The sequence below is a fragment of the Lacerta agilis genome, chromosome 4 (assembly GCF_009819535.1).
Source record: "Lacerta agilis isolate rLacAgi1 chromosome 4, rLacAgi1.pri, whole genome shotgun sequence".
NCBI classification, from domain to species: Eukaryota; Metazoa; Chordata; class Lepidosauria; order Squamata; family Lacertidae; genus Lacerta; species Lacerta agilis.
In genome coordinates this window covers 62,420,652-62,547,926 of record NC_046315.1, presented here as the reverse complement: position 1 = coordinate 62,547,926, position 127,275 = coordinate 62,420,652, and the positions used below count along the sequence as shown (strand labels likewise).

At 40.6% G+C, this 127,275-nt stretch overlaps 2 protein-coding genes and 1 long non-coding RNA gene across 5 annotated transcripts; 1 reads left to right on the top strand and 2 right to left on the bottom strand.

The window, feature by feature from the left end:
- Positions 1–6,505: 6,505 nt before the first annotated feature.
- Positions 6,506–19,736, bottom strand: EIF1AX (eukaryotic translation initiation factor 1A X-linked). Its single transcript, XM_033147279.1, is given in 8 exon segments — positions 6,506–8,195; positions 11,226–11,317; positions 11,430–11,459; positions 11,462–11,510; positions 12,827–12,877; positions 15,422–15,525; positions 17,322–17,405; positions 19,447–19,736. Coding segments are annotated over 8 exon segments (432 nt in total). The 5' UTR covers positions 19,463–19,736; the 3' UTR covers positions 6,506–8,189.
- Positions 19,737–28,230: 8,494 nt separating this feature from the next.
- On the bottom strand, positions 28,231–69,686 carry RPS6KA3 (ribosomal protein S6 kinase A3). Of its 3 annotated transcripts, none has more exons than XM_033147276.1 (22): positions 69,509–69,686; positions 59,285–59,341; positions 51,986–52,102; positions 50,025–50,106; positions 47,319–47,399; positions 45,011–45,090; positions 44,387–44,493; positions 43,990–44,027; positions 43,671–43,813; positions 39,780–39,850; positions 37,435–37,523; positions 37,272–37,336; positions 37,079–37,181; positions 36,345–36,469; positions 34,861–34,986; positions 34,392–34,481; positions 34,008–34,166; positions 33,359–33,520; positions 32,427–32,503; positions 31,565–31,682; positions 30,372–30,512; positions 28,231–29,316 (listed from the first exon to the last, which is right to left on the bottom strand). In XM_033147276.1, the coding sequence occupies exons 1-22, from the start codon at positions 69,587–69,589 to the stop codon at positions 29,194–29,196; spliced, it is 2,235 nt and encodes a 744-aa protein (XP_033003167.1). In that variant the 5' UTR covers positions 69,590–69,686; the 3' UTR covers positions 28,231–29,193. The 3 variants fall into 3 exon arrangements, with proteins under 3 accessions (XP_033003167.1, XP_033003168.1, XP_033003169.1); XM_033147277.1 differs by having other exon boundaries at positions 34,861–34,983; XM_033147278.1 differs by lacking the exon at positions 47,319–47,399.
- Positions 69,687–69,887: 201 nt separating this feature from the next.
- On the top strand, positions 69,888–70,990 carry LOC117045835. The gene is made up of 2 exons (XR_004426482.1): positions 69,888–69,993; positions 70,812–70,990. It is a non-coding gene; the product is annotated as an uncharacterized LOC117045835 (long non-coding RNA).
- Positions 70,991–127,275: the final 56,285 nt, after the last annotated feature.

The window sequence follows — 127,275 nt, the reverse complement described above, 5'->3', positions numbered from 1 at the left end:
AAACACAGGTGGCGCTGTGGTCTAAACCTAGACCTTGCAGATCAGAAGGTTCGAATACCTGCAACAGGGTGAGCTTCTGTTGTTTGGTCCCAGCTCCTGCCAACCTAGCAGTTTGAAAGCACATCAAAGTGCAAGTAGATAAATAGGTTACCTGCTCCGACAGGAAGGTAAACATTTCTGTGCGCTGCTCTGGTTCGCCAGAAGCGGCATAGTCATGCTGGCCATATGACCCGGAAGCTGTCTGCGGACAAACACCGGCTCCCTCGGCCTATCGAGTGAGATGTGCACCGCAACCCTAGAGGTCGTTTGCGACTGGACCTAATGGTCAGGGGTACCTTTACCTTTACCTACTGTGTGCATACCCGAATATTTTGGGCAGAAGCCCATTCCTTAATGCCTCGTTTCCCTCCTCTTCTGGTTTCACTTGTGTTTTAAATTGGTAAACCTGACCTCTCATTCTTTATTAAATGTCATCTGCATGGATGGCACATTACTTAATACTAAAACACATTAATGCTTTGGGGCAGTAACAATTCTGAAGCATTTTATAAGGGACAGCCTCTTGTTGGCAGGGATTACCAATGTTCAAAAGTTTTATTTCAGTGTGGTGTGAAAACTTCAGTTCTAATTCAGGTTGCTTATGCACCTACTTTGATAAGAAATGGAGAGCTACTTTCAACTTCATAAGGGATCCCCTCAACAGAGCTGGATTTGATACAGAGCTGAAAGACAAGTAACCCTTCTACTTGTGAGCAGAACTGGCTTCTATTTGTAGATGCAGCAGTTTGAATCCTAGCCAAAATATGAATTATTGAAGATTCTTTGTGCATGTATTGGGAACTCACTATACATTATACAATCTTCTAATGTGGCTCAAGGTCTCCTAAATGAGCCCCATGAGGTGAGAGTTACCATATTTTTTTCCTATTAATTTTTCAGCCTTAGGACATTCTACTACATGCAACAATCCATTTGTTAATTGATTTACATGATCAAGCTTTTCCATAGGTTTTTGTGCCTAGCTGAGAAAAAAACTATTGCTTTCCACCAAGTGTTGTTAGGATTAATTGAAACATTCCTTGCTAGAATTAAGTACTGTAACTGTAAGTACTGTAAACCTTTTGCTTGTGAACAAAATGTCACAAAAGTGTGGCAAAAGAGGTAATTTATCTTGCACTCATGCTGATCTTAAATGGGAGTGTTTATTTGGAAATGATGGGAAGTTCATACAGGAAAATATCATCTCCCAATCATTGCAAAAGTATGCTCCTAATTTTATAGAGGACCTTGCAAGCTCAGAAGTATAGACATGATTTAATTTTTTTTATAACAAAAAACCTTGGAACAGATTTTGAGAGCACTGAAGTGGGAAGATATGAAGATGAAGTTCTACTGTGTGAACAGAAGTGTTCTGCTCATGTACAGACCATGCTGGATACAACCCAAAATGTTTTCACAGTAAGTCCTGCACCTATGTGGCAGGAGTTCTACAATTTTGGACAAGTTCCATGCAGCTTCTCCATGCAGTGGTTATAACGTGTACAGCTGTTCAGCATATGGATTACCAGCATTGCATAGCAACTCTCTACAGTCTACAGTAGTTCAAGGAGTAACATCGTTGACCCCAATCTCTACAGTAGCTCAAGGAGTAACATCGTTGACCCCAAACAAGATTAAGGGTTGCAGTCAAGTCACCACATTAGCACAAAGATTTCTGCCTGTACAAAAATACTTCCTTCTCCCTCCATGCCCATCCCCAAATCTGTTCTGAGGGCTCCTCCAAACCTCTGGAGCAGATTAAGGGTCAAAGATGGGAAGGAAGTTCTGTTGCACAGGTGGAAGCCCTTGAACCAATGAGACAACTGTTGGATACACCCTAAGTGTTGTTCTTTGATAAATGAACCTACTGCAAAGGAAGATCCATTACCTGGACTGTCCCTTCTAGCTTTATAAGAATTCATAAACTCTCCACAACCACTCCCACCTACAGTTGTAGTCATTCTATAAATTCATCTACTATTTCCTAATATTTTCAATTAATAAATACCAGAGTTCATTAATTCAGCCTCCCAAGAGAATATATTTATTTGTATCACAATGGACAGGAAAGAACCAATTAGAGTAGGTATTACTCTAATTGTATACCTGAAGGAGCGTCTCCACCCCATCATTCCAGCCCGGACACTGAGATCCAGCGCCGAGGGCCTTCTGTCTGTTCCCTCACTGCGAGAAGCAAAACTACAGGGAACCAGGCAGAGGGCCTTCTCGGTAGTGGCGCCCCGCCCTGTGGAAGCCCCTCCCATCACAGTTCAGGGAAATAAACAACTACCTGACATTCAGAAAAACCTGAAGGCAGCCCTTTTTAGGGAAGTTTTTAATGTTTGATATTGTTGTATTTGGTTTCTGTTGGAAGCCGCCCAGAGTGGCTGGGGAAATCCAGCCAGATGGGCGGGTACAAATAATAAATATTATATTATTATTATATTATTATTATTATTATGCAATGGCTACAAGTGGCAGCTGGGAGGTTTCGGTTCAAGTCAGCACCATTCCACATAATTGCCAAAAACAAACCCCAACCTTAATCCACTCTCATTGGTGAATGCAGTATGGTTTGAAGGGGAAGGGGATCGGAGGGCAAAATAAGCAAATAGAAAATAGAGTAATTGTGGTTATTGAGTAGGGGAAGCCACCAAAAGGGACAGCTAAACTTCTGCTATACCCAAAAGTTAATAATTCATACTAATACAGTTCTGGGGTTTGTTTGGTTTTTTTAGAACTATAGACCGAGTAGAGTTAGACCTGTTAGCAATTTAAGTTAGGTCGCCTTTTTCATTCATAGAAATCATTTTGTGTTCCAGGAATCCTTAAACCTAAGCCGCAGTAACAACGTTATATGATCCATGTATATTTCACAAAACTGGAGATTGTAGGGACTAGATAAACTAATATTTTACATTTTAGATTGTTCATGAGAAGACACAACTCACATTTGAAAACCTGTTATAAGAGCTACATGTTGAGAAACGCATTGCTGCAAGAACTACTACTCCTGTGGTAGACAATTTAGATAATCTAGTACCGGTAAGTGGTTACGTCATTTCAGACAACACTTCTATTAACAGGGTTTCATGTCTTTTTAATTAAACCACCATAACATCTTAGATACATAGTCTCAACTATACATTACCAGCATACTGCATTATTCCTTGACATTAGCTTTTTCCTTCTCAACAAGGAAACAGGTTATATTCATGCCCTTAAAAATCAACTAGTGTTAGAAGTGAATACATGCACAAACTTTACATCTTGTAAAGAGGAGGAAAAGTCATTACATCAAACCAACCCACCAATCTTATGTTGCTGTGATGATCAAATGGGTTAATTCACATACTGCCCTGAATTAACTCCCTTGAAGGAAAAGTGGGATAAATGATTCATCACCATCACACAGCTAAAGAAATTCTGCCCTGATGCTAGAAATTACTTGCTGGATCATAGCTAGTGATTGGATCATAACCAGAAGTGGGAGCTTAGGTTAGAAGATGTGGTAGAACTCAGTGGCAAATATGTAAAGCAGGAGTGGGAAGCCTGTGGTCTTCCAGTTGTAGTCAAGTAGTTGAATACCACTGGTTCCCTAATTCTCACATATAAACCCAAGGTCCAACCCTGATCTTCAGAGTTTTAAAAAAAGAATTGAGGCTGTTTTAAGAGTCAGAATTAGGACAGAGAAATACCCATTATCTAACACATCATTGTACAAACTTTTTTTTTAAGGATTTAAATTTTTATTGTTAAGAAAATATTTTTTTAAAACCCATATATCTTTCCCTGGGAGAAATCTGACAGGAACTGGGGAACATCTGGTTTGTGATGAAATGAGGATGAGAATGTGTAAATGTCCAAATCGGAACAGGGTAGAAATAGTCAATGGCAGTGCAGTGGGATATGATAGCCAGCCAGAAGTCCATAGCCATAAAGGAAAAATCCACATGACACAGACATTTGGAGAGGGACCCTATGTATTGAAAGAATGAGTGGAATAGAGTTCCATCTTTATTTAAATCCAATAGGAAGGGAAGGATGTTGCTCTGGAATATGGTCAAAAAAATTAAAAAGGGGATACACCTCCCCAGAACCATTGTGTGTGAGTGAAAATAGCAAGCCTCCAAAGTTATTTAGTACTGAAAATGTACTAACATTCCCCTGAGCAAAAGGCCCAGGGTGATCTGGGGCCTAGCTAGTTGGTCCTAAAACTGACCAGATGGGAAGTGACACAGAACTTAATCTTAAGTGGCACTGTTGTGAGATGCAAGTATTAAACCATTTGGAAACTACAGTACTACAGCTCTATCAAATTTTATAACTATTGAAGCAGACAATTGCCAAGAAAGTCCAACGAAAGCATTATTTGACTTCTAAAAAGAACACTGTAGAATTTTGTTGAGGGAATGGTGAAAAAAAAAGTTTGAAAAGGATAGTTAAGAGCAGGCGTCCTCAAACTCGGCCCTCCAGATGTTTGATCCCTAGCTAGCAGGACCAGTCAGGGATGATGGGAATTGTAGTCTCAAAACATCTGGAGAGCTAAGTTTGAGGAGGCCTGGTCGAGGGTCAATTCTCTCTAAGTGGCTTAGGAGCTATTCAAAAACACAATAAACAGAAGCTCAGCTAAAATATATACCACAGATCTGCAAAGGTATGACCAAAGCTATGAGGATGCCAAAGGGTTAACAAGCAGAGATGAGAAACAATTAAGAGGCAAAAAGACACTTCAGAAAACAGAAGAGTTGCCTAAAATGATAACAAAATGGAACACAAACTTTGGCAAAAGAAATACAAACAGACAAAAAGGAATTAAAAGGATTATGAGGATTGTATTGCTAGAAACATTAAGACCAACAATAAAACATTGTATAAATACATTAAAGAGACATTATAGGGAGACAGTTGGACCTTCGCACAACAAATGAGTCCAAGGTGTGCTAAAAGAGGAAAAGGAGATTGCAGGGAACCTAAATCAATCCTTTGCATCTGTTTTCACTGCCAAGTTGTAGGGCAGATCCGTCTCTCATAATGGAGAAATATAAGTAGTGGGGATTTTCTGAAGGATTTGTATTGGACATGTGCTCTTTAGCTTGTGCATTACTTATCTAGAGCTAGGGGTGAGCAGCAAGGTAGCCAAATTTACTGAGGCACCAGAATATTTAGCGCTGCAAACCAAGTCAGTTATTGAGACTCCAAAAGAAACTCTTCAAACTGGGAAAATAGGCACTAAAATGGCAAATGTAGTTCAATGAAAAGAACTGTAAGATGATGCATACTGTGGCAAATAGATGTAAATATATCTCCTCACTTCACATATACATGAATGGCGTCTGAACTGGCAGAGCCTGACCAGGAAAGAAATCTTGCGTCATAGTAGATAGTTCAATGAAAATGTCAACCCAATGTGAAAGAGCTGTGAAAATGGTGAATTCTGTGTTAAGGATCATTAGGAAAGGGATAAAAAATAATGTATTTATACAAATCTATGGTGCAACCACACTTGGAATACCTTGCACAGTTCTAGTCAGTGCATCTCAAGAATATTTTACTTGATATGGTACAAAAGGGGCGGGGGCAGCCAAAATCATCCATGGGGATGGATCAACTGCACAATGAAGAAAGATTACACATGGGGTTTTTTAGTTTGGAAAATGGGCAAGCAGGCAACAAAAACACAACAGAGGTGTATAACATTATGCATTGTGTGGAGAAAGTAGATGTAGAGAAGCAACGGCAGGGAGAGGGTTGCTTTTCTTACATCCTGCTTGTAGGCTTCCCATAGGCATCTGATTGGTTGCTGTGGGAAGCAGGATGCTGCATGAGACAAGTCCTGATCTAGCATATATTCTTATTCTAGCATTATCAGAAACATTGTCAGTGGCAAGACTTCCACAATCTCATGTCCATTAAATGCTTCTAACCAAACATGTGCACTGTAATGCTGTTAAAAAAGCATGCTTAAACTGTTGTCTTAAATCAGTCTAAGACCAAGAAGTCAATCTATCCCACACAGAAAATATACAATGTGTGCACACATTGTACACACAGGTATATAGGTTTTGTGAATTTTAAACCCCCACTTCTTTCCTCCCTCGTTTACAAAGGATAAAATACATACAACAGAAAAATGTTAACTTCATCTGATATCAAATACTCACAAGGCAAGCAATATACGAACTTCAGTAACTTTGAGCAGAACCTCCACCCCACCAACTTCAAAACTCAATGCGCAGAGGCCAATTCAACAGTATTGTATATGTGTGGTTAGACACAAGTGTGGCTGAATGCAGTTCCACTTCTGAAATTCTTGTTTTCTCAGTTAAGAAACTTTAGCTGCATAACAAAATTTAAGAACTTGAGTGTTCTATGAAAACTGTTGTAGACAATCAGTTAGTTAACAGGAATTAAGTATCCTTGGTAAAATAGAGATACAATACTAAGGAAACACAAACCAATCTAGCACTTTTAAATATTATTAGGACTATGTTAGTCTTTATTGAACTTTTTAGGTGTGCTACTCCCACTCAAACTGAAAATGCTCATTCAATTTGTTTCTCAACTGGTTAATTTCAGATAGAATTTTTCAGAACTTAACATTCATCTCATATATAATCTCAAATTCAAAAACCTTTATTCAGTTGTACCTCATAATTGATGAAATTGAAAGTGAAAACCTTCTTTAAACATAATGGGTTTGATCAACACTGCAGTTCCATTCACACAACAGACTTCAGCATGCACAATGGAACTTTTTCCCCAGTTGCCTACACCGCCCCCACCCCCCACAGTGCACCATCAAAATCTGCTCCAGAGATAGGCAGACTCTCCAGAGCAGTTGCAGGCAGGGGGTGCAAAGGGGGGGAGAGAAAATTCTGTTTTACACACAGAAACCCGCTTGTGCAGTGTTGGATACAACTGAGCATTTTCCTCTTTATTACTGAAGTGTAAGAATGTTCTAAATCAGTAGTTCCCAATTAGCGAAGTACCGCAGACCCCATTTTTCAAAAGCCAAACTGTGGACCCCATACTTTTGAAAATGCTGATATCTCTATGGTAGTTTTTGTTATGTGAATGGTGCCACAGATCCCCTGGGTGGATTACGCAGACCCCCTGGGGTCCATGGACCATTCTTGGGAACAACTGTTCTAAACGAATTGAAATCCATTCTCTGAAGGGACTGGACTCCAGAGAGAATCCCTCCCCAATAGACCTCAGCACCACCTCATATGCTGTTTCAAAAGTTTCTCCAACTCTCCAGAACACCTTTTCAGGAGACACCAGGAGTCAAAGATGAGGAATCAGCATAAGCCATACTGTGACTAGAGTTCTGCTCTTGGGAACTCAGGATCTAACCTAAATATGTATAATATAATAAACGTTGAACTTTTTTTAAGGTAAGGGCAAAAGCACCTGTTAAAATGTTAAGTTACAATATAATGTTGCAAGCCATTTGGTTTAATTACCGGTAACAACTTAAATTTGGTGTGACTACTGTTTTAATTTCTGCATTACCCACTTCCACATAGGGAACAGCTATTCAAACATACATAATTTTCAAAAAAAAAAAAAAAAATTCTCTCCCCTCACTATGGCAAATTTATCTGTGAAAGTGGAAATTTAATATCAAAACCAGTATAAAAATAACATGCAGCTAAAACTTAAAAGCAGATTTAGGCATTATGAATTTTAAAAGACAATCTCTGCCTTTTCTATTTTCAAAATGTTACAATTTTACTTCAAGGGGTACTAGGAAAAAACACTGCACTGGCAGATTGAGCACTAGCCTACACATTCAATCAAAATTCCATGATAATTATAGGGCAATATTTTTATTATATTTCAAAACAGATTGAGTGAAGTTAGTGGTGAAAAAAGATGAAGCAAATGAGGGAGTTTAAGGAAGTGTATTTACACACAGATGTAAAGGTCTAATTGGTAAAGAGGCAAAAATAGTTGTAATAATTCATTTAACTTTTCAGAGTCCAACATCATCTGTTTTTAAAAGAATATAAATACTTAAACATTGGGCAATATATTGGTTTGGTGGTACTACAAATGTTATACGGTTTCAGTCTTCTTTAAGATATGGACTTGAAAACAAAATAATTATTGAGGTGGAGTTGGAATGTATTCCTCAGTTCCATTTAGATCTGCAAGTGAAAGAAAAGTATGGAAAGTCACGAATTACAATTTCACTATAGCATGTAAAATATAATCTATGATAAGCTTAATATCTTGTGTCGCTTCAGTTGCTGATCTTTGTTGCCCTTTTATCATGACTATGCATGACGGGCATAATTTTATTCGACTGACATCAAGTATCAAAAAGCTTTTGGCTTCAAATTGACTACAGACGAAGACCTTTGGATAACTTTCCATCTCTGTATGGCTAGCTAATGTAGCAATGTTAATTTCCAGTTATTCATATCCAAAACACTTAGATTTGAAGTATAAAGGCACATACGTTCATGAACAGAAATGGATCACCACCAATCAATTGGTTGAGTACTAAAACACCACTAGATAAGCTTTGAAACACATAGTTAAGCTTCGTCTTTCACAAAACCACTTACTGACATGCTTGAGGAAATGGTGTTTATTCTGGTAGGTAATAATGCCCAGAGGCCTGATGACCAGCACTCTACAATCCTGCTTGTCCCTCTTGCTATGTTAAGAGATTAACCAAGCTCTGGGAAGTGAGTTCCCTGGAATTTTCTTCCTTTAGAAGTGAAGCAGGCCCTAGCATTGTTGTGAAAACTTTGCTCCAAACCAGTGCCAAATTATTGTTTTTGCAGTTTATAATAATTAAAGGCTGGCAGAAAAACTTGGCGTGGATATGCTCAAAATGTATTTCGACTAAACTGCTCTGGCACAAAGAAATCAGTAGGCTTGGGTGTGCCTAATTATTCTCTTAGCATTGTGGGGATTAGAGGGGACCATTATGGCTTTGAATCCTGGAAGACCTGCTCCTTGTGGGCCTTTTCTCCCCTGGCCTGGGAGAGTTGCAGACCAAACTGACTTCAGCTACAAAAGCTGAGGCAGCTAAACAGACTTTTGGGTTGGGACACTAGTCTTTTGGGGGGGGGGTTGATACTATTATTGATATTAATCTTTTGTATCTTTATATCTTATTATGATTAATGTGGATGTTGATTATTTTGATTGTGTACTTTTTGATGTGTTTTATGTATTGCTTATGACAACTTTTGTTATATTTGTGATTACAGGTGGTAACCATTTCATGCAGTGGTTCGGATCCCGGATCCTGCATGTGTTGGTGGAGTGCATGAAAGCACTTCCTGTTAAGAGATTTCAAAGTCAGCTATCCACCTCTGGCAATTACCGTATTTTTCGCTCCATAGGACGCACCGGACCATAGGGCGCACCTCATTTTTAGAGGAGGAAACAAGGGGAAAAAAAATATTTTTCTGGTTTTCTTCCTCTAAAAGCCCTGGTTTTGTTGTTGTTGTTTTTTTGAGGATCAGCTAAAAGTTTTGCAGCTGTTTTTGCAAAGGCAAAAGGCCTTTTTTTTAAAGGATCAGCTAAAGGTTTTGCAGCTTTTTTGCCAAGGGGAAAGCCCTGGGTTTTTTTTTTTAGGATCAGCTAAAGGTTTTGCAGCTGTTTTTGCAAAGGCAAAAGGCCTTTTTTAGGATCAGATAAAGGTTTTGCAGCTTTTTTGCAAAAGGGAAAGCCCTGTTTTGGTTTTGGTTTTTGGTTTTTTTTGAGGATCAGCTAAAGGTTTTGCAGCTTTTTTGCAAAGGGAAAAGCCCTGGGTGTTGTTTTTTTTAGGATCAGCTAAAGGTTTTGCAGCTTTTTTTGCAAAGGGGGGAAAGCAAAGCTCCTTTTGCAAAGGGGGAAAAGCAAAGAGGAAAAGCCCCATTTTTATGGGGTTTAACTCACATTTCTGAAAAAATCTTAAGGAAAGGGAGCCATTTCTACTGTTTGTAGACAGATAATCTAATCAGCCAGTCACATGTCCTGGGGAAACAAACAACCTCCCTCTGCTTGCACATTCAACAAAGGAGGGCGGGGCTGAAAGGGAGCCGGGACTCTTATCTCTCTCCTGATCTCTTGCTGATCAGCTGCTGAGCGGGGTCCTTTCAACACTCCCTTTTCTCTTTGTAAAATAAAAAGCACAATCTGCTTTTGGCCCCTGGGCAATTCAGCTCCAGGGACCACCATTCGCTCCATAAGACGCACAGGTATTTCCCCTTACTTTTTAGGAGGAAAAAAGTGCATCTTATGGAGCGAAAATACGGTAACTGTTGCCTGCAAGCCAAGATCTACTCTCTCTCTAGACCCTTAGCAACGACCCTGTGATTGGTTAAGGAGTTCCTAAAGAGATGAGCTCTGTGTGGGTTTTCTGTAGTGTTGTGTAGTTTGGTTAATGAAGGTTGCAAGAGAGAGAGACAGACAGACAGACAGACAGAGAGGAGAGGTTTTACTTTTGTTTCTTTTATTTCCTAAGTCTGTATATAGTAACTTATGGATACTTGTTGCTTCAATAAATGCTGTATATAGTTATCCAAAGTGTAGTTGCTGAGTTCCTGCGTTGTGCTGTCTAGTCAATGCTCTACAGCCAGAAGCTTCCAGAAAACCTACGTTCACTCTGCTGTGTCCAGGACTACGTTATTCCTGACACTAAATCTTAATACTTCCTGCCATGTTTGCCTCCATTCTGCTTTGGAGATTGCATGTCAATTCAATCCGCCTAAAACGGTTGCCGCCTGTATGTTAAATTTCCAGCCTTGAGCATGGTTTTAACTATGGAAAGGCGGCATACAAATAAAATGGTTTATGTATATGCTGCTGAATGGAAGCTGGAAAACAACAAACCAGGACTATTTTTGAGAGAATCTACATTGTCTACTTATGTACAATTTACCTGTTAGAGAAGTGAAGGTAGTGTTTTAACTTAAAAAAAGACACATAGGGACTCAAATTTGTAGGGGAACAATGCCATCTGCACTATAAGTCCTTCTTTCTCCTTAATTTATGGAGGGAGGGCAGGGCACTCTTGCTCAGTGGAAAAGGAAAGGCTCTCTACATTTACTCCAAACCATTATTCTACATTTCTGCTTACCAGGCTCAGTTAAAATTTGCAGACCCCTGGCCAAGCAATGTAACTTGAGTTGAACGATACAAAGTGTTAGCATACTTAATACTTTCCATGTACTTACATCATCAATATCTTCATCATCATCTCCAATATCATCAAATTGGATTTCATCATCATCACCAGGCCCAAAGGTATCAGTTTCATTAATTTTGGCTAGTAGAAATTAAAACAAAATAGAAACACATTTTAGCAGCTGTTTTACTGTGAGTCCGCCCCCTCCCCCGTTATTCGTAACAGCTTCTGAAATGACCAAGGAAATTCTTACCATGCTCTGGAAGTTCTCCATATGCCTTAGACTTCTGGCTTCATCTGCATTGTACTTAAGAATGACGTCAGCCTTGTTGTCCTAAATAATATTAAGTTAGTAGTAAGCAGTATTTCAGGGGGGGGGAATAATATTGCTCAAAACTTACTTTAACTGGAAATTTAAATTGTTATTTCTTATCAAGCCCTATTGAAGAAGACAACCTCCTAGCCCCTTTATAGGCCAATTTTTGCTGGCAGAGCTTATTTCAGCAGAGGCATGTACTTTTCAAGTTTATATACTAAAAATGGTTTCAGTACTAAAAATTATTATTAGAAGACCTGGAAGTGAGAGGGGAAGAGAATGAGCTATGTACTATAAAGCTCAACTCACTTTTAGGTGCTACAAGTCAAGCTACACTTTTTCAGCCACATCTCTGCAACTTTTGACTCTTAAGAAGCTCCAAATTAATTATATTTATGAACCAAAGTGTGTCTAAAATTGGTAATTTACTAACTTAGCTATTGCTTGATTCCACCCCACTTCCTTTCTCATTTATGTTGAGCCTACTATAGGAATTGAATAGATTGATGGTCTGTGGTAGCGCTCCTGCCTTCCTAGTTGTGCTAGAAATCTCTCCTTCTCACCCCATCCTCTGCAGAGACAGGTAGGTATATGACACAGCTAGGCCATACTACACTACACATTAGTCTTACTGAAACTACAGGCACAGCTCAAACACACACATAGACCAGTGCATGACTTGAAGCTTTACCAAATGAACAGAGGACAGGAATGATGAATGAAGGCACAGATGGTTCACTACTGCATAAGCAGTGCTACAATGTGGGGTTCTCCCCTCACCTTTACTGAAGTCACATTTTCTAATATGTGGGCAGTGGGGCTATAACCTATTGAGACAATCGTTGCCCAAAACACTTAGCCAAGACAGAAGCTGAATGGATTAATTCCACAGAAATGAGAGAAGAGAAGACTTCTCTTACCAGCTATGTCCGAGATTCAGCATTTATTAGTTTTTTTGAAATATGAAGTTATCAAAGCTGGGGAACTTGGGCTTTGTGCAAAGCATGCTTTAGCACATATTCCATACATTTTAGTTAACCCTTTCCCTTCTTCCTAAGGAGAAGTTATTGGTTTGCTTTTGTTTTTATTATGTATTTTGTATTTTTACCTTGTGAACCACCCTGAGATCTACAGATGAAGGACAGTACAGTATACAAATTTAATATATAAGAAGAATAAAGTGCCAGTGGGTGTGGGTAGGTTTATAAAATATGGCCCATACAGGGGGTCAAGGTATTTGGGCTTTTAATATTTACACCATCAACTCAGTTTTTTGGGACTCCTCATTTACAGTTACAAAAACCAAGAAAAGAAAGAAAGACAACAATATTTACCTGGTAATCTCTTAAACCCACCAGTATGATATCTGATGTATTTATCCAAACCTAAAATTCAAACAAATAATTAAGGAAAACCTACAAACCCAAGATTCTTCCTCATTAACAATCTAACAACAATAATATCATTGGATTTTTTGAACTTCAAAATAAAAAAATAAGTCGCTCACAATGTAGAGAAGAGCAGAACCAAGAAAGAACATGATAAAATATTATCAAAGGTGGCAGAAAAGTACCATATTTTTCGCTCCACAGGGCGCACCGGACCATAGGGCGCACCTCGTTTTTAGAGGAGGAAACAAGATAAAAAAATATTTTTCTGGTTTTCCTCCTCTAAAAGCCCTGTTGCTTTTTTTAGGATCAGCTAAAAGTTTTGCAGCTTTTTTGCAAAGGGAAAAGCCCTGGGTTTTTTTTTTTTTTGGAGGATCAGCTAAAAGTTTTGCAGCTTTTTTGCAAAGGGAAATGCCCTGTTTTTTTGAGGATCAGCTAAAGGTTTTGCAGCTTTTTTTGCAAAGGGGGGAAAGCAAAGCTCCTTTTGCAAAGGGGGAAAAGCAAAGAGGGAAAGCCCCATTTTTATGGGGCTCAACTCACATTTCTGCAGCTTCTAAAGAAAAGGGAGCTTTTTCTACAGTTTCCAGACAGATAATCTAATCAGCCAGTCACATGTTGCTGGAGAAACAAACAACCTCCCTCTGCAGCACATTCAACAATGGAGGCCTGGGCAAGAGGGCGGGGCTGAAAGGGAGCCGGGACTCTTATCTCTCTCCTGATCTCTTGCTGATCAGCTGCTGAGTGGGGTCCTTTCAACACCCCCCTTTCTCTTTGTAAAATAAAAAGCATGATCCTCTTTTGGCTCCTGGGAAATTCAGCTCCAGTGACCACCATTCGCTCCATAAGACGCACAGATATTTCCCCTTACTTTTTAGGAGGAAAAAAGTGTGTCTTATGGAGCAAAAAAATACAGTAGATATGGTAGCCACAAAGCCATAATAAATTTAGTCTCCAAGGAAAGTGGAGACTAAAAAGCAGCAATCAAGGCATGCAAGAGCTTTTATGGACACAAATGTCAAAGAGGACAGGGAAATACTGTATTGGCCTGAATATAAGCTGCACTTTTTTCCCAAATTTGGGTCATGAAAAGTTAAAGTTCAGCTTATATTTGCGACCTTACGCCCCCCCCCCCAATGAAGCAGCCCAGGAGCACGGTGCAGTGGTGCGGCACCTGCCCACTGCTCCCAAGCCTCCCCCAGCTGCCAGAAAGAAGGGGGAAGGCCGCTGGCAAAGCAGCGCAGCTGCCCATCCCCAAAGCAGCCCAGGAGCGCAGGGCAACGATGCGCAGCCCGCCCGCTGTTCCCAAGCCTCTCCTGGAGCCAGCTTGGGGAGGGAGTGCTGGGAGAAATTAAGGCCCGCCTAGTTCAGGGCAGTAGTGCCAGGAGGCAGGCTGCACCCGTCAATAAGCCTTGAATTTTAAAGGTGCGGCTTATTTGCAGGTGCGACTTATATTTGGGCCAATACGGTAAATAGGAGAATCAAAAAAGGAAATTATTTAGGAAGGCAAGGAATGAGAAGAATCCAACAAATATGCTAACAGAAAAATGAACTTTCACATCAAGAAGAACAATGATGGATTAAGAAAGAACTTCTAGGTTTTATCTCAAGAAAGCCAATTTAAACACTGATAGAGCAACTGCAGTACAAGTGACTCTCAACTTACACTGAGGTTATGTTCTGGAGATAGCGCGTAAAGCCAAAACCACGTATAGTCAAAACACATTGGGTTCAATAGCAGGTAGGATTCACAAAGTCTTTTCCCCCAGACACCTGCCTCTTTCCATTAAAAACAATTTCCCCCCAAGCATACAAAGCTGAATCGCAGAAGTTAAATGTGTGTAAGTTGCGAGTTACCTGTACAGAAGCTGATGAATTAAGTAGTGGGTGGAAGAGTTTAGTATGCTGGAAAACAGATCCATAGGCTAGGATGGCCGGGAGGGGAGGAGGGAATAATATGGAGGGAATATAATGGTATTTAGAAACTCCATCCTGGACTGAAAGTAGGAGAATGAGTTTGGAGTCACAAACTGGGAAGATTATGAGGGGAAGCAAGGGAGCAATCTGTGAAAATTCACACCAGATCTCTGAAACCTTCTTGAAGATGGCAAAAACTTTAGCTGTAAAGAGCAGGAAAGGGGGGGGAATTGAAGAGCAACAAGACATTCTGAGTGACAGTCAAATAGAGGAAGCTGCAGTGCAATTGTTTAGTAAGGGGAAAAGTAGGGCAGAAGCAGATCTGTTAAAAGTAAGTGTAGCTTTAATATTTTTCTGTACACACTCAGCAGACCAGGACTGAGAGGACAAATAGTGGTGCTATCAATCATGTTCTGACAGACCTGACAGAAGGCAAGGAGAGTAAAGCAATAGTATCCAAAATACTGATGTCAAGACCCATACTCTGTCAGCAAACTAGTGTAACATGGGTCATGTTATAGAGGAACCACTACAAATATTTGTTGTTTACTCTGAAATCCATTAGTTAACTTCAATCATAGAGTCCATTCTAGCAAGTCATTGGAAACCTTGGTTGGAAATACGTACCTTTTTTCTTAACTTTCCTCTGATGTGACATAACCTCTTTACACCATCAAAACATAATGCCTCCAGTCTGCCATTTCCCAGCATTTTGATAACCTGGGCATACTCTGAAAGACATGAAACGGCAGCTGAACCTTGACAGTTGTATGCATAACCAAAAGAGGGAGCAAACTTGTTTTCTCCTGCTCTGGAAGGTAGGACTCAAACCCATGGCTTCAAGTTACAGGAAAGGAGATTCTGACTAAACATTCGAAAAAAGTTTCTAACAGAGCTGTTCAGCAGTGGAACAGACTCCCATGAGAGGTGGTGCACCCTTGGAGGTTTTTAAGCAGAGGTCATCTTGTCATGGAAGCTTTAGCTGAGATTCCTGCATTGCAGGGCACTGGACTAGATGACCCTTGGGTCCCTTCCAGCTCTAAGAGTCTATGACTCTATGAAAATTTATGTGCTATTTAATAAAACAGAAGCAAAATGTCAGATTTTTCACAGCTGCTTGAGTTTAAAATGTCTCAACACAAAAAATGGATCCAGCCACCAAAATATAGGGCTACATTCAGTACTACCAGATTACTAAATCCACAAGCTGACCCTTGTATCATAAAACTCCTAAGTGGTCAACATAAAATAAAATATACATTAAAATTATTGATCAATCAGTTAAAAAAATTAATGTGTTTTTTAAAAAAGAAAATATGGCTAATGGCCCACCTAGCAGTTCGAAAGCACGTCAAAGTGCAAGTAGATAAATAGGTACCGCTCCAGGAGGAAGGTAAACGGCGTTTCCATGTGCTGCTCTGGTTCGCCAGAAACTGCTTTGTCATGCTGGTCACATGACCCAGAAGCTGTACGCCGGCTCCCTCGGCCATTAACGCGAGATGAGCCCCGCAACCCCAGAGTCGGACACGATTGGACCCAATGGTCAGGGGTCCCTTTACCTTTACCTATGGCTAACGGAACTAGAAATCCTTTTCACAAACTATTCCCCTAGTTCACCATGCTTGTGTGCTAATTATTTGGTTAAAGGGACCCCAGACCATTAGGTCCGACTCTGGGGTTGCGGTGCTCATCTCGCGTTACTGGCTGAGGGAGCTGAGTACAGCTTCCGGGTCATGTGGCCAGCATGACTAAGCCACTTCTGGTGAACCAGAGTAGCACACAGAAACGCCGTTTACCTTCCCGCCAGAGCGGTACCTATTTATCTACTTGCACTTTTACGTGCTTTCGAACTGCTAGGTGGGCAGGAGCTGGGACCGAGCAACGGAAGTTCACCCTTTCGCGGGGATTCGAACCACCAACCTTCTGATCAGCAAGCCCTAGGCTGTGTGGTTTAACCCACAGCACCACCCGTGTTGGTTTGGTTACATTTCCTGAATTCTCTCTCTCTCTCTCTCTCTCTCTCTCTCTCACACACACACACACACACACAATTTTTGAAGAGTTATCTTGTTTATCAGATTTTTCACTCATTTCAATCTTCTTATATTTTTCACAAGGCTAATTAAAGCACCATATGGCATTTAAAACTAAAGCAAATATCTCTGGAGACGCCCAGATTTGTACCAATACATTATATTTTTCTAAACCCTTTTCCACCCCCTTCCACCTGTCCTTATATCCTCTATCACACGTTTCAATCTGTTCTTTCAGCTTTGCTCATTGTTTATTTTAATTTTGCATAGAAGCTGTTTTCTTTCAGGCAGGAGAAAGGTGATAGAGAACACGTATCTTTGTACTTCTCGTTTGAATTAAACATGGAAGTTCTGTGTTTTCTCCCTTTCCCAATTAAAGAGAGCTACAAATATGTCTCCTCCAAAAGTTTCATGTCCAGAAAACCATGGCAATCCAATGACATTAACCATAAAATGTTGCTGCATGCATAGGGGATGACAAAACTCTGTCTCACCTTGTCCATCTTCTTTGAACACCAGTTCTCTTTTTTCTGATTCATTCTCATTCTTACCTCGTCTTCTGTTTTTACCTCCCTTACCTAAATTGCAAGAAACAATTGAGAACCACAAATGAAATCCTGCATGAAAAATTGTGTTGAATATCAGGCCTCCCAAAAGGTTTTTTTTTATAAGAGAATTTGATTTTTTTCTCTGAAAGAGCAGATTTTCATCTAACCCACTCTATGTTCCTTGCTCTAAGGCAGTTAATTTTTATTTAAGACTTGGAGGGTGCTCTCAGTGCTACAACTAATAGTAATGGCTCCTATGAGCTAGTTCAGTAAAATTCAGATACAAAGTACTGTATACAAATTCCCTAATAAAGGTACAAAATATAGACTATCCCCAATAAAAGGTAACACAACTACGTGTGTTTTGTTTCCAATAAACATCTACAGTTCTGCTAAGGTTTGCAGACATTTTCCCTTCCTCAAATGCATATATTGTGGTTAGCTAACAGAATTAGCTATACTAATACAAATTTCTAGTTTTGTAAGTTCTAAGAGGAAAAGTAGTACGTTAATTATCCAAATCTAGTGCAAATTCAAGTATATTACACCAGAAACTGAAATAACTGTGGAAACCAAAGGCAGGTTTTATACCAGACAGAATATAACTTACATATCATCTACAACATGTAGAAAATATGGATTAACCCCCAATTATAAAGCCATTAATAATAAATCACAGAAAAAACACTTAATCTTCCCCCCATTTTCAGTGTGTGTAGTACTGTACGTACTAATATCAAATTTGTAATTTAATGGAATTTATAGTGCAAAAATAATTTGTCCTCTTCCAAAGGCAATGGATATAACTATTTTGCACATATATATGTGTGTATAAGTAAACAGTGACGTAGAACAGGCACAGGCAAACTCCGGCCCTCCAGATGTTTGGGACTACAATTCCCATCATCCCTGGCTAACAGGACCAATGGTCAGGGATGATGGGAATTGTAGTCCCAAACATCTGGAAAGCCGGAGTTTGTTTATGCCTGACGTAGAACTTATCGCACTGAAAATATTTGTATAACACTTTGGAAAACATTCATGCTAACAGTTTATCCTGAATTGTAGGAGAATGTATACTTTGAAGTTCAAGATCAAAACTGAAATTCATCAGGTGTTTAGACTACAAATCTGAAGGCAGATGGTACTTTGATCTCTGTTAATGATTCTGGGAATCATATTTAACTGGAAATTAGGGTATACTTTTAACTGGATGTGTATAGTTAGCTGTTTAACAATTTCCATCCTGAAGGCTTGACCAGGCAACAACCAAACAGGATGTGACAGCCACTAAACACTTAACCATTTCAAATAAGCAGTTATTCAGCAAGGAAGCTGGGTCTAAGAGAAACACCAAGTACGCTTTATTTTCCATTCTGTCTTTTTGAAGAGTACATTTGTGTTCCTCTGAGTACAGAAAAACAAAAAAGGCCAACAGGACCAAAGAAGAATCAAATGACCAATGTCTTTCAGGGGCTCTGATGCCACAGGAAAACAAACATAAACCAAATAATCAAAACCAACACAATAATCATAAGACACAGCAAATGAAAGCGAAGCAAAGGTGAGGAAACAGGCCTAAAGAGTGAGAGTGAGTGTGTGTGTGTTGTCACATTTAAATCACCAATTCCCGTACAGGTCCCACCCACACAGACGGCCTAAAAAGGCTATGTGATCCTACACGTGTAGTATTGAATATATGCAATAAATACAGGACGATTCTCTTCCAAGGCACACTTGGGAGTGAGCCCACTGAACTAGGCGGGCCTTAAATCCGAATATAAGTACTCTGGTGGGGGACACTGTAAGGTTGCGAGGAGAAAGAAGGGAAGAGGAAAAAGACGCGAGAAGGAAGGGTGGCTATTGTGGCCACAAGACCCTCGCCTCTCTTCCGAAAGAGGAAGGCGACGCACTTCAACCCCAGCGGAGGGCCAGGCCCAGGGGCGGCGACGGCAGCGCCTTATCCCGGGGTGGGAGTGGGACTGAGCCTCGAAGGAGAGGCGGCGAGAGGCGAGGGAGCGGGCAGAGCAGCCCCGTGCCGCGTGGAGGCGGAGGTCTGGCCAGGCCTCACCTTTATTCTTCGGCATGGCGGCGTCGGCGGCGTCAGGTGCTGCTTAGCGGGCGCAGCGTCGGCAAAGGCAGAAAGGAAGAAAGCGTGAGCTGGGTCACCCTCCGCCTTCTCTGCGCTCCTGGCTGAGATAAGCAGAAGAGCGTGCGAGGCGGTGACGCGCGTCTCGCGACAGCGGGAGAAGGGAAGAGAGAGTGCCGCGCGGGCTCCGCCGAATCCCTGCGAGAGAAGGAAGACGAAGGAGAGGGAAGCGTCGTCTCTTCTTCGTCGGCCCCAGAATGCACTTCGCTCGCGCAAGTTCCGCCAACCGTTCGCGCCCGTCTCTAGGGCCCCCTTCCGGTTGGGAGGAACAAGCTGACGGACTAATGTTGTTTCGCTGCACGTCGGGGCGGTTCTTTCCCTCCCAGCGCGATTACGGGCAGGGAAGTCCCGTGCGTCATTGGAGCGTGTGGAACGGTGCCTGCTCATTGGCCAAAGGCCACCCAGGCCGCCACCGCTGCCCCTCTCTTTCTGCAGTGGTCAACCAGTGCCTCCTGGGGGGGGGGCGCTCCGGCCTAGTCGCTTAAGGAACATCTTTCTCTTTTTAATGGCTGTACTTATTTTCAATTTTTCTGAGGTTCCTGTGCCATATTGATCCAGCCCCGCGTCACTGACTTTTTAAGATTAAAGAGAAATGTAGTGGGGCTTAAATCAGTGAAGAAGGGGTTTAATTTTAAGTGATGTACAATTCTATGATTCTGTTACGATTTAGTTAAGATTCCTGCATGGCAGGGGGTTGGACTAGATGACCCTTCCAACTCTACAGTTCTAGGATTCTATGAAACAATAGGATGAGAGAAGAAGCCAAATACATAATGGCTGGAAAGAACTTGTTAAGTCCTATATTCAGATGGTAAAAAAATCATTTTTTACCATCTGAATATAGGATTTTACTGCCTTGAGTTGAAGCTAATCCAATTAAGGACCAAACTAGGTTTGTTAGCTCCACATCTGTGCCCATAGGGTTTCTAAGATAAATTTGACAAAGGGGGTTAATCTTAATTAACCTACCATACTGAGTAGGGGTACTTTAATCTTTTGTCTTCCAATATGCTCCCAATAAGGATCAGGACCCTATGCTGGAAATTAGTAAAGGACCCCTGACCATAGCTGTCAACTTTCCCTTTTTTTGCGGGAAATTCCCTTATTCCAGCGCTGATTCCCATTGCAAAAAAAGGGAAAGTTGACAGCTATGGCCGTTTCCCAATGCAAAAAAAGGAAGGTTGACAGCTCTGCCCCTGACAGTTAAGTCCAGCCGCAGACGACTCGGGGGTTGCGGTGCTCATCTCGCTTTACAGGCCGAGGGAGCCAGCATTTGTCTGCAGAGTTTTTCTGGGTCATGTGGCCAGCATGACTAAGCCACTTCTGGCACAATGGAACACCGAAACCAGAGCAGTGCACAGAAATACCATTTACCTGCCTATTATCTACTTGCACTGGCATGCTTTCAAACTGCTAGGTTGGCAGGAGCTGGGACTGAGCAACGGGAGCTCACCCTGTCGGGGGATTCGCATCACTGACCTGATTGGCAAGCCCAAGAGGCTCTGGTTTAGACCACAGCGCCAATGAGAAATTAGTATAAAGGGGGAAATACCCCATTCACTTCAATGAGAGCTTCCACCTGCCTGCTAGGGTGCCATTGCAGATAGGGATCCAGCAATGGCAAATGATACTCCACTGTGCACTGAATGACACAGATAGAGCAAATATACCGTATTCACTCAAGTCTAATGCACCATCAAATCTAATGCGCTCCTCAATTTTAAGAACCTTGAAACCAAAAAAAGGATTTGCTGGTGAATGTAAATGTGCCATTAAATCTAATGTGTACCTTAATTTTCACAACTTAATTTGGCCAAAAAAGGTGAACATTAAATGCAAGCAAATACGGTGAAATCTGGCCCTAACACTATCTTCTGTGCTCTATTAATGCAGATTATATTTCTTCAACCTCAGGGTGGCGTTCCTTCCCCCCCCCCCCTTTGCCTGACAATTGGAGTGTTCTGAAGAAAGCTTGTCTCTTATTTTTTAACTTGATTGCATGCACACGAAAGCTCATACCAAGAACAAACTCAGTTGGTCTCTAAGGTGCTACTGGAAAGAACTTCCTATTTTGTTTTGATTGATCCTAATAAATGTATTGTCCCAACTCTGAATTTTGACCTTTCTTTTAGATATAATGCTAATTTGTGGACCGTTAGAAAAATAAATGTAGCTCTGACAGCCTAGATCAGTCATTTTAAAATTCAATTACTCTTGTGCAGCTGATTTGTTGGACACATGTTTATAGACTGTGGGGTTCTTCATCAGACCTTGAAAAACAGAAGTTATATTTAGAGAACTTTTATCTTGTCCAATGAATCTTGTGTATAAGAAGATTTAGGGACCTTTTCTAAAGCCATTCTGTACACAGTTCTAGGTCTATAGGGCAATGATTAGGTCCAATATACAACTGAGAACATAGTCTACATCAGAGGTGAGATCCCTGTGACCCTTCACAGGTCGTTGGGCTCCAGTTCCCATCATCCCCAGCCAAAGGTCAGGAAAGATGAGAATCCTGGCTGGCATCCTGGAGACAATGAAAGTGTGCGCCTTTGCGGATAAAGTCAAACCATTGCGAGAGCTGCAGCACCTACTGTGGCTGTAGAGACCAATACGGAGAAGACATGTTTTTGTTGCAGATGGGGCAAATGAAGGAGTCCAGTTGTGCTCATGCAGGTGTACCATGGTGTTTCTTCTACTCTAGCAACATCTGGAGGCATCACATTAACTCCCCCTGCTCTAAATAGAATATACTGAACTCTTATCCTGTAATTGCAGATCACAGAGGCAGATTGCTATGGACTTGCAAACTGCCTTTCAGGGAAGCTTATCCACTATTATTTTATTGAAGATCTGATAAGTTCAAAGAACTCCTGTTCTCTAGTTCAGAATTTGAAAACCACAGTTCTAGATTATAGCTTCCTCAGTTTGCAGCAGCAAAGATAATTCAGCAGTCGACTGGTTTGTCAAGGCAAGGGCATAAGAAATCCAGTGTCGCTGTAGAGGCCTAATTTAGCATACCAGTGTTAACAGTGTGTAGCGTGCCACCCCACACCCCAGTTTCCCTGTGGATGGGACTATGAATACACTTATCAACAACTGAATTGTGTGGTGTTTATGTTTTTTGATATGTTCCATGCCAGAATATGCACCACAGGGAGGGAGGTTGGATGGGAGATTTCATACCAATGAAGGTAAACATTTGCCTTCTTAAAAACTGGTGTTTTGGAAGACAAAGGTTATTTAAACAAGTACAGTATATAAAACTTACCAGCAAATGAAAACCCTGTGAATCTTTAGGTGGGTCAGGATCATTTATACTTGCTGATCAGATGAATGGATCTCCCATTTGCTCATAGAATTTTATTTTCCCTCCAAGTTTTCATTTGGCAGTAGGGCCCATGAGCTGGAGCTTCCCTAAATCTCTTAATTGCTGCTTTGCAAGTGGGTCTCTCTGACAGTCCACCCAAGTTCTACTGGGATTGGCTGCAGTAGGGAGTTACACAAAGCTTTGGTGCCTGCTCCAGAGGCCTGCTCCAGAGGCCAGCATAATCATATGCAGTTTCTGAAGAGGGGTAGGAGAAACTAGGTTATGCTGGACTTTGGACGTGAAGGCCATGCAAGTCTCTAGCACAGCTTCTGCCTGCTCTAGAAATTCTTATTTACTACAGGAGTCCAAAAACATTATTTTGGCATGTTTGCCAATCATTATTTGTGGGCACCTCTGCTACTTATTCAGGCATGCACAGTAGGCTTGAGAGCAGGGAGGAGACTCTATTCCATACGACACAACTAATGAATAATACTTGTTTTGTAATGAGAGAAGTGGCAGATTACTTGAAACACACACATTAATATATCTTTGAAAGTTTATTTGCTGTATAAATTCAATTTCTTTTGAAGACTACAAAACCTGCCCTTTGACAAGGATACAAGCAATTGTATCTTTCAAGGCTCATCTGTGGTTATATCTGGAACATTTCAGATTACACATATACAGTATTTTTTTGAAAACATACATAGCTCTCAATAAAACCATCAGAAGTTATCAGTCCTTTAGTCTCCTTATCAGCACTTCAGTTCCATGATGCTAACAAAAGCATCCAATAGATGCTATTTTAATTTTCTACTCTAAAGGTACAATACAGCCAGGTCCTTTTGTTGTACCTTAGATTTGCATGCCATGCTGAAGAAGTCAATATAAAGAATGATTGTACATAACTGTAGAAAAATATTTTCTGATATTAAAAAAAATCTCTTATGTAGATTCCCCCTCCCTTCACTAAAACTGTTAAAATAATTACATCCCTCATGAGTGCACTTTCCCTAGGTCAGAAGTATAAAGATAAAGCTAATCATATACATCACTTTCATGAGTTAAAAGCCATTCATTACTGCTTACCAAGGATTCACATGCCTATGAACAAAAGCTTTCTTTTCCATTACCAGAAAAGCAATGCTTCAGTTCATCTACTACATTTACTACAACAAAACTACATACAATTATTTCCTTATGCCCTGATTCTGTATTTAAAAATCAATTTTAAATACTTTGCTTGCTTGGTCTTGACAGACAGCTAATCTAACAAGAACTATTGTAGGAAATCTCAGTTTTCTCCTGTTCGGATTTTGAGAACATAACTACTAATTTATTTTGTTTTGCTGGACATCCAACTGCAGTTCTCAAGCCCTTTCTTTCTTTCCATATCATACCTTGTAGGGGAAAGAAAATACAGTAAATAGTACTTTTGAGATGTCATAAAACTTGTACAGTGTTTTGAGGGAAATCCTGCGGTTTGACATCTTGTCACAGGGTGGCTTGTTGGGCCTTGGAAAGCTGCTTCATATTACCAGATATATAAATTAAGCTGACAAATTCTTGCCACCTCTCTATCAGGTAGCAATAAATTCAGAATATCCAGTTTATATATTGAGAGTAATGAAAATGTAACTTCTTTACATTCGTATGAGTGTCTTAAGGGTCCTGACATTTTAAAGTGGTTTCAAAGGTGCCAATGCTGGATCTAAGTAGGCATATTTATTTCTCTTACCACAGTTATGAATACACAGGGAATATTAACTTTGTGGAAGGGAAAATGTGAGCAAGTGAAGACCAGTGAAAGGGTTTTTCAGCACCATGTTCCAACCGACTGAGCTATGCAGGTGATCATCACTGAAAGGATTAAAGGGCTGAGTTGGGCTATTTTATTGTGAATTGGTTTTTTCAAACTTACACTCCAAAAATCTTGGGTAAGTCAACAGTCCTAAACACTCTAAATCAGTTTGCCTTTTGCCACCCATCACGGAATCTATTTTAAAGCAACTAGTTTGACAATTCAATCAAATTTAGCAAGGGCATGAATTCTTGAATATTTGGGGGGCTTCAGTGATAACTGCATTGTTGATACCAATATTTTAAGCCACAAACAAAAAGCAACTACAGTAGACTGGTGATTCCTCTCAGATATAAAAAGTAACATGATTTTGCAGTTATAGTTTACAGTAGTTGCAAATATTATCCTTTGGTTTAAAATCTTTAAGAAATCAGCCTACCAACTAATAGCGCTGAAGGGAACAGGTTTGTGAGCACTAGAGGAACTGTAAAATTACTTGGTGTTAAATAGTTTTTAGCATATAAGTGAGCTGGGGTGAGCATATCCATGTGTAAAATAAGGCCAACCAAATCAATGGTTTCTTAAATTTAAATATGTTTCCGTTAGTTGAGGGACTTCTTTACAGAAAATGAAAATGAGCCTCCCTGGTCACTGCCTGAAGTATTCAGAAAAAGCCAAAATTGAAGCAGTACAACTTATCTTCCGAATCATGTGCACCTATACATCTTTTTTTTTTGCAGGATCCTGATTCTCCTGTGAGTATGAGACAGTCAGTGCAACACTGAAACCATTTTCTATTCCCATATTAATACATTACTACACAGCAAAGAAAAGCTGAATGTAGACAGTAAAAAAACACTGGATGTGGATGTGGATGTGTCTTGTTTGAAACAAGCCAACGTTATTGCTGTAGAGTGTTGTCCAGAAAGCTAACTTTTTATAAAGCAGAGTTTAGGTAGAGGAAGGAGTGCTTGTATAAGAAAAAGGGTGTAAATTAGTAACTAGGATTAACTAATTGCTGCCCCTACACAAGTGCAAGGACTGTGATCCGGCAGGTGGCACCTGCTAACAGAGGAAGAGGGGAGGTATTTTTTCTGGACTCACCCTCCTGCCTATGGCCCTCAGTGCCCCTGAAAATTAATTCTGGAGAGGAGGAAGAGCGGGAAATCCCCATTCTTCTTCCTTCATTAGTGTAAACGTTCTGCTGCAGCAGCAATGCTAGGATGAACAACTGAATTTCACTCTAGGGAGACATAGTAACGAACACTAGCCTAAAGTAGTTCACATTTTTCTAGGGTCAGGTGAGTTTTCACTCAAGAGTAACATTTTAAGATTTACAGTGCAATTCTGTTGCATATTTACTCAGAAATAAATCCTATTGTGTTGATCAGGGCTTACTTTCTAGGAAGTGGGGTTGCAGCCTGAGTGGCCCTGGATGAGAAGCTGGATGTTGCAAAGCCCAAGCGAACAATGCAAGACTGGATATACTTGAATCCAACTGTACAAAGTTATTTTGTAAACATAACATTAAGGGAATGATTTAAATTAAGACGCGCCTCTTTCTCAAGAGCAAAGCTACCAAAGTAGAATGACGACTGTTATGAACAGATCTAACACAAGTGCAAAAAGACGAGCATCTTTAAAGCATCTGATAAAAAAAACCCTCAATGACAAAGCAATCCCTGAAAGGTCTTCCTTTGCACAAGACTAGAACAGTTTCCTACAGATTTGTGAAATGTGTTAACTAATTTGAGATCATAGGTAGAAAGCCCAAGTTATTGCAAGAAATCAGTTCAGTTTCCCAAGGCAACTGTTCGTTAATGGCAAGGAGACCAAGGCCCTATACCATTATTGATATCTCTTACGTTGCTATTGAATTATTTTTAAATGATTTGCCAAATACTGGATTTTAGCCAATAGCTACAAGCATTTTAGCATCCTTGTCAAATTTAAGATATGATAGCTATGTTACAACTTAAGCTAGCCCATCTATGACAAGATTGAATAAGCTTGACCATGGAAATGATATGCTTCCTTCCTTTGGGTTGATTTGAGTTATTTGTGGGAAACAAGGAGTATTTTTTTAAAAAGCTGTGTTTTTTTAGCTTATTTCTTCACAAGTCCAGAGACATAAATGGAATATCTGTTTAAACAGTTATGAATTGTGTCGTAAGTGTTTCAGAGGTATTATTGTACTGATCAACTATTAGTTGAAGACTACTCTAGTTAAGAATGAAATACATGAAGGACCACAGAGCTAAAATAGCAGCCTATTGAAAATATCTGATTAAAAATAGAGTAAAAGAAGCATAAGATGTTTGGGTCTAGTATTGCCTTTCCACTAAAAAGGGGTCTGAGAAACAGCAGAGGCTTACACAGGAGGAGAGGGAGATTTCTGCCAATTCCCCCTGCAGCCCCCAGCACCACTTCCTATGCTGATACTCTGAATCCACAATACTGTATTAGATCAATACTTCAGAGACAATATTCAGGAAACCCAACTAGAAAAGGTAGCTGGCTCATTCTTTGCACAGAACACTCCAAATCACATGAATGAAGAATAAGGGATGTTAACTGCCCAGATATTTTAGTACTACCACATCTATATGAAATGTCATTGAGTAACAATTGTCTCTTTAACTATGAGATTGAGGACAGAGGGGATGAGCAATTTTGGATTTGTTGCTGCAAGGAAGATTGCTGGCAACTTGTCTGATTATTAAAAAGATTTCCAAACATAACAGAAGAAAACTGGATTTCAAAATGCAACAAATAAAGAGATAGTAAATTAAAGGCCTCTGAGTGGCTAGATTAGCAGCTTCTAAGCACAGGCTTGATTTGCAGACTAGTCTGATGTGGAAGGAAAGAGAAAGCATGCTTTCGAAATACTATTTATAAATAAAAAATAAGATAACCTGAAACAACAAAACCAAAGGAATTGCATGAGTTTGTAAGGCAAGGCATGATGCAAAGCACTAGAAGTTACTACAAGAGGAAGACTAAGAATACTATATGGGGCTGAGTGACCTTAGAAAAAGGTAAGCATTTGTAAGACCCAAGAAAACTACTACTCACTGCCTATCTTGCTGCTATTTTGTTTAACACACTGAATTAGGACTAAATTGTTGTCAAAACTTAGAAACATTACTATTAAATAAAAAAATTCTTTGGCAGAACTCTGGGATGATCCATCAAAATTATGCTGTACTTCAACATATCGAACTTTTTAGTAAATACAACTTCAATATTTCCCAGAAAACAAGTACTCCAGGACAAGTCAAACAAGCTGGGAACACAGACCTTTCCCCACTTTATCATTAAAACAATAAAAACAAAGTCCAGGCCCCACTGTGGTCTGCAGGCTTAGTCATTAGTTATGTGTGGTTAGGATTGTAGCCTTAGCTGGCCAGCTGATTGACTAGCAATGACCAAAAGTCCAATGCTAATAGCCGAGTCACTAGGAAAGGCTGAAGACACTGGGTACATCCCCATTCAACTCAAATGCCATTCTGCTTTGGATTGCAAGCTGAAAATAGCCCAAGTTCAGCCAACCTCCTAATTGCAATTTCCTGACTTTTTTTTTCTTTTTTTCTTTTGCTGGCATGCTCATTAATAGATAATGCACTGTTTTAGCTTTAAATGTTACATTTCCCACCCTATTTCAGTTTAGCTCTGTGGAAGAGTTATCCCTACTCTTGAAGCAGCAAGTTTTGGGTTTTAGATGATCAGTTACAACTAAACAAAACAAAACTGGTTAAACTATTTTGCCATGGTGTCCGATGTCCACAAAAAGGACATGCACACTGGAGATACACAGTTGCTTTTTCATGTCAGTACAGATTCAATTCCACATGTCTGATGGTGAGAAACCTAATGTGCCATTAAATCCGTCAACAGCTCTGAATTCCCATGACTTCTAACCATATGTCTGCGGAGAGACATACACAAAACACATTCACAGAATTACATTCAATAGCTGTTTAACAGTCAAGCTGCTTTAGAGATATTAACCATTTTGATTAACCATTTAATCAAACGTAATTGTCAAATTTAATTAGTCTAAATAGAAGGCATGTAAAAGGAAACAGTACAGAAATGTACTGCTTATGAAAAGTTTACAAAAACATATAAAATGCTGGATGGCACAAATAATACAGTGCTAATATAAATATACTGTTTAAGCTAAGTGCTTAACATAAACTGTCCATCCATACATGTAACGAAGAATATTTAAAAGGGAGTAAAAATATTCCCTATAAAAATAATGCTATATGGGGAGAGAGTGCTTCATTCAGTGTATTTAATGTGATGGGTGTATGGAATTCTACTATCTCCATGAATAGTTCATGTCCCATTGATTCCACTTTATATTCCATCTGAAGGGCAATATTTTGCCACTGATAGTTTAAAGCAAGAACAGATGAAAGCAGGAGCAGCAGCATAATAGGTACCAGCTGGAACAGTGTGCTTGCAGGTATCTTGGATATGTGCTACCTGTTGCCATGATTTGTGCTATCATCGTATTATGGTACCACATTTTTCAACTAAGGTCACTTCACAGGGCAGTTGAGGTAATTTTTTTGACTCCTCTTCGTTGAGCAAGGGTAGAACGGCCCACTGGCTCTAAAACTGGCGACTGATTGCGGTTCAACGCTGAGTATGTAGCAGCCATGGCACCCTAAAAATAAAAAGGTTGAAAAAATAATTGTAATGTGATTCAAAATCAATAGAAGTGATTAGGGGCTATTTTTAGTTTAAACAAGCAGCACATTATAATGTGCAAGTTGACCCACTCTGCACAAATCCAACCTTTTTTAACACTGAAGCTTCATTTGCACATCTCTAGATTTATTTTGTGTCATTTTGGTTCACATTGCCCACAGTGTCTAGGGATATAGTGACGAGTTTTCTTTCCCCCGCTACCAATTCCTTTTCCTTTGTGTCTTTTAGATTATAAGCCTAGGGAGAAGGACTCTCTAATCACTCCATGTTCCATATTCTATTGTGCATTTTTACATTTTGATGCTGCAGGCCCAGAGCTGGTGACAAATAGAATAATACATAATAGGTACATTTTAAATATTTATTTATTTATTTATTTATTTATTTATTATTACCCCGCCCATCTGGCTGCATTTCCCCAGCCACTCTGGGCAGCTTCCAACAAAAATCAAATACATTAAAATATCACACATTAAAAGCTTCCCTAAACAGGGCTGCCTTCAGATGTCCTCTAAATGTCTGGTAGTTGTCTATCTCTTTGACATCTGAAGGGAGGGAGTTCCACAGGGCAGGCGCCACTACCGAGAAGGCCCTCTGCCTGGTTCCCTGTAGCTTTGCTTCTCGCAGTGAGGGAACTGCCAGAAGGCCCTCGGTGCTGGATCTCAGTGTTACTGAATTCACAGACGTCTATAACTGAATTGTGACTCCCTGTTTAACAGTATAACAGTTTGTTTCCCCAGTGATGGAAGTACTATTACAGAATTTCAGCAAATCAGTGCTGCAAGAAGTATGTAGCCACAGAAAATCTAGCAGGCACAAACAACAAAATGGCAGTAGAAACTGCAGTTTAATGGGGCAAGGGGTAGGAATAGTAATGGGACACTCTATGGAATGAAAATGCAGCCAGTGACAGGGTACTTGGGAAAATGGAAGGAGATGCAGGCAGTTTGCAAATTTTAGGGGGGGGGGGGTGAGATGAAAAAACACAGTTATACAAATGCGTATTTTTACCTTCACAAGATGTGGAGCATCTTGCCTGTTTAGCTGGAACTGAGGCAACTGGTCACAGTGGACAATCCATGGATGTCTCAAGACCTGGGCAGCAGTCAACCTCTGATGAGGGTCAACATGAAGCATTTTTGAAACTAAGTCCTATTAATAATATAACAGAACTAATTAGGCATGTGTTTAAGGCTTAAAATATGCAACAAATCTAAGATTTTGAATCTCACAAAACTACATACACTCAGATAAAAATGTTTCAGATTATTCATTTCTCATATTTCCAAATATATTTTCAAACGCTATAGGAATAAAGGTCTGTTATCAAGAAAGAGGAGCGGGAATCCAGAGAGACTTATTAAAAACATCTGGAGGATATTAATTTAAATAAATCACCATTCAGCAACATTCTAGAGTTCCAATGGTGGTTTGTTTGTTTAAGTTGTAGTGTCCATCACATTTTAAAGACATAGTCTGCAACTTCTAACACTGGAAGCAAATGCATATTCATTTATAATTTATAAGATTATTGAAATACCCCCCAAATATCCTAAGTATAGTCTGTAACTGAGTGGGTGGTGGGGCTGAGAGCATCTTCTGTTTTCAGCAAGCTTTGTCCCTTTTTGCTTAGCTCCTCCTCTCCCCCACTTTCTGCATCTGTAGATACATCAGTGCATCTTTCTACTGCCTCATATCTTTACCCTGATTGCAAGTACCTCTATCCTCATTAAGTTCTATTCAGCTGAAGACAATTCCTGTGAAAAGCCCACATTTCCCTAATCTTGGAAGAGTGCATCCCCAATTCTTGCAGCTGTGTACTTCCAAGTGTGTGCATTTGGAAGTGACGTAAAGGGAGGAAACAAATTATGTCTTCTGACCTCAGTTTCATGTACTATCACATATCATTGCAGAGGAATGATAAGACTCTCAGCAGCGGATTTCAAGGGGTTGCAGGAGTCAAGAAAGTGCTGTTGCAGGAGGAGAGTTCAGCTGATCTCTCTCTGGATCTAATGCAAGGGGTGCCCACTTGCCTCGTTTCTTTTATCATGGACTTAATTTTATTTAAATGCTCAACTGTGATTATCTACAGTCTTACAATTACCTAACTGGTTAAACAATAAATTGTTGACTATTTCAGATGTCGCCATGAAACGTTATTCAAAAACACATCTAACGTACAATGGATAGAACAAATATGCTACCTTTGCTGTATCCGAAACGGAATTCCAGTATCCACCACTGAGAGAGAATTTTCCACTGCCTATTCGTGCCAAAATTTCTTCTGGAGTATCATCAGGACCATTTGCAAATGGAGTGTAGCTAAAAATAATAATAACAATCACAAAGATTTTGAGTTCCTTGTTAACTTCCAACTACTACAAGTTGCAATGACACTAAAATAGTAATGCATATTCATATTATGGGGAAATTCATGTCAGGAAGCAGCTTGTCATCTTACTGAATTCAGCAGACTTAGGAAAGTCAGCAGACCAGGCAGAGGGGCTTTTCGGTAGTGGCACCCACCCTGTGGAATGCCCTCCCATCATATGTCAAGGGGATAAGTAACTATACAACCTTTAGAATACATCTGAAGGCAGCCCTGTAACGTTTAATGTTTTATTATGTTTTTGTATATACTGGAAGCCACCGAGGGTGACTGGGGCAACCCAGTCAGATGGGCAGGGTAGAAATAATAAAATTACTATTATTTATTATTAAGTAGCAAAATACTAATTTTATATAGAAAATACTGAAACCTACAGTATTCAGTATCGCTATTAGCCCTGCAGCTTCATCTCTCATCACCACTATCTACCTCATGAACGAATGACTGGGGAGAAGGAACAAGAAGGAACAGCAGAACAACGGGCAAGGGGACATGAGCAGATCTCAAGGTAACAGAGTAGGACAGAGTATATAGGCAGGCAATGCCTTGTGGACACACACTTGCTGCAAGAGAATATCAACTTAGTTTTGAAATTCTGAGATGAAAAGCTACAAGAACCTCTAATCCACTTTTACAAATTAATGTAACAATTTCCAACTTAGAACCTACAAACATACCCAGTCAGCATTGTATAAAGCAGAACACCAAGGCTCCATATGTCACATGCAGCATCATAGCCTTGCCTTTTTAAAACCTATGGAAAGCAATGTTTTCATTAGTTTCTGCAGAAAAAGCCAATTCCTTTGGTTATGAAAAATGGGTGGAATCCAATGCAGCACAAGCAGGCACCCACTCATCAACAGTTTTTCTTCTACCCCTGCTCTTTCCCTACAGCACCCTGCACACATCCAACATTTGCTCCAGAGGGTGGAGGACCCTCCAGAGCAGATTTTGGGGGCACAATGGCTAGAGGGGGAGAGGAGATACCCGAAGCCCTATTGCACAAGCAGGCAGATAGCATTGAATGTTGCCCATTATTATTACCTAAAATGTGCAAGTATTGAAGGAGTGAGCATCTTCTATTATACATTTAAGAAAAAATGTGTGAGTTATTTAAAAAATGTGTGAGTTATTTAAAAAGTCACTCCACTGAAGCAAGCACATAGGGTGAAGACAATTCCACTGTACAGCCACCACAGGACTGCAAAAAGAAGTATGAAACAGGAAAATTCTATTCAAGTAAAATAAGAACCTTCAAAAGACTACATTAGTATAGAGGTACACTGAAAGGGGGAGGAACTATATTGTTTCTGCTTATTAACTATGAGGTAAACAAAGCATTAAATCACTTGTTGCACCACTTCATGTTGTATCAACAGTTTCAAAACTCTTAAAAAGAGGGGGCAGGAATGCCTTGTGTCCTACCTCTAACTCAGAAAAGCACTGTGGCTTGCCCAGCACATGCCCAGCCCACTGTGGTACAGTGGCCACAGTGTAACGAAAACGGAAGCCCAGGATACATGTAACTTTACCCAAGTTAAGGGATCAGAAGCAGGTCATAAGACTGCACACTCTCAGCTCCACACCAAAGAACTATACAGATAGTTACCTCAGGAGCAACAAAATTTGCTGTGTAACAAGGAGTCATTAGAAGGCCATTTTCTGCTCTCAGCTGCTTTGCAAAGCCAAAGTCACAAATCCGAATAGATTCCGGATTGCCAGATTCATCAACATAAAGGATGTTGCTAGGTTTCAAGTCTCTGTGTACAACCTAAACCAACCAAACAAACAAACATGGCTGTTGTTTCTATTAAAAGCATGAAATTCTTATTTAAAAAGAATATAATGTATCCAAAATCAACATCACTTTATTGCAAAATAAATCAATTGAGCATAGCCTATCATTTTGGGTGATACACACACACACACACATACACACACACACACACACACACACAAGCATTCATTCTTACAAGTTAATTATCCATAAGGTACTTGTGTGATAGCCTTTATTCACCATATCTACTGAAAAGTTATGAACTGGCTCTTGGGTTCCTATTGTTCTATCTTTACCCAAACTAACAAACTATTGCAAACTAGCATCTACCAGTAATTAGTTAATGCTTACAGGCCAAAATACCACAAGAGATGGGAGATTTTAAAATAAAAGCTTTAAGAGTTGTAACAGTGGAAGAACTTAGCTACTGTATTAACTAGGTAGTGCATTTAATATATATCCTTCAAGAACGCAGACTTACTCCTTGTGCATGAAGATATTCAACAGTTTTTGTTATTGTCAGTAGAACAGCACTGGCTTCTCTTTCTGAAAAAAATTTTTGCCTAAGGATTTTGTCCAACAGCTCTCCTCCTTTCATAAGTTCTGTTACCAGGTACACACATTTCCCATCATCATACACCTGAAAAATGTAACACATTATTTAAGTGCTCAATTGTGCAAAGAGTTGTATGCAACATTAGTCATACTCCGAGTACACCCACTGAAATCAAAAGGCATAACAATCTTTGTTCCACCAACCTAGCGAGTGCATTTGCAGACTCCTAATGAAAAATTAAATACTGTACATGTCAAAAGCATCATATTTATGCCTGAATTGCAATAAAGCTGCTAATCATCTACTTACATCTTTGAGAGTAATAATATTTGGATGCTGTCCGTATCGTAGTAGGATTTCTATTTCCTCTGTGGGATCTCTTTTACTCTTGTCTATTATCTAAAAGAGCAAACATATTTGAACCAATAACTATATTATTAACTCAGTTTTCCAAATGTCAATATTGTTTCAAACCTACAACCACTGTTTTAAGTCTCTCAGAGGATTTCAAACAGCATTTCTGTGTGAAGAGCCACCCTTCTTCAAACCAGTTTTCCTTCTAAGCTCATAACACTTTCATTAATTGGGTGTTTTCAGATTTCTGCCTTTTCACTTTCTCAAACTCCTTTAGCTGCCGAAGCCACCTCACTACAAGCCTATAACAGTCTCCCCTCATCTCAACCCATAGCCCTCAAAATGCTTTTCTGCCTACCTTACCCAATTACCTCAGTGCACTGAGAATGTGCTAACATTATGGATGCTTGAAACAATTAATTACCTTTACTGCATATTCCATATTTGTTGCTTTATGTATACATCTCTTGCACACCGAATAGGAGCCAACTCCTATATCTTGTTTGACTTCATATCCATCAGTAAACTGAATGCTGTTCCTGTGTAACTGCTACCAAAATAACATTATCAATTAATGCATTCTTTACAAATATCCAATTTAGCTCTTTATATTTTAGAACAAATGTTTATCAGTAATGAATTGTTTGTACAACTAATAATATTGAACTTTTAAAAGGAAGCATTTTCTACTCTGATTTTCACATCTTCTCCAGTCTGAATAACATGTTCAAACACACTGAATAGTGTGGAAAGACACAAATGGCTGGTTTTCACATTATCCCTTGGTTTAGCATATAGTTCATTTGCTCTTCCCTTTACATGTGTGGGGCAACAAGCAAGGAAGCTGCAATTAGCTATCATTTTCCATTGCATCCAAACTGGGAACTATGCTTAATCACTTCCAAACAAGCTGGAATATAGAAGTTAACTTTAAACCATTGCTACATAGTCTGGCTTCTATGGCAGCCATTGAACAGTTTTCCATTGTAGCCTCCGCACACAACACTAATTCACAAACCTGGTCCCCTCCATTGGTTTTGAACTATAGTATCTAGAGGACACCAGCTTGCCAAAGGCTTGTTTAAGGTTATGTGCCCCAAAGCATTATTAACTGATAGCTTTATTCATAAAATAAAAATTATCTCGAATTGGACATAACAAAAAGGCGAATAAAATGTTTAATGAAACCTGCAAAGTTGAACTGGTCTGTTATGAGCACATAAGTAGCAAAAGCTATTCAAATTAAACTGATAGAGCCAAAAACAAGGACAGAATATGAGAGAAAAAGCAGTCTACTTGTTTACTTTGCATGTGGAAATAACTTCAAGACATTAAGCAGCTTGAGCTCTTGAGATACAGCAAGCCACAGATAACAAAAACAAAAAGAGATTAATGTCACAGAACGACTTCCATGGGCGTCAGCACAGCAAGGGCTTTTTTCCTCATGCAAACCAGTAATATAATCAGCTTGAGGAAGAAAATGCATCTACTTCCAAATATCATTTTCCACATGCGGAAATCCTTCAATAAGATATACACTGGTACCTCTGGTTACATACTTAATTTGTTCCGGAGGTCCATTCTTAACCTGAAACTGTTCTTAACCTGAAGCACCACTTTAGCTAATAGGACCTCCCGTTGCCGCTGCACCGCCAGAGCATGATTTCTGTTCTTATCCTGAAGCAAAGTTCTTAACCTGAAGCATTATTTATGGGTTAGCAGAGTTTGTAACCTGAAGCGTATGTAACCTGAAGCGTCTACAACCCGAGGTACCACTGTATGTGAAACGTGATTATCTATCCTTTGGGCAAAGCTTGTGCATACGTATTGTGCAAGCAATATCTGATCTCCTTGCAGGCCCCTAAATACCACCCAATACGAATAGTTAACTTCATAATGAACATTCACCTGAACAATCGAGTGCCCAACAGATGTCTGCATTGCTTGACTTTCATCATCGGTTGCAATAGCTACAAAACTGAAGCCCCGAAAAAGTTGGTGAGCATTAGCACTAGGTGGAATACCAGGTGAATCTGGAAAAAAATATTTTATTTTATTTAAGATACTCCTTTTTTAGAAATATTTCATAAAAGTGCCTAAGGCAGTTTGCACAAAAAGATGCATTTCAAATTATGATCAGAACAAAACAGCAATATGACAGGCAACAAAGATCAGAATATTTAAAAAGCAGCGTACTATTTTAGTCAGTTGTCAGGTCAAATACATGATGGAACAACCCAGTCGCCATATTGTGCTGGAAGGTAACAGCAAGGGATGGGTCTCTCTATCTAAAGAGTCCCAGGAGACCAGGAATGGTAACTGAAAAGGTCATATTCCCTATCCCAACCGAATGCAACACCGATGTTGGCAGAACATGAAGGACATAAGATCTGGGCAAGAAAGACCTGCTGCATACCCAAGTCAGATTAAAAGGACACCTATGTGTCAGGTAACACAAAACCATGGGAGTAACACAAAATTGAGGTTGTTTGCCTGTTTCTCATGTATAGCAACTGTGTGACTGATTTATTTCATTTGTATACCCTGGACTGATAAAAGTTAAAAAGGATGCATGTGATTAAGATTAAAACCGTAACTTTCCCAAACCACCTGAGAGAATGGTATATACCGGTATATCTTACCTTTCGGGGTTTTTGCTGTAAATTCTGGATCAAAATAAAATGTGTCTTCAGGTCTACCAGTTGCTGGTTTAAATGGTGGATTAATTTCTCTTCTGTACAATTTCTAAGACAAATACATTTAACATGTTAGAAAGCTGTAACACAATTAACATGAAATGCTGTAAGTGTGTTTTACTCCATTGTGTGTACTTACATTCCAGTCTATTGTGGAGAAAAATGGATGCCTCTTAATTTCCTCAACTCCATCAGGACCTGCTCCTATCCGAGGTCAGCAATGAACATAACAGCAGATATATTAGGGATTTATTTAGCTTAATGTTGAAGTATGCAGTAGATAACTTAATTCAATTCTTTACCTAATCTGTTTGCAGGGTTTCTCTTGAAAAGCATTCGGAGAAGACTCTGAGCTTCTGGACTTAAAAACTGAGGCATTCCAAGTTTGGCTCTGTACAATAAAAACACATTAACTGTATACAAAGTTTATAGTGGAAATGCCACGCTCATTTGTTTTAAACACAACACTTGGTGAACAGCAAATGCTGCACAAGCAGACTTCCCCTTCTGCAATGGGACATTCCTCTTCTGCAATGGGGCATCCCCCTTTCCTCCCCTCTCCCTGAAGCCTTCCCTGTGCCTCCAAATTCTGCTCCAGAGGGTTGGAGGATCCTCAAAAGTACACCAGGCGAAAAGTGGGGGGTGGGCCACAGGGGAAAGGAAACAAGGGGAAGTCTGTTGCACAACTGGGTGGAAACCACTGGCTGTCATTCCTGCCTGAAATAAAGTAGGTGAAAACACACAAAAAGGCCCAAATGTTGCTTCCACACAAAAATTCCTATTCCAGCTATGCAATCTTGAAACTGCAGAAACTAAACATAATGGAATATTATGGAAAGGAAACACAAATATTGTATTTCATTGCCATCTATGGTCTCTCTTAATTGAATTTTTCATATGCATTGGTAGGGTTGTGTATATCCAGCAGCCTAAAAATCTCTCTCTTTTTATTTTAGCATGATAGCAATGCCAGTAAAGCCAAAGGAGGAATTAGTAAGAGAGAAGAATGCCTAGGATCAGTCCCCAGTATTCATGCTTCTGCTAACTTTCACATGTACCGGTACTTTCCACTCTTCAATTTCAGTAATTGGAATTCATAAACAGAAAAGGAACACTATGAGTGAACACTATGAACTACAGCAATGCTTTAATAGGCCACACTCAATGTAAAAGGTACTATGATGGAATACATTCTTGTTTAATCCGTTGATCCTGTTCCCCGAAACCAGTGAGGTAAACTGCCTGGATCACTGCAAACCAACTGGGAAAGGCTAACTGGTTCTTCTGTAACTAAATGAGAATCATTTCCTGGAACAGTATCTGCAGGAATTCCATTGGTTTGCATCTAGCAAAGAGACACTGATTAATTTTAGCTCAACTAACTAGAAACACACAATGTCCTTGGAATGTTATGATTAACCACTTCGCGTTACAGCAGAATATTCTTCTGAAAATATTTGATTCGTAACGAGTTATTGTTGAGCAAAACACAACCCTGCTCCAACCAGAAACTCTCTAGATTATACAGCTGCATGAATGAGAGCCATCTTGTTTCTTTTCTGACAGGTATATACAAAAACATGCTTTGATAATTTAGGACAAAATAGACACAGAAAATCTGTCTTTGATTCAGGCTGATCATGGTTAAAGAAACCGAAGTTATAAACTGTGGAATAAAATTATAATATCAGTAGAGGGGGAACAGACAGACTAAATATGAAATACAATCACAAGTTTATAAATTATAAAAAACAGACCCCTTATGGAGAATTAAGTCTAGTGCCATGCAAAGGTACTAGGTGGTATTCAACCATGTTTTACTCAGTGTAGACCCATAGAAATTAACAAACATGACTAATTTAGGTCCACTAATTTCATTGAGTCTACTCTGAGCAAAACAAAGCTGAATACTATCCTCTGCCATTACCACAGGAGTGGTAGCTAAGACATAGTGACCAAGAAAGTATGAGAGTACATAGGAAAGACCAAAAGACATTCAAATTGCTCCAGAAGTATAACAATAGTAGTCAGATATAGATCTATTATATGACAAAGTCTGATATATTGATATATGACTACAGCCAACCTGGGTTATAGGTATATTCCACAGTATCAAATTTTGTATCCAGATTGAAAAATAAAACATGCATTAATGGTTACCAACAGAGGTATACTGTAGCTGGATAATAATCCACAATGCAAACCTAAATTTCACCCACTTGTCAGGAGTGTTAGAATTAAATCAGTATGCAAGGATGTTAGGTTTCAGAAACAGGAGAGGCACCGGAAAGACCAATTGTTTGTAACAGTAGTAACGAAAAGGGAATGTTAAGACATTTTTCCACTAGCATTTTCAAGATGGTGAAAATAATAACAGATCAAGGAGAATATAATTTAGTGACTTAAAGGAGATAATGGGACTGCAAATACATTATTATGTATTAGAGGAGTACTGGACAAAGTGTCTGTACAGCTTTTGATAGGAAGGACAGTAGAGTGGAAAAGGACATTAGCAGGATGCATTATGGAGTCAGGATGTATCAGTACCTTTGAAAATGAGGGAACAGTAGAAATTAGAGATTGCAGCCTAGAGGGCATCCCCAGCAGAATACCTGATGAGATATACGTATAATAAGAGTTTACTCACTTGAGAATCAGTGTCATGGTTTCTTTTCTGTCTTTCCCTTGGAAAGGTAGAGTACCAGTGAGCATTTCAAACTGTATAAAGTAAAACTTCCATCAATTATATTAAAAGACCAAGTAATTTCTTTTCAACATTGCATTTTGATTGTTGTAACCCACCCTGGGACCTTAGGGTGAAAGGTGGGAAATAAATAGTAACAGCAACAACAACCTTCCTCTCTTTGACAAAACTAGTAGAACCTTGTTTATAAAACAAATTGTGCATACCAACCCAAAACTCTGCATAATAATGTTCTGCAGCATAACTTTTTACTTTTTCAGGAGTTTAACACATCTACCTTTGATGCAGTCAGTGCATGTTACCCTAATTCAGATGCTAATAGCTAGTTGTACATTTCTACATCTAATGTGTGTTTGCAGCTAAAATAAAAAGGCAGCTATTTTGAATGAAGCACACTTTACATTTTGTCTACTTGTAACCTACTTGCTGTTGTATTAAATCTAAGCAAACACAAACTTTGTATGTGATTTATGAAAAAATATCCACACTCTTGATAGCTCAGTTGGTAGAACATGAGACTCTTAATCTCCGGGTTGTGGGTTCAAGCCCCACGTTGAGCAAAATACTACTGCACTACAGGAAGTTGGGCTAGATGACCCCCATGGTCCCTTCCAACTCTACAATTCTCCAATATAAAAAATGTGCTTGTGTTAACATCCACAGATTTAAATGTATATCAGTAGGTTATAACTAGTTTTTTTATTCTGTAAAATGTCAATAAACAGCTGTTTACTACTCAATATTTCTTCTAATCACTAAGGGTATCTTAACTTATTTTGGGTTCTAAGTTTCTCAGAACCGATCTATTTAATCTAAATGAGAGCAAGACTCAGGAACTTATGCTTCCTTTTAGTAGCCTTGCTTCCCATGCCACTTAACTAGGGTTAAGTAGCATTTTAGAACTAATATTAACTATGGTGTTTCTTAACTCAGAGTCTAAAATTGTGGTGTCTAAAACTACATCAAAGTTAACTTTCAAATAACAGTACAGAACATTTCTGTCAAACAAATTTATCTGTAATGTAATTAAGGAAGTATTATTGAATTGCATCCAACTAAGAAACAATGTAAATGTCAGGGACAACAGTGTACAGTGGGTCCGCAACTTACAATCACTTTACTTATGCAATTGCAACCTTACACGGGTAGGGTGGGGCAATAAATTAGAAAATGAAGAGCAGGGAAAACCTGCCGTTCCCCAATCTTCATTTATTTCCGCTACCTATCCACCCAGCAGGCTTTCCTGCTATGGGAAGTGTTTTTTAAGCCCCCCACCTCACTTATTGGGCTCTCGGAAGGTGATGGAAGGGCTCGAGGAGCATTCCTTTGGCTTTCCCAGAGCTTGGTAAGCAACCCCTCGCAGAGGGTGGTTCTGAGGTTTCCTGACTTTGTGCAGTTTTGAATTTGCCTTTCCATGTAGACCCCTAGAACCGAACCCTCATGTAAGTGGTAGGGCCCACTGTACTGCAAAATATCATTACAGTTTGCTACCACATATACGTATAGGGCAAAATTCACCTAACAAACCTGCCCAAGGGCTTCTGTTGCACAAGAGGGCTTTCCCCTCCCCCTCTGTGGCTCCACCTCCTGAAATTGGCTCAGGAAGGGGCGTTGGGAGAACCTCCAGAACAGTATGTGGGGAGAGGGGAAATTGTTCCAGCTAGAAACTGATATGTTTGCATGGATAAATCATTCAACACAGCATGGTGTTGAATTCCACCCTTAAAAACAAAACCAAGTTGCTTAAAATACTGTACAAAAAATAAAATCTGCTCTCTGCTTTTCCAACTGGCTGACCTGCAAAGATTCCACTTAAGGAATGTATTTGTCCCTATGGACCCAAGTAGAAAGAATCTGTGGGTCACTTTTTTGGACTGTAATTTGTACAAGGTGCCCAGGGAGGACAGATTCTTTTTTAGTTACTCTAGGTGGATGACTCACTGCAATTCTGATCTATTACTGTTTAAATGGCGAGTCCCAGGAAAAGTTAGTGATAAGATAGCCAAGTACTTTCTATCCTCAGTAATATTAAAACTGACAATAAAGTAAGAAGTCTTTTTTTGGTGAATCTATTTGTTATTCTTACTATGCAATTGTATCAACTTCTATAGGATCTACTTCTTATATCAGTGGTGGCGAACCTATGGCACGCGTGCCAGAGCTGGCACGCAGAGCCCTCACTGCTGGCACGCGCACCATCGGCCCAGGTCTTGAGATGGCCGCCCTGGTGCAGCGATCCCTCCGGTGCCCCGACGTGCCGTCTCTCCGCTGCCTCCCTCCCGCGCTTGCCGCCCCTCAGGAGGGGGGTGGGCGAGCGGGGGATGAGGGGCGTGGCACTGGAGCGGCGCGGGGCTCTGCGCGCCCTTCCAGTGCTTCCGGGATGGGAGGCGAGGGCGGGTGGCTCGCGCTCCCGCCGCCTCGGGTGAAGGGGCGGAGTCGACGCTGGCAGCCGGAGGTCGTCACCTTATGCAAGGGCTGAGTGAGTGAGGGGGAAGACGACGAAGGAGGTGCGCGCGCAACAGCCTGTCCACGCCTTCGCCGGCGGCGCTTTCCTGGGACGGCCGGGAGAAGTCGCTGCTGCTGCCTCAAGTCCGCTGAGGGAACGAGGACCCTCCACTTCTTCAGGGGCAGCAGCAGGTGTGGGGCCCGAAGCCCCTTCAAAAGGAGAGCCGCTGCTGCGTCTTCATCTCCTTCGAGCGGCGTCCGCCCGCGCCCTCCCTCCGCTCCCGGCTCCTTTACGAGGCTTCCCGGGCGCCTCGGGTGACTGGCTCCTCCCCGCTCCCTTGGCGAGGCGGAGGCGTGTGTTTGTTTGTCCGCCTGTTTGGTCTCCCGAAAAAAGGCTTTCCAATCCGCGCACCGTCGTCGTTGGTTTTTTTGTTTTTTTTTGCCCCGGCCGCTGTGCTCATGTTTCCCTCTTGGGCGACGGGAGTGGCGGCCGGTCTCATCTCCTTGCACTTCCTCCAGAAGCTCCCAAAAAAAATCTCAACAAGTTTGGGCACTTTGTAATAAATAAGCGGGTTTTGGTTTACAGTTTGGGCACGCGGTCTCTAAAAGGTTCGCCACCACTGTCTTATATCAACCTTTATGACTGAATAAAAATCAAAGCTATTCTTTTGTAAATAATGTGTTGCATTTTAAACATCTCAGTTTTGCTTTAAAACATTTGATAGTAAGCTTAAATTAAAATCATTTTGTAATATGTTGTGGTTTTTAAGATTTATATTATTTATAGTTTTGTCTGACCAGGGATTACTTCTCTTTGTTGTGTCGACTGCATTTAACTATAGATACTGGCAGAATTTAGTCCATCATAGTCTTATGGTATTTATTCACCTATGAAATAACCAAAATATTGTAGAATTCAGTGATGGCTTTGTAAATTGCAGACAAGAGTGACAGAAGCAGCTTGAGATATTTGTCCTGGTTTTTAATTTTTTGTGTTTGATGGGAAAAGGTTGTGGATAAGGAGCTGCACATCTTTTTCAGAATGAAATACCGTATTTTTCTGTCTATAAGATGCCCCATGTATAAGACACCCCCTATTTTTGGGGACTCAGATTTAAGATAATGGGGGGAGATGGCCCCGTGTATAAGATGCCCCCTAATTTTTGACATTATTTTTTAGGGAAAAAACGTAGTCTAATACACAGAAAAATACAGTAATACAACCACTGAAAGCATGAAGTTCTTCTCTTTCCTACTATTTTCTGAACTAGAAACTGCTACTTCTAAATTATTTACGTTTAAAATGAATGAAATTTACCCCCAAGTAAATGAGCCAAGGATTGGGGATCCAGAGACTCTACCACCACTTTCAGTTCATCAGAAACCTACCATTAACACTCCAAAAGACCACCAGTCTGCACTCTGTGTATGCCCCCGCCGATTAACCACTTCCGGGGCCATATATTCTACTGTTCCACAGAAGGAATACGCTTTTTTCTCGTGATCAATAGACTCCTTGCTTAAACCAAAATCTGGAGAAAGAAAGCACAGTGAATTTAGTAATCTTATGAGCATATACAAAGTTTTGAAAATAGGTTCTTTATACTTATCATGTGTTTCACCAGCATAATTTCTCTAGTGCTGTTTATCACACTAAAAGAAAACTATCTACGAATTATTTATATAGTAGAAATTTGTTTTTACTTACCTGTCAATTTAATATGTCCTTCTTCATCAAGTAATATGCTATAAAAAAGGATAAAGCTTGTTTTTTAATTGTTTGAAACATGATTATGTTGATTTTCTTTACAACAAATAATGACTGTCAGAGAGCATACTGGGAAGATTAAAATTCTAGAGAGAGAATATGGTATTTATAATTTTTTGTCAAATAATCCACATGGAATTTATAGCTCAAGAAATTAGTGTTAGCTCCTTGGGACAGCCCTACCATTAGGCAGGATGCTGCCCAAAAATATAGGACTCTATTAAAAAAAACAACCCTAGTTAATAGATATACAGTAATATTATTCAGAAGTTAAATACTACACTTCTTAATATTTACAGAGAGCAGTTCTATCATATTCCAAAAAAAAGGTTCTTACTTTTCTGGTTTTAGATCTCTGTATATTATTCCAAGACTATGCAGATGATCTAAAGCAAGTGCTAATTCAGCCAGGTAGAATTTGACATCCTCTTCTGTGAACATCACCTAGAAAAGAAAATGCATAATACTTGTCTAAAGTTAATACAGAGCAAACAGTTTCTATGATTAGAAAACACTGGAGAGTTTTTTCCAGTTTAAACTTAAATTGAAAACTAAAAATTGTATGTTAAGTGTTTATAGTTGTGTATATAAACATGTTTATAAAAGTCACTTGCACTGTCAAGTAAGTGCATATTAATGCAACAGACTTTGAATTCTGATGGGCGCATTTCTATATCAGCTGTCTAAGGATAATTCAACAGTACATTTGTTACATCTCTATTCCCCCACTCCCTACCCTCAAAAATGTTTAAAATTTAAGTGTGGAAAGCAAAGGTGAAGAAAGAAGAGAAAGAACAGAAGAGATATATGAATATAGATCATGCTGTGTAAAGTAACTTAGATTCATTGGTACAATTAATTAAGAAATCATGGCAAATATTTCCCTGAACATTTGAGAACATTCCATAAAATAAACACAACCTCTATAATTCAGAATTGTGACAATTTACGAAACATTTACCTCTTTGGATAAGCGTGTAAACAAGTCTCCTCCTCTGAGAAAGTCTAAAATAAGGTATAGTTTCCCTTCTGTTTGAAAAGCTGAGGGGGAAATCAACATTATTTTAATAAAAGTATTATGTTCTTGGGTATGAAAATACTTATTGACTGTTACTATTGCAAAGATTTTGTTTTATCATGCTGGATCATTTAAAAGTTCATTCAATAAAGTATTAAAATGCAATGCTGCACCCTAGCTATTACTATGTTCTATGATTTTTCAATCTTAACTTTAAAATGAGCATCTTTGTTTATTATACATTATGGATACAGTCACAGAAAGGTTTTAGATCCAGCTGTGGTATCTCTTGGCAAAAAAAGAAGGGATACAATTTTTTCCAGTTCTCTCTATTCCCCGCACCTGACATGCCACCATCCACACTGATCTGGAGGAGTCCCCAACTTTTTGAAGCTGACACTGGTAGGGGTGGCACTGGCAGCTGCAGGGGCAGAAGGAAATCAGCAAGAAATACCTCCCTCCATCTTCCATTAGGGCAGTGTTTTTCAACCTTTTTCGGGCAAAGGCACACTTGTTTCATGAAAAAAATCACAAGGCACACCACCATTAGAAAATGTTAAAAAAATTAACTCTGTGCCTATATTGACTATATATAAAGTAATTCTCTTTAATTTTTTCAATTTTTCCCACGGCACACCAGGCAACATCTCGCGGCACACTAGTGTGCCGCGGAACAGTGGTTGAAAAACACTGCATTAGGGGACACCCCCCACTGGATTAAAAGCTCTTCCATGAACACAAAGTTATCAGCTATATTCTACTCTATACAGGGTGTAACATATTTGTAGCATACAGATCAAAACTAACACACAAAGCAATTTTTATCTGGGCCACAGCAACGTTAAGATTCATATGTATTTTAGAAGTTATGAGATATTTGATGCTTTAATGCAAAACTGCTCTGTGTTTTGTATGTACTATGCAAGTGATAGGTATTGAAGAAAATAGACACTCTGCACATTTTGTATGTATCACAATGACATATATATTCGGAAAGTGTAAGGATTCTGTTGAGTTGCTTTTGAGAATATTTTTTAGAAGCAAATTACTTATTCTGCTCACCCCACCCCTATGACCTCACACTGCCAAAGCACATGTTATCCAGACTTCTGAAACTTGAAACTTCTGGACAGTGCTAAATTTATTACAGATCTGGCCATTTGCAACTTGCATTCAGCAACAAGAAAGTTTCAGATAACTCACTGGAGAACAGCATCAAAGCTTCTCCCCCTTCCACCTCAATACTGAATATTTTTCTTTAACAGAAAAAGTAAAGAGTGGGTTGCTTCTTAAAATTTAATTGCCTCAGAGATATGCAAAATGCAAAGCATCCCTTTAAAAACAGGACTGGGTAAATCTCATCATGTAATAAAAACTATGTTCTGTTCTGGCCAATGCTTAAAAAGAAAGTATAGCTGAAATATTCTATAACAGAGTATTTCTTTTTCTTTCTTATATTAATTAACTAAATAGGTGAGAAAACAGCCAAAACAGTACTAAAATCACTAAATTGTTCAAAAGCTGAAAATGAACCCTTAGGGAGGTAAATTAATTTAAACTAACAACATTGTTTATTTGTATGAGGCCTTTCCATCGTTACACCATATTCAAGGTGGCTTGCAACATGAAAATATTTACATAATTAAAATATATATTAAAAGTTAACACTAGGGAAGTTAAAGGAATGTCAAAAATTACATTTGTTCAGAAACTCATCTTTACTGATGATCAAGCTTCAAAATGTAGCATTTGTCTTTTTGTGATTTTCTGCAATGCATAGTATGGATGAATTCTCCTATACAGTGGTACCCTGCTAGACGAATGCCTCGCAAGACGAAAAACTCGCTAGACGAAGGCATTCGTCTAGCGGAAGGCTGCCCCGCAAGACGAAAAAGTCTATGGGGCTGCCTCGCAAGACGAAAAATTTTCGTCTTTTTTTTTTTTCCGTTTTGCGGAGCGCGGCTGTCATTGCCGCTCCGCAAGACGAAAAACCCGCTAGACGAAAATTTTCGCAGAACGAATTATTTTCGTCTAGCGGGGCACCACTGTATAATTAACTGCTTTAACAAATGCCAGTTATGCAAATTGACTTGTATAGGAGTACAAGATGATAGGTTGGGTCTCAATAGAACTTGCTATATTTTATTTGAAGGTATCAGGATTTTATAAATGGCAAATATGTATGAAATATCATAGTTACCGGTAACTAGCAATATTTACTTTAGCAATTTAGGATGCTTATTAAACTTACCGTAATGCAACTTGACAATAAAGGGATGATTAACCTCTACTAAAATGTCACGCTCCATTTTTGTCCGAACACGATCACGAACTATAAGAGATGTTGACCAACATTTAGTGCAAATGAATACTACCCACTTAATTATGTATATGGACTATTGTTTTTCTGTTTTATATCCGTTATATGTGGACACAATGTCAAAGTTTTCTATAATCATTTTCACTGTACAAAATGTAATGAAAAATAAAGTTTTAAGAGTGCAATGTTATGGATCAAAAAGTGGCTTTTTCCATTGTGCGAGGAAGTATTACAAAATCATCTCAAGTCCACATCCTGCTGGAGCCCCCATGCCCAGTTCCAGGTGGTCCCTTAACCTTTATGAGTGGGTTGTGGGGCACAGGGGGTGTAGTATGGGGGTGCCAGGAAGGCCAATTGTGTTAGCAGAGTTCTACTCTCACCTCTCTAGAACCAAATTTATAAATACAATTTTTGGGATCTGAGCAGGAAAAGGATTGGAATTGCCTGTGCTCATATCCCCCTGCTGCTTAGACCCTGGATTACCTGAGTCAACAATCATACCAAAGTACCAGGGATTGAATATATATGCACTGTACTTTACTGTAGCTCTCAAGGACTTTCCCCCTCAATTTCTAGCATATTTTCCAAAAAGGGTGCTCACCATAACTTTATTCCAGTGTCTAAGTATTGATAGAAGGAGTTGTAGTATATATTATTCAACAACTAGCAAATTCATCACCCTGACAATTTTCCATTGTCTGTCGCTAAATACATACCATGCAATTAAAAAAAAACTTGCAAAAAGAAATCAGGCATCTGTTGCATAAAGCAAGAGTAGTGAATGTACATTATGAGTGTGAATTCTAATACAGAAGCCAAGAAACTAAGTGCATTCAAATTCTATTTGCTCCATTGACAATTATTGTTTCTAAACACTCATTCTAGCAAAACCATCAAGATGTGAACATAGTCCACATGAAGATGCCAGTAAAACTGTTGCACTGGGAAAATATTCAGTGCCATACACCCTATGTTATGGTGGATATGTATTTTCAGCCTCCAAACGCAGGCTATATTCATGTAAGAAAATAGCAATATGCAAAACAGCCAAGAGATTTATAAGCAAGCATGATTAGGATTAAAGACTAGATGTTTGTCCGCATTATGTGGTGCAAGAAAGTAGCACTCTAGCCACCATGGTGATATTCTAAAGGAATTTTTAGATAGTGTGCTTGCCTGGCATAGAGATGAGAGGGCAGGGGAGATCTGCCTTCTCCCAAATGGATATTTGCCTGACAGAGAAAGGGTTTGCTTCCATGATCTGCTGCAGCAGAAAACTGGGTTCAAATGAGTGGTTTGGGAGCTCAGATTCCATCTCAAGTTTCTTGGGCAAGCTACATGATTCACCAGTTTACCCTCTGTGAAATGGGTGTTTAAGACTGTCAATGCCCACCACGGTAGCCATTTCACAGATGTCAACCAGACGCATATGGAAAGCCCAAAAGCAGGACAACTCTTAGGTTGTACCCAGCTAAGTTATACTCAGAACAGACCAACTACAATCAATAAGCAAGACCAACAAGAGCATTGATTTCAATAGGTCAACTCAGTCTACCCAGCATTTCTCCTTGCCCAAAATTTGCAATAGTGATTATGCCCACAACTCTCAGATCCAAATGTGCCCATAAGCCCAGAAAAGCAGGGTACTCCGGGCCTAGAAGATTGGCTCTTTGACCCTACAGGGCCCATGAAAGCTAACCCCAAAAGGAGAGAAGCAACAAGATGCATCTCCCTTTCTGAGGCCTTTGTTAGGAGCTGAAGCCATGGTCACACACTCTTTAATTTCTGTCTTTCAATCCAGGTTGGAAGTTTTGCTCATCAATGCAATTCATATGTTTTATATCTCAGTTTTTTTCTGTGAGATCCCACAGCCCAACCCTAAGATTAACATTATTACTAATAATATATTAGTTATTATTTATTAAATTTGTATACCGCCCTATACCTGCAGATCTCAGGACTGTTCACAATCATAAAATATCAGTGAACTAAACAGGTCTTTTTTTGCAGCAAACATGCATAGCAAAACGTTTAGAAGCATTAATAATGTAAAAAAAAAAAGTTCCAGAAAAAGAGCTAATAAGCAAAACCCATGACAAATAGGTGATTGAAAAAGACACCACTGTGTGTAAATTTAGATGCAGATTCATCTAAATTTAGGTGCAGATTACAGGGAACAAAAGCAAGGTTTTCTAAATATGAGCAAGTATCAAGTGCATGAAAGTGCCTCAATGGGTTCCAACTTTTTCACATATGCTACTTTTCAAAATCACATTCTTCATGGGGCTATATAAATAATTAAATATATATATTTGCCAGTTGGATTGTATTGCCCTGAATATATGAATTGCTCTCATTTTTAAAGGGTACAGGGTTAAAGTTCTCCCGAGATTATGTAGAAGCTAAGCCATCAAGTCAACATCAGAAAATGCAATTGTTTGAATTCTTAGTTCCTGCAGTCCTTCATCACACAACTGCCAAATTCACAGACAGACAGACAGGCAAAAGCATTTTTCTAGCACCTTCCTTTTACTATCAGCTCCTCCACCGAATGTCATTGCACTGCCAGTCTATTGCAACAATGTTTCACCATATTATTCTTAAAACAATTATATTTAAAGAAATCATGTAATTTACCCTTGAGTGTTGCTTTTTTTAGCACCTTCATTGCATACAGTTGTCTTGCATCTGATCCTGAGATTTTTTTTACAAGGAATACCTGTATTAAACACATGAAACAATTCTATTACAATGATCCAACACACATTGAACAGACCCAGGGTAAGAATGTATCTGTGCACATACAGAAACATCAGTCTCACATACCCATGCATGCTTGCGTGCATGAACGCCTGTCCTATCTCGAGTTCCAATATGTAATATCTCTAATCTTTATCCCTGATTTTGAGAGCATCTATGCTACACAAACAAACATACCTTAGTTAAATGAATGCAAAGGTAAGGTAGGCATAATTCCACTTCTCACACAATTCCACTTCTCTACATACTTTTAAAAAGCTGCATGTGAATAAGACTCTGGCCGCAATTATATAAAAACAGGTGCACTTTCAGTATAATTTCACATTCCTAACTCACCAAGTATTTCACTTGTAACAGCAAGGCTACTAGACTAGAAGGAGGGTACACTTCCTACCAGTAACTTACAGAAACCAAGTGCAAGGAACAGAGGAAATTGGATGCCAATGTCATATATAAGATTGAACAGTCTTTTATCAAACCAAATTCATTGAAAGGGTAACAGCAGTGAATAACAGAGCAAGCCAAACCCTGGCCGGAGAGTGGCAGAGTGTATCAGAGTTGCAGAGCCACTGCTACATCTGCAGCTTCATTGCTCATGCTGGTCAGGGCAAAAGCACAGCCATCTGGCTAGACAGCATCAAGTGATGGCAGTGGAAATGGCTCAGGATCCAAGGAATCCCTGATCAGTTCAGCCACTTGCCCTGCCTAGAACACTACACTTACAGACATCTCACAGGTTACAGGAAGTCGTAATTTTGTGGGGGGGGCGAACAGGAAGCTCAGCATCAATGAAGGTGTTGTGGGATGAGGGAGAATCTCCACCCAGCTCACCCCTGCCCTGCCCCCTGTGGCAGGTCAGGAACTTAGATTGAGCCCTTAGTCAGGAGGAGTTTATTTAAACACGGCCACTCAGACTTTTTTTGCATTTAAATGTTGAATGAAGAAAATGTGTTGTAAAATAGTCATCTTTGGATACAGAATTCTGTGAATGATAGTTAGCTCAGCTGGTTAGAGTGTAGTGCTGATCATGCCAAGGTCACAGGTTCGATCCCCATACGGGCTACCTGCACATTCCTGCAGTTCAAAGGGTTGGACCCTTGGGGTCCCTTCAAACCCTACAATACTTTTATACTACACAAAGCCCAGTAGAATATTTCCTCAATTGAGGGGGAAATTTATGTCAAGCGTCTAACTCTGAAAAAGAAAATCAACACCACACACTACCATGGCAATCCTAGAAATATGCCTTAGTTCAAGAGATGTACCGGTGAGTTTCCTTCCAATTGTGTTGAAGTATTAAAATAGGCAACTAAAACAAATTTCATTTTGCTCAGAGACCAATGCTTTTAGTTGCTTTAATGCTGATGGACGAAAGTCAAGAATATATAAGTTTTCATCACTGACACATTGAAGACTCTGTCAAAATATGAACTAGATACAAAATATATGCATACTTTAATTCATCCTTGAAAAGATATAGGGTGAGACTGGATTCTAGTGATATTCAGAGTAGACCAACCAGAATTATTTCAGTGGGTTTACTCTGAGAACGACTAAAACTAAATATCCCTCCACAACATAAATATTAAGGTGATCTAGTGAAAAAATATGTTTAATTTATACTGTTCAATGAAAAAATATGACAATAGGTATTCCTGCATATATGAATGCGAGCTAGGGCAGCAAACTAGGAGACAATTAAGGAGATTAGAACAAAAGATTCAAGAGGTGGTATTACAGAAAACAGAGCGTCTATTTTGGGATTCTGGTTAGTGCTGGCTCAGGCAAGCCATCTGAGCACCATGACAGCTGGTATCAATTCCAGAGGTCCGTCTTACCTTTCCAAAAGACCCCTGTCCTAGCACTTTAAGGAGTTCAAATTGTGAAGGGTCTGCTTTTTCATGTCCTTCCTTGACGTGATATGTTATTGCAATCTCTTTAATATTGCCTTCTTCCTGCAAATAAAACAAGAATAAAGCTCTCATTTTTATGTTTGGAATTCATGCCTGGAATATTCATCCTAAACTGGTATTTAACTATTCACAGATGAAAGCAATTGTAATGGATAAAAGCCAACAAGAAAAATATATTCATTAAGTCCAATGTTGGTACCACTAGGAAAACAGGAATGTAGAATTTCCACAAAAAGTTTGGTTTTCTTCATGTTTGGGAAAACCACCAACTGAGGAATGACAGATACCAAACAGCCAGATTTTTATAGAGTAGGGAAATACAAAATAACAGAAGGAAGCTTAGTTATGTAAAGTTTTCTTTTTTCCAAATTAAGAAAATAAAAAGCGGAAAATAGTCATCTGGCATATTCAGCTACCTAGTAAAAATACTAAGTTAGGTCATTATCGTATGTGACTTTTTAAATGTTTCTTCAACATTTGCTTGTTCTCAATATAGCATGTAGTCAGTACAGGAGCAGCTCTAGTCACTCTTCAAAATCGCAGCTTCAGCTGTGTTGTCTTCTAAGAGCTAATTCACACTTTATAAAAAAGGGGGAGAAAGCAGGAGAAAAGTGACTCACTTCTACTCCTAGTGTTATTTACTAGGAGGTGGGGAGGGGACTTGTGGATGTCACTGCAACAAGTATCTGCAAGTCCCACCATGTACATACACAGGAAAAGCAGAAGTGTGAGCCTCTTGGGCTTCTTCTTTCCCTGATTGTGTATTTGGTGCATACTGACTGGTGATTCATGCATTGAGGAGGAAGGGCTTCCACAACCATAATACTCTGCTCAACTCTCTCAAAGCATTGCTCCTAGCCTCCATAAGCAGTATTGATTTTATAGGATTATTTAATACACAAATTAAAAAAGAAAAGAAAAGAAATCATTAGATCAAATAGTTTATTCTCAACAATTGATCACATTATATTAACCATTCTTCCAAAGAGATCAGGCAGGGTAACATGCATTGAATTATCAACTTTATCATTGCAATCTTCCTGTGAGGTAGGGTGAGACTGAGCCACTGTGACTTGCTTATTCCATTGAACCTCCTGGTTGAGTGGAGGCTTGAACCTGGCCACAACTCACTATACATTTATTGCTACAACAGTAGGCAAAGCTCTTCCTAGACACAAAAGGAGTTTTAGGATTATATTATTAATGGCCTTATAGTAAGCAACATGCAAGTTGCCAACGACCAATAGTTAGAATGTCCAGCCATGCCTTGTTTTTGCTTGAAGCTCAGCAGGGGATGGAGAATTAAAAAGAGCCATGTGTTAGAAAGAAGCAACAGTCAGAAGTAGGAGGACAGTAATAATTCAAGTAAATTGAACTAAGAAAGGACAGGAGATGTAATAAAGGAGCACGGAATAAAGCAGCTATGTGTGTGGAAGAAAAATATCTTTGCTGCTTCTGCGTTTCACAAGAGTGAAACTGAGTAATTGCTATCCTTTCAGCAGCTGGCTTTATCCTCCTTGCGGGCATGAACCGAGTATACACATTGTGACAACAGGGAAGTGAAATATTATGCATAATTTCAGAGATAATAAATTACTGTATACAGCACTCTCAGGGAACGTGTGTATTAGATTGTACCTTAAATAAATCTATTATGCGGCCAAATTTAGAAAGCCACATACAGTCGTGTTCTGTAGGCCCCATCTCAAAAAGAGCTAGAAAAGTACAGAAGAGGTCAAACAAGACAAAGGCGTTGGAGCACCTTCCCTACAAGTAAAGCAGCAGCACTGACACTTTGGAACTCCCTGCCTATTGATATAACACAGGCCCCTTCACTGTAGTGGTTTTGTTTTCATGTGCTGAAGACATTCTTATTTAGATAAGCCTACTCAGATGTTTAGAAAGTTTGCATGAGATTTGTTTTAGTCTACTTTATTGCCATTTTAGCATTCTGTGTGTTTTAAATTATGGTTGTACTTTTTTTAGTGTTATCTTTATTGTTTTATCGTTTTTGTAAACCACTTTACAGTTTTTATAATCTATAGATTCTATGAAATAAATAAGAAATAAAGTGTTGGTGCATTTTAGTCAGAAAAAAATATGACAAAGTAGGGCATAAGGTAAGTTTTATAGAATTATGCATGATGCAGAAAAAGTAGGCACATAATTTTTCTCTCTCACGTTAGGGTGGTATTAAATGGTACTCAAACTAAACCCACTGAAATTAAGATGACTCAGGTCCATTACTTTCAGTGGGTTTACTCTTAGTAAAACTTAGCTGAATACTATCTTTAGACTTCTACATCATCCAGTGAGATTGATTGGTAGCAGATTCAGGGGACATAAAAGAAGGGAGTACAACACATTATTAATCTATGGTGTTTCACCACCACAAGATGAAGTCATTGCTTAAGATAAGATTTAAAATAATTAAGCAAATTTATGGAGGATAGAGTTAACAGCAACAACAATGTGGCTAACAGATGCTGTTATGTCCCACTCTTCCTCCAAAAGGAGCCCAGGGCGCTAACTATGTTCAAACAAATGGAACCAACATAAAACGAAAGCTAAATGGAACAGTTGTTGTGTACTTCTGAACACCAGATGCTGAGGACAAATAGTGGGGTAAGGGGTATAGCCTTGATGCCTTATTATGGGCTTCCCAGGAGAAATCAACTGACTACTGCAACAAACAGAATGCTTAAAAGAAAATCTTTGGGCTAATCCAACTGGGCTTTTCTTGAGTTATTACCTAGTACCAAACCATCTTCTCACACATGCACCAATCACAAACATGGATATTTGTCGTACTAGGGGCTGCAACCCTGCTCACTCCACTAACCAACCCTATTCCTATTCCCTACACAATAACCACTAGAGCAGGGGTCCCCAAACTAAGGCCTGGGGGCCGGATGTGGCACAATCGCCTTCTCAATCCGGCCCGCGGACGGTCCAGGAATCAGCGTGTTTTTACATGAGTAGAATTTGTCCTTTTATTTAAAATGCATCTCTGGGTTATTTGTGGGGCCTGCCTGGTGTTTTTACGTGAGTAGAATGTGTGCTTTTATTTAAAATGCATCTCTGGGTTATTTGTGGGGCATAGGAATTCGTTCATATTTTTTTTTCAAAATATAGTCCGGGCCCCCCACAAGGTCTGAGAGACAGTAGACTGGCCCCTTGCTGAAAAAGTTTGCAGACCCCTACACTAGAGCTTCCCCTTCCTACTCCATGCAACTACTGAACTCGCTTTTCACTTTCCCAGCTCCATCTCCGAAACCACTTCTCTCTTCTAGTCTGCAAACCCTCTTTGCACCTGTTTTCACCTTAACCCACAAACCTATACCTCCTGCTTCCCCTTTTTTGTGCAACCGCCCCCCTTGCACATAAACCATCCCATGGTAGCCTCCTTGTCCCACACATTGCTACTAAATATCCTTTCCATCCAACTAGAAAGCCACCATCCCTCCTGTTTTTCAGGTCCTTTCATGTCCCTGCTTTCATTTTCAACCCCGTTCCCATGGCTCCTTTTCCATCATTGTTTTGCAAACCCTTTTGCTTAGTTGATATTCCTGCACTGCAAGGGGTTACAGACTAGATGACCCTTGGGATCCCTTCCAACTCTACATTTCCATGATTCTCTCTTTCACCCTTTTTCCCTTCCCCTTACCTTTTTCAACTCACCCTTGCACACAGACTACCTCCACTTCTATGCCTCATCCTCTCTCCTAATCTGTGCCCCACTTTGCACACACCCCGTGATAAAATATGTTGTTGTTCAGACGTTCAGTCGTGTCCGACTCTTTGTGACCCCATGGACCAAAGCACGCCAGGCACGCCTATCTTTCACTGCCTCCCGCAGTTTGGCCAAACTCATGCTAGTCGCTTCAAGAACACTGTCCAACCATCTCACCCTCTGTCGTCCCCTTCTCCTTGCGCCCGCCATATTTCCCAACATCAGGGTCTTTTCTAGGAGTCTTCTCTTCTCATGAGGTGGCCAAACTACTGGAGCCTCAACTTCAGGATCTGTCCTTCCAGTGAGCACTCAGGGCTGATTTCTTTAAGGATGGATAAATTTGATCTTTTTGCAGACCATGGGACTCTCAAGAGTCTCCTCCAGCACCATAATTCAAAAGCATCAATTATTTGGCGATCAGTCTTCTTTATGGTCCAGCTCTCACTTCCATACATTACTACTGGGAAAACCATAGCTTTATCTATACAGACCTTTGTCAGCAAGGTGATGCAAGACTATGAGTTAGCTTGTTCAGTTAGAGAATGTTAAATTCAGTTAATGAATGTTATATGTGTATTGTATGACTGTAGGGTGTTTGCTTGTTAATAAAACATATGTTCTAAATTATTACGTTAAATCTGGAACTTAATGTTGAAGAAAAACATGGTACCAGGAGTGAAATACACAGTGTGAAGATACTCTGGACTATCTGAGGGCTTTGTATATCTCTCTCACACATGGGTCAGCTGAAGAGTAGAAGAAGTTTGTGTATAGCAAGAAGTGAGGAACACTGAAAGGAAAAAAGAGGCTACTTTAAACAAAGAACAGCAGAGGTTTGAGTAAAGTAGGGATGGGAGGATAAGTTTTTTAAAGAACTGTTATCATCAGTTGTTTGTTGCTCAGGGCTCCTTTGGGTAGAATATGCCTGAATTGCTTTCATAATTTTAAGGGACCCCAAAATGACTCTCTTGCCCAGGACCCCCAAACCGTAGGCCACGACTGCATATTGCCTCCCCACAACAACTTGGGACTCTTGCTTTTGGAAAAAGACAATGTCTTTTGACCACTGTGATCACTATCAGTCTCTTTAACAGTTGAGTAATGGGGGTGTTGAATGGACATGCCTATAGGGACTGAAGCAACGTATATCAGAGTAAGTAGGGTAGAAGTTAGAGAGAAAAATATGGAGCACTCCTCCCCACAAATATTCTACCAGAGCCATGAAATTTTACAGGCCTTTAAGTAGCCATTAATGTCAGATGTGCTGCTTTTTATTCTCCTTCACTTCATCATAACATCTCTAGTTGAAAATAGATGTAAATGGATTTTCTGGCCCTTTTCCATCCCAGAATGTTACATATGTAAAGAAGTTCTTGGCATATCATGCTAAACTCTGTCAAGAATCTGCAAAGTGTTAAGTTCTTTTATGGATGTCAGAAAATAGATTTCACACATCTATCTGGTTTATAAACAACACCCTTGTATGAAACAACTGGTTTGGGAAAATTCTAATATTTCCTAGGTAAAATTATTATTTGTTTTTAATTATGGTGAAAACTCAGACAAGTGTTTATGTCTTTGATTCAACAGTAAAGAATGTATGATTTTATCTTTGTGCTTGTCTCTTTGATCCAGCACAGTCATCCATCAGTAGAATGGAGAGCTAAACAATTTCAATTGATTCCCCTCCCACATTCCCAATATTTGTTCTAGGACAACATGGGAGGTGGGGTGGGGGTGGGGAGGGCTGCAAAGGAAATTGACTAAAATTTCTCCCTTCCTGTCCTTTATATCATTTTAATTACATCTTGGTAGTGGCACCACTTTCTGGAATTCTTGGCACTGAAATATCTAACTGATTTGAAATTTCTAACTGATTTATTTCCTACCTGCTATCATGCATTTGACCAAAGCATTATTATTATTTAGCCTGAATCCAATGTTGTCTGTGCATGGGAGAACACAACAACTTTCTTTCCTCCCAATGCAGCCCCCTCAAAATCTGCTCTGGAGGGTTGGGGGGCCTTGTGGTCCTCTACAAATCAAAATAGCAATCTCCTATAACCACTTTCTGGGGTCTGCTCTTCATGAAGGACTGGAGCAACTTTAGAACAGTACTCTAGGTTGGTGAACAGTTTCACCAGGACACATGGAAGATTCCTACTTTCAGTTAGAACACTTCAGCTTAACTTTAAGTCTGTTATGTAAGGAATGAACTTACATAAAAAGTAACCTGTTCCATTGGCCCACAGTAACATAGTACAGGTTACTGGATAATATTGTGGTTTTAAGAAACACATTCTGGCATAAATTCATCCTGCACATAATTTCTTTTTCCTCTACTCCTGAACTCAGGGAATTATCTAGAATTCATTCTTCTCAATGGGTTATGGAACAAAGGTTGAGTTCTCCTAAGATAAACAGGACTTACAAACTACCGGTAGTTATGCTGCAACCTGATACACAGTCACTGTGGCTTACATCTGAGTAAGCAAAGGGGAGGAAAAGGGCAGCACTAAAAGAACAAGAACAAAGGAAGCAAAAGAGGCAGCAAAGTCTCAAAAAACCGTTGAAAGATCAATCTTTATGAATAGTAATAGTGTTAGTGGAACAAAAATGTCCAATGCATTTCATATGATAACAACTACCCTCAGAAGCACAAGATTACACTTCTCATATCAAGGCAACACTTCTCTCTTTTTTTCTGAGTAGGAATGTATAACACTGCACTGTTAAATGCCTGGGAAGTACCATCTTCCTCTGATAATAGTTCACAAGAAGAAGAACTAAGGACCGTGTTCCAAATTAAAGTTTAAATTTAATGCAATACATTCTTTTAAATTCTATTGCCGCAAGCCAAACATGTATTAGGCGAAAAAAAATAAAAATATTCCTTCCAGTAGCACCTTAGAGACCAACTAAGTTTGTTATTGGTATGAGCTTTCGTGTGCATGCACACTTCTGCACACAAAAGCTCATCCCAATAACAAACTTGGTTGGTCTCTAAGGTGCTACTGGAAGGAATATTTTTAATTTTGTTTCGACTACAGCAGACCAACACGGTTACCTACATGTATTTAGGCATATTATATTCCATACAAGTACCACAAAACTGATATAAAAAATGAAGTAACTCGGCAGCAGTCAATGGATACAGCCATTCTAACTAGAGGAGTCACTACTACTTCATCAGCTTTGCTGAGAAGCCAGCCCCATCAGCCGTTTCTTCAACAGTCGTATGGCAACAGCCATAGGCATTCTTCAGGCTGCAATTGGGGGCAGGGATAGAAGGGAAGCAAGGTGACAGCATAGGCTCAGCTGAGACCCCAGCAATTTTTGGTTCCTCCTCTCTATTCCAGCCAGTCATTGTAAGAACTTTGTAACTAGTGCTTGATTTTGCTTTGCCCTGAATATGTGCATGCATACTAGTTGGCCAAACACCATAGCTTGAGACTGTCCAGGCAACATGTCGACATTCAGGTTTTACTTACTGATTGCGGATTTATCTCTTCTTCTCCCATAGGTTCATCCATGATTTGTTGGCCATTCTGCAAAAAAAAGAAAGAAAGGGGGTTCATAAAGCAACTATAGTAGAAACATTTCTCTAAAAAGGTAAAGGTACCCCTGACCTTTCTCTACATCTTATTAAAAATACAAAACAATGGGTTGTATTCAACTAAGTCTTACCCAAAGTATAACACTGAAATTAATGAACCTAAGTTTGTCATGCATATTAACAGCAATGAGTCTACTCTGAGTAGGACTAGAATTGGATAAAACTCAAAGTTATTTGCCAGTATCAATTACTATAAAAGATGGTTGCAACTACTGTCTTACTGGGCAGTGAATGGTGGGACATTCCAGAAAGAAAATAAGGTGTACAATTCTAAGCCACTAACTATTTAGAGCACTTATGACTAGAAGCCCACAAATCTGCAAAAAGCAAGAGGAAGGCAACAACCCATCATACAAAACAAACATTTAAACTGGACCTTGACAATGGCAATGGCACATGTGATGCAGATCTACTGAAAATTATTGTGTTTAAAATAATATGTAAGTTCTATTACTGTGAAGTGAAGATAAAGAATAGGATTATAGGACTGCAATGCTTAATCAATTAGATATATAATAAACCACTTTAAAAGTGGCCAATTAGACGGCAAGTACTATATTAAGGGGACTTTCCCTCTTATGCAAGATAAAATGCCTCATAACATTTTCCCTCTCATATATATATCACCTAAAAAAAATCAAATTATGTATGCTACTTGCTTCAGAACTTTTTTTTGCCAATGTGCAAATCAAATCCATTAAAAGCCATTTAAATCCATTAATCCATTAGTCAATTTTTACTGTGCAACCCACTGCATATCTATTTCATATCTTGGATCTTGTATGGTTGGCTATCTTGTACTAAAAACACAGATATGAGTTGCCCTGGGACTGGAGAAGGAAAATGCACTTTGGCTTTTGTCATTGCCCAGAGGAACCAGGACCACTAAGAGACTGCATCCCCTGCCTCCTAGGAGTAACATCAAGGCGATGGGAAGTCTAACCTGGCCCTAGTTCTCAGCCAGAGAAGCAGCAGCTGCAGGGGGCATGCCTTCCCCACTCCCTGCTTGAAAAAAACACTGAGCTACAACTGCCTGCTGCCCTGGGGATGCAAAAGCAAGGGGAAAGAACACCCCGACTCCATTCAGCGGCCAAATGAACAAAATACACTAATTGCTATTCAAGAAAGAACACCAGCAAAGAAGATCAATTCAGCCCAACCTGGATAAAATTGTTTGTGGCCTTCCCATAGGCATCTGGTTGACCACCGCAAGAACAGACTGCTGGACTAGACGGGCCTCTGGCTCCTTTTAGTACCCTCTAGCAGTCTCACTATTTTGTTCTGGCCTTAAAGAACTGATATCTCTCCTCTATATTTTCCAGTGTTCGAAACTCCCATTGTTCTAGGCACATTTTGCAACAGGGAATTTCATTAGCGCAAGCAGTTTTCTGAGCGCTGGGCGCAGTACTGCACCTAAGATTTCAGATTAAAACTGCAGAGTGGAAGGAAAGGAGGACCTTTTTCTGCTCTCCACTTCCAGCTACTCTCTGAAGACTGGAGAAGAGACCCTCTTAAGAATATTAGAGGGGTGAGCAGGGGAAGGACTAGACCAGGGGTAGGCAACCTAAGGCCCGTGGACCGGATGTGGCCCAATCGCCTTCTCAATCCAGCCTGCGGATGGTCCAGGAATCAGCGTGTTTTTACATGAGTAGAATGTGTCCTTTTATTTAAAATGCATCTCTGGGTTATTTGTGGGGCATAGGAATTTGTTCATTCCCCCCCCCAAAAAAATATAGTCCAGCCCACCACATGGTCTGAGGGACGGTGGACCGGCCCACGACTGAAAAAGGTTGCTGAACCCTGGACTAGACCATGTGGAACAATGATATATTTTAGCTGCAGTTCATTCGTTTTCAGCTTTGTATTCTTGTTGTAAAAAAGGTGCCTAGACATTCTGTTGTAGCACCCATAATCTAGATTTAAGGTGCCATTTATCTCCTAGCTTTCATATCTCAGTTTCTAACACTGATCTTTTCCCTTTATTCTCCTTTCCTTGTGTGTCTTGCCTTTGTCATTTGTAAGCCTGATGGCTAGACTTCTCTCTCTCTTTTAAAAGTCACTTTGGGAAATAATAATTGCCTGAAAATCAGGATAAACATACAGGAAATAAAATAGGTGTACAATAGGATAACAGGTTGAGAGCAAGCTCCCCCAGCCTGCACACTCAAGGGAAGGGTTGGCAACCTAAGTCCCATTGGCTGGGGGTCATTTAAACCAGCCCCCAAGCCGCCCCCGAACAGAGCCACCCACTTGGCAAGTCCCCGCACGCTGTGCTAAAGCAGCACAGCGTGGCACGGGGACTTCTGCGGCGCTGGAAATTGCGTCTGTGCAGATGCCGGAAATCACGGGCGGGCGCGCTCACACATGCCAATCCAGCCACGGAGGGATCTCCGCTGGAGTGAACCAGCCCCAGGTGAGGTAACCTTGATGGCCCCTGCTCAAGGATCTAAGCAGCACTAAGCTGCAGCCATGTTAGCTGGAGCACAGCATTTGTCTACCAACTTCTCATCCAGACTTGGCTGTTCAAAGGAAGTTACTCTAAAACACTTCCTAGGATGACACTGCTTTAAAGCAAAGTATCAAGATGGGTGTATTTCAGTGTTACTTGGCACTGGGTACTGCCAAAGATAAGAAGCACTGCATTTATCAACACCTTCCCAGAAACAAACAGAAGCCTCTGTATGACTCTCCTCTTTCTTCAGACCCTACTTACTAATTTCCACTTACTTACATCAGGCAGTTATCCAACTTTCAATGTCAAAGATGGCAAAGCAGCCTTCGTCACCTGACGCAAAACCAAGAGATGTATATTTTAACCATTTCTTATCACTTTGTTGTCTGGGTAACCCAAAGAAACACACCAGACTCTTACTCATCCTTGTGAATCCAAATCAAAATACACTACCGACTATTAAAATACAGTTTTCCTCCAACAAGAGTTCATTTTATATAAAAACATTTAAATGGATGTGAAGAAAATTTAGAGCACAATTCCTTACACTTTTAATGTGTAGCATCATTATCACATTAGGAACATTTGTTGTTGTTGTTCAGTCGTGTCCGACTCTTCGTGACCCCATGGACCCAGAGTACGCCAGGCACCCCTATCCTCCACTGCCTCCCGCACATTAGTATTCCAACATTAGTATTCCAAATGAAACTTGTGGAAAACATATTTGCACTAACTTCTACACTATATGATTCTACATTCCTTTAGCAATATATAATTTTCCTTGCTCACAAGGGACACCAGCAAGAATGAACTGCATGTACCAGATCTCTAATCTGCCTTATGATTTGGCTAGTAAATCAGACTAGTGAAGGGCCTGGTCGCGAAAGGTGATTCATTATAAGCCAGTCATTTTCTCCAGCAGGATGAGGTATACTAAAATGACACATTACCAAAGACTGTTTAGCCCTCTGGTGTGTTCATCACCACAATTATAGTCTAACTCTAAAACAACACAGATGGATGCATGACATGTTTACATCTTTACATCAGTAACAACTGAAAGATTGCAGTGGGGCAGGTTCAGTAAATGCTAAGTTGTAGAGAAAATAAGTAAAAAATAAATCAATTTACAATGCTTTCCCATATTACAAAATGGTCTAGATGTTTTCAATGCAAGATAAATCACAAAATTCAAGTATTACAGTTTGCTAGTGCAAGGGTCAGCACCTTCGGCTCTCCAGATGTTTCGGACTACAATTCCCATCATCCATGACCACTGGTCCTGTTAGCTAGGGATCATGGGAGTTGTAGGCCAAAACATCTGGAGAAGCCGAAGGTTGCCTATGCCTGTGCTAGTGTAATCCGGCATTTCAAATACCCAACTGCACAGTATGAAAACACACAAATAATTGGAAAAATAATGCAAAGAAGATTGCAAACTTATTTATCTTGCAACCTTTCTGGGTAAAAGATATCAGTGTAAAAGCTATGCAGGGTCAAATGTCAGTAACAGGAAAAAATGATACTGTATTTTGTAGATATATGTATCGTTTAGCATTTTTATGAATTTTGCACTAAGAGCAATGTACATATCACAGTAAGTACCGGTAATACTGTCTTTACAATGATCTTGTTCAGACACAACTACAGGTAATCAATTAGCCACGTGAACTTATGCATGAGCCACGTGAAAGTGCATGCAGACTGAGCTCTCCTGCTTTGCTCCTCCCTTCCTCTGTCCGGGAAACAAACCATGGAGTGGCATGCTTAACAATACTCCAAAGCAGTACTTGTGGGTTGTTTCTCTCAAAACAGACCACAATCTGAAGCCAAGATTTTTTCTTGGCTGCCCACTGCCCACTCATGCTTTGTTGGGGGGGGGGAGATAAGCAAGCTATGCGGGTGGCACTGTGGTCTAAACTACAGAGCCTAGGGCTTGCCGATCAGAAGGTTGGCGGTTCGAATCCCCGCGACGGGGTGAGCTCCCATTACTCGGTCCCTGCTCCTGCCAACCTAGCAGTTCGAAAGCACGTCAAGGTGCAAGTAGATAAATAGGTACCGCTCCGGTAGGAAGGTAAACGGCGTTTTCCGTGCACTGCTCTGGTTCGCCAGAAGCGGTGTAGTCATGCTGGCCACCATGACCTGGAAGCTGTCTGCAGACAAACACTGGCTTCCCCTCAGCTTATAGAGCGAGATGAGCGCCGCAACCCCAGAGTCGTCTGCAACTGGACCTAAACAGTAAGTAGTCCCTTTACCTTTACCTTTTAGTAAGCTATGAGTGCTGGTTCAGCCATAATGCAAAGCCAGTAGTTTCCCTGAAGCTTGCAAAACAGTAGAGCTCAGCATACTCGCACTTGCATGTGGCTTGCACACAGGTTAATTTGGCTAATTGCAGTAAGATTGCAGAAATGATATATCACTACAATGAGCCAGATATTTGGGAAAATGCTGAAGGCAGTCATTAGTAAGGGCTTCATTTTTTCTATTTGCAGCCCAATTATATTCATATTTACTCAGAAGTAGGTCATGTTAATTTCAACAGAACTTACTCCTAGGTGAGTATGCTTAGGACTGAATCCCTAAGTTATATTGTTGTTTCTCTCAAACAGCTCACTGCTCCCTATTTTTCACTCCATATTTATTTCTTAAAACTGAAGATGAAGAGGATGTAAACAACCTCTGTACTTCACTCAGGCAGAGTAATGGTTACAGTTAAGGTTTTTTTAAATGTTCCTTTCATTGATTTGTACATCTTATTGACTTTTTACAGCTGCGTTCTCAAAAATTAATAAACATATTTTTCAATTGCTCCTTGTAGGTTTAAATGCTGTTTTTTAGGTAATTCATAAGCAAATCATTGGATTCACTGGTAATGCACATTCTAGTGCGTTTCCAATTCTATAACCTTCAAGCAAGAAACTGAAATCTCAATGCCACCCTGCAAATATAGCATCTTGTTCGTTTACATTTCCGGCATTTTACAGGAACATATACATGTTTGTTTAAAATGTCAGTTTAAAAGTTGCAACACAGCTCTGTACACATTCTTCTTTGCTATTTGCTTCAGCTGGGAGGGCACATTATCTCCACAAGGTTGTTGCAAGGATATTGGTGGTGAGAACAGCAGCTTACCACAACCCATGACAGTACAATAGGAAAGTGTGCAAAGGATGAGAAGTATGAACAGATTCCAAGCCCCATCTGATAGCAGGCAATTGTCTGCACAGGTTATGGTATCACCAGCCCTCTACCAATATGACCAGTGCTTTCCCTACTGACAGTCTCAATAAAAGGCAAAGAAGCAATTTTTCAGAAAGGGGCTTATTCTCACTTCAAACCATTAAATACTACAATTTGCCTTCTTAAAACATTTTGATTTAAGCAAATACTATATCCATGATTAAATACTTAAAGGATGAAAACACTTAACATATAATTAGAAGGTTTTAGAATAAAGTAATGCACACTTTTCCCATCTCTCTAGCCAGCCATGAATCTACACACAATATGCTTTTGTCTTGTATTCCACTAAGCAAAATGGCTTTGAGTTAATCTCCCCCCCCCCCACAACATCCATTTTTGGATGTGAGTCATGCTTTTGGGGACAAAAAGATTACGGTAAACTGGCCTATCTGGGGTCTGAACCTGGCTGTGACTGGCAAGGAATGAGACCAAAATGATCAGGAGGCGGCTGGAGCAACTTCCCTATGTGGAAAGGTTGCGGTTTTTTAGTTTAGAGAAAAGGCAAGTAAGAGGCAGCATGCTCAAAAACTATGCATGCTATGGAAAAAGTGGATAGAAAAAAGTTTCTCTCATACACTAGAATTTGGGGATATTCAGTGAAGCTGAATGTTGAAAGATTCAGCACAGACAAATGAAAGTACTTCTTCCTTCAATGATACAGTTACAAGTTACAGACCCGATCCGTTCCGGGGTGCCGTTCACACCCCAAAAAGTCCGTAACCTGAGCAGCAATATTGCACATGTGTGAAAGCGTGATATTGCGCTTCTGCGCATGCGCAAACCGCGTAGAACGCTTCTGCGCATGCTTGCCGGGCGAAACCCGGAAGTAAACACTTCTGGGTTTGCCGCATTCGGAACCCAAAAAAAACCAACCCAAAGCACACGTAATCCGAGGTATGACTGTAGTTATACTATGGATTTCACTCCCACAAGAGGTAGTGATGGCCACCAACTTGGATGGCTGTAAACAAATTCCTGGTGAATAAGGCGGTGTTCTACCTCTGCTGTCAGAGATAGTATGTTTCTGGATATCGGTTAGTGGAAACCACAGGCATCTGGTTGGGGTACTGAGAGAACAGGATGTGGACAAATGGATCACTGGCCTGATTTCAGTGAGCTGTTCTTATGTTCATAACCAACTCTAGTTGCAGCTCAGACTGGAGTTTTGAGAAACATACAGACATTTAGATTATTTCACTTAACCAAATGAAACTGGCTATATTCAAGTCTATACACAAAGAAAACCAGAGGCTTTTGGGTCAGAATCATGTCTTAAACAAGCATTGTTCCTAAATTACCAAGGACTATCACTACGAGCATTCCCAAGCAATATTATTATTATTCATTACTTAAATCACACTACTGTTTTGAAAGAAATAGGGTGGGAAGCACACTTTGAATTATTTCACATCAAAAGTCCTTTTTTTGAAAAAATGCACCTCTTCCACATGGACCACTAGAAGTTTTCTTCCATAGGAGCAGCATACCACATTAGTTTTGAAACCTCATAAGTGCATTGGCTCCATAGCGTGTAACATCTCCACACCAAGGCTAGTCACACTCAGGAATGTGTGGAGCTGGCAAAGATTATCTGGATGAGCCGATACTCCTGGTAGTAGGCAATTTTATCATTATAAACAAAAATAGCTAAGTTTCTGTCTTGGCTGCAGACCACATTGTGACCTGCCTGCCTGGTGTGAAGATTGCAAATGTCACACATCATCTAGAGAGGCTGGTTGATGGTGCTGGGGAGAAGTCAGTGGTTATGCTGCATCCTGGCACCAATGGCATGGGCTAATGTAGTCTTGCTCCAACCCCCCCATCAGCCCCCGTTAGCATGGACAATGGCTAGGGATGATGGTAGCTGTACTCCAGTAATTTCTGGAGGGCACCATGCTGGCTACCCCTGATATAGCTGGGAATGTCTCTGGCTAATTAAACAATATATTGGGGGGGGGGTTGTTACTATGTTATGCATTTATATGCTTTGGAAAGGAGGCCTGGGGTGCGGAGGGGCACCAAAAAAGGCATCAAGGGCCACATGCAGTCTAAACAGCCACATGTTTAACTGCCCTGCTATAAATGGGGGGGGGGACATGACAGAACTGCATAAAATTGTGCAAACTGTTCTTCACACAGTTCATAGTTACAGGCTTGAAAAGGGGAATTAGACAAATTCATGGAAAGTAAAACCATCTACTAGCCATAATGACTTTATTCTATCTTCACTGTAGAAGTAGTATATCTCTGAAAACCAGCTAGTGACAATCATGAATAGAAAAATACTGTTGTACTCCATGTCCTGCTGCTGGGATTTCCATAAGCATTTGGTGAGAAAAGAATGCTGGCCTGAAGGTCAGACATTTGGTCTGATCCAGGGGGCTGCTTTTATGTTCTTAGATGCAGCACATAACAAGCACAACACAGATCATAAGCATCTTTCAAACATTATGCTTAGCTCCTGAAATGATATTTAGACATACTACAGTATCTGGTTGTCTCCATAGAGGAACTAATATATTTCAATAGGCTGCAATGATATGTCATCCGTAGAAGTACAGTTAAAATGCTTTATTGTTATTACACCTCTGAGGCAAATGGTTTTTTTTTTTAAAAAAAACTCTTTATGGAACACAGTGTTATAAACACAAATACTGTTGCTACTTAGCAGCCTAAGCCAAAAAGAACAGAATACTTCAGGTCGGGATTTAACAAACCAGGGTAATTTAAGTATGCCAAATTATCACAACACCTTATTACTACCAAGAAAAGGAACCACTTAATGAAACAGCAGAGAGGTTTTCTCAGAACCATACCCTGGAAACAACTAATCAAGCCAGATTATCTAAACTTGATCAAACCACAAGCATGCTGCTTCAACTACATAAAGTACATTGCTTCTTGGATCATGAGAACTTAGAGGGGGGAAATGGAGACAGATGACCACTAGTTCCTACATTGGTGCCTTGCTTTCAGCGGAAGCAGGATATGAGGACTTCCCTTTTTAAAAATGAGAAAAGAAAAAACTCTCAAGTGCAAACTGTTCCTACTGCCTGGTTACAGACCTGTACATGGAGGAAGTTGAGCATCCGGTCAAAATGAGGGGGAAGGGAGGGAGGAAGAGACAGTAGCTGGGTAAAGTAACCGAACACCATCAAAAAGAACAAAAGCTGCCAAGTCATTCAACCCTTCAGTTTCTACCACAGATCTGACAATCTGACAGTAACCCACTCCACAACCACCTAACCCAGATGTTCTTGATTTCATAAAGGTGCTGTACCTTATGAAGTGGAGAGAGGAAAGACTATTACTGAGATATTCCAAAGCTTAACACTATTTAACTCTTCCTCCAGCAAATTTCAGAACAGTAGTAGTATTGGCTATAGATGGGAAAGTCACTTTGCTCCCACCCTCTTTTGATTTTCTTAACCCACTGGCCTTCACTTGACCAGCAGTCAGAGGTCTTGCACCCTCCACTTCCCATGACTATCGTCCCTTGTAAACAAATGGAGTAAGGAGGCCGTTCGAAATTAGCTTAAAAGCCATCAGCAGCATTAGCGGTATGGATCAGCATGTTTCTTCCCTAAGGGGAAAAAACCATCACAAAATAGATCTGTTTCAGTAAAGAGGGGAGAAGAGAAGGGCATAGGCACCCCCTCACATACTTTATCTCCCTCCTCCTCCCCAACAAGGAGAACCCACTAAATTCCTTTCAAAGGAAGGCAGAGGTAAACTGTGCCCTCTCCATTACGCCAGAGATCTCAATGCCACTGCGTACAGAGAAACCGTCCTGCCGCCAAAAGAAATTTATTCTCCGAACCGGGGCGATCAAGAAGGGAAGAGCGGGTTTTGTGTGCCAAAAGAGTTGCCCACACCTCTCCCCCCCCCCCGCCGCCAAGCAAGCCATTACTAATACGGATTTTAAGTATCCTGTCGCTGAAAAGGGTGGGAGTCGGAAACGCGCCCCTTCGTGACTCGCTCCCCCCGAGAGCCGCGAGGGCGAGAGAGGGAAGCGCACGAGCAGCCAGACTTGGCTAATCTCGAGTATACAGTATAGGAGCGAACAGGGTGAGGGCGGGAGAGGGGCGACAGAGCAGGCGGCCAAGTGGGCCACGAAGAGTCCCCAGACAGGCAAGGGGGCTGCCCTGCCGCCTCCTCGCATGGAGCACTTCGAAGAAAGAGGAAGCGAAGAGGAAGCGGCCGCCGGTCCCCAAAGCGCTCTCAAAGCCGAGGCGGAAGCAGAGCGACCAAAACGTTCCCCTTTCCCCAGGACGGGCTTTTAATTCTTCCCCCACCCCCGCCTCCTCGCGGGCCCTTCCGCGCCCTCCGGGGCTCAGCGGCGGCAGCAGGGGGTGCTGCAGCCGGGACTCGGCGGCCGCTCCCCGGCAGCTCAGGTCGCCTTACCTCGGCGCTGCTGGTGCTGCTCTCCGCCGCGCTCTCCACAGCCATTTTCTGCCAGGGGTCCGCCAGCTGCGCTAACGGCATCTTCCCGCTTTAACTTCCGAGCTCCCCCCACCTGGAGCCGCCGCCGCCGCCGCCGCTGCCCCACAGAGTCTCGCTCAGGCTCCGGGTCGGGATTCCTCCTCCTGGCCAAGGGGAGGGCACTGCCGGGACACTCGCGCTCCCAACCCCCGCACTGGGGGCGGAGGACGAGGCAGAGCTGCCCACGCGGGGCGAGGGAGAGAACTCGGCTCGGAAGAAGCCGCTGCCGGGCACAGCCAACCTCCCGACGTCCAGCAGGGCTACTGCTACTACTACCGCCGCCGCCGCTACTCACTCCGCTTCCGCTCCCAACATGGCGGCCCCCAAGCCGTACCTGCCTGTCAAGCAGGCCTGGTGGCGTCATCCCCGAGGGCGGGACTGGCCCAGCCAATGAGCGGCGAACCCAGGTAGTAAAGGGACGGAGTCGCGGGCGCGCGGCGAGGCGAGGGTTGCTCTGATGCCGTCGAGAGTGACTGGCTGGCGTGGGAGGGAGAGGCAGGCAGCCCGGCAGGCAGGCAGGCGGGGACTCCGGATACGTGACGAGGGGTTTGGTTTTTTCCCTTTTCCCTTTTTTGTCACGGTCACTTGAGCGAAGGGCGGGAGGCGGCGGGTTTATCCTCCGCGCGGGCAGCCTTGCTTTCTCCGGCGGCGCGGATGCCGCCCGCGAGCGTCAAACCCCTCGAGTTGTACAAAAGCTTATCGTGTGTAGAGAGGCGATTGTGCGGCGTTTTCCCTCTACCCCCGGATGAACTAATCCAGCATAATTGCTACAGTGCCACCCCCGTGGCTATGACGGCAAAGTTTAGTAACCTTTCTGAGATAATCCGCGAGAAGCTGTTAGTTTTGTACGTATTCAGTATGACTATTCTGGAGTTTATTTTTTATTTTACTTTTTAACGTCATAAAAGTTTTGGCTTAACAAAAAACCCAAACCCTGTTAACTCCGATCTAAAACTGGACTCTGCAACCCTGAACACGTGTTAGATTTTAGAAGCCTTGCAGGACTTTTCTTATAAAGCATGGCCAAAGAGCCGACAAGGAATCCCAAATACATACAACACTGCCTTCACCTTCATATCCTTGGTATTCTTAACTCATCCTTTGGGTTTCCTCCCAGTGTAGTTTATCCCTCTGATGAAATTTATAAGACACACTATTCTACTTCGTTAATTTTAAAGAACCAGGTTTATGATGCTGTAAATCATTTTTTTATTTGATTTTGCAGTTGCTGAAAAGATAACCCACAAGATTCGCCTGATGAAAGGTGAAGAACCAGCAGAATAATCTCATGCAGTTGGTTGGGACTTTTTAATCTTATATTTCAAACAACATGACTTACCTGCACCTAAAAAAAGAAATATGGTCCTCCTTAATATGTGTTTAATAAACCTAGGTAGAATTATACTTATCATTATTGTATAAGCCTCCATCTAATTACTTTGGCCACCTCATGAGAAGAGAAGACTCCCTGGAAAAGACCCTGATGTTGGAAAAGATGGAGGGCACAAGGAGAAGGGGACGACAGAGGACGAGATGGTTGGACAGTGTTCTTGAAGACAGGAGTGCCTGGCGTGCTCTGGTCCATGGGGTCACGAAGAGTTGGACATGACTAAACAACTAAACAACAACAAATTACTTTCCACATTCTTGAGATGAAAAGGAAAAATGAAAAAGGTTTTAAAATATATGTTTAAAAAGTATACTTCAGTGTGCATCCTTAGGACACTGTAGTTATATCATTGTGTGAATTAATCATATACCAGCAAATTCATGTTGCACAATTATTGGAAATTGGGAGGTCTTCCACAACAAATCTACTTTCCCCAAAGACCTGACTTTTAGCAACATAAAAAGTGATGGAGAAATTTACTGGAAAGTGTGGGCTAACACAGGGAACCTAGACAGGGAAGCTACAGGGAACCAGGAAGAGGGCCTTCTCGGTAGTGGCGCCCACCCTGTGGAACTCCCTTCCTTCAGATGTCAAAGAGATAGACAATTACCAGACATTTAGAGGACATCTGAAGGCAGCCCTGTTTAGGGAAGCTGTTAATGTGTGATATTTTATTGTGAATGTTGATTGATTTGTGGGAACCGCCCAGAGTGGGGAAATCCACAGATGGGCAGGGTACAAATAATAAATATTAATATTATATTATTATTATTATTATTATTATTATTATTATTATTTTGATGCAACTGTCATCCAACTTCCCTGCAAACAAATTCATTAAATAGCCAATGTCATCTAACCTCCCTGCAAACTGATCAGGATGAATGTTTAGCAGACATCATCCAGAAGCAGCCTTAGAGTTGAAGAGATCCACAGAGGTGCAGTATACAGGTCAACCCTCATCATTTAAAACAATATAGTATTGGCTTCAAAGCTGCCTATTCTAACCACTTTGAAATATTGAAACTTTTGAGTGAGCAACATGATTAGGATTGCATCTCAATCCTCATTAACACTTAATTGGGAAGAACTTCCATTGAACACTGTAAGACTTCGTTCTGAGTAAGCATGCATAGGGTTGTGCTGTTAGGGTGTCACTATATCTGACAATGTCATAGTCTGACTCAGGCAATGCTGAATACATTGGAAAAAGGAAAGACTTAAGACACAGGATGGATGTTCAGAGCTAAGCCCTTCTGGCTGTGCTTTTCTCTCAAAAACACTTTTCGTTGTTGAGAGCATAAGAAGAGGTTGCTGGAACAGGCCAATGACTCATCTAATCCAGCATCCTGTTCTCACAGTGGCCAACCAGAGGCCTGTGTTGTTTGTTTTGCTGTTTTGATCACAGACGGGATTACTTCCAATTGCAGATTCTTCTGAAACAAAAATAGTTTCTTGCTGAAACACAAGTATGATGCACACTTTGAAGATTCCCTAGTACCATCCTGACAAAAAGGTCTGCAGCCATTATAACTATTTCTACTCTTGAGCATGACAACCAAGGAGGAAGATCCGTCTATTTGTTGATGGTTTTTAGGGTTCAGGGTTTTTCCTGACATGCAAGAAAACATGCAAAATACCACCAGAGAATGGACACTTTCTCTTTCTTTCTTTGACAATGCATAGTCTCTGTTCCTAGGATTGCATTGGCTCCAATGTGTGCGTTATAAAATAGAAAAGGCAGTCATTACATATGGCACATCTTCAAGTCCAGTATTGAGCATTATATTTTTTGCCAATGAATTATAAAATTCATAAGGTATGGGGGGGAGGTTTAAACTACATATATGTTGGTCTAAATCTGTTGACTTAATTGTGACTTGCATACTGATTACAAACCTACTTATCTGGATCTGAGCTCAATTCAAATCAACATTTATTTCCAAATAAATGACCAGGAGTGTTAAATTTTAGTATTTGTATCAGTAAACAGCAGGGCACACTACATCTATTCTTATTGCAGTTTTATTTCAACTGAACTAAAAAGTGACCAAGAATTACAAATAAAACATAAGAGGTGTTTCTCTGTACGGAAAATGATAAAATCCACAGGTGGCTTAATACCTTTATAGGACCAACAAAAATAACACAAATTAGAAATAAAGTTTTGGAGTTCTCTAGAACTCTTCATATTGCTGAGTGTTACACAAATTGTGTTTTTCCCTACCCTGTTCTTCCTCCTGCTAACATCTATCCTGATTGAAAATTGTGGAGAAATCAAAAGCTCACTCACTATCATGTAATGTTTTAACTTTCCAAATGAAGATATTGCCCAATTGTGGATTTTGGAACCTTCGCAAAGTGCAAGAATGCTGGTTTGAGTAATTTGTGGTGGAGGAAAAGCAGGCTGTATAAGAGGATGTTGTCTTATGACATGACTGTACATGTTATCTTCCATAGTGTACATGAGTTACCTATGGATAGTTGTTCATTGCTGCTGAAACTGATGATAAATATGAGGATGGTGACAGGTAAGATCTCATTTGCAATCATCACAATCATTTTAGCATGTGAGTGGCTTCCTATGTTCTTGGCTTCCTGGAGTGTAATTGACATCCACCAGGAATTTAGAATTCCTGCCAGTGTTCTGATGTAATCTTGAGAATGTGGATGTGGGCGGGATTGTTGCAGCCTCAAATGGGAGTTCTAACAAAGTACTTTTGAATAAACAAGGATGTTGCACTCCTATTTTTGATTCTGAGGCAAAGTGCTGTGCTGGAAGAGGCCCAGGGTCACACTCTTAAATTGCTTAAGGCTTGAATCCTAAATACACTTGATAGGAAGTATTTACTTCTAAGTAAATGTGTTTAGGATTGCACTGTAAAGCTCCATAGGGGACATGGCTTTCCTATGGTACAAATTATTATTTTATGACATTTATATTTGCCCTCTCTCCTAGCAACTCAAGACAGTGTACAGCCAGAGGATCACTGGTTTTCCACCCCGTATGTTGTTGGACTCCATTTCCTATCAACCTTAGCTGCCTTGGCCAGGGATGATGTGAGTTTTATTCCAGCAGCATCTGAGGAGCCAGAGGTTCCCCATCCCTGGCATACAACAGTGTGATGCAGCAGCAAAAAAGGGTTGAAACTATCCACTGAGTAGTTGGTTGCAAGTTGAAGTGTTCTACATTTTACATTTCACATGAGGGAATGGCAAATTACACTTTGCTATTTAACAGCTGCTCCCAGCGGTTTTTTCATGTAGATGTTAAACAGCACTGTGGACAATATGTTACTCTGCAGCACACCACACTACAATAGCTGGTGGACTGAGGTGATGTCACCCTGACCCAACCCTATTCTCTATAACCAGTCCTGTAGGTAGGAGTGGAATCCCCCTAATTCACAAAGACTGTCTAGGAGGATGCCCTGATTCTTGGTAACAACAGTCTCTGAGAGATCAAGTAGAAACAGCGTCACAATCTCCATAAGAGCTGTTCGACAGTGGAATTTGCTGCCAAGGAGTGTGGTGGAGTCTCCTTATTTGGAGGTCTTTAAGCAGAGGCTTGACAGCCTTCTGTCAGGAATGCTTTGATGGTGTTTCCTGCTGCTTGGCAGGGGGTTGGACTGGGTGGCCCTTGTGCTCTCTTCCAACTCTATGATTCTACCGGTATGATCTCCCTTTCCTTCTTCTGATAAAGGTCAACCCTCGGGGGAAACAATATTGATCTGGTTCCAAAACTCAGCTTGAACCCAGATTGAAACAGGCCCAGATAACCAATATTCTCCAGAAGCTCCTGTAACTACACTGCCAGCACACTCTGACGCATATTGCACAGGAAGGGGCTATTTGTGACTGGGTGGTTGTTGTCAAGAACCCTCCATGTCAAGAGTGGGCTTCAGAAGTAGATGCAGGTTTAAGGGCAGCAGGCAGATTGGACCCACCCCAGGATTGATAAGAGTGTACAGTGGTACCTCGGGTTAAGAACTTAATTCGTTCTGGATGTCCGTTCTTAACCTGAAACTGTTCTTAACCTCAAGCACCACTTTAGCTAATGGGACCTCCCGCTGCTGCTGCACTGCCAGAGCACAATTTCTGTTCTTACCCTGAAGCAAAGTTCTTAACCTGAAGTGTTATTTCTGGGTTAGCGGAGTATGTAACCTGAAGCGTATGTAACCTGACTGTAACCACTGTATGTGGTTGGGCAAACAGTTGCAAACACTCTGTGCACATCTTCAGGATGCAAGAGCTGAAATTTACCCCTTAAAAACAGGTCAGATGGTGCTTGGACACTACATTTTGACCTGGTACAACAAATAAATTTGAGTAATTGTGAGGCAGAACCACAGGATGCAGAGGCACCAGAAATAAAAGAATAGAGTCCTCTTTCACCATTGTGTTACTGTGCCAACATTAACCTGCTACAAATTGGTGATGCAGGAAGAGTGAAACAGGCTGAGTTATATTTATTGACATGACATTCACCTGTGGTTAAACTATAAGCAAATCGCATCCTGCCTGTGGTTCCAACATCCTGAGCAGTGATATGGAATACAAAAATATAGCATTGCATCAGGATATGCAGCATCAATACATGCTTTTATTATTTGTTTTGTTCATGAGAACACTGAATGCTTTTTATAGTACAGTTTGATTATCTTTGCAGAAAAGAGATCAGGAAACATTTGGATTGAATGTGGGGGCTGCAAAGCAGTATCTGAGCTTGCTCCCATGGTCAATTTGCAGTATCTGAGCTTTCTGTTGCCTTGGCTATGCTTTTTGTCTTGCTTTAGTTTTGGGTAGGAGAAATGATAACTCTATGCATTTAGGGTCCACTGCTGTAGTGCACTCTTCACATCCATCCATATTTACACTGTTGTACTACACTGCCTTTCATCATAGCTGAAGGACCATCTCCTCACATATGATCCTGTCTATCTATTAAAGTCAGATGCAGGGGCCTGTTTATGTATCCTGCTCCCATCTGAGCTATGGCTGGTGAAAACATGTGAAAGAGCTCCAGGCAGATACAGTAAATTTGTGGTCTGGTCTCCTTCCACCAAATTATCACTGTATACAATTAAAAATTGTTTTTTTGATCAAATCACTTAGTTTACTGTATCCTCTTTCCCCCCCTTTAAGATACCATACAATCTCTTTGATTTATATTATTCAGTTATGGGAAGTTGTATGTATATACTTTTATACATAATAGCACATGGACTACCATACATATGGAATCCAAATGATTTTGCTTAGAATTCACACATGAGTTAGCTTCCCTTTAAGAATATCACTTACTTAAATTTAAGTAGGTTGGATGGAAGATTGGGGACTGTTCACTTTTAGACAAAACTCTCTCTCTCTCTCTCTCCCCTTGCTTTGAACTGTTTTTGTTGTTGTTGTTGTTGTTGTTGTTGTTGTTGTTGTTGTTGTTGTTGTTTGCTTCTCACAGTAGCTGGAGAATGTAACTTCCCAAGCTCTGATGCATATTACACCCCCAAAATGAGAAGCTTTCTAGTTATCTTACCAACATCTGTTATTAGCTGCCAGTTTTAAATAAGATTGTTCCCCAGTATCTGATACAAATGTGTAAGGACTGCATGTTATAGCTGGCAAAATAAACTATTCGGAAGTCTCATTTAAAAGAAAAATAATTACATTTGTCTTGATGGGTATTGGAGAATGTTTGGCACCTGAACAGTTTTTTCTATTTGGAGAAAACAGAGGGGCAAGACTTGAGCATCTGACTGAATAAAGGGTCGAAGAGACCCAGATATTTAAAACAAGAACAATAAGGAGTCATGGCATCTAATTTGTTTATTGTGGCACAAGTTTTTATGGACCACAGCCCACTTCGTTTTATGCATGAAATGTTATATTTGTTCTAAGATACACATGCATGCACATTTGCATTTGTTGTTGTTCAGTCGTTCAGTCGTGTCCGACTCTTCGTGACCCCATGGACCAGAGCACGCCAGGCACGCCTATCCTTCACTGCCTCTCGCAGTTTGGCCAAACTCATGTTAGTAGCTTCGAGAACACTGTCCAACCATCTCATCCTCTGTCGTCCCCTTCTCCTTGTGCCCTCCATCTTTCCCAACATCAGGGTCTTTTCCAGGAAGTCTTCTCTTCTCATGAGGTGGCCAAAGTATTGGAGCCTCAACTTCAGGATCTGCCCTTCCAGTGAGCACTCAGGGCTGATTTCTTTGAGAATGGATAGGTTTGATCTTCTTGCAGTCCATGGGACTCTCCAAAAAATAAATGTAGACACTTGGGCCAAGAAGCCCTTCGCTGCAGGCTTAAGGAAAATAATTCTGCAGACTTTGTAGGGAATAATCCTGAATTGGGACTAAATGATTCTTAAATTCTAATTAGCATATTTAGCAATGCACCCAAAAGCCAAATAGGAAAAGGCAGATGTAGTTGGCCTGACCTTCTGCAGGACCATTCTGCCAATATTTAATTTCTTGCTACGAGATAGATATGCTAAACATACGTCATACACCTTATTAAAACAATTACAGACACAGCTGGATTTTCCTTTTGCCCTTAAATAATATTTGCAGTAAGAGGAACAAGCTTTCTGAGCATGACTACAAGTTATTGCTAGGGAATACTAGAATAGGCTTTAAACCATAAAAGCAAATGTCAAACCAAATGTGATGTGCAACTCTTTCACCTCATTCCATTTTCAGCTACAGTGAACCTTTCTTCTTCTTAAGTATTTATTTCCCCACTGAAACTGCTTTTCCCCATGTTATTCTAAAAACAGGACACAATAACTATTCTTGCTGCAAAAGAACCAATTACTGTGCCAGGGCAAGAGTGTTTAGCTCAGAGGTGATAATGTTCATGAAGCATTTGAGTATAATAAGTCTTTGTTATTATTAGAACTAGCACTAATGGCCCTAAATAATGCAAGTTGTTATGGGACTGCATTCTCTTAGAGAGCAGGTCAGCTCTGACTGTCTTCATAGCTCTTTTATAATGCACTTGAGTAACATTTCAGGGCATCTGTGCTGGCTTAGAGCTTATAGACTGGGATTTGTATTGACTGTGTAGTAGGCTGAATTCTTATCATCAGTGTGGACAACATTGTCATTGGTTCAAATCTGAGCCAACCACAAAGCTTACTGGATGATCATGGGCTGGTAACTTCAGCCTAACATTGCTCACAATATTTGCTGCCTAGCTGAGATAAAGACGTGGCAGTATACAATATTGTAACATGAGATTTGTGGATGTGAGTGGTAATTTCATGGCTTTACCATACCATATGCTTTTGACTTTAAAATACTGATAGTTTCATATAGCATATGCATGAGAAATCTGGGAGCCTCTCAACTATTATATTGAGGACCAAAATACCTCAAGGACCACCTCTCCCCATATGAACCAACCTGGACTCTGCGATCTTCATCTCAGGCCTTCATGAGGTCTGGAGGGTGACAACATAAGAATGAGCCTTTGCTGTGGTGGCTTCCCATTTGTGGAATGCTCTCCATAGGAAGGCTCTCCTGGTGCCTTCATTACACATGGTGCCAGGTGAAACTGTTTCTCTATAACCAGGCATTACTGGTAACTGATTAAACATTTGATAGCCTTTTAAATGTGTTTGTGGGAGAGAGGGTTATTGGTTTGTTTTTGTTTTGTTATGTATTTTGTGTTCTCATTTTGTATTTTTATGTTGTGAATTGCCCAGTGATCTTTGGATGAAGGGCAGTATACAAATTCAGTAATAAAAACAACAAGAAATATAACACTTCCAAAAACACCGAATGCAAAGGCAGCCATAGTTACCTAATTGCAACCACAATTTGTCACACAAGTTATCCACACCTCCATTTGCCCCACCGCTTTATCCCACGGAAACCCAACCTTTAGCGCTGAATCAGAACAAATGGTAATTGTGTTTTCTGTGGATTGCCATTTGTTCCAACTTAGTGCTAAAGAGTGGGTTTTCCAGGGGAAAGTGTGGGGCGAAGGTAAAAGTGCTTGGACCTGTGCTTAGAAAGCACATGACAAGCGGGAAACTGCTTGGACCCATGCTTTCTAGGCATGGGAAAGTGGAAGTGTGGACGAGCCACAAATCTTTAATCTATGGATTTAAATATGCATTCTGATATTTCAAGAATCTGGCTAAGCATTGCAAAATGGATGGTTGTACATCTAGAACAGAATGGTAAATTTGTAGCCCTTTGGGCATAGTTGGACCCCCACTTCCATCAGCCCAGACAGCATGGCCAATGGTCAGAGAAGATGGCAGGTGTAGTTCAGTAAAATCTGGAGGGTTACTGCAGGCTCCCCATCCCTGATCTAGAAGTTGTTCTTCATTAGCTATACATACAGTCAGTAAACATGCTTGCATGCTCAGATCTCTGTTGCTCAAGGAGGTGAAAATGTGTCCAATACTTCTGAGGGTGTTTTGCTATATTAACCTTAACAGATACCAATAAATGTGAATCAGTGTTTTGGTGCCACTAGCATGCTGTATCTTTCTTCAATGCTTTTGTAAGGCACATTATTTATGACATGAGGAACAAACAAAGAAGTGCTGAGAACACAAAGCTCATGAACAAAGCAACTCCATATATTTATATCAAAGATGAAAGGGGAGTGGAATCAACAAGAAAGAATAAAGATGGTGCAAAGCAAAATACATTACAGCTGTGTACTTTTCCTGAGATTGTTTTAATAGCTGCCAATTCTTTAGATTCAGTTTATTTTTGTCATCCCTTAGAAGTTAGGAAATGTTAGATCTATACTTAGCATGTTATTTCTTACAAACATTAGCATTAGGAACCATACCTTGGTGTTACACACTATGATGTTTAGACACAGGCTGAGGCAAGTAATTTCATTTACTTGAGCTGTAGTCCTTAACATACTCACCATGGAGTAAACCCCATGGTGGAATTTACTTCTGAGAAAACATGTATAGGATTGAACACTTTGGCTGCTTTTATTCTGGGCACAAGCAGTGTGTGCGAGCTAGAAGCTGGAAGCAAGGCTGCAGGCTGAAACCTGGGGGAGGCAGAGCCATGCCCGATTCCTGTTTGAATCCAAGAGTGTGGCTATGGGAGACGCAAGATCCTCTTAGGGTGTTAATGCTGTGAACTCCTCCATTGTAGGCTCGGGTTTTATATGTGTGTAAATAAACCATATACTGTACAGGCAACTCCCCACTTGTGTGCATTGGTGTCGTGTGCACTGAAAACAATGCCAAAAGGGACCAAGGGGACTAAGGTGGAACAGGCAGGAATGACAGTTGTGGTGACCCAGAACGGAACCCCTGTGCAAGTGGGGGGATGCCTGTATCATAAAGACACCACAGTCTCCCCTGCCCCTCATTATGAGGAAACACAAACCCTGAGAAAGCACCTGAAATCCCTGGAATCTTACACTGTTTGAAGATTAGGGTGCTGTGCAACAATATATTAGTTCCATAGCCCAATTTAAAATGTCCAGTGTTTCCTTGGAAAAGAGCATGACTAGTTAAACAGGTCTAGGGTTGTAGTCAACAACTGTACCTGTGATCAGTGTACAGGAAATACAGACATGAATACACAGTATAAAATATAGCTGAAATATTATTATTAATGTACAGTGGTACCTCGGGTTACAAACACCTTGGGTTACAGACTCCACTAACCCAGAAGTAGTACTTCGGGTTAAGAACTTCACCTCAGGATGAGAACAGAAATCGTGCGGTGGCAGCGGGAGGCCCCATTAGCTAAAGTGGTACCACAGGTTAAGAACGGTTTCAGGTTAAAAATGGACCTCCAGAACAAATTAAGTTCGTAACCAGAGCTACCACTATAATGTCATTAGCATGCTTTGCAATTTACTGACTAAAATAAGCAAATGGGCTCGCTATTGTGCTTTTAGTGGGTTTGAAAACCACCCATGCTGCACAAGCTGTATATATACATTTAATGAACAAGTCCTTGCAACAAGGAGATCACAATCAGAATTTTGATAGTGAAGACAACAATGGAGAGGAATTGTGGCGTGACAGAGGCAGTAAGGGCTGAATGTGAGCAAATAGATATATTTAGTTTTTTGTTTAGGTTAGGATAAAATTCCTTCCACAAAACCACCTTATTTATTTAGTCTGAAAAAAATGCATCTAAAAATGTTCCACTTCATTATGATTGTTCATATCCAAGAGTCAAATAATTAGGTGTATTGCCTATCTATCACAAGGCATTCTTAAAAGGAAAAGAGCCCATTATTGAAAAGCTTATAATCAAGGGCTCTCCAATATTTCAAGGAAATATAAGTCTGGTGGCATGATCTTTCATCACACTGACTCTGGGTGTAATTGCTCTAGATGGAAGCCTCTGCCATAAAAACTGCAGAGCTGTCCAGGTTTTATGAGTCACTGGTTCCCCACCTTCCAAACTTCATAATTCTTCCTCCAAGAAGGAGGAAGGAAATATAACTGAATTAGCAAAGTCTCAGATAAACCTGCAGTAAAGACTGGCAAACCCACAAAGCTATTTGTGGGCCAAGCTCTTTTTGCAACTTGATCCTGAGTCGTGTTGGAGTAACAAAGCAGCCAGGGGTCAATATTCTTTTAACAAAATCAGTGTCTAAGCTGATATTCTCTCTCTCTCTCTCTCTCTCTCTCTCTCTCTCTCTCTCTCTCTCTCTCTCTCTCACACACACACACACACACACACACACAGAGAGAGAGAGAGAGAGAGAGATTTCTGGTGATGGGTTGCTACATTATCCTGTCAGGCTTTTGAACCTTTCACAGTTGACACAGGCATAACGTTTCCTGACATGGAGAGAAAAAGTGACAGAAAATGCTTTCCTTGATGAAATTCTGACTTCACAGCAAGGTATTAAAACAACAACAACAACAACAACAACAACACAACAAGATGATGATGAAATGTGTGGAGAGCCAATGCTGGAGACATGAAGGCTGAATTAGATGGACTTTGGCCTCACCCCACAAGGCATTACAGAGCAAAATGTTTTCTAGCTGATGTAGCAAACATTTATGTAAAAACCAGCACAGTTGTTTACACCTTATTACACAGATATGCTGCTAGGAATCCATTTCAAATCAGCTGCAATCAAGCTACTGTATATTTGTTTTCATCCTTCTTGCTATAGTTTTAAGCAAGTGATCTTGGAAATCAGAGGGACAGAGGTAAAAGTGTATTAACCATGAGTCATGGAGTTCGCAGGAACCTGTTAAACTTTGGTTAGCTAAGGAATAGAAAGGTATATAAAGCTTTCCTCAATGCCAGTGGTACCCTGAGGCAGGGTATTGCTTCACAAAGTCATTCAATTTAATAGAGGAAGCAAAGGTGAATATTGGACTAGACTTACGTTTATTACCTGCTTACATTGCAGCTGATTAGTGAAATGTATGCTTATTTCTCTACTATAACCCGTATTATTCCCCAAACACTCATGTCATACATTCATTAGGATGACACTCTTTCAGTTTTTGTAAACTTAAAAGAGCTGTAGGGTAGAAATATTCTTTCCCTGCCCCCAGAGGATTCCTGAGCCTTTAACAGGGACATGGCAGACAGAAATCACATAGGTTTGCTCACTATGCCATATTCCCTATTAACTTTGCCTGTTTCACATCTGTTAAGTGCATAAGAGCCCTGCCAGAAAAGGCAGGGTAACCTATAGGACTAAGCAACCCAGTGTATTGTACTAATTACAATGAGCTGTATCTGATTAAGTTATACTCAGAGACCTAATGAAATCAGTGAACTTACGTTAGTTATGACTAAGTCCATTGGCTTCAATTGGTTTACTCTATAACTTAGTTGGATAGTGGTACACTCATTCATTTTGGGTGGATACATTCTATGAACAATGCATTTCAGTCCTATACATTACATTATTTATTTCACCTGTATATTGCTGCACAGTTCATCAGAAGTCTCTAAGAGGTTTGCATATTATTATATTATTATTATATTATAATAATAATAATAATAATCACCATCATCATTATTATGATTAATAATAAAATTTGTATTCTGCCCTTCATCCACAGATCTCAAGGCAGTTCACAACATAAAATTACCATATAAAAGCCACAGAATACATAATAAAAATGAGGACAACAAACCAATAATTCATATCCCAATACTCCCCAACAATACTGTTACACGCCACCCCAATCTCCAAGCGGTGTGAGATTCTAGTAGTACCAGGCATGCTTACCAGGGTCTGTGTTTCCTTTAGGAACAACAAAGTCTGTGGTGTCTTTATCATATATGGTTTATTTACACATATATACAACCTGCATTTGGTGGAGAGAGTGCAGAGCTTTCACGTTCCTTCCATTGCTGCAGCCTCCAAATCAAAGAGACTCAAACCATCATGCCTGACCCTCTCTGCAGACTGCCTGTCTCATGCTCTGCCCCACCCCCAGCTTGTAAAACTAGCACCCCCCCCATTCGCTTACCTTCTCGCTCACTGCAATTCTGCCTCTCCTTCCTGAAACTCTGGCCCTTTGTCTCTGCTCCTCCCATCTTATAATACTACAATACAATACAAATTGTATATAATACTAAACAATACTGCTGTAACTACGGCTACTACTATTTTCATATTTTAAGTAACATAATTAAGCAACAATAATTATCTCCAAACAATGTGCTTAAGTAAAATAAACAAGAAGCACAAAAGCAAATCAGGTGTAAAACACTGAAATGCAACTTAATTATATAATTAGCTAGAAAATCTTATTTTACCAAAATCCCTCTGCTTATAATATGACAATCACCAAACAAGTTAACAGATACATGCAGCATGGTAATAATTTTAACATCCCATAGTATGGCATAAATTAAGTACTATACTAGCACTTTAAGTATATGCCTTCATACCATGCCAGTGAGAGCTAGAATGAATCCAAACCTTCAAAGACCAAGCACGTTGCATGCTGCAGTTGAGATTTGCCATAGTGAACTATCAACATTTAAAATGTGTTTAAATGCCCAGATCTGGACAAACATGTATGATTTGTGCAGGGAGCCAGTTACAAATTCCTATGTTACTCCTTGCCATGTAGGGTTTTCATTATATAAGCCGTATTTCATATAACTTTTCTCTTCCGAACAATATTGCCTAAAAGAAACTGTAAATATGACAAAGTGTTGACATTTGATGATCAGAAGACAAGTACATTCATAAATTCCTTTCTTTTATTGAAAACTTTGATTAGATTGTTGCTAAAGTCCTCAGGGCATTCTAGAGGCCTTGTGTAGAACAAACAGGTTATTTCCTGTGATAGAGACAAATGCTGCCAACAGTAACCCTTGTGTCACATTTAATTTTGAAGTACCCAGCCAGATCTTTTGTTGGAGGTATGTCATACAGAAAACTAGAGTAAAGCACTTTGGTACCTAGAAATTAAGTGTGCTCTAGGAAGATCAGCAGAATTACTTTTCATAGTGTTCTTACTCTCTTGGAATATTTTTTGGGTGCATACCAAGTATTATTATATATATGCCATAAATGTTATTTGCTCATAAATGTTTTGCAGTTTTCCTCACAATCATAGATAGCCTGAATTTTTTTAAAGCAGAAAAAATCAAAAGTGACACTCTTTGTCTTATTGTATGTATGCTTTTGTCCCACACTACATTCAACAATGCACAGTGTCAGCTACTTTGGTTTATAATATTAGGTGCTACTATCTTGGGAAGTTTAAGTTGGCAATGAAACCAGGAAGTGTACCGAAAAAGAAGACCTTTTTGCCCTTCACACTGTGACTTGGTTCTGACTGTACAATAAGACTTCTGTGCTTAAAGTCTGATGTATGAAACTTGTGGCTCCTTTAACGTTGAATTCATTACCACTTGAGATAAGGCATACTCCAGCAATCTATTACTTCAGATGCATGCTTTTATTTATCCAAGCCTTTTCTGAATTAATTTTTTAATTATTGTCTGCTGATCATCTTTTGAGTATTGTACTGTTATTTTAACTATACTATTACGTTAGGTATATATTTTATATTTGTCTTCATTCAGCAAGATAGAACAGAGCCCATTGTGCAGCAACGAAAGAGAACATATTTATTGCCTAAATACATGAATATTTGCAGAATTTTAATGAGGGGAAACAGCTGGTTTTGAATCATAACCAACTATTCCACTTTCAAGAGCAGATAACAATCTAATAACATTAAAAATAGTAAAGAAATGGTGCAGTAATCTTGCAGGTTCAATAGTTGTCTAAATGTCAGGATGTCTTTTCTCCGTCGCTATTTTGATGCCACAAAACTACTTCTCAGTGTAAAGTGAATTAGGATATATTTACCCTTGTTTTAGGAGCCCTTCAACCTCCAATGCCACAGCATGTTGAACGATTGTAACATTCTGGGGCGGAGCGAGGGGGGGTGTAGGGGGCGGTCTGCCCGGTGTTCCAGGGGAGGGGGGGTGACACAGTGCATCATATCACATCGTATGCATCATATCACATCGTATGCGCAAGTGTGAAGCGCCATAGTGGCGGCGGTAGCCGAGCCCCAAACGGGCTGTGGGGCGGAGCGGCCTCACCCTGCAGCCTGCTTGCAGGCCGCCGAGCAGGTTTGCGAGCAGGCTGCGGGGCGAGGCCACTCCACCCCGTAGCCAGTTCGGGGCTTGCCCGCCGCTGCCGCTATGGCGTGGCATGCATGTGCAGTATGATGCACGACGCACGGTGCGTGCGCCAGACGCCGCGCCACTGTGCACGTGTGCCACCGCTGGGTCCTCGGGTTTACCGTCCCGGGTGACAGAGCGGTTCGGTACACCCTTGGTAACATTTCTCCATTAACAGGTGGTGGCTGTGGTATTGAGAAATTGATATGTAATGCACTTAAAAGCGAGATGAGCGCTGCAACCCCATAGTTGCCTTTGACTGGACTTAATTGTCCAGGGGTCATTTACCTTTTTTACCTGCACTTAAATCAAATAAATATCTGGTCATTCCTTCACTAATGTAGGTTCTTGCAACAAACTTTTCCTAGCCTTATTTCAGCAATGGCCTAGTAATACTTTCATCAATGGCCCATAGTTCATCATATATGACCCAATAATATTAATCCCTCAATGTGTAAGTTCCTAAATTATTGTGGTTTCTAAAACCTGAAGCCACACTGATGGCTCCTTCACATGTAACAAAAGATACGCTTACCCGTAAATATGGTACTTTCATTTTTCTGTGTGAAGGAGCTTTGATGTCCAAAGCATGTGCGTAAGATCTGTTTATGAAAATAAAGTACTTTCTTTACTAACTGCTAATAAAATTGTAAATGAGAGTGGGGAGGAAGAAGTCAGAATTTTAATCAGGGTGAGGTAAATAAAGGTAAAGGTAGGTTATATGTTTATTAGTCCTAAGCAAAACTACTCTGCAGCGCCATCTGGTGACACTGAAGATAAAAGTCTCCCATGCCACATTTCTATAACCTTATTTATTGCCGCTAGAACTTAGTTCAACAGTTGAATGAAGTAGATGGTGAAGATGTTGCTTCTAAATAAGATACATATGGGCCGTGTGCGTTTGTGCATGAGAGAGAGAGAAAAAGTAAATGTGTGGTACAGGGTGAATTTAATGATAAATATTGATGCCCTCAAAGCAGACATATAATACATGACCAAGTAATTTGAAATAAACGAGCCCATTTGATATAACAGGGGCCCAGACTGCATAGCACAATATATATATAAGGTATGTTGATGTCTGACAGCCCAATTATGTGTAATTTTCCTTTTTCAAGTTTGAAGTGATATTTATTTATTTAAATTTTATTAAGGGTTTTCTTGATTTACAAAGGTAGTGCAATGTCTCTCTCATATTTTTCCCATGTAACATTTTTACAAGTCAATTTCATTTGTTGAGACATTAGGAAGAAAATGGGGGAAAGAGGTGGGCGGGATGGGGAGATGGGTGTGGTGGGGTGACGATGTTTCTATTTTGCTTAATATATGTAGGGTTTGGTGTCAGCATTGTTTGTGCAGCTTCTCTGTTGTTCACTTGTGTTCCTTTGGTGGTGAGAGAGGTCGGGGTTGGTGTAGGATGTGATTGTTCATTTGGGGTTGGCTGTGGTGATCTTTGGTTTCCTGTGTGAGCGGTGTGGATGAGTGTTTTTGGTCAGGTTAGCCATATTGATTTGTATGCTGTCGGTAGATTTTTGTCACTGTCTTGTTGGGCTGTGTGTGTGATGAAGGGGAACCATACTGGGGTGAAGGTGTCTTCTTCTGTTTTCCCCCGTGTCAGTTTCAGGTTACTGGTTAGTTTTTCTAGTAGGGCTGTTTTCCATACTACTTGGTAAAAATATATATATTAAAGTTATATCCAACTAAAGTCATATTTGGAACAGATGCACTGAAAGCAATGTCTGCTTTCTGGGTGGCTGTGGGACAATGAAGATGGCAGGGTAGGTTGTCACAAATGAGTTACTAAAAAAGAAAACAAAAGAGGGCACAGTTTTGCACTAACTTTGCAAGTGCTAGTTGATAGGTATAGAAATAATTGCTGAAATGATGATGATGATGATGATGATGATGATGATTTGTAACCCACCCATCTAATTGGGTTGCCCCAGCCACTCTGGGTGGCTCCCAACAGAAAATTAAAAATGCAATAAAACATCAAACATTAAAAACTTCCCTAAACATCCAAACCTGGTGGGAAGACTGTTAGCAGGTGACCCATGTGCTCAGTCTGCTGTCCAGGTGCATATGGTTGACAGGCAGCTTCAAGCTCCCTGCTCTCCCTTCTTAGAGTTATTTATCTTTAAACTGGACTGGAAGTGGACAGTTTTTCAAAGGTAGGACTCCTTCCACTAGAAGGCTATTGTCTGACAGTAGAGAGCCATCCTGGCCACCTTAGAAGGCGGGTAGATAGGTTGCATGATCTCAGCCAACCCTTACTGGCTACAGCTGAGGGATTGTATGGCTTGCACACCCTCTGCATCGCCTGGACTACTAGTAGGAAAATGAAGCCCTCTGCCTCCAGTGAACTGCCTCAATCCTAGATCAGTGCCACACATACAAAGGGCAACTTCATGCCCATTTGATTTCCAGATAGAAACAAAGCCATTGCTTCATCTGTCATATGCTGAAGAAGCCTTAATTTTCAATGCATCAGTGGTTACTGAGCAGCTTTTGTCTCGCATGGCAAAAGACAGCCTGATGTTGAACTGTTTGCAAAACTTCCTGTGGGTTTCTTTTGAACAAATTGCTATTTGTGGTTTGCATTTCCTGTGTATGCTTCTACTATACATAAAGCAACGTAAAAAACAAACAAACCCCAAAACCAAAGATATAGTGCACAAAATCTTACAGTGTTACAAATGTATACATTAGACTGTTTTGACTACTTTAAAAAAGGAAGTCGGTGGACAACACATACTTTGTTTTGCTTATAGATGGTTCAAGCCCAATTTTAGGATCTTTTGCACACATTAATAATTTCTGTTCAAGAGCAAAGTTAGGTGCTTGAGTGCATTTCAGTTTTGAAGCAAAATGGGCCCACCCATAAAATAAGGTAGCAGCTTCTGCATACTCTGGATACTCTAGGTAAGTTTGTAAATTAAAAGAAAATTATATCTTTTTAAAAGAGCCCAAACCTGCCTTTTGAAATTCTCCAACATCCCGAATCCAGACAAGATAATGTATGACCATGACAATAGCCTGGCAGTAACGTTCTCCACCTATCCATTCTCAAGGAAATCGGCCCTGAGTGCTCACTAGAAGGACAGATCCTGAAGTTGAGGCTCCAGTACTTTGGCCACCTCATGAGAAGAGAAGACTCCCTGGAAAAGACCCTGATGTTGGGAAAGATGGAGGGCACAAGGAGAAGGGGACGACAGAGGATGAGATGGTTGGACAGTATTCTCGAAGCTACTAACATGAGTTTGGCCAAACTGCGGGAGGCAGTGAAGGATAGGCGTGCCTGGCGTGCTCTGGTCCATGGGGTCACGAAGAGTCGGACACGACTGAACGACTGAACAACAACAACGTTCTCCACAGCCAGATTATTAATATTTTGATACAAGAGAGAATGGTTTGTTGTGCTCTCTGGGACTCACATCCTAGAGGGGGACTAGAAGTTAATTTGGGTCCTAATTCTTCCCCCAAGCTATTACAAGGATTTTTCTGGGACGTGTAAAATATATGTTGCTTTTATTCTCTGACAGCGGGTCAGTGGAGCATTACTGGAATTTTGTGGCCCCTCACCTTAGATAAAGATAGAGTGAACCATTGTAGTTAAATATTGGAAAGGCTAGTTTAAAATGCAAATAAATAGATATATCAACCTGAGTTGCCAGAACTATACAAGCCCATTGGCCAAAACAGCTTGCAGTAACAGTTGCCTGTTTTGAGATTTCACTTGTTACAAGGTTCAACTTCTGTTCCTCTTTTTCACAAAATGGTAACGGTATGGGATTGCTTATCACTACTTATGCCCTGAGGAGCATAGTAGCTTATAACAATTGTGCAATGACACTACATGCAGCAAGGGCTACAGTATTGGCTTTTGTTTTTGTGAAATATGGGGTAATATGTATTTCATTTAACCACAACTACAAAATGTGACCCATTGATAGTGTTATGAGTTTGTGGGTGCCAGACTCTTCCTGGGTCCAGTAGGTGTTATAGTTTAATCAAGGCTTGGGGAATTAAAGTGAACACCAGACTCCTAATCCCTGGACCCAGTTCCCCATGTTCAGGAGATCGCTTGGGAGATGGGCCATTGAGAAAGCAAACTTCTGGGCCAGACAGCAAATGGATGAGTCACCTCCCACCACTCAGAGTTAATTAGAAAACAATGCTAGAGTTGAGGGTTGGCTGTGATGTGACCGAGGGGGAAAATGGTCACAAGCTGGTAAGGCAGCAAGCTGGAGAGAGGGTCAGAGCATGATGGTAGATTTCATTTTGAATCCAAGGCTGTGGTTATGGGAGAAACAAGACCCTCTTGGGGTGCTAATCCTGTGAACCCCTCAATCATAGGCTCAGGTTGTATGTATGTGCAAATAAAGCATATATCCTAAATACAGCCACATTCTCCACTGTGCCTCATTTCCAAAAGGAAACATGAGCACTTGGAACCCGGAATCTCACACTGCTTGAAGACTGGGGTGGGATGCAACAATAGCCATACAATGAAAAATGGATTCATCTGAAATGCAATGGAAGTACAGCTGTTATATATAGGCTCCATGCAACAAATGACTAACGAAATATGCATTTATAGTACAGAAATGAATTGTAAGGAAAAACCTTCATTCAGAGATGCCATTGATCAGATGACTGGCGTCAGTTATATTTGATGTTTGTCCAGTGCTCATAAGAAAGGGCTTAAATTACAGTTGCTTTTGAATGCAAAGCCCCTATCTCAGATGTCAGCAGGCATTTCTATCACTCAGTGCCATCAGACACACACATCAATTCCTGCTATAAAAATCAGCTTGTCAGTTTTACAACTCTCCATGTTAGTATAAAAGGCTGCATGCAAAATGATTGCAGATAATTATGGGCTATGGAGTTAAACAGTGGTCCCATTTTTCTGGCAATCTCTCTTAGCAATAATCTTTGTATGACAATGAAAGGCTCCTGCAAAACTCTCTATTACCATCACATGCTATAATAAGTATAGCACTCAGGGGATGTTTAATAGAATCTGGGGAAAAACAGAGATGAGAACAGCATATTATATCAACCTGCTCATTATGTCATTGATTCAAATTGTTTTAGGCAGCATTTCTTCCTGGAGAATGTCCAGTTGAACAGGATATAGTAAAGTCATGCGTTCCTGATTCTTAATTGAACTCTTATGGGTAAATGTTTTCTTTCTTAATTTAGTTCCGCTATTCTTCACCATAGTTCCATGTAAATGAAGACAAAGTACTTTCCTTGGTACATATACTTTCCCAGTGCCTGTGATGGTTATCATCCATCAATGCATTTCCAGCAAATGCACATTATATTGTATTTCATTTCTTTCTTACTATTGTACAAGTCCCAGATCTCCTGCTTTTCAGGGGAGGTTGGGAGACACACACACCACATTTTCAAATCACAAAACACTAGATTATGCAGTTAACGTAACAAATAGTTATCTTTACCAAGCAAGCAAGCAAACAACATGTAGTTTGGCCCTTACTCCAAGCAGGTTCATAGCTCCAAGCTGCTAAAAGCCAATCCATATACGCACCACTGTAGCAAGGAATTTTGTGCTTAGGAAGCCTAAGAGAGCCAGTGTGGTGTAGTGGTTAAGAGCGGTAGTCTCGTAATCTGGGGAACCGGGTTCGTGTCTCCGCTCCTCCACATGCAGCTGCTGGGTGACCTTGGGCTAGTCACACTTCTTTGAAGTCTCTCAGCCCCACTCACCTCACAGAGTGTTTGTTGTGGGGTTGGAAGGGAAAGGAGAATGTTAGCCGCTTTGAGACTCCTTTGGGTAGTGATAAAGCGGGATATCAAATCCAAACTCTTCTTCTAAGGATGCATCAGTAGGAGAAATACAACCAGTACTGCAAACAGCGAGCCAAATAGGTTTGAAATCATACAGTTGTATTAAATAGCCATAAAACCGTGGATTTTTATTATGGCTTTTTATTTACTTCCCAGAATACAGGAATTCGGGATGGGAGAGAATTTTGATTCCATTCACATTTAAAGGAAAAATTACCTGATTCACACTTTCTGAAACAGTATGTGAACCAAAACATGGCCATCCTTCAACTTTGCACTTTTCCAAATTTTGCAATGCAGCTCTCTAGTTGTGTACAAAAATGCATCAAGTGTGCATAAAAATGCATTATAAGTGAAAAATTGCCCAGAAAACTGTGTATATTAGACAAAATTGCATATATAATCATCAACTCATCATAGACGTGCATATTAGGAGAAATTCACACTAAATTGCTGATGAATTTCTACAAGGACTTAAAAATAAATAAATCCCAGACCCTCATGGCAATGTGGAGATTTGAATTCAAGATTTAAAATGGGAAACAGAGAGAAACCGAAATTGATGGATTTGACCATCTCCTAACAGAAGACAGGAGCATGGTTCCTTCTTACTAAGTAAGCAGACACAATACTGCCTGTGAGCTTTTCCTTCAAGGTCTAAAAGAAAAAAGGCCATACACATGCTTAAAAAAAAAAAACCAACAACAATAAAGGGGTCAAGAATATCTAGAGGGCAAGAACCCCACAGCCATAATGTGGCTTCAGGCCTGCAAGTCTTAAAATGGTTTCTGAAACTTACTCAGCTTCCAGATTTTCTGTTCCCTTGGTAGAGCACCATCTTCACAGAGTGCTGGTTGGAACAGGGTATTTCAGGGTATGAAATGTCTCAACAGAGATTATTGTTGAAACCAAAGATCCATGTAGAACTGGAACAGAAAAAATGAGTGGAGGTTACCGCTGCAGGGTAAGCAGTTTCTTGAAATGCTAGATAGATAGATGTTTATTCGGCATTTGCGCCCATCATACAAGTACAGTAAATTTTCTTACTTGTCCTTCACCACAAGATGCCAAGTCCAGGTCACACCAATATAATCATACAATTAAAGCAAGTAAAACAGATAAAACAGTTTATACAATTATAAAAAGTAAAACAGTTCTAAGAAAACCAGCACAGAATAAGATAAACAAATCGGAAGAGGTGGATCCAACTGGACCAATCAGACTGCTGCAATCTCAATCCTATTGTTCTTGGACCAGTCAGACGCTGCGAATCTCATCCTATTGTTCTAGGACCAGTCAGACTGCTGCAATCTCAATCCTATTGTTCTAGGACCAATCCGACTGCTGCATTTTGGATCCTATTCACTCAGTACATAACACCACCAAAATACCTAAGACTAGGATAAAGGAGGTGTGTTTTCAGCAAGCAGCGGAAGCTGAATAATGACACCCTCTGTGGGGGACTGAATTTTACAACACAGGGACTGCCACAGAGAAAGCCCTCTTCGGGTCACCATTCCCCACACTTCTGAGGGTGGTGGAACAACTGAGAGACTTTCCCTCTCCTGATCTTAACACTCAAGAGGATCATAGGGATGGAGTGTCATTTGAGATATTCAAAGAATATATATTCTGTAAACTTTATACAATAGGCTTATATATCAGCTTCACATTTTCGTCTTACCTTAATTGTTTTCAAAACCAATTACATACCTGTGTGTTTCACAAGCCAGACCCAGAAACAAGCTGTCATTTCCCCTTCGTTTTACTACCATTAATTTCTAATGAACTCATCAATTTGAACTGAAGAGTTTTTGTCTCTTTCACATTTATATTGTTTCAATTCAACAATATATTACATCGCAATCTTCCAAAATGTTTTAAGCCATTTCAAATTTGAAGCAGATTCCCAAGGGTGTCTTTTCATTATTTCACAATTACACAAAAGATATTTCTGAAATTGGCTCTGGTTATTTTATTGCAAGCATAACTTTAAAACAAGAGATCCATTTGCAAATTACATCCTAATCCATTATAGGCAATGAGAAATGATAAGTGTCTTAATGTGAAGGGAATTTCATAACAAAGTAAATAAGACTGTCCCAAGAGGTTCCATAACTAGCAGCAAGATGGGATGGCCTGGAGGACGCCATCGCGGGCGGTCGTGGGTAGCCTCGGCAGCGAGGCGACCCAGGCCGGCCCGGCGGTTGGAGCCCCGCTACCGCTAAGCGGGGCTCCGGTGAGGCGCGGGAAGAGCGTCCCGCGCCTTGGGCTCCCCGGCGGGCCCGCTAAGGCTCCGAACCCTTCCCTCGCTCCCCCTGTAAAGGGGGAGTGGGGGTGAAGGGACAACGGAGCCGGGCCATTAGGGGACATGCCCCAACCGGGTCGGCGAAGCGGCGGCCGCTGCCCGCGGTGAGCGACATCGTTCTCCCTGCAGAGGAAAAAAAATAAGGAAGCCCGGTGGCTGTGAGTACATGATTGGACTTATTTTTCGTGTTTAACGATCCGGGAGGTATTATGGAAAGGAAGCCTGCCTCCCTCCCTTTGGTGGAAAGAAAATAACGGTTTCGAGAGACTGCTGTTACAGTGATGGTTACAAAGTACTGATTTTCTGACAAGTGAGACTATTTAGATTTCCCTTTGGGGGAGCAAGACGGTGGAGAATATCTCTTTTTAAAGTTATAGTCTTTGCGCCCTGGCTCCAGGGAAAATGGCTGCGAAAGCTTGAGATTGAGTGGAAAACTACTGGTACCAAGATGGAAAAACATTGAAATTGAAACTGAAATTTGATACCTATGCCCGCTTCTGCCATGCTGGGTTTCGTTTTTGAGTTGGTTATGAACCATGGATTGACTGATGAACAAAGGTTATTTTTTTGAGACTGCAACTGCTTAACCAGAAATTGGTGATATTGAACCGGGATATGGCACAAAAGGCACTTCCCACAGAGGAGACTTTTCAGGACATGGCTGCAATGGAAGAGAGCCTTGGCAAAGAGCTGAAGGGGATGATTGAAGAACAGAACAAAATGGCTTGGCGACTCCGGGAAAAAGAAACGTCCTTTGGGGGTGGCAGACCCAGGACGGGGAAGATTTCTATATCCAACTCTCGAGGTGAGAGCTCGGGAGTGATGGGGAAAAAATTAATATGTCTACAAATAAAAGAAGAATGGAACACTGAATCAGAGAAGCTGGAAGAAGATGATCTGCGTACCCTGATGCTCTATGCAAGGACTGTCGTGGACTTTGTCTGGATCTGTGGACTTACAAGAAAAGAGGACAATTTGAGGAGTGGTTCCGGAGTAAGACGGAGAAGGAAAATGGTTAGAAGGGGGATAGGGTGAATTGTATTAAGGGTAAAAACGGTTTATTACGGTACCCTGAAGCCGGTGTGTCAAGATTTTAAGTTTTTGAACTAGAAAAGGGATATTCTGATTTCTTTTTATTAGCAGCAGTTTAAGGGAAAGAAGATGTCTGTTATGATTTGATATGTTAAGATATGGAGTATTGTTATTAATTATTATGAAGTTATAATATGATCTGATTTTAGTTAAGTTAAGAAGTGGAATATTATTGTAAACTAAAAAATAAGATTTTAAGAAGAATGTTTAGTTTTGAACTTTTAAATGAATTTAATTTTTACAATGTGAAGTTATTAAAGTAGAATTTGGAATTGGAGCCGAAGGAGAGAAGGCAGGGGAAGTCAACTGTAATGATTCGACCAATAATTTTTTTTTTTTTTTGTATTTAAACAAGAAGAAGAATCGTTGGTATGTTTGTATTTGTTTAGTTTTAGTTGTGGTGGGTAAGTGTTGGGTTAATGTTGGTGAAGGTGTTGGATTGTTCTTTGTTATGGAAAAACCAATAAATTCTTTTTTTTTTAAAGGGATGGCCTGAGGTGGTTGCCTCCACTTACCTTATTATTGGTGGGCCAGGCCCAGTTGGAGGGCAAACCTGTGAGTGTGTATGCCTTCCATGAGTATAGGAAACTCCCTGATTTTTTGCTTTCCAACTCAGTATCAGATTATTAGAGGTAAAGGGAAAGCAACTACTCAGTAATGTGGTTTCATTATATTATATATCTGATAAACAAAACGTGAAGTAGGCCTACATTTTTTTTTAAGAACCACATTTATCAAGATTTAAATTTTAGTATCTGTCTTTCTTCAGCATTGCACAAAGTTAATTCAGCTAGAAAACAACTCCCAAGAACAGTGTTGTACTTAAGGCCGCTAGCCATAGACTACAATATAAGCCTGCCTCTGGTTTGCTGAAAAAATGTCTACAAATTGATCATATTGGTCCTTTGCTGTAGATTCATGCAATTAAAAGGAAGCGCAAGAAAGTGGAAGATGATTAATCTTCATGAACTTCTTATTATTTTTAAGCTTCTGGGAATGCACACCACATTTCCCCGTAAGGATTACAGTGGTGCCCCACTAGACGAAAATAATTCGTCCTGCGAAAATTTTCGTCTAGCGGGTTTTTCGTCTAGCCAAGTGGCAATGCAAGCCGCGTTTTCGCTAGACGAAAAAAAAAAAGAAACATTTTCGTCTTGCGAGGCAGCCCCATAGACTTTTTCGTCTTGTGGGGCTGCCTTCCGCTAGACGAATGCCTTCGTCTAGCGAGTTTTTCACTGTATTTGTTTTAGTGTTTTGATATATCACCTATCTGCTTCTGAATATTTAAGTGGGACGTTACTTTTTGCAGCAAAACTAATTTTGAAACTTTTATGAGAAGTGGAAATAGAAGACAAACAAGATGCCAAGGCATTTTCTGGTTAATCTTATTCTGCCATATTCTATTGTTAAGCACATGTAGAAATTTGAGCAACTGATGGGCATCACTACAAAATGGCTGCCATTGGGAGAGCACGGCTAATCACAAAATGGCTGCCATGAAGTCTAGCTAGTCACAAACAAGTAACTGAGTACAAGGCAGAGGGTGGTTCAGAGTGCCAGCCCCTGCAACCCCATCCTTGTTACTGCTTGCTGTCACTGTCTATTCACTGCCATCGTTGAGTATGTGAACAGCAACAAGAGGGAGGAGATGCTGGGCAGGCCCTATTAGGTGGAGTGAGGCAGCTGCATCAGGCAGCTAAAGCAGCCATACTAGCTGGTTCTCCTGAATCTCCCCAGCTATTCACCCCAGCTGGAAGACAGCAGTGTATGCTACATGACCTGCTTTGCACCTCCTAAGATGGCTGCAGGAGTGGTGAATGATACTGTTCCCTATCCAGCATTGAAGTGAGATGCAACTTACAATTCCAGTCAGTTTGTGTGTGTGGACCAGTAGGGGTATTATTTTGTCCTTGGTCTCAGGTAGCAAGCTGGCTTAGAGAAGAAAGAAGAAAGTGCTTAGCACTTTCCCTCTTGACAGCGGTGTAAACTGGACTCGGAGAGGGCAAGCAAACCGGACACTTGCGGCTGTGGCAAAGAAGATGTGGACCCACTGAGGGTATGTTACCCAAGGGCACCTGCAAACCTAAAACTAGAACCGCATGGGTGTATGTTCTGGGTTCATTGTATTGAGCAATGAGTTAGGTTACCATGAAGACTATAAATCTATTTAAAATCACGTGAGCTTACTGTCAGTGACAAGGATGTTTAGCTGTTGGAGTAACCTGCTCCAACAAGTCATGAAGGTCGTGAGGATTTGGAGGAATTATAGGAGGTTCAGGGCTGAAGAAGCGAAAGACAGTTGAAGCAGCAAAGGCGGCCGAAGCAGCAGAAGGTGGCCGAAAATAAAAGGACTGCAGTCAAAGCTTGTAGTGCACTCGATGGTAGCGAGCGAGCTCTCCCGCCCTTGAACAGAGGCAGGGGCTATTTATTAACAATTTGTACAATAACGTAAGCATAACAATAGCTAATAACATCTAAGCATAACAAGCCCTTCTGGGCGGGAAATATTCTCAGGGACCGTTAATGCTTTTCTTGGAGCAGAGGGATCTTAACTCCAGCTCCGTGATCCTGGCCGGATCTTCTTTCTCTCCTCTTCTTCCTCCTGCACACAGCAGCACGGAGGGATCAGCACGGCGGCTGCGCGCGCGGGAGGCGTCGAAACGTATTCCCACATTTAGCAAAAGTATTTTAATAACATTATCCCAGCTGCATTCAGATTAGAAGATAAAGCTGCAATGATGTAACAATACAGTGGTGCCCCGCTAGACGAAAATAATTCGTTCTGCGAAAATTTTCGTCTAGCGGGTTTTTCGTCTTGCGGAGCGGCAATGACAGCCGCGCTCCGCAAAACGAAAAAAAAAAGACGAAAATTTTTCGTCTTGCGAGGCAGCCCCATAGACTTTTTCGTCTTGCGGGGCAGCCTTCCGCTAGACGAATGCCTTCGTCTAGCGAGTTTTTCGTCTTGCGAGGCATTCGTCTAGCGGGGTACCACTGTATTAAGTTGCATGGTAATAATGCATGAGGCTGTGGTTATCATAAAAATATATATTACCCCAATGTGTTATAAAAACAAAATTTGTGCACCAAATGCACACAGGTATTGCAATGCTATCCCGAGGCAATGCAGCAATTGGAACTGGCTCATTATTAAGAACAAAATTTGTTTTCTGTGTGCTTCAGAAATATGAAGTCGGCAAACAAGTAAAACAGCAGCTGTTTTGGCGAAGCTTACAAAAATTAAATTGCCCTTTTAGAATTTATCAGTGCCCCCACAATCCAGTATTTACAAACAAAAAGAGTAATCACATATAATTTAAAAAGTGTTTATTTTTATAGCTTTTCTAAGCTTCATTAGGAGCCAAGAATTGCTTGCATAACCATTGTTCAAAAAAGATGTGTTTTCTGAGCAAACATTTAGAGCCTAGTATAAGAAGACCTTGGGGTGGATTAGACATATCTGGTCTCATAGCAACTGGTAAATTTAGTGTTCTCAATAATTTTTATAATTAGTCTTAAAATACTACAATATTAAATGTTTAAAATTAACTTCAGGGAAGAAAACGAAAAGAAAATCTCCTTCCTATGAAGGTTGCAGTTTTATTAACTGAAGATTAATACTGAAATGGAGTGTTCTCTATTCCTCACAAAAACTATTATTGTCATTCACCTTGAACCCCCCTCACAATTTTAGGTGCTCCTTTTGGTGCTGGAATTGAGCCTAAAGTTAAAACTTTAAAGGTTAGGTTCACTCCCAAAACAGATAGTCAAGTGCTGTAGCTGTGCCTTTGGGGGCAAAACAGTATTTCTCAACTTTAAGGAGAAATTTGTAATAGAATGTAAACCAACATTACACCAATCAAGTCTGGTTTCAGAAAAAAAGTAAAGATCCGCAGTTGGATCTCTCCCAAGCACTCCGCACTTCCAAGAATACTTTTTGTGAAGAATATAGAAAATCTCTGCCAAATCCTATTGGTAGTAATAAAAGAGGTTGATTCACTCATAGCGACTGCACTGTTAAAAATAGTACTTCCTGAAATAGCTGATGAAAGGAAAAGGTATAGCCAGACAACAGATAACAAGTCATAATAGCTTGAGTCCAGAAACATTTGACATGTATAACTAGCAAATGGTTTATTGATTAGATATTAAGTACAGTAGATCCTGAGCCAGAAAATATAACATCCTACAGTAGGCTACAGTTAAAAGGTTTGCTGTATTTTGTTTCCCTCTAGACAGCTTGAACTGTAATGTCTTTCTATTATCAGTACTGCAGGTGCTGCTGTTCCATAAACTCAATTGTAATATAATCCATTTTAGAGTTTTAGCAACATCAATTGTTTTCTGAGTATCAAGTATATTGGATAGCCTAAGACCTCCCTCCTTCCTTGCATGGGAACAGGAATAGCTCCCCTCTCTAAAGCTGAGGTATGTGCCCGGCCTAAGCCTTTGCTTTTCCTATGACCTTGAGACAAGGCCACTGCTTAGGTAACTGACAATTGAATAAATTTAAGTTTGAAGGCCAGTTTATAGGCAAGCTAGAGACAGGGCGAACCCATGCATGAGGCAAGGGGAGGTGACTGTCTCAGACATCAGGATCCATAGGGATGGCAGATCTAGCCTTCAAGGAACGCATCACCCATCACAGCCACTGTAGCACCAGTAGTAACTGTAGCACACTCCTTGGAGGCCAGATCTGCCATGCCTTCAGTAGTCCCCCACCCCACTAATGTTTGATCTTTACTTCCCTCCTTTGTTCCGGGGGGGGGAGGGGGGCTACAACAGAACCATTTTGCGGTTTGCCTCAGGGGCTAAAATGTCTTGCGCAGGTGCTGCCATAGGCTTTGCATGGTGAATGAGAAGCATGCTGCTCTCATTATGTTATCTGCAAGGTGGAGAGAGAGGTGTGCAACTTCATACCAGACCTGTTAAATAATTGCCATTATGTAAGTAAGGTGTCTTTCTTTTCTTCAGAGCCTAAAGAAGATGGAACAGAAGGACAGAGACTGGCAACAGTGCAGTGACTGGCAAAAGGAACTAACTTGATTGCAGCTAAGGGGCTCATCAGTATTGCCAATTAAGTACTGGCACAACATTTTTGTCAGCATGATTCATGTCAGTCCGGAAAGAGCTGGTGCCAGATTTGTGCTGCTAGCAATGATCACTCTTAAATACAAATCTAGCTAGAATTAAAAAACTGGTTGGTTGGTTGGCATCTGTCCTGTCTTGGGAGACAACAGAAGAGTGCGCCTTTGTGGGTAAGTCAAACCGTTGCAGAGTTATAGCACCTGCTGTGGCTCTAGAGACCAACACATGAGAGACATGTTTTGTTGCGGGTGGGGCAGGTGGAAGACATCCGGTTGTGCTTATACAGGTATTCATGTGGGACATGGGATTCTTTTTCATGCCCTGTAATGCTTTTAATGCAAAATGGCCTAGAACTAGTGTGTCATTTTCTGCTCAGTGATTTTAGTACTAAATAGAATCCAGGAAGTGTATCAATTGCCACTAAAGGAAGTTTGGCTGTTGCTATGAAGAAATGCATGGCTTGTTGCTGTTTAAAAGGCCACTTGTGTGTGCAGCTAAATGCCATCCATCCATCCATCCATCCATTCTAGGGTTCTCCAACATGTTTGTAAGCACACACTTGATATATTTCCAGCCACAAAGTGGTCAACAATCGAATGGAATGACTGTATTACAACATTAATATGACACATAAAAGCAGTGTGGAATTGGATGCCATATCTCCTCTGGATCTCATTTGATACTTAGCAGTCTTTTAGATCTTGGCACACAATTACAATGCAAGTATTTAACTTTTACATGACCACTCAACTTGGAAACTGGAGAGCAGAAGACAACAAGCTTCATGAATTTAAAAATCCTCCCTGCATTAAAAGGCCAGAATAGGTCAATCATCAGATGATATCCCTTGATCGCCATAATCTCTGGTCAAGCTAGCTCACAAGTTTGAGCAATCAAGAGACGTATGTTATCTGCTGATGTTCTTTTGCATTCCTGTTCCTCAGTCCTTTCTTGGCTGCAGAAAAGCCAGGACTAACACTATTGTGCAGCTGTACTGCTCCTAGAATCATACAGTTGGAAGGGATGCCGGGGGTCATCTATTCTAACACCCTGCAATATAGGGATCTCCACTAAATTATACATTACAGATGCTCATCCAACCTCTGCTAAAAAAAACCTCCAAGCAATCTGCCTCAATCTGAGGGAGTCTGTTCCTGTTGAACAGCTCTTACTGTCAGAAAGTTTGTCCTAGTGTTTAATTGGAATCTCCTTTCTTGTCACTTGAATCCAGTGGTTTGGGTCCTAGCCTCTGGAGCAGGAGGAAACAAACTGCCTCCATCTTCCATGTGACAGTCCTTTCAATATTTGAAATTGGCTATCATATTTCCTCTGTCTCCTCTTTACTAGGCTAAACATACCCAACTCCCTCAACTGTTCCTCATAAGGCTTGGTTCCAGACCCTTGATCATCTTTGTCGCCTTCCTCTGCACATGTTCCAGATTGTGAATATCCATCTCAAATTGTAGTGCAAGATACTCCATGGTGGCTTCAGCCTCATTTGGAGAGAAATCAGGAAAAGCCTGCTTTTAGCAGCAAGCTATTAACATAAGGAAAACTGGTTACAGTGATTTTGTGGGCGGTGTGTGTGTGGATTGCCAGCTGCTTGAATTCAAGCATATTTTATGTTTGCTGTTTATATTGACTGAATGTTTTTAGACACTGATTTTGTTATTTTTTTCTGTAAACTTGCAAAAGGGAAACTTGTGATAGAAATGATTTAAAGCAGCAATGCTATACACACTTAACTGAGAGTAAAAGCCACTGAACTGTTATATTATGTTGTTTAAGAATAACTTATCATAACAGGGGAGAGCAACTGTGCCTTATTTAATGACCCATGATAAATTAAATTTAAAAAGAATGTAAGGAATTACATAATCAATCTAGAAAAGCCTATTTTCAAGAGTGATTTCTTTTCTTTTAGCAAGCAATGGGAAAATCCTATCTCCAACCAGCCTCATGTAGAAATAAAAGGTAGTTGATAGGCATAAAGGAGGAAAGTAACCTGCATTCAGTAATCTTGATTGTATACCCTAATTCAGTTTCCTTCAGTTACCACCATTGTAGAGATACAACCAGAATGAATGCAAATACTCTCCTGCAGGGTTTGCCCACAGATAACAGCAGTGAGGTTTCTCAGCCTGTTGCTGTGGTTACTAGGGCACAGCGACTCATTAGCTGCATTTTAGAAGTTTGAATATCTCTGTACCTGAGGTCTCAAATTTAACAGCGAGCAAACAGATCTAGATACAATAAAGGCCAGCCTTGAACTTTTACCCCCTCTTCCTCCCACACTATCAAACAATCCAAAGAAATCGGTTTAAAAACATTCTAGAGTAGATAATAAAAACTTGTATTGGAGGTGGTTTATGGTTCAAACTTGGAGGATCTGAATGTAAGCAGAAAGAAATTAGGTGGCTTCTTTATAGCTTGGTATGTAACCCACAGATAGAGAGGGGTCAGAAAGGGTTGTCTATAATGGTATTCAGATGATAATTTATAAAGAAGATCTTTAGCATTTTGGCTTCATGCCTTATTCTTTTATTGATTTGTTGAATGACCTGGGTAAGGCAATTAACTTCGGTGTATCTCAGTTTTCCCATTAAAAAAAAGATTATTACCCACATTTGTAAATCACTACTTCAGTATGTGAGTTAAAGAAAGATATCATTTGTCATTCAAGAAAATGAGTTTTCCAGTTTGAATATGGAATTAGGCACTTTGCAGTGCTTCCACTGTTCACATGAAATAATTTCAGAAAGTTGTCGATCTCTAATTTTTTCTACCTTTGCTAAAGGTTAAGACATATCAGCTAAATATTGCTGTTGGCTGTGTATTTTAAGATTAAATAAAAGGTATCCTTGTTGATTCATACTTTTGAATAATTTTATAAATGTTTGCAGTAGCACCAGTTTTCTTTTGAGGTGGGTGAAACTTATGAAATTTGTTTTTAAAATGTTAAAAGTGCAAGAAAAAATAGTTAATATCTCACTGCCAAAAAGAGTTATGACTGAAAAACTATTATACAATGTATTTATTTTTGCCATAATCACTTCGTGTGTTTCAATTCTATGTGGTACATCAAAAGGATCTCAAGCTTTCCATAAAATTGGACAGTCTAATTTCCAAGATTATTTTATAATGAATAATTTCCATCATCACCAAAGATTGCAAGGCTCTTTGTTATTTGGCCATTTATTTTCTTATGTATTTTGCAGTTAAAATACCAGCTGTGATCAACAGATTGTTTACCAGCCAATGATGCTCTTTTAAAATAGATTGTCCAAATAGCCACAGCAAGAAATGGTGAGAATTTAGAAGTATGCCTTCCCTTATTTTTTTAAAAATAATTTTTATATAAGTATCCAAAAGGTCATGTCTGAAATATAATATGTCCACCAAATACATCAGTGGTGCCAACTGAGACCTCCCTTCCTATGCAAATAGCAGCTTTTATTTGGCTGTGTGGAGGAAAGGGTTTAAACTCTTTCTCTCCCCCTCCTTGGGTTGCATTGCTAATTGGTCCCATCAGATGGGATTCACCATTTGTTAATGCATGTTAATTAATGCTGTTAATAAAACAACTAGTTTGACCTGTTGACAATTGAAGCTTGGCTTTGTACGATTTGAGGTAACAACAGGACTTGTGATGACCTTGACTTTCTATTTTTGTCAAGGTAAATGATAGGTCTGGTGTGGCATTATAACACTGTACCATAAGGGCTTCCTAATGGGTGACTTAGGATGATCCCAGATAATATTGGGTTCTGAACACAGGTGTTGTAGCCCATTTGGAAAGTTCCAGGAAACATCTGCTGAAATCGAAAGGGTTGACTCAGAAATTGTACTGCTGGATGGATGGCGGCTAACAGATTGAGGTTGAATCCTGACAAGACAGAAGTACTGTTCTTGGGGGACAGGAGGAGGGCAGGTGTGGAGGATTCCCTGGTCCTGAATGGGGTAACTGTGCCCCTGAAGGACCAGGTGCGCAGCCTGGGAGTCATTTTGGACTCACAGCTGTCCATGGAAGCGCAGGTTAATTCTGTATCCAGGGCAGCTGTCTACCAGCTCCACCTGGTACGCAGGCTGAGACCCTACCTGCCCGCGGACTGTCTCACCAAAGTGGTGCATGCTCTGGTTATCTCCCGCTTGGACTACTGCAATGCGCTCTATGTGGGGCTGCCTTTGAAGGTGACCCGGAAACTGCAATTAATCCAAAATGCGGCAGCTAGACTGGTGACTGGGAGTGGCCGCCGAGACCACATAACACCGGTCCTGAGAGATCTGCATTGGCTCCCAGTACGTTTCCGAGCACAATTCAAAGTGTTGGTGCTGACCTTTAAAGCCCTAAACGGCCTCGGTCCTGTATACCTGAAGGAGCGGTCTCCACCCCCATCATTCAGCCCGGACACTGAGATCCAGCGCCGAGGGCCTTCTGTCTGTTCCCTCACTGCGAGAAGCAAAACTACAGGGAACCAGGCAGAGGGCCTTCTCGGTAGTGGCGCCCGCCCTGTGGAACGCCCTCCCATCACAGGTCAGGGAAATAAACAACTACCTGACATTCAGAAAAAACCTGAAGGCAGCCCTTTTTAGGGAAGTTTTTAATGTTTGATATTGTTGTATTTGGTTTCTGTTGGAAGCCGCCCAGAGTGGCTGGGGAAATCCAGCCAGATGGGCGGGGTACAAATAATAAATATTATTATTATTATTATTATTATTATTATTATACAGATGACTATCAAATGAAAGTTTACCATGGCATGCCTAAAACCAGTTCATAAGCTGTCTTTCTGAATCATCATACCAAGTGCTGAGGGATTTTTTTTTACAGACTTCTGCTTCCTCACCTTTCAAACCAAGTGCAAAGATGCTATTTGATCTGCTTGATATTCCTTGTGCATTCCGTGAATGTATTTGTGGGGGTGTATTAGCAAAGTGGCAGGCTTTGCTCCCAGTCTATGCAGGTTTATTTGAACATCTGGAGAGAGGTCCCTCGAAAACACCTAGCTTGTGGGTGTAACCTGCTGTCAAACTGCCCCCAGAGGCATGTTCACTGAACACACAAAGAGCATATGCAAAGAACTGGAAAGTAAAAATTGGTTTAGAGAAGATCCCCCCCCCACTCAGTGAGCCAGATTGGAAACTAAACTAAAGAACAAAATGTGGTCTCACATCTGAGCAAACATGCTTTGCATCTGGCTGCAAGCTGCCTTTATTTACTCTGCCATTGATAGGTAGGAACCAGAACCTTTATTGTAAGCTGCTCTGAGAACTTTGGTTACTGGGCAGTACAGAAGTGCAGTAAATAAAATAATTAAAAAACTACACACAGCATTATAAATGTTTTATATAATGACACATAAACTTGTGGTTCTTCACTGGTTGGAGATGAATACTTGAAATATCTGAAGAAGTGTGCATGCACACGAAAGTTCATACCAGGAACAAACTTAGTTGGTCTCTAAGCTGCTACTGGAAGGATTTTTATTTGTTTATTATTTTACTTGAAATTGTAATATTCTTAAGTGGGCCCTTTGTGTATCTATCCACACAGTTGTATGGCTTTCTGTCAACCACACACAACGCACTCCAGGAAAACAGCAGAACAGTTGCTTTATTATACAGATGTTAAACAGGACTGCCCCTGAGGCCAGCTTACAATAGAACTGAACTGGTAGAACACTGAAACACCCATACACCCACACCACAAATCTCATAAAAGCAGTGGTTGCAGGCAATCTCATTTTAACCTTTTACACACCAAGACAAGTACTTATAAAAACTGCAGATGACAAGTAGATTCCTAAAAGGGATTACATCCTATGTGCGAGAGAATGGAGCATGTCCCTATTTTCTGTCTGGACTTGTAGGGTTGCCATATTATGAAAAGCAAAAAGATGACACATTTGCCGACTTCGACTTTTAACTATGGATCACTATGACAGCTCTACCCATGAAAAAGAGACCATGCCTTGGAAAAAGAGGACATATGGCAACCCACTCTGGAGGGGAAGGGACACCGTATGTTGTGGGAATACGTTTTTGGGATTTCCCGCGCTTTGCCGCTTCGCAAAACCTTCTGCGCTACTGCACAGAAGAAAAGAGATCCGGCTGGTGATTGCTGCCTGGATCCCTCCGCGTCTGCTAGAAAGCGCGCCAGGAAGCCTCCCGGTAACGGTCGGAGACTTGTTCCCACCCGGAAACACTCGCTATTTCTGTGTTATGATTGGTTTATGCTTGCATGATGACGCTGTTCAGTTTGTTAATAAACGGCCCCTGCTCTCTGTTAGTGGTGTTCAGAAGCGCGAGACAAGCACAGAGAAAACACGTGTAGAAAAGAGAGAGAAAACGAAAGAGAAAGAATGCGCACAGAGAGTAGTTGGGAGAGTGCACCCCAACAACCGACTGCAGTCTTATTTCTTACTTCTTATTTTTTATTTGGCCTCTTTCCTGCTTTCGGCCACACCTTCTGCTGTATTTCTTCAGAACCTTTGCAACACTAGAAAACTTCTCACGACCTTCAGGAAAACCTCATAACCAGCGGACCCATCATAACCAGTGGGAGCAGGCTCTCCAGGATTACTGGTTATCCCAGAAGCTGGTTATCCTCACAATATGTCATATGCTCCCATCTTGGAGGTTAGAAGCATCATGGCTAGTTCAAGATATAGAGTCCTAGTCCTATCTAATGCTGCTGTTTTGCTAGTGCAGCAGGGGTTTGCTTGTGCAACAGTATTTCTCCCTCACCATACCTTGAAGCCCCACCCCTGCCATTAAAATATAGTCCAGAGGGTTGGAGGACTCTCCAGTGCAGATTTTGCAGGGGCACGAGGGAGTCCCATCATGTTCAAGGAACTTCATGTATACAGCATTAGATAAAACCCAGATTCATAAATTTGGAAGCCATTTTTGGTCATCTGGTCCAACCTCTTGTACTGAGCACTACAGTCAAATCAACTTTGACAGATGCTTTTCTAGTGTCTCTATGAAGCTCCATAATTTCTTTGTAAAGATTATTTAAGCAAGAACATATAGTTCCATAACATACAAGAATAAATAAAGAATACAATTGAATAAAAATAAAAATTAAACATACATAAATGTTATTTAACAAAAATATTATTTTAGCATATTTTGATATTAGTTGAGTCTCTGACCTGAGGCTGTTTTTCCTGTTTAGTTATCAAATAAGCAACTTAAATTAAAGATTTTGAAAAGACGAAAAGAAATACAATATACAAAAACAAATCTGGGATCTTCTGCTTACAAAGCATGTGTTATACCAAGCTTTGCCCACCTTCTATTTTCTACCTATAAAAAATATTTCTAGTCTCCCATTTCTATAAAATGAAAACATAAATGTACATTCAATTTAAATGGTTATTTTGTTACTCTTGAACAAGTCTGAATTTTTCCTTAAATTACAGACAAGAACAAAATGTCTGATCAGCTTATTTTAATTTCAGGAAAATTAATGTTGTTACCACTCTCTTATGTTTTGCAAGATTATCTCCACTGGGAAGATGGTATGAAATTAAAGCATTCATCTTCCACAACTGACTAGTAGGCCAAATGTGTTATTTAAGATGACCAAGACCAATCAGCGAAAATGTATCTCTCTTATGTTGTGAAGTGGGAGGAGATAACAAATCTGAAATTACTTTCTCTGAAATATGTAATGGGACAAAATACTGCTGCCTGTTAAAAGCTACTGTGTAACTTATTGCAGCACATTAATAACTGGCTATTAAATATAATGACAACTGTATTGCAAGACCAGATTTGCTTGTTTTAAAGGTTCACGTTTCGTCTTTATGCTGACAGTGCTACTTGCTAAGTGAGAGTAGCAAGATCATTCCCCTGGGAAATGAGTCATTTTAGATTAACCAATATGCACTCTGGTTTCCACAGGATTGTATTAAATGATACTTTCCTTTCTATGTTCAGCTTCATAGATCTTTACTGATAATTTCATCTCATTTTAACTGTTTTCCTTGCTGGTGCTGCAGTTTTAAAGACTATAAATGGTCTTTTTTAAAACAAAAATTATCAATGACAAACCTTTTGTAAACTACTTTGGTTACATATGCAGTGACAGTTTTGTAGCCAATGTGATTAATCCAAGCTTCAATTATTGCCAATTGAAAATGAATGTGATATAAAATATTTTAAAGAAATAAATGTATTAAGCATCTGAATAGGTTTGGAATTTAAAATAGCACCCTGTGCTTCCAGGTCCCTTGCTCTCTAGGTCTTGCTCTACAACACCGAGACACTTTAACTTCTCCTGCTCTAAGCTTGTTACAAGGTGATTTGAGGATTATTTACCTGAACTGAGTATCTGGTGGATGCAGAAAAAGCATTAGGGGAGATTGTCCGTGTTGGATTCAGACTGTTTAAAGCTGGTTTGTGCATCTATTGCTATGCACTAAAGTTTGCTTTTGGCACACCATCACAAATGTTGTCTTTGAAATACCTGGGGTGCAGTTCCAAAGGCAGAATGATATTTTGCTAGGAAATGCACATTGATAGTAACCACTGGGCTGGGAACCAACAAGGGCAGGTTTTCCTTTAGCTATCACATCATCTGATGGTCATGCTGAGTAGGTTCCATGTCTATTTGAAAAATGAAGTGTAACCCTGTACTTTTGAAGAACATTTTGGGATGAAAAACAATATGTTCTTTTGCTCAGTGAAGTGCATGGCAGTAGGTAAAAGATAATCCTGAATTTTATTCTGAATTTAAGAGCTGGCATAATGAATCAGACCAATAGTCCCTTATTCCTGTTTCCCAAATGACTAGATAAGGATGCTTCAGAACATTTTAACAGTACAGGACCACTAGTATATATATTTGGGGTCTGTTTTGAAGGGCTTTGGGCAGCATGCTATAAACAGGCCTTCTCCCCTTGTGGTTTTCACCTTTGTGCAGTAGGCAGGTTTCTATATACCCCTCTTTATCCTCCATCCAGGAATGAAGTATTAGCAGAGTTCATGGATACATTCCAACCAAGCAAAAACATTTGGGGGTGTGAAGCTGGACCAGTAAGGCGCGAAACCTGGAGGAAGTTCCAAGGCCACATCTGGCCTAGAGGAAGAGAGCAAGGCATGTTGTAGACAGAGGATGGATACTGCTCCCATTCCATGTTTCTGGCACTGCTCACATGTTGGGACAGGACAGATGAACAGGCAACAAGAAAGAGGGTCAGCAGCAACATCACCATGACACGCTGAAGGTTGGCAATGGATGTGAATCTCCTAAACTCTACAGCTGGGAATCTCATTAATATGTGGTCTCCATCACCCCTCTCTCCCAGTCACCTTTTCTTATAAACTAAAATGTTTAAGTTCCTCTGGTGATTTTTAAATGAAATCAGATACACACTATCTTGGAAGCAAATCTCTTTGAACAACATGGGGCTCCTTCTGGTTATTTGAAGGTTGATGAACCTGTTACAAAACTATTTCTTTAAGGTTACTGTCTGAAGTGGATATCTGGGGGGGGGGGGGACTACCCAACTCAATTTTTTAACTTTGTGCCTTCATATACCATCTCTGCTAGACCTATTGTTGCTCATCAGGATCCTCTCCCTGTCATCGTCTGTCACCCCATTATCTTGTATCCATCTATTATCTGCTGTAGTGCTGACTTCTTTCTGAATGACAAATGCTTCTATCAATTACTAAGCTCCAAAACTCCCACAGAAGTCTATTTGAGGGCTGCTGCACTTTCATGTCCTCCCCTCTCTCTGAGCCTGTTCCCCCCTTCCCCTCTTCTTCTCCCCCCCTCCCCCCCCCCCCCCGGAAACAGGAAATGAGTCCATCAATCATTATCCCTGTATTTCTGAATATAAAAGCCAATCAAAAAGGACTCATTTTCCACAATGTCCTTCAACCTACAACATCTTGATTATGGCCTGCAAAAATTAACATATACTGAAAGAAAGTCCTGATTGCAAAAGATTCATGATCACCATTGTGTGCCCCTCATGACTCATTAAGGCAAAAAGCAGGGCTGCGTTAGTCACTGGTTTATGGATGGAAGAAAAGAACTGTTGTCATCCTTTACTTACAGCCCACCGCATGCATCATTTAAGAGATAGTTGAATCAGGACTCCTGATGAAAAAGGAACATCCTGCAGCTAAATAAGCTTTTACTCTGCTTTTAGCCTTGACTTTCCGTTTAATAGCAGAGTGTTTGCCAAAATCCATTTCACTATCTTCCTTCATGTTCACATCAGTGCAGGCAGTAAGGAAAGGAAAACATTTCTGTATATTTCCCTGCACCAGAGCCAGGTAGTGATTCGAGGTGAGTTTTCTTTGCAGCAGCTCCTCATTGCTTCTCAAAAAGTGCTCCATTTCTTGATTTTAAAACTGTTTTATTACAGTGGGACGGCAAAAATTTTAAACAAACATTTCTGGATTTGCAGGGGGAATATATATATATATATATATATATATATATATATATATATTGTCACGCAGCATGACTCAATAAATAAAAGCCTGGCCCTTTTGTTGTACCACCAGGCATACTACCTGATTCTTGGCACAGCAGGATCTGATTCAAGTGTGGGAAGCCACTCTGGGCTGATATCATCCATGGTCTTTGCACCCACACTGTCAACAAGGTTCCCAATTAGTATCAATTTGTGAGGATGGCTTTAGTCATGCAGAGAGATAATTCATTAACGAACCTGGCCTTTTAGCTTTCTGCTCACGTCTTATGATAGCATCTCATTTTAGAAGCACTTCATTCTCAGCTGCAAGGAAAAGAACTTTGCTTGGCACATGGGGTGCCATGTGCTTGCCAATCACACACATTAAAGTGTGTCAATTTATTTATTTATTGAAATGTTTATATTAATTAATTTAAAGCATTTATTTATTTAAATCCATCCTATTTAGGATTCCAGGGTGGTATACAACAATTTGTATCTCAATATTATACAAATAATATTTAAACAGATGAAATCAAAGAACCAGCAAATTTTACAAGAAGGTAGAATGTGTCTGAATGAGTAATAAAAAAAGTTATTCCATGGAGTTGGGAAAGCTGAAAAGCAGGCACCATACAAATACCTTTAAAGAGGGCATTATGAAATTGGGATGCTCAGTGTTTCAGTACTAGTCCCTCAGGTCAACTAACAGACATCTTAATAATCATAACTTCTGAATAAAACAACTTTAAAACAATGAAATATAAAAACTAGCACCAGGTCTGGCTTCAGATTTTCAACAAGCTACATTTGTTGAAGCACTCACTTCTAGTTGGACCCCTGGAAGTGGTGTCCCTGCAACTAAAGATGTAAGAACGTAAGAAAAACTTGCTGGATCAAGCCTGTGGTCCACCTAGTTCAGCACCCTGTTCTCATAGTGGCCAACCTATGCAAAACCTGCAAACAGGACCAAAGCACAAGGGCATTCTCCCCTCCTGTGACTTCCAGCAACTGTTATTCAGAAGCATTATTGCCTCCAACTGTGGAGGATGCGGGTGGTGGTGTGGTCTAAACTACAGAGCCTAGGGCTTGCTGATCAGAAGGTCGGTGAGCTCCCATTGTTCGGTCCCAGCTCCTGCCCACCTAGCAGTTCGAAAGCATGTCAAAGTGCAAGTAGATAAATAGGTACCGCTCTGGCGGGAAGGAAACAGTGTTTCGGTGCACTACTCTGGTTCGCCAGAAGGACCTTAGTCATGCTGGCCACATGACCCAGAAGCTGTCTGCAGACAAACGCCAGTTCCCTCAGCCTATAGAGAGAGATGAGCGCCGCAACCCCAGAGTCGTCTGCGACTGGACCTAACGGTCAGGGGTACCTTTACTTTTACCTTTACCTACTAGCTATAAATGTATTATGAAAATATCCATTACCAAAGGTTAAGGGCATGTTCTGCCCTTATTACCTTAATTCCAGATTCATATGTTACAATCATCCACATATTTCTGCACTTAACGGTTCAGTAGTCTGCACATGTAGTTGCGTAATATGGGAAAAGTAAATTCATGGAAACTTCCTTATCAGTGAGCTGATTATGGACATTTCCAATACAGTGATACCTTCGTTTACAACCATAATCCGTTCTGGAGGTCCGGTTGTAAACCAAAACAAGTTGTAACCCAAGGCGCGCTTTCGCCAACGGGGCCTCAAAAAAAAAGGAGGGGGGTTGTAATAAAAAAAAAAAGTGTTGTAATCCAAAAAAAGGGACACACACTTCAGGGTTTGACGTGGTTGTAATCCAAAACGGTTGCAAACCAAGGTACCACTGTACAGTATTTTGTGAGTCCCCTTCTCCTCATTACACACACAAGTAGACCACCTTGACTGGTTCAATGTGCAAATAAGTAGCCAATTATGAAGTAAATGAACCTGCTCTAACTCTTCTTCTGATGTTTGTAGTTCTATATTTGTGGTTGAACTAACAATATAAACTCAGATTTTTTTAAAAAAAGTATCTTATGATGGAATGATACATCTTTTAGGTTCTTCTCTTTCCTTTCCAATTCGCATAGTAATGATCTGAACCACTTAATACAGTTGGCTACAATCCAGCCCATAGCTATGTGAACTGAATAGTCTAGTTCTGAATACACTGGCCAAGATCCAAAAAGAGAGAATTGTATGGGCTGGAAAGACCTGTGCATGCAATCCAATCTTGGCTTGCTGTTTTTGCTCCTGCTGCTAATGAAAGGAGTTGCTGTTTAGCTTAAAAGGCATATTATATTTTTCCACAGGGAGCAAGTAGAGAGCTTGGGCTCTGTGTGCGCTTCTCTCCTGCATGCAGATTCTTTTGGGTATCAGCTGTTAACTCTGGAGAAGTGCATGAGAACTGCAAAATACGCTGTAGGGATTTTTCCATGGTTTTCTGGACCACAGGTGACACCCTACCAAGAGTAAGTGGGTGGGAGTTGTTATTCTCAAACGAAAAGAAAGTCACCATCACTGTATCTGCAAGACTATCAATAGATTTTATTAGGACTAAACTAGACATGATTGATTATTGTAGTTCCATGTAAATTCAGAATTCCTCACTCACAAGAAAGACAGCATGTGTATGCAGGAATGCTTAGAGGCAGTACAAGAGGTACAGATGTACCAAACCCACAACCAGAAGAGGTCCCAGACTGAGATTTCTTTCTTTTTTTTAAGTCTAGTTCTTCTAGAAAGAATGTTACAAGGCAAAATGTATAGGTACTCTGCTAAATAACTACTGGGTATGTGATTTTAATAGCACAAGAAGCATACTGATAAGGAATGCTGAACTCACCCCACGCCCAAGTGGTTTTTGCCCAGCTAAGTTCACCTGGCTTTGGAGTTTGGCTGGGAAGAAAAGCAGCTGAATAAAGGCAATATGAGGAGGAAGAGGGAGCAAGGGGGTAAGGATTTAGTACTCTTTGTACATGCAGTCCCTTCTCTGTTAAAACAGGCTTCCTTAACATGTGAGTTATAGGTCGAAACATCTGGAGGGCCGAGGTTGAGGAAGCCTGTGATAAAGTGAAACATTGGTAAGTGATTGTGTCAGTTCAGTGTTTAAATTCACAGGATTGTCACTGTCACACCTCGCATGGTTCATCTTATACTGACATCTTGCACAAATAAACTTTAGGTGAGCTGCTTAGACCTTTCTGTTTCACTGAGCTTTTACTGTGAGCTATAGTTTTGTCTCTCTGTTTTTATCCTGAATTATTTTATCATACTCTTGATTTATTTTAAATGTGTTTCTTTATCAATTTTTTGAGTTAATTTCATAAAGAAAAGTGGTATATAAATGTTTCAATGTATGATTAAGTAAAATCTCTTGAAATTAGTTTTTAAGGACACTACAAATTATTCTTAATCTGCTAGTTTTGAGACTTCCTGTTCTTCTCTACTTTATGTAGTTCTCTTGCCTTTTAAACCTTTACATACAGAGCTCATGGTGTTAGGTATTCTTCTCAAATTGACTTCACATATGGACCTTGACACAAAAGCAAACAGACTTTCATCTGAGTCACCATCAAATTTTACATGCATAAGCACACATGAACCATTCATTTCCAGCTAATGTGAAATGGCACACACATCAAACTGTGTTATTTATACCTTCATGATTGTTTACTTACTCCTCAGTAAATCATTTTTGCTGTGTTTCTGTTAACACCTTTTCAATTTAATTTGTAAATGTTTGCACTTTTCTGAAAAAATGCTTTTGTTGCACAGATATCTCATAGGATATGTTTTTAATCTAAATTCAGATTTAGAAATTAGAATTGTAAAATGTTAAACACTGTCAATGAAAGAGACAAGACTTCAACTTATTCAACTTGTTGCAGAGAAAGGACAGTTGATTTTTTTCTAGATGCTTTGCCCCACAGTCCTTCCTTGGAAGGCTTATAAAAGGGGCTGTCAACCCAGAATGTACAAGTGCCATGGCACATCAAGCTTTGAGGTGTTATTGTTAGCTGACAAGTTCATACAGTACTTAGAACTAATAAAAAGACTGGCACTCCTTCAGTTGTGTCCATTCTGCCATTTCAGCTCTAGGGAGCTAGAAGCAGGGCAGGATAATGAAAGTGGAAGACATCTACTGGTGAATCTGACTAAATATAATTAAGAGTTTGTTATTGAACTTTCTCTGTGGTGGTGATGGCAGTGTGAAGAAGCAATACTGCTTTGCAAGCTTTGCACTCTCAGGGTCTTGGATCTACTTCAGCTTGCCTATAGGATGAGGTTAGGGAACTCTCAGAGGCCACTCTGCTAAGAACTTTGAGGATAAAGGTCACTGGTATCTGCCTCAACTTGGACTCTACTAATTCAGCAATTCTGTCTACAGATATGTCTAAAATAGCATGTAGATGTGGATTGAGAGAAGAATGTTAATTATTTTGGCCTGAGGATGTGTACAAGGTACTTAGAGGAATGCAGCTCATTGATCCAGTTTTGTTACTAGACAACCAAGTAGTCTTATTGGCAGAGAATGCTACCAGTTGAGTTTGACAGCTGAAGGATAGACAGCTTTGCTAAGCAGTTCCCCATATTTTGGTAACCTTCAGGCAAGACTACTTCAGTGCACTGCACTGGGATTGCCCAGAAGCTGCAGTTAGTTTAAAACAAAGCTGCAAGGGAACTAACTGGAACCTGGCATTGGAAGAACTTCTTGCCAGAGCTTAAAGTGTTCTGCTGACTTGTTTGCATCAAAACACAATTCAAAGTGCTGGTGATTACTATAAAACCTTCTACCACATCAACCTCCCATACACTGGTTTGGTCTGTTGCAGAGCCTCATCTACAAGGGCTGTTGTCCTGGCACTGACTATTTCTGCATTTGGATCAGATGCAAGGATGACAGTGACAGCTGGCCACACCCAGCCCAGACAGGTGCACGAAACTGTGGCTTCCGGACTCTTCTATCATTGCACTCTCCCCAACTTTCACAGAGAGTTATTTACATACTTTATTTGGTGCTTATTGTATTGCAAAATGAAAGAAGAAATATAAGTAGTGCTTTGTGGCTATTTAGTGCACAACACTCTGGGATCCAAATTCCACAGGAGCCTAATTAGTGCATTTTACCTGACAATTATGACTGCCTGGGTCTGCATAGCAAGCCCCAGAATAGTACTATCCCTTCCAAGTGGTATATGAGGCATATGAGGCCTTTTGCCTTGCAGGGAAACCTTGTAAGCTGAAGTAACTGATAACATTCTTTTTAATTCTGATCAATTTTCAAATTCTTGATAAGCAACTTACCTCTTTAGCAACCAGGGCTTGAATTACAGGGGACCTTCTTATCTTTTTGTGATAAACTGCCACAACTATAGAAGGCTACAGGGGCTTACAATTTGACTAAGATGGGGGAGAGCATGGTTGCAACTTGTACATTACATTAAGGGTCTCTATCTTTATCTAGTAATTTGAGCACTGCACTTCAAATGACAACTTATGAGTCACTGTAATTTTGTCAGAGCTATGAAAGCTGGCAGCTTCAATCACCAATGAGGATTTTGAGAAGCGTATTTTTGCCAGCCTTTCCAGGGACAGAAGAACACTGCAGTAGTTGTGCTGGCATAAGACCTGGTTGTATGCAGCATCCCAGCTACCAAGTCCAACACTCTGAAGCCTATTATGATATCCCTGGGGTTCTTCAAAAGGGCCTATGCCACTGATTCCAGATGTCCTTCAAATTACCTGCTGTCAACACCTATAGACTTGTAGAGAGCTGTTGAATTTTCCCTTTATAGTGTTACTCAAGTACAAGACACCTGGGGTGTGACATACAGACCCTAGAATCCACCCAGAACAGCACACAGTCACTTAAAATATAAAAAATATATTTAAGGAACATACAGAAGATTATTGTATGCAGAGTTAAGTGTTTGTATTTCCTAATTTAACATTACTGACTATCCCATGTTTCATAACAGCTATCCTAACACTTCTACATATGTCATTATTTCCCTTATTTCATTTTCTTTCAGCTTCCCTCTGCTTCTCACAGACAGTTTTCCCACTCTGTTATTCTTCAAATGACACTTTCTACCTGTCATTCATGCTAATGCTGCCCAACATTCCATTTATTAATTTATTTCCACTCTCTTGCTATCAATCATTCTTCCACTATCTCTTCTGTGTCACAAGCTGTTAGGGATTTATAGGGTTACCCACTGTTTTATACAAATGATGTAGTAGGTTTTAAATAGTAGAATAAACTGCAGTGAATTTCAGCAATATACTGAATAAGGGAAAATCATTTAGACATAGAATTTGGGATTTATTGAATACAGTGTTTTCTTCGTATATTATTTCCTATGAAACGGATCTCATTGCAAAGTTTATTATCTGTCATCTCCGGATTACATTAGTTACCTCAGTGGATTGTTGGGGGAGAACATTGTGTTAGACTGAAATGGAGCTTTTACCATTAACTGAGAAAAGCAGAAGTCTGAAAGCCCTGAGAGATTCCTTGCCAGACTCAAGGTATTGATTGCTATAAAAAGTAATGTGGAGGATGGGACTGAGAAAAGGGGGAATGAAAGCACAGCATGAATGCTGTCATACTAACAGCAATAAAAGCTTGCTCTTATGTTAGAAAGCCGTATCTCCGTAAATATAGCAATGGCAAGAAAAAGTTGAAAGTCACATAAAGCTTAAAAAGCCCCAACAAACTTTGAGCAATGTTGTATCATCATTAATGTCGGCCACTTATTTTCTCTTTTTTATCTCATGTGAATAGGACTACTCAGCCCCCCTCCCCTCCAAAAATGTTGGTATTAAAAGCAGGGCTGGGGGAAGCCAGGAGGCTATTTTTTTCTGAAGAAAAAACATAGTTTTTGCACCAGTGCGCCACTCTGACTGGAAATTGCTACAGTGCTATTTTCTTCTTTTAAATCACAGAAAACTGTGATCCAGCCAATCTGGGAACATGCCATGAATTTGATTAAGTTATGACGATCATGGATATGTGATGTCTTCATGAAGGCAATTCAGATGGAGGGCAGAAAGCATTGCCCAACCTCTGAATTTGATATTGGCATGAAACCATATGTAATTATTGTAAAGCAAAATCTGACTAAAGCCAAATCTAACTTGAAAACAATGCTTCCTGTCTTAAATTTGAATGAGAAAAGATTTTTGCCCATTTGCAACACGCCTGAAGGAGGCAGCACTAATGGTGTTATGCCTCCATATGTCCTTGCAGGGGGGCCGACAGCAAGGTCAGGCTGCAGAGGAAGAGGAGACTGCCGGAAAAGCCTCATAGAATTTGGCACTTGCTATAAGAGCACAGTCAGACCTTAACAGGCAAAGAAGAGGGTGACTTCAGTAGTGGGTAAGGTGATGGGGCTGCACTACTTACCTGACTGACCTTCCTCCCGCTGAGTCACTGCTGCATACTGGGATGCAGAGGGAGAACTGATGGCAAGATCAGTGTAGTGCAAACACAGTGCTGCAGGCAATCTGGTGCTTGTGCCAGCATGTTTGCACAATGCCAATCTCACCAATGCCTTGCCCCTCCTTAGTATGCAGCAGCAACATAGCTGAAGGAAGGCCAGGTAAGAGTAGTTTCACTGTCCCATCTGCTACTGGATGGGTCCCTCCACCTCAACACTGCATTTTATTTCCTACAGGCCAAGTAGGAAGTGATGACCAAAGGAAAGGCTGCTGCATTGAATATAGAAGTGGTAATTATTTCTTTGTTAATAGTGCACCATGGGGGGGGGGCGCACGAGAATACGTTGTTTATGCGCCCTCCGCTCCCTTCCCTCACTCCAAGTGGTCTCATCACTGTGCTACCCCTGCCCCATGCCTGCTCCCCTTTCTCTCAGTTCTTGGGTCCAGCCTGGTCCATGAGAGAACCCCTTCCCTCTCTGCTCTCTGTGCCGTGGGAGCGGCTTGGGTCTGCCTCGGCCTTGTCGCTGATATGGGACGGGTCTTTGCTTCTTCCCCTCTCAGCATCTGCCCGTGGGGGCTTATCTGGATCCAGGGGTTGGTGGGTGACTCCGTGTGACTCCATCCAGAAAGTGACCTGGTTGTTGCTTAGGCCGCAGAAAGTTTCCCGGTGTTTCACGAGGGGTTGTTTTGTTGGATGAACCTCCTTACCCTCGACCCTCCCAGGTCTTCATGAACCGCGGCCTCCTTGGGTGGTTGGAAGGCTCTGCTGTCCTTAATGTTCAAAGTTAAACGGAATACAGCTTCTACTACAGCTTCTCCTAAGAAGTTGCTCACAAAGCTGTGAGGCTGGAATATATAAACACAGAACGTTGTTCACTTTGAACTCTTAAGCTTTGTGCCTTATCCAGATCGACTTTGGGAATCAGAAACTTGAATAGTGCATCATGGTGAGCCTAGAAGAAGTAAGTTACGGGGTACGGGGTAGGAACCTAAGCATAGAAAGTTAGGAAAAGTTCATATGAGGATACTGTGTGATGATCTGGGCTCACAGGTTCTGAGAACAAAGGACCCACCTGGTCTACTCTGAAGCAAGAGTGGCCTAGTGTTCTGTGGAACCTCAATGGGAGTGGGATTGAGTTAAAATGATCACCCTGGTAGGTGATCATGAGATGGCCATGGCCTGGTACACCTTTCCTCATGTACATGTGATATACCAAGTGTGTCCTTTTCTGAAGAGTTAGAATTTTGCAACAATGATCCACTGCTAGAAACTGGGTATGATGCCAAGTAGCCTGGATGCTGCAGGTAGTGCAGTAATGATGGGTTTTTGTTAGCAATCTCATTGGATTTAACTTTAAGATTAATTAATTAATTTTCTGTCCCACCCTTCCTTTCAAAGGAAGCCTCAGGCAACAAACAATAAAATGTGAAAACAATACAATTATAAGTTTGTTGTTGGTATCTGTCCGTCTCAAGAGACAATGGAGTGTGCATCTGGGAGTGAAGTCAAACTGCTACATTATCAACACCAAAGTGTCTTTCCACAGTGCATAAGCCTGGGCACTGTGTATGAGGGTCCTGGACTGCCCAGACAGCAAGACCCACCTCTCGGGCTCACTGATGTGGTTCAAAGTAAAACAGAGCAATACGTTTGGCACCAGCTTGGCTGCAGGAGTTGCTGGAAGGTGGCATACAAGGTGCCATCCAACCATCTTAGGGACTCCACTCCAGATTTGTATAGGGTTTACTCCTTAGCCTTTTCTTCTCCCAAAGATATCCTGCAAGGCAATGGAGGCTTAGAATCAGAGTTTTCCTTCTCCTAGACCAGGGATCCCCAGACTAAGGCCCACAGGCCAGATGCGGCCCAAGGGGCTCATTTATCTGGCCCCCAGCAACCCCCGCTGCCCGCTCTTATTGGCGTGGCGTGGCTACCCATTTTCAGGTCAGCGGAGCACCGGAAATAGCTTGTGCGTATGCGCAAGTGTCATTTCCGGCGCACTTCCGGGTCTGCAGAGGCCCGTGCACACACGCACAAGCTATTTCCGGTGCTCTGTCACCCCGAAAGTGCACCAGAAATAGCGTGTGGGCACGCGCTCCCCTGCCCTCCGGCCCGGCATGTGATCGATGCTGGAGGAAGCGGCTTGAGGTTCGGTAAGTCTGGGGACCCATCTGCCTCCCACTTCCCTCTACAGCACATGCAGAAACTGCCTTCTTGTCCATTGGACCCACTACTGGTCTTGTCCTCTCAATGATTTATCATCACATTTTAAAATTTCAACCATAATACAGTATTTCCTATTCCCACCCTAAGTTGTTCCAGAAGGACACCATGGTCAATGCTGTCAAAAGCTGCTGAGAGACCAAGGAGAACCAAGAGGGCTGTATTTCCCCAGTCTCTTTTCAGAAAGAGGTAATTAATCTTCACAATGAAGCCTCTTTCAGTGCTAAAACAGGGCCTGAAACCAGATTGAAATAGATTGAGATGTGGGGGTGCAAATTAAATGTAAATTTGAACTGTATCTCCCAAACTTTCTTCAGAATAAATGCTTTCTTTATTTTAAACACAATGTTAGGTATACAATATATTTAACTTCAGTCACCCCCCCCCATTCCCTTTTCATGTATTATTCAAAATGCTGAAATATTATTAGTTTATATTGGTGTTCTATTAGCATACTTTTCAAAGCTTCAAGTAACCACCAGTTATCATGAAGCTGTAATAAACATGGAATACTCAAGGGGGCACCCCAATCATTGGAAAATTTAATGTTTCAAAATAGGGGAAAGATTACTGTATATTTTTAAAAAGCATTTTCGGAACCACTTTGGAGCTATTTCTTCAAGTGAGCCAAGCTTTTTTGTAAGCCTTTATTAAACATGTACAGTATGTGGGACCTGAGCTTTCACCAGGAACCCAAATCCCGCTTAACCATGGCATTGAAAGGACCCCTGCCCCTCTTACCTTTTAGAAGGCCTTTAAGGCTATGGGGGCATGATTTGGCTAAATTTGAGAGTAAGGGGTGAGGCTTGTGAATTTCATCATGGGCCCTATTAACTCCCCTCTGCCCACTAAATAATTCAAGTACTAAATGCTTCTGAAAAACTGTGGTACTATGTGCGACCAAAGACAGGCTAGCCAGCCGCCACTTGGTTTTGGCCTGGGGGACAGGTCCAAAGCACTTAAACACTGTTAAGAGTGACTAATCATGTAGGCTATTTTGCACCTGATAAAATTTTGTTGTGTTTCTGTACTGATGTTTGCTTTACATATTTATTTATTTTAAAAAATAATATATTGCAAGCTGCCTGGATAACTGAAGATGGCAGGGAACATTCTGAATAAATAAATGTTGAATGTAGCTTACATCTTACTTTCTGTCATTTGGAGTTTATGGGCATCTGTGGACTATTGAGGGTTATTTCAAGCTTACTCTTTATTAGTTTCCTTTCATCTATGAAGGTGCTGTCAGGGACTTTACTTTTTCCCTTAGGATGGTTGTTTATACATCAGCCAAAAGAGAACAAAAAAGGACACAAATTTACACATGGTAATTTCTACATACAGGTTCAAATTTAGAAATAAGAATAAGAATTTATTTGTATGCCGCCCTCCCTGGCCAGAGCCAGGCTCACATCATAAAACTAACACAGTATACAAATAACATAAGAACATAAAACAGGAAATCAATCAATTAATTAAAATACATCTTAAAATTAGTTTAGAGCATATTAAAATCTGGACAGATGGCAGTCCATGAGTAAAATTGAGAGTGGTTAATATTCTCCAGGGCCAACGGTTACCACTGGTCTTATAAAGGACCTATGAGCGGGCCCTGGCTCTGGTCGAGGCCAGTCTAATCTCCCTGGGGCATCTTCAGGGTGTTATTATTTGCAGACCTTAAGGTCCTCCGTGGGGCATACCAGGAGAGGCAGTCCCGTAGGTACGAAGGTCCTAGGTCGTATAGGGCTTTAAAGGTTAAAACCAGCACCTTAAACCTGATCCTGTACTCCACCGGGAGCCAGTGCAGTTGGTATAGCACCGGATGAATGTGCTCCCGCGGCAAGGACCCAATGAGGAGTCTCGCCATGGCATTCTGCACCTGCAGGAGTTTCTGGGTCAGTTTCAAGGGCAGTCCCATGTAGAGTGAGTTACAATAATCAAGCCTATAATATAATATAAATGCATCTTATCATTGTGGGGAAGACTGACCTTCACATTCAAAATAGTGTTTTTCATCTGATTGTATTAACAATTTCTTTCCCCTCCCCTTTCCTATTAGGTAAGACCTAGCTCAAGAATGTAATACATTCTATTAAGTTGCCACTTGCTGTTTCTCCTTCTTCCTTTCAAGTAATGTGGTGGGCTTGAGGCACTGCATTTGGGGCACCAAATAATATTTGGAGCCCCAGCATTTCCCCCACCATGGTTTGAACTTAGGTCCCATAGCTCCCTCCACACAGCAAGGGGTAGAGAAAGGAGGATACTCTTTCCTTGCCTGTTTCCCCTTCCCTATTTAATGTATACAAAGATTTCTCTGAGCACACACATCTCCCATCTCAGGGTTATAGTTCCCAGCAACCATTAACAAACTACAGTGCCCAGAATTATTTGAGGAAAAACTTTATTTTGAACATGCTGAGTTCAGCTGTTGATTTTCAATACTAGGGTTGAAGAATGTGCAGCGTACCTTTACCACTCAAAAACTGCAGTGTCTTGTCTTCTCACACACTTAAAATTCAGGAACAGTTTCCCTTTGAGCACATACCTATATAAGGTATGTTTCTATAATCCTCTTGTTGTACAAAGAATACAAATACTGTATGGGTTTTCACTCTGCCTCTGTGTTAAAGACAAGCACCTTCTTTGCACAAACTCCTTCTGCTTCCTGTCTCTGCTTGGAAACGTTAACAACTCTTAACCAGCTTTTCCTCATCTCAGTGGATTGTGAGTAAACTAGCCAATATATAAACCAACTCACTTTAATTTGATGCTGGTCCATGGGGAAAATGCATTTCAGCCCCTTCACTTAAAGCAGGGGTCCCCAAACTAAGGCCCGGGGGCCGGATGCGGCCCAATCGCCTTCTAAATCCGGCCCACAGACGGTCTGGGAATCAGTGTGTTTTTACATGAGTAGAATGTGTGCTTTTATTTAAAATGCATCTCTGGGTTATTTGTGGGGCATAGGAATTCATTCTTTTTTCCCCAAAATATAGTCCGCCCCCCCCAAGGTCTGAGGGACAGTGGACTGGCCCCCTGCTGAAAAAGTTTGCTGACCCCTGACTTAAAGAGTGGATGAGAAACCTGCAAGAAAGTGTAGGAGCCTGGAGTGCTTCTGTTGGGGAACCTATAGTTTTCTGTTACCACCTTCAGTCAGCATTCTGTGCCCTCTAAGAATACTTAGTCCTCATTGGGCTATTTTTGGATCCCCTGCTTTTGAGAGATAATATGCAAAAAAGATGCCTCTGATTTGGAGAGCTGAATTACGGCAACCTTGTGTGTAATGTGTAGCTAAGCTCAAAGAAAATCAGCCATATGCCTGAAAACTATCTTTAATAATTACTGATGTGCCTTTCCCCATGTTTTCTTCTCTGCCCTAGTGGTAAAAATATTTTATCTGTTAGAAGGAATCACAGGATTCACTTTGTTATAAACAAAGCACTACAGTACTTTCCATTCTAGATATTGTATATACTAGCATTGGAATACAAGGAACAATATGTTTGAGAAATGAGCTTTCAGCGTTATCATCTCTGTGCTAAATTCACTATTGCTGCAGGGAACTACCAGAAATTCATGGTTCACCTGATAACAAGAGTAAGGCTGCTGAGAATTACTGGAGTAGTTCTGAGGATCTTTGTATTTCAATGATTAAATTGGGCCAGTTGATCTTTTGCCTTTTTTCATTTTAGCTAAATCTCTCCCCATGTTTGTCATTTTGCCTGCAGCAAGGTGAATAAAAGCCGTTTTGTTTTGATATTTTTCTTAATCCATTGTGTGCCTTTGTGTTTCTATCATTCTCAAAGGACAAAAGGAAAAAGCTACCTCCCTGCTGTCACCTTTTCAGCTATTTGCCAACCTGCTATCCCCTGCCCCCCATGTGGTAGTGTAACAGATGAACAAAACATTGCCAAAAGGAATTCTGCAGATTACCAATGTGGAATCTGAGCATGACAGAGGATCAAGGCTATGTACCATCACTGTTTAATTGAAACATTTTGTATTAAATATTTTAAATTCAAACTGGATTTTTCTATATTTTCTACCGTTATTATTTCACAGTTCTGCCTTCTTTAATAAAATTAATTTTGTGTTGTATATAGACAAAAATACATAAACCTTACAAAAATGATGTCATGTTGAGTTACTGAGGTACATTTTTTTAAAGACTGTGTGGGTCATAATTTCACTAATATCTGTTCTTTTTCTGTTTCAATTACTCTGTTTCAGCCTTCTACATTTACTACAAACCCATTTTTTGTCCTTGCTCTTCATCTTTACTACATCTGTTTTTACTTTTCCTGTGCTTTTGACTTGGCCTTCCTATATGGTTTCTTCGTTTATTTAATTTTGAGTGCTTTTTTGCAGTGGCAAATCTTTCTCATATGGAGAATGAAGAGATACTTTCAAGGCACAATGCTGCAACTTATTGGCTGTGTGCCAGCAAATAAAAATACTTGTTAAAAACATTTGACAAACAACTGTTGTGTCTGAGCCGTGGTACACAGCAGGGCTTCATACTAGTCAATGGAATGAGCATAGGACAGTCCCTTCAAGAATCAGCTCATATAACTGTCAGCAGGTGGTGGCATTGTCATATAAAGTTGCACAATGTAGAAAAATGGAATGTGATGGCCCTTTGACTATCGATAAGAGGACCACTGATTTAGTGCCCCAGTAAATTTTGTTGTTGTTCTTCTTCAGTCGTTCAGTCGTGTCCGACTCTTTGTGACCCCATGGACCAGAGCACGCCAGGCACGCCTATCCTTCACTGCCTCTCGCAGTTTGGCCAAACTCATGTTAGTAGCTTCGAGAACACTGTCCAACCATCTCATCCTCTGTCGTCCCCTTCTCCTTGTGCCCTCCATCTTTCCCAACATCAGGGTCTTTTCTAGGGAGTCTTCTCTTCTCATGAGGTGGCCAAAGTACTGGAGCCTCAACTTCAGGATCTGTCCTTCTAGTGAGTACTCAGGGCTGATTTCTTTGAGAATGGATAGGTTTGATCTTCTTGCAGTCCATGGGACTCTCAAGAGTCTCCTCCAGCACCATAATTCGAAAGCATCAATTCTACGGCGATCAGCCTTCTTTATGGTCCAGCTCTCACTTCCGTACATTACTACTGGGAAAACCATAGCTTTAACTATACGGACCTTTGTCGGCAAGGTGATGTCTTTGCTTTTTAAGATGCTGTCTAGGTTTGTCATTGCTTTTCTCCCAAGAAGCAGGCGTCTTCTAATTTCGTGACTGCTGTCACCATCTGCAGTGATCATGGAACCCAAGAAAGTGAAATCTCTCACTGCCTCCATTTCTTCCCCTTCTATTTGCCAGGAGGTGATGGGACCAGTGGCCATGATCTTAGTTTTTTTGATGTTGAGCTTCAGACCATATTTTGCGCTCTCTTCTTTCACCCTCATTAAAAGGTTCTTTAATTCTTCCTCACTTTCTGCCATCAAGGTAGTATCATCAGCATATCTGAGGTTGTTGATATTTTTTCCGGCAATCTTAATTCCGGTTGGGGATTCATCCAGTCCAGCCTTTCGCATGATGAATTCTGAATATAAGTTAAATAAGCAGGGAGACAATATACAGCCTTGTCGTACTCCTTTCCCAATTTTGAACCAATCAGTTATTCCATATCCAGTTCTAACTGTAGCTTCTTGTCCCACATAGAGATTTCTCAGGAGACAAATGAGGTGATCAGGCACTCCCATTTCTTTAAGAACTTGCCATAGTTTGCTGTGGTTGACACAGTCAAATGCTTTTGCATAGTCAATGAAGCAGAAGTAGACGTTTTTCTGGAACTCTCTGGCTTTCTCCATAATCCAGCGCATGTTTGCAATTTGGTCTCTGGTTCCTCTGCCCCTTCGAAATCCAGCTTGCACTTCTGGGAGTTCTCGGTCCACATACTGCTTAAGCCTGCCTTGTAGAATTTTAAGCATAACCTTGCTAGCGTGTGAAATGAGTGCAATTGTGCGGTAGTTGGAGCATTCTTTGGCACTGCCCTTTTTTGAGATTGGGATGTAGACTGATCTTCTCCAATCCTCTGGCCACTGCTGAGTTTTCCAAACTTGCTGGCATATTGAGTGTAGCACCTTAACAGCATCCTCTTTTAAAATTTTAAATAGTTCAGCTGGAATATCATCACTTCCACTGGCCTTGTTGTTAGCAAGGCTTTCTAAGGCCCATTTGACTTCACTCTCCAGGATGTCTGGCTCAAGGTCAGCAACCACATTACCTGGGGTGTATGAGACCTCCCTATCTTTCTGGTATAATTCCTCTGTGTATTCTTGCCACCTCTTCTTGATGTCTTCTGCTTCTGTTAGGTCCTTTCCACTTTTGTCCTTAATTGTGGTAATCTTTGTACGAAATCTTCCTTTCATATCTCCAATTTTCTTGAACAAATCTCTGGTTTTTCCCATTCTGTTATTTTCCTCTATTTCTTTGCATTGCTCGTTTAGAAAGGCCCTCTTGTCTCTCCTTGCTATTCTTTGGAAATCTGCATTCAATTTCCTGTATCTTTCACAATCTCCCTCGCATTTTGCTTGTCTTCTCTCCCCCACTATTTGTAAGGCCTCATTGGACAGCCACTTTGCTTTCTTGCATTTCTTTTTCATTGGGATGGTTTTCGTTGCTGTCTCCTGTATAATGTTACGAGCCTCCATCCACAGTTCTTCAGGTACTCTATCCACCAAATCTAAATCCTTGAACCTGTTCTTCACTTCAACTGTGTATTCATAAGGAATTTGATTTAGATTGAATCTTACTGGCCCAGTGGTTTTTCCTACTTTCTTCAGTTTAAGCTGAATTTTGCTATAAGAAGCTGATGATCTGAGCTACAGTCAGCTCCAGGTCTTGTTTTTGCTGAGTGTATAGAGCTTCTCCATCTTTGGCTGCAGAGAATATAATCAATCTGATTTCGATGTTGCCCATCTGGTGATGTCCATGTGTAGAGTCGTCTCTTGTGTTGTTGGAAAAGAGTGTTTGTGATGACCAGCTTGTTCTCTTGACAGAACTCTATTAGCCTTTGCCCTGCTTCATTTTGATCTCCAAGGCCAACCTTTCCAGTTGTTCCTTTTATCTCTTGACTCCCTACTTTAGCATTCCAATCCCCTATAATGAGAAGAACATCATTTTTTGGTGTCATTTCTATAAGGTGTTGTAAGTCTTCATAGAATTGGTCAATTTCAGTTTCTTCAGCACTGGTAGTTGGTGCATAAACTTGAATTACTGTGATGTTAAAAGGTATGCCTTGGATTCGTATCGAGATCATTCTATCAT

Excerpts from the sequence above, each read along its gene's own strand:
- RPS6KA3 (XM_033147276.1), bottom strand. The coding sequence starts at position 69,589 with ATGCCGTTAGCGCAGCTGGCGGACCCCTGGCAGAAAATGGCTGTGGAG. Across the intron at positions 34,482-34,860 it reads ATATGGAATATGCAGTAAAG|ATAATAGACAAGAGTAAAAG; the intron begins GTAATTAATTGT and ends TTGCTCTTTTAG. Across the intron at positions 34,167-34,391 it reads ATATTATTACTCTCAAAGAT|GTGTATGATGATGGGAAATG; the intron begins GTAAGTAGATGA and ends TACATTTTTCAG.